Genomic DNA, 112,913 nt, shown 5'->3' on the forward strand with positions numbered 1-112,913 from the left:
CTTTATTTATTTCCAGACTCCTCCGTCATTAAATCTTTCTTTCCCTTTTTCTCTTTCTTTCTTACTTGATTTCCTTCGTTTTCAGTCCTTCTATCTCTCTTTTGCTTATTTCCTACATTCATTCTTTCTTTCCATTTCTCACTTTCCCTTCCTTTCTTTCATTCGTTCGTTATTTTCTTTGATCTCCCTTCTTTCCCTTTCCCACCATTTCTTTATTTATTTCACTTTCTTTCATTCTTTCCCTTTCCCACAATTTCTTTATTTCTTTATTTTCAGACTTCTCCGTCATGAAACCTTTCTGTCCCTTTATCTCTTTCTTTCTTGCCTTCCTTTGTTCTCAGTTATTCTATCTCTCACTTTTGCTCAGCTATAACGTGTGTCAAAATTCTTACGTCAGTCAGCACACTCTTGAAATAGAAGATCGATTTCAAACTCACTGCAAATACTATTAACGATTAATTTACTTCACGTTGTTTCACTGATAAACATAATACGGAAAACATTTGCAATGTAGCCTTCTTTCTATATAGGCCTACTTTTTGAGAATTCGACGCCGAACTTCTGTGAAAAAAATCATTTGCTGATGATTAGGAAGAATGAATGAAAGCACAGTACCTGGATCATTATTTTCATCAACTTTGATATTTTCATGTATGCCCTAGGCGTTTTTTCGTCTATTGTTATCGGAAGAGGAACGCGGATAGCCTATATCGTAATTTTTGATGCTACTGAGTTGGAAATACTTGGAATACTGACAAAAAGTAATTGCACCTAAAAATGTATTTTTGGTGACTAATTTTGGTATTTGATAATATCATTTTGACCAAACAATACTATATCTACATGAAAAATACATAATCAATTGGCGATTAATTACGACTTGGAGTATATCAGTGAATCATTTAATACACTAGCTTGGAGAATAATTTGAAACATCGCAGTAATTTGTATTTTTGATCAACTTGGATAACCGAATCGTCAGATCTGCGGATTGTCTCCGCCAAGTTAATACTCTTTGGGATCATACCACCATGCTGAAGATACCCGAATATAAGATGACCGAATCATGGATCTGTTTCCTTCTTCTGTGTTTGAATCTTCTTTTCTTGACTAAGCCATTCGTTTCGAGCCAAGAAGGCGTTCCAGAAACCAGAGTCTTTACAAAAGAAGTTACTGCCGATGTAAGTTTTTGTGCAATGAAAATATGTTCTGAATTCTGAATCTACATAGTAGCCCGCCCCTGGTTGTTAATTAAAGTAATACAAGATCATATTTGGCGCATAGTCTACGCACCAATATGCCCGGGCAATATGGTCCTCGCGCCAATCGATCCTTGTTCTAATTTATGTCGTCGAATATCAGTACAAAGCAGATGATAATCTTACGATATCTACTTTGTCCCATAGCTGCAAGCCCATCTTTGTTTTTTTCATTTTTGCTTAGTGTAGTTCAGATTTTGTAGGCTGGGCGATATATCGGGTATCAGGACACCAGGTTTCCCGATATATCGATATTTTCCAATACACGAAATCGGGATTTTCTGCCAAACTAAGCAAAAGAACAGCATGACACATATGATTGTAGCATGGGCATATTAAAAATAAGGAGGAGAAAACTATACGATACAGCTGTGTTTGAGCAGACAGAAATAATTAATTATCAAAATTTGATCCCCACATGACTTTTGACTTCAACCAACTTTAAACCATGGTTTAAAGTTGGAGACATTCTTGGGTCTTGATGGGATCAGGCTCAAACAACTTAATGCTCAAGTCGGACTAAAAGGCCTGTAAGCATGCATGCCAATTGGAAAGAGAAGAGAAAAACAGATTTGAAGATAAATATTAAGGAAAAAATGGCCTATTCCACCAATCATGGTTAAGAGAAAGGAAACTTTTTAATATTATTCAATCTCAACTATCACTCGGGCTGTCAATAAAGCTATACGGCGTTCGACTATGGTGCGAGAGGTTGCGGGTTCGAACCCTGGCGGTGGTTAGTATGCTCTCCTGTAAAATTTATTTAGCTTGAAATTCCACTGGACAAGGAACTTAGGCCTACTGCTAATTGTCTCGTTTGTAACCCATACGAAACTCGGGAGCTAATCCTGGAATATCCCGCTACACCGTATTGAAAATTATTTCCCTCTCGATTAAATATATGTATATATAATTATATCAATAATACAAAGATTAAACTAAAAACTAACTTCAATATTTGCAGAAATGCACTTCAGGCGTGCCAGGTCCACCAGGTCGTCCAGGCCCTCCAGGGCCCCGTGGTGATGCAGGCTCTACAGTAGAAGCCTCGCCAAACTGGAACTCATGCGAGTGGAACCATTTAAGTAATGGCAATGATGTCGCACAGATTGTGGTAAGTAGGATGGATGAATGAATGAATTGTTGAATGAATGAATGAATGAATGAATGAATGAATGAATGAATGAATGAATGAATGAATGAATGAATGAATGAATGAATGAATGAACGAATGAACCAATGAACGATCAAATCAATCAATCAATCAATCAATCAATCAATCAATCAATCATCAATCAATGGAATACCGTATACCATGACCGATTGAATGAATAATAATTAGTCAAAAAGATTCGCATCCATGAAGTTGTGCCATATCATAAGGCTGGATAGGAACTTTGTGTTCGTATGCAGTGTGTGAACACAAAGTTCCCATCTCGTAGTCATTATTGTGATGTTTAATATGAAATTGTATCACTTTTACATTTTTATATACATGACTTTTAAAGTTGCTGATGTGATAAATTGTGTTTTTATGTATGTCAATATTATAATTTTGATTGTTGTATATCATAAATATTTTGATGTGTTTTTAGATTGTAATTTTTCATGTTAAGCCTTTATAGTGTTGCGATTTGAAGTAAATATGCATTACTACCTACCTACTACCTACCTAAATGACACAAATACAAATTTTCTTTCCAGACATGTTCTATCACCAAAACATATTCCGACACCTATCTATATGTCGGCATTTCTAGCGACATGCGGTTTTATGGCGGAAGCAGTGGATGTTGCCGATGGTACTTCACATTTAACGGCGCCGAGTGTTCGAATCCTGTCAAAATTGAAGCTGTGGTGTATGCGAATGGCTACGCAACTGTGAATTTGCACCGACCAAGGATGCTAATAGGTAAAAACAAAATTAAAGACAATCTTATGTTATAAAATCAGTTTCATATTACCATATGATATTTCATATTATACTCATAGGCCTAGACTGGTTCTATTTTGGAAAATAATTTGCCTAGTTGTGCTTATTTAAAGCCATAATGTACGATTTCCGTTAAATTTTAATTTTGTTATTGTTTATTCAAAATGTTGAAATGATATTAGTAATAAACTGCCGGGAAGGGTTGCTGTCCATTTAAAGCTGAAATAACAAGGTAAAGTGAAAATATCCCACACGCATTAAAAAAATTATGACTTTATGTTGAACTTTGCGTTGTTGACATATAAACACAACAAATGTGGCCGATTCCATTTAGGTGCAAGTTGGGACATGTTTAAACATTACAAATATACAACAACAACAAAAATCAAGTTTGAAAAAAATTAACCAATTTCATATATTATAAGACGCGATTTATCCAAAATAGAACCAGTCTACCAATCTATATGAAAAATTCTCATCGTTTTCAATCCACCTCCTTGGGTTTTTCTCCTCTTTTCCCTCCTGCCAGGCTGCCATCACAGATCTTGCCATACACAAATTGTCCTTGTTTCTACCACCAAAATAATTATAATGTCTGCCTCTTGCATCAACAGGTTATTGCAAAGGCATCAGCGCTGGTAGTATCACCGTTGGTTGGCACGTCGGTCAATGTTCGGGATACGGCACGTATGACTGTTACTCTGGCTGGAATTCTGCAACCAATATGTGGATAGAAGAAGTTACACCATCTCCATACGATTAGAAAGCCAATCGACGTTGTCTAGTTAGTGTAGCGGTTTAAAAATGAAAAATCAGTGAACCGGAAAATTCGGGATATGTTTGATTTTAAACAAATTATTTAAAGATGAATGTTCAAAGTACCCCGAATTTTTACAATGTTTTGCATGAGTAGTTTTAGACAAAAAAGTAAATCGCTGTTGCAGGAAAACAAAACGATGTGTGACGTTGCGACTTTTTGCAGAATGTTTGTTTTCTTTCAAGATTACTGAGCCTACAATTAAGAAATTATCATAACCTGATCCGAACTGATCTCATTCTTATATATGATAATTATGATAAAGATAATGAAATGAGTGCAATGCATTACGAGAGCCGATAGGCTCGAGAGCTAAAAACAATAATTCTATGGCAAGTGCGATTATCTTGACCACGAGTACATTATGCGTCACATACTTCGAGTATATTAAAACAATAGGTAATATTAATTGCTGCATCCATTATTTTATTTTGAACATTTTGGAAAAATATCTTCGAATAAAACGATGTCAGGCCACTGACCCGGTTTGATGGCAAGGTAGACTATGCCATAGTCGATTTTTGATAAATAAAAGCATGTTATTAATGTTAATCATGATGAAAGCATTCAGTTGAACTCGAAATTATACTGATATTTATTACATCAAATTACTAATATAAAATTGTTATGAAAAGTTTATATAATTATATTAGTGACAGTAAAAGTAAAGTGTACGTAGGCTTATATTATTGAATGCAACATATCATAATGTCATAATTGTATTGGCACTTCAATACTGAACAATTCTGATTTTAGAATCTGCCAGTTTATTAATCGTGAAATTCCAGGTTAAAAACCGACTATGGACTTTCAATTTTAAACGGGATTTTGAACGGGCAAAGTCCCAACACTCAGACTTGTTTATCAATCAAATTTAACCGCAAGCAAATACAAGACGCGCTCATGCACTTACTGACGCGTTCATGCAATTACACAACACAAAGGCCGCATACTGGCGTACCATGTAGTTCTTAATGGTAACGACAGGTACTCGGAGGATTTAAACCAAACCATAACGAGATCTGGGCGACCAATCACAAGCCAGATCCATTTAAAGATGCATTACATCATGGTCAATTTTAGTAGGCCAGATCTCCGACAATCTCATCCATAGAAGCTCATAGACACCCGTGTTAAGCATGTAAACCGCAATCCAAAGTCAGTAGTCCACTTGGGAAGCTAACAAACAGAGGGAGTAGGGTGACTGAAAAGATCAGATGTGAAAATCTATCAATTGTGCACACATTAATTAAATTAGAGTTTTAAGCTTAAATACAATATCCAGAGTATGCACAATGGGCAAGTGGACTACGGGGTAGTCTAATGGCAAGGCTGCATAAATCTGGTCAGGAAAATCAAGCACTGTATAAGTTAACTAGAGTGAATTTATGGTATCGATAATCGATTGCGCCATACGTCATACCTTAGTAACTATAATTGAAGACCGAATTAAAAAGACTAGTTCGCGTATGACGTCAAGTAGACCAAAAATGCTGTCCTGCGCAGGTCAGCAATCAATCACGTTGCGCCTTTCCTCTGACGTTAGACGCAAACTAGTCTTTTTAATTCGGTCTTTAATAATTCACACTTGGTTTGCATACCTTTTAGAAACCAATTGATTTCATGTTGTGATCATTTTATCGTTGTCCTGAACATAGAGTGCATGAACCAGTTGACCTGGCAACGATCGATTTTGAAGTCACATTACGACGACGAATAGGCAGAGAAGATGAGAAAACACACTGTAATAATATCAACGGGACTTTACATATATGTAATTTAAACTTTAAAATCTACTTATTTTAATATGACACACAGTGGAATTTTACAATTTGTACAGTATATTATAAAGCATGATTAAACTGTAGAAGTATAATTCCTGTTCCCTTTTCATTTCGCCTGAGACCAACGTCTGATCTTGAGGAACACCACAATGAATTACACTGCACTCTTATTTCGTACTATTCATTAAAAGAAAATAGAATCCCTACTAATTTTGAACTATTCGTTTTGATGAGACATACTGTTCATTTTAATCAGGTATAGGCTATATTATCACTTTGAACCGACGATCTTAGATTTTCCAAAAACCATTTTATTTTAACAAGTAACTATTCAAATTGACAAGATCTCAAACTCATTATTTGACAAGATAAGCCCTTTAACATTAGATCCTCTTGAAGTGACTATAATTTGTTATTTAATGACCTGTTATCATGGTTATGACATGAATCTAATAAGGCGGCTGTTATGATGCATTTTGATGTGACATTTTTGGCCATATTCACTGGATATAGGTCTATTGATGGGTACCAATCATTTTGATACACCCTGTTCACTATACAGTTTGTAAATTGATTATTCATTTATTCAATAATCGAAGTTAGTGTAAAATTGATTATACATAATTTGACACATCTCCGAAAATAAAAGTTTCTTTTCTAGGAGATGGTTAATGTTTTGCAAAAAAAAAAAGGCGTTCAGGTATGCACCTATTTCCCCGTGCTATTTCCACTGGGTGTTCAAGAAGAGGAGGGACGAGGAACCCCTCCTTGTGCTGTTCCCCTTATATAGCCCCTGCACCTATTCACACAGACCCCTTCCTTTCATGAAAGAGTCAGTGTTGTCAACTTAGCAGGAGATATTTATTGATAATAAATAGGCGGTGGATACTACCCTTTTCCCATTGATTTTCTAAACTGGGGACCAAAAAGGACGGTCAATAATTGAATGAAATAAAGTATTTTGTATAGCTGCCTTTAAGCAAATAAGACAAATGAAGAAATAAGTTTGTAAGCTATTCTTTTCCTCATGAATCAGCATTCCCATTCCATCCTCAAGGAAACTCTCCAGATTTACAAATCTTCGTCGATCTTTTGGTTTGGGTATTATGGTATAGGCCTAATTCGTGTATCAGGTTTATTATTATGAGCAAAACTCATTAAGGGGTGGGGTATGAACCTTTGGACAGTATTTATTGTGGGACATTAGAGCATGATCAGACTTATCGAATTGCATTCTGAATACGAAGAATGTCCTTCTGATATCAAATAATTTTGATTTTTTGAAATTCGCAATGTAGCCTAATACACATTTTATGGCAAATGATTAAAAATTGATATTTTTGATATTTAACAGTACTCGAAGTAAACTTTATAAATCTGATAATATGTACTGAAAGTATATGTAGGTGTGATGAAAAGCCGACGATCAATTGAAAATTTTGACCTTTCGTATTGAAGATGTGGATTTTTTCCCCAAAACACCAAAAAAATTGGTCTTTTGGGGAAAAATCCATATCTTCAATATGAAAGGTCAAAATTTTCAATTGATCGTCGGCTCTTCCTCCCAGCTACATACACTTTAAGAATATATCATTAGATTTACAAAATTTACGTCGAGGACTGTTATCATGTCAAAAATGTGAAAAATATCCCATTTTAATAATTTGTCATAAAATTTGTATTATATCGGGAATTTCAAAAATTAAAATTATTTGATATCAGAAAGACATTCTTCGTATTCCGAATGCAATTCGATATGTCTGATGTGCTCTCATGTCCAACAAAAAATACTGTCGAAACGCTCAAAACGCTCATTCCAGATCCCTTAAGGTGTTCAGTTGTAACACTTTTAAAACACATGAGAGCGTTAAATAAGCCAGTATTAAAAACCATAGAACATCTAAATACCATGTCCAGCGACTGGTGGTGTTCAACTGGACAGTATTATACACAGTAAATTTGTTGGTGTTCTAAAACTGAACACAACGTGTTCACGCAAAAATCCCCCCGTAGAGTTCGCAATTTCAACTTTTATGCTTCCATGCAGCTATTACCGTAACGTGTGTCAAATTTCTTACGTCAGCACTCTCTTGAAATAGGCCTAGAAGAAGATCGATTTCAAACTCACTGCAAATACTAATAACGATTAATGTACCTAACTTTGTTTCGCTGATAAACATAATAAGGAAAACATTTGCAATATAGGGAGCCTAGCCTTCTTTCTAATACAATTGGGAATTGGACCTTGAACTTCTGTAAAAAAAAAAATCATTTGCTGATGATAAGGAAGAATGAATGAATGCACGGTACCTGGATCATTATTTTCATCAACTTTGATATTTTCATGTAGGCCCTAGCGTACATGTTTGTTTCGTCTATTGTTATCGGAGGAGGAAAGCGGATAGCCTATATCATCGTAATTTTTGATGCATAGGCCCTACTGAGTTGGAAATACTTGGAATTCTGACAAAATAAATTGCACCTAAAATGTGTTTTTGGTCACCAATTTTGGTATTTGAGAATATCATTTTGATCAATTAATACAATATCTACATGAAGTATTAATTACGATTTTGAGTAAGCCATTTAATACAGATTGATAGCTTGGAGAATAATTTAACACATTGCAGGAATTTATATTTTTTGATCAGCTTGGATAACCGAATCGTGAGATTAGATCTGCAGATTGTCTCCGGTTAATACTCTTTGGGATCATACCACCACGCTGAAGATATCCGAATATAAGATGACCGAATCATGGATCTGTTTTTTTCTTGTATGTTTGAATCTTCTTTCCTGGACTAAGCCATTCGTTTTGAGCCAAGAAGGCGTTCCAGAAACCAGAGTCTTTACAAAAGAAGTTACTGCCGATGTAAGTTTTTGCGCAATGAAACGGTCTGCATTCTGAATCTACATAGTAACCCAATAAAAGATCATATTTGGTGCATACGCACCAATATGGTCCTCGCGCCAATCGATCCATGTTAATGTTGTAATTTGTGTCGTCGAATATCAGTGCAAAGCAGATGATAATCTTACGATATCTACTTTGTCCCATATCTGCAAGCCCTTTCGTTTTTACATTTTCGCTTAGTGAGCCAGATTTTGTAGGCTGGGCGATATATCGCGTATCGGGACACCAGGTTTCCAGATAGAGGAACACCAGGTTTCCCGATATATCGATATTTTCCAATACACGAAAATCGGGATTTTCTGCCAAACTAAGCAAAAGAACAACATGACATTTATGAGATTGTAGCATGGGCATATTAAAAATAAGGAGAAAACTATACAGCCGTGTTTGAGCAAACACAAACAAGTTCTCCTCTTCATGACCACCAACTTTGAGCCCAATTGGAGCAATTTCAAAATTTGATCACTACATGAATTTTGACTTCAAAAAACTTCTACTTGACTTTTAACATGCCCCCCCTCCCAAGGCTCTTGTCCACCAACTTTAAACCATGGTTTAAAGTTGCAGACACTCTTGGGTGGGAGCTGTAACTAGGCGAGTTAAAAAAAGGCGAGTTAAAGAAAAGTGAGTTAAAAAGGCGAGTTACCCCCACAGAGATTAGGTTTTTTGTCAATTACCCCCACGAAGTAAGCTAAAGGCAAGTTACGACAAAGTTACCATAAAGTCCCATCAGCGAGTTGCGACAACACCAACAAGTCGACTATGGTGTGAGAGGTTGTGGGTTCGAGGGTGTATGGATTTTAACTGGAATAGCCCGCTACACTGTATTGAAAATGATTTCCCTGTCGATAATATATGTATATATAATCATATCAATAATATAAAGATTAAACTAAAAACTAACTTCAATATTTGCAGAAATGCACTTCAGGCGTACCAGGCCCACCAGGTCGTCCAGGCCCTCCAGGGCCCCGTGGCGATGCAGGCTCTACAGTAGATGCCACGCCAAACTGGAACTCATGCCAGTGGAATCATTTAAATAATGGCAATGATGTCGCACAGGTTGTGGTAAGTAGGGTGGATGAATGAATGAATGAATGAAAGAAAGAAAGAAAGAATGAAATACCATGACCATGATGACCGTTGAATGAATAATAATTAGTCAAAAAGATTCGCATCCATGAAGTTGTGCCATATCATGGCTGGATAGGAACTTTGTGTTCATGTGCAGTGTGTGAACACAAAGTTCCCATCTCGTAGTTATTATTTTGATGTTTAATATGAAATTGTATCACTTTTACATTTTTATATACATGACTTTTAAAGTGGCTGATGTGATAAATTGTGTTTTATGTGTGTCAACTTCAATATTATAATTTTGATTGTTGTAAGTCATAAATATTTTGATGTGTTTTTAGATTGTAATTTTTCATGTTAAGCCGTAGGGTTGCGATTTGAAGTAAATATGAAGTCCACTGGGCCCCTCAACATGTATACACTAAAGTTGAGTATAGTTTGGTAATGTTTTATACATGTTCAGGGGCCAAAAACAAATCTTTCACAACCTTTCATGATGTTTTCACCATGGAACATGTGTTAAACATTATAAAACCCTAAGAAACTCTACGTAACTTTAGTGTATATACATTTTGAGGGGCCAAGTGGACTTACGGTCTTCTTGCGCTCACGGTCTTCATATGCATTACTACCTACCTACTACCTACCTAAATGACACAAATACAAATTTTCTTTCCAGACGTGTTCTATCACCAAAACATATTCCGACACCTATCTATATGTTGGCATTTCTAGCGACATGCGGTTTCATGGCGGAAGCAGTGGATGTTGCCGATGGTACTTCACATTTAACGGTGCCGAGTGTTCGAATCCTGTGAAAATTGAAGCTGTGGTGTATGCGAATGGCTACGCAACTGTGAATTTGCACCGACCAAGGATGCTAATAGGTAAAAACAAAATTAAAGACAATCTTATGTTATAAAATCAGTTTCATATTACCCTATGATATTTCATATTATACTCATAGACTGGTTCTATTTTGGAAAATAATTTGCCTAGTTGTGCTTATTTAAAGCCATAATGTACGATTTCCGTTAAATTTTAATTTTGTTATTGTTTATTCAAAATGTTGAAATGATATTAGTAATAAACTGCCGGGAAGGGTTGCTGTCCATTTAAAGCTGAAATAACAAGGTAAAGTGAAAAAAATCCCACACGCATTAAAAAAAGTATGACTTTATGTTGAACTTTGCGCTGTTGACATATAAACACAACAAATGTGGCCGATTCCATTTAGGTGCAAGTTGGGACATGTTTAAACATTAATACAAATATGCACACAAAAAATCAAGTTTGAAAAAAATTAACCAATTTCATATATTATAAGACGCGATTTATCCAAAATAGAACCAGTCTGCCAATATGAAAAATTCTCATCGTTTTCAATCCATCTCCTTGGGTTTTTCTCCTCTTTTCCCTCCTGCCAGGCTGCCATCACAGATCCTGCCATACGCAAATTGTCCTTGTTTCTACCACCACAATAATTATAATGTCTGCCTCTTGCATCAACAGGTTATTGCAAAGGCATCAGCGCTGGTAGTATCACCGTTGGTTGGCACGTCGGTCAATGTTCGGGATACGGCACGTATGACTGTTACTCTGGCTGGAATTCTGCAACCAATATGTGGATAGAAGAAGTTACACCATCTCCATACGATTAGAAAGCCAATTGACGTTGAGGTAATCCCGTCGCATCTATTCATAGATGTACAAATAGATGAACAAAAGGACTATATGAATAGATGCGACAGGATTACCTCTATTGTATATACAGCCTGTCTCAAAAAAAATTGTGCAAGTGAAAAGCGCCCTCTTTGGCAATTAGAAAATACTGTTGTGACATTATGCTGCGCTTATACCAACGTCACGGGCGCAGTCTTATCTCTCAGATGCCGTTTGTTCTGTTCAATTTGCTTGTTGCAATCTCGAGATATGTTTATTTAACAACGAAAGGGTAAAATCACAATTGTGCCACTTTTACTAAGGAAGAGAGCTGTTACATGTAAAATCAATGATATAGCTGATGTTGATGCGTTTAACGCACTCTCCTTTCGGGGCTTGTGCGTCAGACACATTATTCGAATCAACATCAGCGCACGTGCATTATTTAGTCTAATTTCTCTCGCAACAAGTAATAGGGTAGCTGCAGGTAATATGGGACAGCAGGTAATATGGGACACCTGTTTTCATTTTAACAAAAAGTAGCTTAGAGAAGGTACACACTTTAAGTTGATTTGTTAAGTGTTTAGAGACATCAATTGTGCTTCTAGAAATGCAGTTTTGGAGTCTGTGTATCAAACTCTTGGAAATCAATGCCAAAAGAGTGAAATTGCCCAAAAATTTACGTCGTTTTTTTGGCCTGATATAAAATCAATGACGCCACATTTTATGATTGTGTATCCAAATACTCTGGTACTGAGGGTGCATTTGTCACTTTTTATGAGCTTTAGGTGATGGGTTAAGCTTATCAGCAGGTAAAATTCCACTGAAAAGTGGCACTTTCCTTTTATAAATGATTATTTTCTCTGATTTTCAACTGAATGGGTGCAGGTAATATGGGACACATAGGAAATTGTGTGCATTGTCAATGCGGAAAGCAAAACTATTTAGAAAATTGAATTTTCTTGTTGAAATTTGCATTTAACATTCAAAATCATGTAACAAAAATGTTTTTAGAACAAAAGAGTGATTTTCTGAACATTTTGATTTTCACCATAGAGATAACACAGTGTCCCATATTACCTGCACATGCAGGTAATATGGGACACTTGACGATGACGTCATTTTGACGTCATAGCGTCCAAACAAACATAAAAACAAGATAACATTGCCTGTTTTATTAATCTTAAAGGACAGGTTGTTCATCATAACAATCTCTTTTGGGCATATCTTCTATAGTTTTTATGCACATAAGCTAAACGTCCTTAATGGTCCCATATTACCTGCAGGTACCCTATAAACTCCGTATGCACAAAGGAGTTAGACCGGGTCTAAAGTTAGACCTGATCTGAGTGGAATTCGGACCTTGAGAAAGGACATTTTCCTTTACATTTGCTTAAGTTATTTTGTATTATTTTTGAACGTTGCATTAAAATCTTTAGAATTTGCTAGCTACTCTAGGAAGGAAATAAGAGTAAAGGACCATCCCTGGTGGAACTTTATTCCAGTTAGACCAGGTCTAACTTTAGACCCTCTCTAACTCTTTTGTGCATATGGACCTTAGTGTGCAATATTTGTTTGACCACGAGTACATTATACGTCCTATACTTCGAGTATATTAAAACAATAGGTAATATTAATTGCTGCATTCATTATTTTATTTTGAACATTTAGGAAAAATATCTTTGAATAAAACGCTGTCAAGCCACTGACCCGGTTTGATGGCAAGGCTGCATAAATCTGGTCAGGAAAATCAAGCACTGTATAAGTTAAGTATAGGATAATGGCCAAGGATTAGAACGTTAGTGGATAAGAATGGCTGAGCCGCGGAGCGGCGAAGCCATTCTTATCCACTAACGTTCTAATCCGCGGCCATTAACCGACTTAATACACACCTATGACGTCGCGCTATTGTTTTACCGCTCCATTATTTTCCACGAATGGAGTGTTATTGAAATTTGTTGCTCTTTACAAATTGATCAATTGATCATTGATGCCGGACAATACACTATCAAATACACTAATAGAATGACCGTACTAGGTGCGAGTGCAAAATACAAGGACTCAGCTTTATGTAAAATTTCTATAGAATTACCCATCATATCACGATCCAGGTGTTTAGTTCAAATCATCCGTAACCACCTTCTTGAATTATAAAGATCTAAAATGTTTGTTACACAAATTGAATAAACGTAGATTCGTAAAATCATTAAAGTGATTAGACAATCAATAGTTCTTTATGCCCACTTCTAATGTGTTAACTATTGAAGTAGTTGTGTTTAGGACTCTATTTTGCATAATAAGGAAATTGGCAAAATGGTCATAGGTTCATATGAAATAGTCAATTGCAGCTCATTACCTCAAGAAAGCCAGACCTGCGCTGCACCTGAGCAATGATACTCTTCTCTGTGAATCGAGTGTTGGATTTTGGAACAACCATGCAATTATGGACACTATTTATTTACTAGTAACTTTGTGATGGAATCATTCCGAGGATATATATCGTTGATTCGCAGCATACATGGTATAATATGTTTTGAAGGAAGGACCTAAATCAGGCATGATTCTACTTTAAGCCGAAGTAAGGTACGAACATTTTAAATGTGTAAATTTTGTTTTATTTGGTTGGCCCTATTCATGTATTACAACCCATTTATCTAGGCCTAGTATTATGTCCCTGAACTTCGGCGGCAAAAACAAACAAACTTAGTCGCTTTCGGCGCAAAATAAAAGCCCTGACTTCCAGTCACGGGCTTCCAGTCCCCCAATCAATTGGAGCGTCACAAACATTATAATATTTAAGTATCAGATAGGCCTACTGATCGATGTAAGTAAAATTCAAACATGCCAAAATACCATCAGATGAAACATCTGATGTATATACTAAAGTGAAATAAAAAATTATACAAAAAATAGACCTACTGTGGCTTTTATCATTATTAAACATACCCAAAGCAAACGATTTAAAAATAAACAGATGCATAGGCCTAAAAAAGGGCATAATCCACTGAAAAAGTATAAAAATATAAAGAAGCAAAAAATGTTATAAAAAACAGTTAGCGTCGAAAGAAAGGTCCAAATAATTTAAAGTACGGGCCTACTAAGTGAAGCCTAAATAAGCATTTTCCAAAGTGAGGTAAAAACACATCTTGCATAATAAGTACAACTTAGCCAACAAATTAACCTGCCCGTTTTGATATTGCCTTACTTTTCACAGATTGCATTGTAAATTTATGTTTTAAGGGCTCGGATAGCGATGTTTACACCTGTATATATTGTTTTTGTGGAACCTGACCAAATCAGACACATCGAATTGCATTTTGAGCACGAACAATGTCCTTCTGATATCAAATAATTTTGATTTTTATTAAATTCGCGATACATTACAAATTTTATGGCAAATTATTAAAAATTGAAGTAAAGTGTATAAATCTAACGATATGCACCTAAAGATTATGAAGTTGGGATGAACAGCTGTCCATCATATGAAAATTTTGATCTTCATTATTAAAGATATAGATTTTTTCCTCAAAACACTAACAATTGTACGTCTTTTTGGAAAAAAATGTTTATGTTCAATATGAAAGGTCAAAATTTTCAATTGATAGTCGGCTTTTCATCCCAGCTACATAGGCCTATATAGTTTAAGTACATAATTTATCATTTATAAAGTTTACTTCGAGGACTGTTAAATTTCAAAAATATGAAATTTCAATAATTTGCCATAAAATTTGTATTATATCACGAATTTCAAAATCAAAATTATTATTATTTTTTGATATCAGAAGGACAATCCTCGTATTCAGCATGTGATTCGATATGTCTGATGTGCTCTCAGGTCCCATAACAATTATGTGCAAATGTTGCTATCTGCTTCCTTAATTTATTGTATTAATGAAAATCTTTGTCTTGTTGTTTCTCGTATCATTATTTTACATGAATGAAGTGATGATAACAATACTGCACTTTTCGCAAATAGTTGCTTTTCGAAAGTGCAATTGTTATTAACATTACATTCGTAAATGCCAGTACTTTTTCCCTGAAAAGTGTTTGCTTTTCAGGAAAAAATAGAGGCATTTACGAATGGCGTGTTATTGTAATCATCGCTCCATTCGTGGAAAATAATGGAGCGGTAAAACAATAGCGCGACGTCATAGGTGTGTATTAACTAGAGTGAATTTATGGTATCGATAATCGATTGCGCCATACGTCATACCTTAGTAACTAATTCACACTTGGTTTGCATACCTTTTAGAAACCAATTGATTTCATGTTGTGATCATTTTATCGTTGTCCTGAACACAGAGTGCATGAACCAGTTGACCTGGCAACGATCGATTTTGAAGTCACACTACGAGGACGAATAGAGGAATCCAAATACACGCATTCCTACACCTGACTAGCAGCCTTTAGTTGGGTCCCCGTCGGCTACAATGCATCCAAAATGTGAAATGATTCGGCCTTGGCGGAAATTTTAAACTGCAATCCATCACCCGTTTTACACCTTCCGCGAAAACACAGGTAGACAAAAGAATGCACATACAATACAGTTCCAACAGTTGTGCAAATAAAAGCCGCCTTACACCTAGAGAAGGTCGAGGATGGTTAAGAGAATAATACAATAGAGATAATTCCGCAGGTAATCCCGTCGCATCTATTCATAGATGTACAAATAGATGAACAAAAGGACTATATGAATAGATGCGACAGGATTACCTCTATTGTATATACAGCCTGTCTCAAAAAAAATTGTGCAAGTGAAAAGCGCCCTCTTTGGCAATTAGAAAATACTGTTGTGACATTATGCTGCGCTTATACCAACGTCACGGGCGCAGTCTTATCTCTCAGATGCCGTTTGTTCTGTTAAATTCTGCTTGTTGCAATCTCGAGATATGTTTATTTAACAACGAAAGGGTAAAATCACAATTGTGCCACTTTTACTAAGGAAGAGAGCTGTTACATGTAAAATCAATGATATAGCTGATGTTGATGGGTTTAACGCACTCTCCTTTCGGGGCTTGTGCGTCAGACACATTATTCGAATCAACATCAGCGCACGTGCATTATTTGGTCTAATTTCTCTCGCAACAAGTAATATAAACTCCGTATGCACAAAGGAGTTAGACCGGGTCTAAAGTTAGACCTGATCTGAGTGGAATTCGGACCTTGAGAAAGGACATTTTCCTTTACATTTGCTTAAGTTATTTTGTATTATTTTTGAACGTTGCATTAAAATCTTTAGAATTTGCTAGCTACTCTAGGAAGGAAATAAGAGTAAAGGACCATCCCTGGTGGAACTTTATTCCAGTTAGACCAGGTCTAACTTTAGACCCTCTCTAACTCTTTTGCGCATATGGACCTTAGTGTGCAATATTTGTTTGTCTTTTAACATGTCTTGAGTGACTAAGAGAACAGTATTTACCATGATAAAATCATTGACGTGCACACGTATTTAATTTTACATCAGAATGTGAAATATTTATTTATCTTTCTGTGGAAAAAGAGAATCATTATTCCTGCATCATGATAAAATAGTTAAAACAGTAAAAAAAATTGTATTGTGTAATTGATGCATTCTTTTGATTTCACGAAGGAACTCTTGATAAACTTGATGCTATCGCTGATTTACATGCAAAGCTCTCTTCCCTAGTAAAAGTGGCACAATTGTGATTTTACCATTTCGTCGTTAACTAAGCATATCTCGAGATTAAAACAAGCAAATTGAACAGGACAAAGGTATACGAGAGCTAAGACTACGCCCTTGACATTGATGTAAGTATCATGTCACAACGGTATTTTCTAATTGCCAAAGAGGGCGCTCTTCACTTGCACAACTTTTTTGAGACAGGCTGTATTATTCTATTAACCCTCCTCGTCTTTGCATCTTCTCTAGGGCGCTCAAAACCCCAGGTTGGTGCTAGCGGGAAACCAAAGATGGCCGACCAAATCCTGACCATGTCTTGGCTCGTTGGATTCGTCTATAGGCAGAAAAGATGAGAAAACACACTGTAATAATATCAACGGGACTTTATATATATGTAATTTGAACTTTAAAATCTGACACACAGTGGAATTTTACAATTTATACAGTAATATAAAGCATGATTAAACTTATGCCTGAGACCAATGTCTGATCTTGAGGAACACCACCATGAATTACACTGCACTCTTATTTCGTACTATTCATTTAAAAAATAGAATCCCTACTAATTTTGATCTCGTTATTTTGAACTATTCGTTTTGATGAGACATACTGTTCATTTTAATCAGGTATATTATCACTTTGACCCGACGATCTTAGAGTTTCCAAAAACCATTTTATTTTAACAAGTAACTATTCAAATTGACAAGATCTCAAACTCATTATTTGACCAGATAAGCCCTTTTATTTTGACAAGATTCTGTTATGTCCTCCTCTAACAAGACAAACTATTCCAATTTGATTTTTTGTGTGTAATTTTTGACAAGACATACTCAAATTTGATAAGTTGGGTCATTTTTGACAAGAATCTATTCATTTTATTAAATGACAAATCAATCTTATCAAATTTGAAGAGTTTCTTGTTGTTTTGACATGTTTGATGAGAATATCTTTCACTAGGTCCGCCGTCGCAAAGAATAAAGTCAGTCTGCAAGTTGTGAAAGCTTTAATTCACTGTCGTTGAGCACATTGGTGTTGGATTACGTAACTGACATGCTCCGGGGGTGACTGCACTGACGCCGACCAATGCGGCAAACATTAGATTTTGGGGACTAAATTAAGTTAAAAAGCAATAAAAATTATGATAAAATTCCATGAAATTTTGATTCAACAACGTAAACTTGAACTAGGGGTTCATCTTTAAATCATCGCAATCGGCCCGCAACGGCGGAGATATATGCGAATACACAAACCTGATCCATTTGACACAGAAACAGTGGCGAAATCAGAACTCAAAAATCACCTTTTTGTTGCGCCCTCTACGGAGGTGCGCCACAATATAGGCATGACTTTGTGAAAAGCTTCTAATTTCACTCTTGCTAGATTGACTTCGCAATTGTTTTGCTAAAATTATGCCCAGCTCATAAATAAAACCACAATTTGCTTGGATTTTATTGTATTATTGTTTTCTGATATGCACGGGATAAAATGGTGAGCGTATATTCTTTGTTTAAAATACAAAATTAGGATTTATAAAAACACCAAATAAATCCTGACCTTTGTATGCGTTCAACCAGTTTACCGTGTGCCTTAGAACCCGATAGACGGTGACATTTGACCATACACCAGGATCCACAACATGCTCATCTATCATGGGAACAGTTCTTAAACCCTAATACATTTGTACATTCATCCTTTGTACACAAACTCATCTGCAACTTGAGGTCAAATTTTGCACTATGATTATGTAATTGAGGTTATTGGACTATGCCATTGGGATGAGACTCTTGTGCTCCATAGTGATAAGATCAATTAACGAGGCCTCTTAAACTGATGGCTTTTGTTTGCTAATTACCATAGAATCTAGCTACCACCTCAATGATTGGATTAAGTAAATAACTAAATCCTGTTATCTACCCAGCAATGTTTGCTTATCTTAATAATTGTAACAAACTGTAGTGTACTAAATAAGACAGAAAAGGCAAACAGACAGAAATTTAGAGTTTTAAATTAGAGAGTTGACAGGAAGTTCTAAGAGTTAAATTGTTATGGATATGATTGGTGTAAGCGCGAAAATGTTGAATGTCAGATCAAAGTCATCCGAGGTGAATTAAGTAATGTCAATCACAAATTGTTACAGGTCATTTGAGGTGGACTAACTTTATATTTGGATTGTCAGAACACCTTCCCCAACCAAACACATTTCTCTTGCATTTGATCATCTTCTACTCTTCCCTAGAAAAATCATTATAATACCAAATCTACACACCATGGAATTCACCTTATCACGTCCAAGTTCACATTGGGCGCCACATTCCTTTTTTAAAGGAATTTTTATTTGAATTGCGCCCCTTCAGATTTCATATTTATGTTGAGACAAGTTTTCTAGAAATTCAGAGATAATTGCAGGACGAGATAGATGTTGTTGCGCACGAAACAGAAGCACGTTTTACTATCGTTATGAAAAATCTCATCGCAGTAAAATCATCGATCTTAATGGGCCACACAACGAGCGAGATGCATGCTATACATTTCGTACACAAACATGTCCAATTCGGCACAGAAACCGTGGCGAAAATACAAGGGTCAAAAATAATCAGAAACCTCCAGATTTCATATTTAGGTTGAGACATGTTTTCAAGAAATTCATAGAAAATTACAGGACGATACGTATTTGTGAGCGAAAGAGAAGCACTTTTTATTATGGAATATCTAGACCCAGTAAAATTCGAACACACTAAGTATTTTTTACTATATTATTTTTTTTAATTAACGGTATCTTTATAGAGGGTAGCCCAAATCAGTGAACCCAACGCTCTGCATGTTCGTTTGTTCTATTGTTTCCGATTAGAGCGCTGACATATTGGAAAATGTTGTCAATCAATATTCATGAGAGTGGTCATTTAACGTCCCATTTTCGAAATTGGGTGACTTGTGTTTGGCAGGTGTGAAATACATCTGACTGGGCGTTTTAACTACGTAACGAAAAAAGGCATTGACATCATCGAATGGCTGCCTAGTGCTGTTATGAGTTTAGTTATTATATATATAGGCCTAATAATTATTATCAAATGTATTCATCATTCCTTTCTTTCCCCTTCTCTGTACTTATTCTTTCCTAGATCTACACTTTATCACACCCTCGCTTTACTTGTCCCCTCTCACCCTCCCTCTCTCATTCCCATAATTTTCCTTATATTTCTATTTATCTACTTGTCTTTATTATATCTCTTCCTCTTTCTCCCTTCCTCCATCCCTCTCTCATTCTCCATATTCCCTCTTCTCCTCTTACTCCCTCCTCCCCTCGCAAGATTTCACAGGGGTGAATCTTCCCCTCCCCAACACCCCTCCCCCTCTTTGGGTTCGCCACTATTTCTATACCAATCTCCTTCTTAAAATAAAATTAAATGGAAATTTGTTAAAAACAACCTTTATAGGCCTATACTTATACTTACATGTATACGTATAGCGATTACCATTATTTATAGAGTAATATAGATATGTGGACATGGCACATTCTGATGTGTCGATCAGCAAGAGCATTCAATTTATTTAAATTAAGCGCCTAAAGTCAGGTGGGTGGTAAAGATGATTGCATCGACAGCTAAAGCCTCCTTTATAGACTTCAGACCCACACAAGCACACATTTGGGATACGTGAGAACAATGGTACCACTTAACACATGACTGCCCTTACACATGACTGTATATTGTGGTCACTTATTGATACTCGTCTGTTGCGTAGAGCGTTAATATGATGCCGGATCAGTGACCAATTTAATGGCGGAACCCCTTTGTTCGAAACAATGGTACCACTTTCAGTTTATGAATAGCCTATCGCAAACTTTAATCGGCATCAAACGAACAATGCATTCCATAATCTATTGCCACTCTATTTATATTAAAAGCTCTTTGAGTGAACCATCGATAAAGATGTCGTTAATAATAATAAAAAATAATAATAAAAAACTTCGTGTGTTCGAATTTTACTGGGTCTGCACTCATCGAAATGACTTGTTCGCCTTGTTGGCGCAATTCAAAAGGAGTAAGTTTGGACAACTCAAAAATAGTGTAAAAGTTGCCAAAACAAAATTCATTTTAGTTATCCGAACTTAAAAAATGCTGAAAAAGCTCAACAAGTTCCGTCAACTAATCAACTTTGTTGGCATTACTTAAAAAGTTGATGTAAGTCGTTGCATCAACGTTTTAAGTAATGCCAACTTCTGAATTCAAGTACAGGGAACTTAGAAAAAAAAACAAGGTTCAAAGAACCAATTAAATTAGTTGAGTTATTGTAACTCAACATGTAAGTTGATGTAACTCGTTCATATTAAGTTACTGGTACTTATTGTTTTGAGTTATTCCAATTTGGTACTTTGTTACTTAATTCACGTAATCGGATCATTTTCTGCACAATTAGCAGTATTCAAATATTTATTTTTGTAATCAGTGCAAAATTGTGTATACTATAGCACACCTCTAGAAAATTATGCTAACCGAGTTTCATTTTCTGAGTTGTAACAACTCAATAAAGTAAGTGCAAATGAGTGCGACCAACATAATGATATCGAGTCCGCGTTACTCAAAATTGTACGCGTTGGCATTCCTCGGAAAGTTGACGCAACGACTTACATCTGAGTAATGCCTACGAACAATTTCTATGAGTGTAGATATTCCAAAGTAAATTTATGGGAGTTGAGCTACAATTGTTAACTGGGTGTAAAAATATTGAAAATGTGTGGCATTTTGTCTTTCTGATATTTTGTGAAATAATTGCCCTGTAGGCCTACATTTGTCTGTTTAATACGAAAAACCATCGTGTTTTGGGCCCAAATAGGGTAAAATTGGGAAATTAGAGTTAAGGCATTTTTGTGACAGGTGGGCATATGGTTGACTGCAATAACTCTGCTTATAGAAGATTATACGGGTCCCGTGTCACAGATTAAGTTGACCAAAATAGACCAACGTTGCACAAAGTTTTGTAAAATTGCGCAAAGTTACTCGAGGCTAATATTATGCAAAGTTGCACAAAATTGCAAACAACTTTGCACAGTTTTACAATTCAGCGAAATAGTTATTGTTGGCACTTTATAGATTTTGGTCAACCACAGATTATAGAAGGGTAATTCCCCCTGTGACATGCATGGGGCCTTAATTTGCTGATCTGTTTCCTCTATTATTACGCCATCATCTACCTCCTTATCTATTAGAACGATTCAAAGGTCATATATCGAGGGCTTAGAGCAAGAACTAGCTATGTCCACAACTCCACAATTACATGTTACTCGTTTCGGCAACAAATGGACGGTTAATTCTGCCCTCTATAATACAATGTAAGTGACTTTGGGGTATGTACATGGTCACTTGCGTGAAGTTGCGTCTAACTAACCATGCTAACTGTAACTTTAAGTGACCATGCAGAGCTCTAGTGACCATATATACCCCAAAGTCACTTGCATTATTATGGAGGGTAGAATTAATCGTCCATTTATTGCCGAAATGAGTAACATGTAATTGTGGACATAGCTAGTTCTTGCTCTAAGCCCTCGATATTTTCTCCAAGGGTTTTAAAGCCATTGCATTATGTACGATCTTATAATATGAAACATGATGCAGTCATGTCTACAGTAGAATTCATCTCGACCTTTGCAGGACTTAACCCCATTAAAAGCTATTAAACCAAGATAACAATCATTGAAACAGCTCAACTGATTAAATCGGATCTTCTCTGGTTGTGGACAAGTGTCTGTTTTCATGTGCGATATCGCAATAAAGCTGGTATTCATAGCTTCAGTTGGGTAACCGATTATAAAGGAAACGAAAGGAAACAATGGTATGTGTACTTTTGTTCACGAAATGAGACAATGGCGTGCTTTTTGTAAACCAGCATTCTTGAAAATGAGCAACATAATGATTGTTGACTTAACACGGTTTGGAAATAATTTCTTCATATTTTTGGTGTTATCTGTCGTTTACATGTCCTTCCTAAAACACAAAAGTACGACCCTCTCCAAACACCTAAATTAGCTAAACATTTAGGACATGTTACAAAACTATATTGTCTAGAATTTTAGCAGAGTAGGCCTACTTTTAATATTGGCCGGTTATTTTTCACACAGCGACGTTAACTACTGTCTGTTCAATTAGCTTAGATTCTTGAATTTTTAAGATATTTGAAAAAATAAAAAAATGCTGCCAAAGTCATCAAAAGAAAAGTGTTAGCACAGCCTTAGACCCAACGTGATTTATACTTTTCAAATTCCCAGGTTCAATTTAAAACACGATTTCTTTTCAATTTTGCCTCATTTTAGGCAGTTACTTGGGTCCACCCAAAGGGTTCGCGACCTTTTTACAAATCGAGTGGGACGGTCCATTCTCAACTTAGGGCATAGACCCTATCCAATATAGCAAAACAACCTGTTCACCAATCTGTCCTGTCATTTCAATAGAGGCCTTGCATGTGACGTATCATCCCGTAAATATGGCGGACTACTCAAATGCATTCAACAAAAGCATGATTGCAATCTACCGTGACAGTTCGTCTCACACACATAACCCTGCACTACGATCAAATAGGTTGATGACAACATTTGATTGAATGAACTGCACTCCGCCATAACTACGGTGAAGGACACCGGTTCAAATCCTTTGTTTGGAGCCAGTCGATAAAATGATGCAGGGCCTCTATTGTTATACCGTTCCGGTTATTGGATAGGTTCTATAGGTGATGATGGTCCACCGGTTTTTGTTACACGAAATTATATGGCGCGATTACGTTTTATGCATAACATTATTCTGAGCATTATTTTTTCCTAAACATTTTTTCCATCTTATTTCAACTGGTTTACAATGTAAATTGAGTTTTGTTTAATACCATCATTCCTTCCCAAGAATATCAGCATTCGCTTGACATTTTCAGATACAGTGACTTTTCAAAAATTGCTTTCTGTAACCTGATTATTTTGAATAATATTTTCTTGTACAAAAGTTCTTTTGTCCTTCTCATAGTTTGTATTCAACAAACAAAACGAAATATACTAATTGAAAATAAATGTGTAGTTTTATAATAGGCCTAAATGCCTACACCTTCTCAGATCCATTCGCAAAATAAATTCGCAAAGTAAATAAATAAATAAATAAATAAATAAATAAATAAATAAATAAATAAGTAAATAAATAAATAAATAAATAAATAAATAAATAAATAAATAAATCAATAAATAAATAAATAAATAAATAAATAAATAAATAAATAAATAAATAAATAAATAAATAAATAAATAGATAAATAAATAAATAAATAAATAAATAAATAAATACGCAAGACATGTATTTATATAAAGCTGGGTCTATTTTAGAAAACTTACATGTAGTTCATAAATAATAAGGTAATGTTTCAACAGTAGGATTTCAACACAAATCTGAAATAGGCCTACTGACAAATATAGCTATTTTGCTGGACAATTCTTGATGCGGATGGTCGAATAAATACTATCTCAGCGCATTGTGACATATCGTCCGGCGTCCCCATTGCTCTAAATGGATTGATTCAAAAAAGTTTATGGTACCCGACGTTCTACGGCTTGTTTTGAAAATATCGCGGGAAAAGACCAAAATTGAAAAGAAATGGGGTTTTAAATTGAACTTTAGAATTTGAAAAGTATAAATCACGTTAGGTCTAAGGCTGTGCTAACACTTTTCTTTGATGACTTTGACCGCAATTTTGTATTTTTTCAAATATCTTAAAAATTCAAGAATCTAAGCTAATTGAACAGACAGTAGGCAATGTACTATTACTATATAACATTAACTAAAACACTTAAGTACGAATATTTCCAAACATCTAAATTAGCTAAAAATTTAGGACATGTTAAAAACTATATTTTCTAGAACTTTAGAAGAGTACTTTTAATATTGGCCGGTTATTTTTCACACAGCGACGTTAACTAGTCATATCCCCATACTTTTAACGTAGGGCTATTTGTAGAGGTCACGCGTCAATGGGAAAGAGCCAGAGGATGATTTAAGCACTACCCAGCAAGTCTTGCGGTTAACACAGCTGTGTGAGTGAACATGACACCACTGCCCGCGCCCACTACATAGACGTGCATGGTTAAATTTGAATTTGGACAGATATATTTACAATAAAAACACCTTCAAAAAAGCTGGTCGATTTCACATTTTATGTTATATACAGAAGGTGTGAATTATCCTTTATGCATACATCACTTTAGATCTGAAATCGACCAAGTAATAATGACACACACACAATTCTAAAACAACATCTTTTGCAAAGAATTCAATGGGATTTGAAAAGTAAAGTGGCAGTTGAAACTCTAGTGATAACGCTTTACAGTGCATGATGGGGCTTCCTTAAATCATCCTCTGGGAAAGAGCACTGTGTAGTGTGTATAGGAAAACGGACAGTAACTGCAGTATGATTGGTTACATTTGTTCAAACCTGATTTTTGCATATTTGTAATGTTAACACATGTCCCAACTTGCACCTAAATGGAATCAGCCAATTGTTGTATTTGTAGTTCAACAGAGCAAAGTTCGACATAAAGTCATAATTCATGATTAGGACTTTCATGTCCTCCCATAGAACTCTGTGTTAAACGGCCAAAATATCCAGTAGGATTTCTTTCACTTTACCTTGTTATTTCAGCTCAAAATCGACAGAAACCCTTCCCGACAATTATTACCTTTTTCGAAAATGTTGACCTTTTTGACCAAAACGGCATAAAAAACCCCTCTATTTTTTCACTCGTGACGCTCGCAAATTGGACTTTATGGGTAAAAAGGGGGATTTTTTTGGCATGGGGCGATGGCGATTGGGGTCCCCAATTTGGGGAGGGGTGTCCGCCTATTGTTATGGGCAAACGTTATGAACAAACGTGTTAAACCTATTTAAATTTTTTCTTAAACCTAAAGCCCACATGAAAAATCAAATCAAAATTATATCAAAAACCCATCTGCGTCTGCCAATATAATATAGGCCTATTTCGGGCCTCAAATAACCGAAAGCACCAAATAGTAGATGAAGGTTTTTGTTACAATTATTTGTGGCGTAGCGTCATAAAGGCATGGGGTTGCAAGTGCCCCCTATCGATTGGAAAATTTAGAAAATCCTATATACAGGAAAATTGCCCTCCCCCATCATCAGGCCCGCTGGCCCCCAATCAATATCATGTTTATTTCTAATAGGGGCCTAGGCCTATTATAAGTTAGTTTAAGGCCCATTCAGTGATTTGCTCCCGGATTTGCTCATCCGGAGGATCGTAAAATCATCAAAATTCAGATTTTGGTACCTTTGTCATTGTCATAGATGAGCTAACATAACCAAAATAAGGCATTCACATGATAGCCTACTACATTTGAATGAGTTTCTTTGTTTTTTGCTTAATTTTTCATTTCATAAATACCAAATGACAATTTGAATGACTTATCCTTCACTTTTAAGCAATTTATAAACAGGCCCGTAAACCAGGATTTATTGGGGGCTGATTTTGAAAAAGTGGACTTTTTAAAACAAAATTGGGACCTTTTTGGACTGGGCGGATTTTAAAAAAGTGGACTATTTTCCTTCCAAAATTTTGACCTTTTTGACCAAAAAGTCGCATAAAAGAACCCAATTTGGGGTTTGCATTTGCGTCCACCCCAGCTCTCCTGGTTACGAACCTGTTTATGAATAATTTTAATTTTTGTTCACGCAAGTGAACGTTAATACCATTTGCACCCACATCTCATTTGCAGTTTATCCCTTACGTACATACCGTGTGTCTTGAATAGATATTGTAACCTACCAACCCTGTGGTTAAGAGGCTAGGAAATAATTCCTAATATCTCATACCCTCGTTTGTATACCTTTATCTAATCCTGCTCCCCATGACAAGGACAATTTAGCACATTTAATCTTCCAGTGAGACTGCTCAGTGTAGGAAATTTTTAGCCTTTTTTATTATACATGTTTGCAATTGGCTTATAGCCATCAAATGCTGGCAATACACATAACTGATTGGTTAATAAAAGCTAGGCAGGTCACTATGGTCAGTATAATAGCTATAATTTATTTACTTAGTGATAAGGCATATTATCTGTAGGCCTATAGAAACCTATTCAGCAAGCTGCAATAGGCGATTTACTTCAGAATATAGTGCACAAAATTAAGCCCATTCTCTAACTGATTGGTCAATAAAAGCTAGGCAGGTCACCATGGTCAGTATAATAGCTATAATTCATTTACTTAGTGTTAAGGCATATTATCTGTAGGCCTATAGAACTGCAATAGGCGATTTACTTCAGAATATAGTGCACGAAATTAAGTCCATTCTCTATAGTTAATTGAATACTGTTAATTAATTGACTGATTGACTCTTGTAATAACCAAGCAATGTGTGTATTAACATATCCAATGTTATATAATATAATTGGTGTTCATAAAAGCTGGGATATGAGACAAAATCCCTGACAAAAGCTAGCAAGACCATATAGGCCTACATGTATATAGTGTAATGTGTTTACTTTAGTGATGAGGCATCTAGTGTCTGTATAGAAAACTATTCAACAAGATAATTTGAGATATTGCCAACATGCAGTGTTCCTGAAACACATCAGGCGAATTGCTTCCAAATAAAACTTCTTTAAAAAAATGGAATGGGGTGTCGAATAGGAAAAAGCATCTGATGGGCTGATACAGTGGACATTTTGATGTAATTTTGTGTCCTAATTTATGCAAAATGAGGTTTTTTGAAAATTATTTTCCAGAGTCAAGATGCAAGTATCATTTATGCCTCAAATCACTTATTTATTGTTAAATCAGTGCAGAGTAGGTTAGTAGGCCTATGGGCCTATAGAATAGTGAAAGTTAGACCAAAGTAGCTCAAAGTACTATACACCAGTCCTGATCCATGAACTTTGTCTTTTTTAAAGACAAATTCTTGTTTTACACTTGCGCTATCACTGATGGGTCTTTAAATCATATCCTCCCTGGCGGTATGATTTACGTCTCCATGTGGGTTTATTTTATCGTCGCATTAAAAAAAATAGGGGACGGGGTGGTTATTAGTTACTGTTTCAGGGAATGTATAATTATGTATATACAATACAATTGAAGGGGTGGGTGTAATAAAGTCCTAACCCACCTAAAAACTGGTTTCGCGATAAGTTCTTTTTTGACCAAGTACATGAGAATTTCCATAAGTAAAGTAGACCTACCGGTACACAAGCATAAAGTTCTTCAACAGACTAACTGTTTTGTTGAAATCATTCGTACAATTTTTACACACAAACCGAAACCGGTCACTTGTAAATTTGTTGGTTAGGACTTTTTGCCCCAAGAATTCCACACTAGTTTCTAGAACTACTTATGAGATGGACATTTCTTTGAAAAAATATCGAATCTTGTCGTTGTTGATGTAAGAAACACGTTCTCAATGATTCCAGATCAAAATTGTTGTTCATAGATAATCTAGACCCCAGGTTTAAAGTCGGTGGCAATATAGGCCTAGTGCTAACCCACATTTCTTTTTTGAAGAAAAACAGGGAACATAAGAGCTCTAATCATGCCAATAAGTTCATATTGGTGCAAAAATTACACATTATTTACAATATAATGATTACTTTTTATAAAAATGTCCAATCTATATGTTTTAACGGCAATTGATTCGAAACCAGTAACAAGTGCACCGAAAAAAGATGAGGGTTATGACTATACATACACCCACCCGTTCAATTGTAGGCTATATAGGCTACATAGGCCTAATCAAATTAGATATTTTCATTAGGCCTATGGTTAATTTGTTAGTAGTGTTATATTTATTGTTTTATTCGACTACGTTATGTAGGCTGTTATACCAGGGGTCTATATTGTCCATAAAATCTGAAAACATAAGGGGTGGTGCAATAATGTGTCCCCCTGGGTGGTGAATTATATGGGGGAGGGGGGAGATTTTTGGCAGGCCAAAGGGGGGAACCTTAGGCTACATGCTTGTAAGGGGGGGGGGGCAAAGGTTTTTTGGCGGGCGAAAAGGGGGGGGCAAAGATTTTTTGTCATGGCCAAAGGGGGGGGGGGCAAGCGATTTTTGGCAGACCATTTTGAGAATTCACCACCCTGGGGGTACACATAATTATTGCACCTCACTCAGTTACAGCTCACTCATGATGATCTTTATTCCCATTTTATTCCCATCCCTGCAGCTGCGTGATCTGAAAGTTTGTGACCCCCAAGGATTACTACATTATACACATAGGTAGAGTTTGAAAGTAAGAAGAGTTTATGACATAGGTGAAAATTGAAAAATCATAATTGTTAATATTTTACCATTTCTAAAATGGTTATCAAAATTATCTTAGCCTTATGTAACCTTTTGAACCTTCAGTAGGGCGGTTTTTGGGTGGGTTTGCATTTGCGCGCATAAGCAAAAATTAATTTCAATCAACAAGAATATACACCCCTATAGCAAAAATGTACTCGACCTAGCAACCAACTCGATTGACCCTGTTTAAAGATGGCGGTGATTCTACAAGAGAAGGCTGCAAAAGCCTTGAATCAACCGGCGTCAACATTTTATAGTGGTGATAAGAATCCAGTAATAAATGCTTTCCAAGAAGAATACAAACTGTTCTTACAGTACATCAAAAAGAAAACGTCACCGGGGTTCAAGAAGAAAGATGACGAACCATTTTCACGAGGGTAAATAAATTAACATTTTTAAGCTTACCAAACTCATGAACTATATCATACATGTACTATGTAGGTATCCCAGGCAAACCTTAGTTAACACATTTGCTAGTCAGCCAAATTCGCCGACAATGTCAATGCATATTTACATAGAAATTTAAAACAACTGGCCGAAGAAGGAAACGTACATAAATATGTTTTCTATATTTCACTTGACCCAAATACGTATATGATTTTTTATGGTGATAAGACAATCGCACATGGAATTTTAGAGGATTTTGATAGCAGTTCCATTAAAAAAGCTGCTATCATAATGAGACTAAGATCTAGAAACACCCCCGAAATGCCGTTTTGGGGAATTTTGCTAGCTGAATCTTTTTGATGAAAGTCAATCTTTGACAAGATGTAACTTTGCTATGCAGCCTACGGAAAGTGCTATATGAAAAAAAGGTTTTCAGTTTTGGCTTTTGCCTTTGTTTACTCAAGGCAAGGGCTTTAATTTGATATATAAAATGATGCAGTTTGATGGCAAATTTGAATTCACCTAGCATACCTAATACATGCATAATAAACATTTAGCTGTATTAATCTTCTTCTTCTTTTCGTTTAGTCGGTAAATTAGGTAGGTATGCTAGGTGAATTCAAATTTGCCATCAAACTGCATCATTTTATATATCAAATTAAAGCCCTTGAGTAAACAAAGCCAAAACTGAAAACCTTTTTTCATAGCACTTTCAGAGCAAAGTTACATCTTGTCAAAGATTGACTTTAATCAAACAATGTCAAAAATATTCAGCTAGCAAAATTCCCCAAAACGGCATTTCGTGGGTGTTTCTAGATCTTTTGTCTCATTATGATAGCAGCTTTTTTTAATGGAACTGCTATCAAAATCCCTCTAAAATTCCATGAGCGAGTGACTTATCACCATAAAAATCATATATTTGGGTCAAGTGAAGTATAGAAAACATATTTATGTAGGTTTCCTTCTTCGTCAGTTGTTTTAAATTTCTATGTAAAAATGCATTGACATTTTCGGCGAATTTGGCTGACTAGCAAATGTGTTTGCCTGGCATACCTAAATTAGGTACCGTATGCATGCATGTATATACTTACTCGAGAGTATAAGGGAGCGTGGCCGAGCGGTTAAGGCATTGGACTGTGAATCCAAGGGTCACGGGTTCGAATCCGAGGGTATAAATAGTCTCAGCCTCAGGCCTGAGCTTGGCAGGCTCTTTTATATATAGTCTTTGTGTACTTGCTTATAGTGGGAATTCCAATTGAATGAACGCAGCTTTCAATACCTGTTGAAAGCTGCGTTCATTCAATTGGAATTCCTACTAAGAACGTTGCAGGCTATTCGAAAAGAGCAGAGGATCATCCCGGTACTGTTGACTGTACTTCAGAAATACACTCATCTACTCTAGGTTCCAGAGTAAAAATAAGTACAGCTTGTCTGTACGCAGTGCGCTAATACTCATACATATGACTGATATGAGGCCAGCACTAATAAGGAAGAAGAAGAACAGTGGGGTTCTGATTACCTGAATCAATCATCTGACAATCATAGCAACAGACCAATAATCTGATTGGCCGATTATGCGTCAATCGTTGGTCGGCGAGATCGGGCGCCCTTGAAGTGAACACAAAGCTTGGTGTATATATATGTCGCTCATTAACAGGTTGCTTACCACAGCATCACCAAGGTCAAACTCAATAATTACATTTACAGACTGAATCACATGGTGCACCATCAAGCGCTAGATTACAAATAAACTAAAACTATCAAATTCGTGTACATCGTGGAACATACTCTTTGCGTGACTGTGCGTAGTAAGCAGAGTAGCGTTGTGTGCTGCGTGTGTAGTTGGCATGATTAGTCGGCGGAGTAACAAGCGTAGTTGAATGTTCCACGATGTACACAAATTTAATATTTTTTCTATAGACATATCTTCCCCACTTTGATTTAATCAAAAGAGTCATAATCCTATTGACCAGAATAATTGAGCTTGCACTCTCCCATCATGTTTATAGAATTGTTAGAAACAAACCACACAGTTTAGTTCATATAATACATACAAGAGCTTATGATTTGAAAAGACCGCCACTTGACAATTTAATTCATGGCATGTTACAGCGTATTTCTGGTATCTATTCCTTGCTATAGGCCTTATGAAAAATGTATGTTGATGGTGTGCATTTTCCATTGATATGTCAATGTGTGATCATAATCTCAAATCATAGAAAATTTCTTTTTATTTTTGGTCTATGTTAAAATCCATTGTTTGGCTTGCAGTTGAATATATTACATGTGTTGAAAGAACAGGGTATCTCTTGTCAGGGGATTAAACTACCAAGCAAGGGTATTGAGAGCAAAAACTGACCAACAATCAAATTTTCTTGAGTTCAAACGTTTAAACAGAATAATGAGCATGCGCAGATCGTAAAAATTAGCAATTTCAGAGATATGTGGAAACGCTTTATTTGTAGTGGCAATGAAGCGTACCTTTTAATCGCATTACGAAGCGTGTACAATAGCCTGGCTCGCTTCGGCCTATCTTGAACAAAATCGCCATGCGTGGCTGTTAAAGAACTAGCGGATTTGGTCTACTATTATGGCAATTTTTGACACAAAGATACAGGGATGATGACGCTGTGCTCAAGTCAATCTGAGCAAGGGACTGCCATTCTTCTCTTAACCCAGTGTAGCTTCAAATTTGCACACGGTAGTTACGCATTCGATGATTGCTAGAGTGCGTTGCTATCGTTTTTCGGTTGGAAAGTGGTGCAATTTTTTTGCAACAGAGGCTATTTATTCTGTTAATGTTATTTCGATGAGTCAACTGTATCTTTCGAGCAAGGTTTGCTTATTTTGGACAGTCGTAAAATTTGAAGTGTATAAAAAAATAAATTTTAGCCTGTCATGATCGGCTGTGTTTACTTCTGAACTTCCATTGCTTTACACGGTGTCATGCTTCAGCATGTCAGTGAATTTGCCTAGATTTTGAATACAATGGTCTCTAGCCTAGAATGTGAAGTTAATGCACAACACATCAATTGTACGCTGACGCACTAACCCCAACGCGCTGCCAGTTAGATATGGTATGCACTTTTGACACCAAAACCCCTGATTTTGAGGCCAATTCTTGACCGTTTTAATTGCATTTTCCCAAGGGGGGGGCGTTTATTAGAAGTGAAAAAAAAAACCCTTCAAACTCTGGTTTAAATGTTATGGTACGGTCCTCTGATGTGTGTATAATCGTTGTGTATGTACTCCCCGTTGTACTGTTATATGAACATCGCGTATGTGTTCGATTAATATTTCCATCGTAGTGAGAAACATCTCACCGTAGCATCCTTTATCATATGATATGGGCGCTATATGTTTTGTATCATGTTTGGTTCTTTCATTTTGTATAATATATATTTCTTATTTTGTTATTATCATGTTCATTTATTATGTATATAAATAATTTTAATCAGGTCTTCCAGGGAGACCAGTACATTTGTATTGATGGAATTTCCTGAATAAATAACGAATAAATAAATAAAAATATAGTGTTGGTGGGAACTTATTGTGTACATTCACAATACCATAAAGCCATTTTGACAATAATTATCTTTAAACACATTTCTCCCCTCAATTAATTTGTGTACAGGTCAAACACCCTCTTCAAGCTTTGGAATTCTTATGAATCCAGGCTGTCAACAACATTTTATCAGCTCAAAGTGATCGAGATGGGAGATTTCCTGGTCTCTCTCAAGGTAAGAAACAAGTCAAATGAAACACACATGTAGCGTATTATTTTCAATATTGTCTAAATATGTTTTTATGGAAATTCTGCATTATTGGTACAAGTAGGAGTATTTAGATACCTTTGATGTGCGCTTTAGATGAAATGTCTAATTTTGCTGTATCTGATTTTTTCTTGTGGTTTTCTAATAGTGTCTATATATTACCACATAGTGAATCATATTTTTACTTGTTTAAATTATAAAAAAACTGTGGTTGATGAATTACTTAATAATGTTTATTTACTTTTGCTTTGCACTCAAGAGTTTGTTATTTCTGCTGCACCTGGGTTGTTTTTAATTTGAATTACAGGAGTACAAGTTAGCAGTATGGCAGTGCTATGGGCGATATCTTGATCAGTTTGGTGACCAACACATTGAGGATATTGTGGATTTGAATATGGTGAAGGAACTATTCTTTCCGGATGGTTTGGAGACGGACCATGCAAGCTTAACTGTAAGTTTAGACCAATTGGTTGTATTTTAAATCACCTGCTTTGATTTTCTGTGGGTCACAGATAGAATTTTGCTTCACCTTGTGGAAAGCCATTCCATTTGGATTATGGTAACAGCAGTTACAAGTACTTTTAGATTCTCCCCCATTCATTAACTGAGTGTGTAGGCTCTACAAATCTCTTGAGAATCTCTTGAAATTCACACAAATTGGTTTAAAGTTTGTTTATGATTGGCGAAATTTATTCCGTTTTGGTTACCATGCATCTGTGCACGTAAGTAAAGTCACAGCTTATGCTCGCAAAAATTCACATAAGCTCAACGTGGGACTGGGGTAAGTGGTGTGCTCAACTGAGTGCATGCTACAGGGTCAGAATTTCGGGGAGAATCCTAGAATAGATTCTCCCAAAGATTCTCGTAAACAGATTTGTGTGAATCTTAGTTCTCGCAAACTTTTGTAGTTAACACTGATTTGCAAGAATCAAATGATTCACACAAATTTATTCTGCAAGAATCAAGATTGATTCTCGCACTGCAAAACAAAATTCTGACCCTGACGCTATTCCATACCAGTACACAATATTATTAGTCTCATTTTTTGCCCATTATAAGCCAAACAAATGATAGGAGAATCTCTGCAAAAATGGATTCTGTGATTCTCACCAATATCTAGGCCTGTGAAGTAACAGAGCGTATACAGAACAGAGCGTATACAGAACAAAGCGTATACAGGAATACTAATATTTGATAGTTGTTCATTGAAGGGGTTTTACCAATTGATTATGAAGCAGACTTATTGCTTATGTCAGTGCCAAATAAACAGTACCACCTGCAATTAGATTAGGATCAATGTTGGATTTAGGAGTAGAATAAAATGAATAAGATCGTATTGAAAGTACCTGTTAATGTAGTGGAGTATTCAACATGAATACTACCAGTGAAATAATCATCTTAAATTCTCCCTGCAACAGTTCCGAGCCCTATATGGCAAGAGTATCTGCAACTACCAGCTGGTACTTGAAGAAGATCCTAAGCTACAAAACACTCAGTCTGTTACTCAGTGTCTCAAGATCCTAGCATTTCTCAGGCTCATCACACAGATTGTTCTTCCAAGGGAACCACTCTGTTGGCTGGTGTATAATGGTAAGAAAAGTTAATAGTGTGCTGCTACAAGTTGAATGCAGAAGAATTCTAGTTTTCAAAAACAAAATGTGCATGCTACTGGAAAAAACTTTTTTTTTTTTTGGCCTTATGTATTTTTTTTTTCACTAGATACATGTTGGTCATGCTTGATTGTTTGGCTCACAAACAAATTTATTTTGATCTTTATGTAGCATGTTGGGACAGCACTGACTGTTCTTCAGAAAATTTGGTTGGAATGTTACACCTTGATGGCTGGCACATATGCAATGATGCCACCGCCCTTATACTTGGGTGGCGGTTTATATGCTTTGAAATATTCTAAGATATGTTAAAGAAACTATTATTGTTAATAAGCAATGAGCCATCACTTTTTGCTTTTATTATATCTTAAGTTGAACGTAGAGCACTGCATACAGCTATGAATATTCTGTGTAAGTTCTTTTTGTATTGTTCATTTTCAGGTACTATACACATTTACAGTGTTTCTAGGCATTTAATGACATTAGGACATTCAGCAAAGGTAAGATTAAAGTTATAGGTATAGATAGATCAGCATCATTCATATCCGATGTAAATAATCAATCTCAGCGACATACAGTGGTGTGTTTTATACAAGTTTTCTCCATCTAGTGGGATCCAGGTAAACATTTGAAATTAGTGCTTGTACTATAATCATGTAGGGTGCTTACATTCTTTTCTCCTCTTCCCATGGAATGGTAATTAGTGCACATTTTCACAAATGCATCTGGCAGGTGTAGCAACTGTGTACCCAAGGAGCATCTTGCAAACTGAATTAGGGGTATAGTGTAAATTGAAAATTGTCTTACTGTGTGATTCCTTTTCTCTGTGTGTAATGAGATAAACCAAAATTGACAACCATTGTTTTGGACAATGCAATGTATATGTTGTAGAATATGGTCACCCAATTCAGGGCCCCTTGGAGATCAGTACCAGTTACTGAAGGGGCTACCCTGGTTAAAGAAAGAATAAATAAATAAATAAATACCAACTACATCAGTGTGCATAATTTACCAACTGTTGCGTAGCAAAGTATAAAAGGTTGCACATAAATTTTATAGTTGAAGATGTTTGTTTGTTCATTCTTAACTGTAATGTTTTAATTGCACTTTTATGACAGGTTCTAGAATTTCTGCTGTGGGCTTGTATGTGTATGGAGCATTCAGTGCCATTATTGTCTATTCGCTATCTACCTTGGAGGACAACACTGTATACGGCTGTTTGCTATTGCTATTATGATTGCAAAGCACCCCAACATGGAGAGGTAATTAGAATGAATCTACAAATCACCACTAGCACACAAGTAAAAGTGTTATCGATTGTTGTATGTGTTGTAGTTTTGTTTGTCGAAATGACCCTAAATCCGACATGTCAAAATAAACTGTCCCGAGTTACGACACATATCACAAAGAAAAAAAAGAAGAAATTTCCATGCTGTTTTGTCCAAATAAGCTTACCTACGATCATGTTTGCATTGGAAAGTCAAAAATTACCTCCCGAAGTAGAACGAACCAGGAAGTATGTTTACACCGAAAGTCGGCAATCGTAACTCATATTGGCATGAATTTAAGCTTATCTGTTGAATTCTTTCAGCATTTTCTAGATCTCATTACGAGTGTTGATTGTGGTATTATTTTCCCGACGAAGTGTGAAATTAGAAATCATGTGTCAATAACACCTCTAGCACACTGTATGCTGTGATGTCCACTTATTCAACATGTTTAGTTCTGAATTTTTAATTAACTATTTTACTGAGCCAGTCATCAAAATCCAAATGATCAGAATGGCAAATTTTGAAGCTAAAAGTACAGGTTTTCTGGAGCAAAAAACACAAAGCAAATTTAATATTTTCCACAAAATAAAGTCACACATTTTTGGGACAACTGAAATATCTATGTTTATGTTGTTCTCAGGACAACCTCAATTTTCTGCCTTATTTCGTACACTGCCATTAAGTTAAATTTATTTTGTCTATATATTTTTCAGAGTTTTGCGAGAAGAGCATTAGGAAAGGTGAATGAATTGAGTCAGCTTGAGAAGATCAGTGCCTCACCTCCTAGTCCAGATATAGAAGCAGTCTTCAGACAAGCTACTGTCAAGGTAAGAGGCTAGGAAGTTTAACCAAAGTTGGCACCATACAGTGGCGTACCGTGGTCGCCCCTTCCCCGGGGGGCTGAAGAAAAGCCAATTTTGCCGCCCCTTCCTCAACAGCCCGAAAAGGTTGCCCCAATTACAGTTGTTTGAAAAAGTGAAGAGCAAAAAAAAAAAAAAAATGATTTATTGGCGCTACCCCTCAAAAGCAACACATTTTGATGTATAGTACAATTATTTCACATTTTCCGCCCTTTTTTCTTTACTAATTCTTTTGCCGCCACTTCTTCTTCCGCCGCCCCACTTTTTGCCGCCCCTTCTTCTTCCCGCTGCCCCTTCGATTTTGCCGCCCCCTGCTTTGACCACGGGGGGCTGGTGCCCCAAAGCCCCCCAAAAAAAAAAATATGCGCATGCCATAGTTACTCTATATTCAAGGTCACCACTTCCTGAAATAAAATAAAATAAGTTTCTGGTTCAAAAAAACATTGGTTTAAAACATTAATTAACTATGCAGATAAAAGTTTTTCAGCATGTAGCACAGTTTTGTCTTTCATATTGCTTTCAGCATGAACTTCCAGAACATTTGGCTATTCCAGTTGAAATCCACACTACCCCTGTGGAAGATTTTGGAAATATGTTCCACAGGGGGAGTATGAATTTCAAATAGAATTAGCACATTAGGCTGCTCCATTTGAAACTCATGTTCCCTCTGTGGAAGATTTAAGTTGAATCTTTCTCAGAGGGTGTATGAAATTCAATTCAACAACTCTTCCTATACCTTTGTACAGGAGCCAACCGTTGTTAATCCGTGATGAATCCACAGTCCAGTAGCGATACGTGAACGCACGTTACGTGACGCATGAGCGCCGTAAAATTTGTCATGCCTGGAACGATGCGTAAACATGAACTCTCTTATGTTGACGGTAGCAGCTAAATATTACCGCTTTATTCTTTAGTTTTATTGCCGATATCAACAGAAAAATACCACGATCTTCTTCTAAGGTTGAGTGGCAATGACAAATGGACATTCTGAATGAAAGAATCATTGTGAATTAGACATCTTTAGCTTGTTTTGTTGTTGAAAGGGATTCAAATCATGTTTCATCTTTGCTCATCACCGATTAACAACTCGCGTCCGGCGCGTCTGCATGGTTTACTTCGTTGTTAATTTGTGATGAACAACGCTGAAACATGATTGAATCCTAAATGAAGCTGCCTATGGGTGGATTGATTGTGTTATTGTATTCCATGTCACTCACATCAAATATTTATACCCACAATGCACTCTGTTCTGAATGATCAAACTTGCTTATTTGAGAAGTCTGTCAAATGAAAAAACATAATAATTGTTTGTATTTTACACCGTCAGCTTGGCATCATGGTATACAGACGTACTGTGTTTGATACAAGAAAAAGACCCAAAGGCCTTCTACGTCCCAAAACCAGGAGTAATCTCAAAGATGCCCAGTCAGTAAGTGCCACTACATCGTCCAAACCTTGAAGTTGACAGTCAGTGATGATGGTGTAGTATACTGGTAGCAATGTTGACCAAAAAAAAAGTATTTATCAATATTTTGATCAAAGCATATTTACCCCAGTTTGAAGTACATTTTGCTTAATTATGTTGTGTGATCAGAAGTTGATGGAAATTCAAGTTGTAAACAACATGTTACTCACTGTCAACTACAAGTTCTGAGTGATACAGGGGTTGCTATAAAGAAGCAACTAGAGTGAAGGTGAAATGTGCATTTAATTGAATCTTTGGGTAGTGTTTCAGAAATGGGTTTTGAAGTATGGCATAGATTATCACATTCTTACTCCTGTTTGATGTGTAGAGGAAAATTGGAATTTGAAAGTAGCGATTCACGAGATGCTACCAATGGAAATGCTTAGTGCAGTGTAGTTGAATTATCAAAATAAATGTTACTGGAATATTAAGTGCTTGTGCAATTATTAAGTTGACAGTTTGCATGATTGTAGTGAAGCATGGAATAGAAATTTGCCTGTGAAATTAACATTAGGAATTAACAATCTGGCGTTCTAAGTAGTAGAATTTAAGTAAGTGATATTTGCAAATACTAACTCAGGCACTGTATCTGCGATTTGTTGTTGGAGATATTTTGCCATATAAATCCATTTGCTACATTTAAATCAGTGCATGTATTCTTATCAATCCCTAAAGTGACATGGTATATGTGACGTGTCATGTCAAAAGGAGACACTTTTGGGCAGGATCGTAAATGGAGAAATAGCCAAATATCTGCCCGGGTGATTTTTTCACAATTTGGGTTTGTTCTTAATTTGTAATGTTCTTAACGTTTAAAATATTGTCTGATAGTTTCAGACCGGAATATAACGGGCATCTTGTATTTTTTGAGACATTTATTCAAGGCAATTCCTACTCTCAACATTGTCAATGATATTTTTAAAGGCCAATATCTCAATTTCGAATTTTATGATACCATAACTTACAAACTCAATATCTTCACTTAGGAATGTCCGATTTCATCGGGGAAAACGGCATTGTGGAGCAAAATATCTCTTTATTTAAGATATGTAAAAACCTCAAAATTGATAACCTGCCCAAAAGTGTCTCCTTTTGACATGACACGTCACATATACTTTGTTTCACCTGGTTTGGTTGTGAGATGGGTGCATATTTTGCTGGTTGCAGCATTGAATCTTGCATGCTAGTCTAATTATATAAAGGTATATACGCACATACAATGATGATTTATGCTTGCGGCATAACCACATAAAAGCACTGGCTACCAAACATAAGGTGAAATGAAGTATAGTGTTATGCGCTTCTTTAGGCAGTGACCTAAATACATTGATGTACTCTCAAATGCACATACTGCTGCATCTTTGTGGACATTTGTGTAATAGTCAACATTTAATAACTCCATCAATGGAAATTGCACATATATGTCACCGATAGGAGAAATATAAAATATCACAGTAATGTGCTGTCTGTTTGCTGTGCTTGCTAGATGATTGTGTTGCTGTATTTATGTGTAATCTGAAGTGTTCACAGACTATTGAATTTAAGCCAACCAACAAAATTTGTAATATGAATTATAAATAATTTTGAATTGTTGGATCATTTATACTACTTTTTGTCATGGCAAGTCAGTGACATCAATGCATTAAGACAGCAGTTTGGTGCTTGCATCTATTAAACATGTGCATACGCCAGCGATTTGAACAAATGCCTTGCGATTGATAGCTGCGCCCAGTGAAATACACACTGATGTCACTGACTCTCCAATGGGAAAAATAGTATAGTTGGATGTTAATGTGTGTGGAGGTGTTCAGCATATTCATTGTTTCTTGTTTGTTTATGTGTTTCTTACATGCACCTTGCATAATCAATTAGTCAATTAGTTAAAGTAGAAGAGCAATTGCTGTTTGTTAAAGTAGATGTGATTGTAGATGGTATGGTACCTGTATACACAATATTATATTAATAACCAGTTCAACACTGTACATCCATGTCACAATACACGGATTGAGTCAATTAAGTCAATTTGTGCCGAAATTCCTTCCCACAATGCAATATGCGTATTGCATAACAAAGAATATTAATTAACCTCCGAACTGTATCTATTGTTATGCAAAACGCTTATTGTATTGTGGGAAGGAATTTCGGCACAAATTGACTTCCGTTAGAGAAACCCTAAATCCGCGTATTGCATCATACAATCATACACTATATGTGTGACGGTGAATAATGATTTGTGGTTTTTTGCTTGTGTTTGTGTTGATGTACGCACTTGTAGACACTATATTTTTTGTACACTGAGTATTGGCATAGACACCATATTTTCTGTACACTGAGTATTGGTATAGATACCATATTTTGTGTACATTTGTATAGCACCTGATTATCACAGACAACACAGAGCAGTGGCAAATATGCAAAGTCCCTAGGGTTTCTATGGAGCTATATTTCTCACATATTCCTCATGACAAATTCCTCATGACAAATTAGGCACTATGTCATATGCTTCCATTGTTTTAGCAAAATATACTATGTTTGAAAATTTGCTGTGTCAGATGCAGAGGGATTTGTCTTGTGTTTTTTTAATTTGTTCTCATTATCAATATAGGTATGACTTTGAAAATGTGCTTGCCATCTCTTTCTGTATTTGTCTGTGCTGATCATACATGTACACAACTAAGGTGCCCTTGCAAAGGTGACCCACTGTAATATTTTGTCAACAGATTTGAGTTAACTTAGGGATGGCTTCATAACTCAACCACTGGTCGACTGCTGGCACCCTAGCAGAACACTGTGTTCTCTTGTTCCAGGCCAGGCCATGGCACTTCAGGCCATGGCACTTGACAGACGGATGGGATTGGAAGCCATTCCTTACTGAAATGTTTTGCTAAATCTTTTTAAAGTGTAGTCTGTGAGCAGTATGTGCGCGACAGCAAGCGTGTGCATAGGACCTTGTGCAAAACAGTACACACTGGACGGTTAGTAGTTCACTTAATTTGTAAAAAGGATTTTGCAAAACATTTTACCTATGTTGATGTACCACAATCACATGCACAAGTCATTTGTCCTTTCATCCCAAGAAGCATTTTATTTTGTGACTGGTTTAGGTAGACATTTTCAGCGCACCATCTTTACTTGGGAACTGGTATGAATTTTGTGAATGGTTTTACATTCCTTGCACATAATGCATTCTTTCTAAACATAGTCATTCAATTAGGGTGTAGTATCGGTTGTTCGTTTCTTGATCTAACTCTTGTTGGTTAAAAAAGTGTAGGGTCTTATGTTGTGTGCTAGGCATCATAATATTAAAGTTTGAGACACATCTTTGCAACATTTTAATGAATTGATATGTTGGAAGGAAAAAAATGGTACCACTTCAAGATAAATCAAGTAGGTATACATGTTGGAATCACCATTATAGCATACCATATAAGGTAAGAGGAATAACCTGCAACCGTATTGGATTCAACTTTCATACCTCGTGGGAACCGCAAATCAGAGGTTTAAGGAGTCACTTGCCATCTGGTTAATACATCTTCGTCTTATCATGGTTTGTTGTTGTTTGCTGTGCATCATAGTCATTCATATGACTTGTTGTTGATAACATTCTCATCCATAACACCACTCATTGTGTGTGTGATGTGTCATGCTGTTTGGAATTCACTCCAAAACTAAACCCAACCCCAATTTTTTAAGTTATCTATGATTTTATTTTCCTTCAATGTGTCCTTGTGGACCATGTTATTGTTACTATAACTTGTCTGCATAGCCCACTGAAGCCAAGTCGGTGACCCTCCTCGCTAGTGATGGACGTTTGATATGGCATAAAACTTCTAAACAAAGACTTGATGATCTCTTTAAAAAACAAGGCCATGTGAGTATAGATACTTATTCAGGTAAATAAGAATAATAAAATATTCAATGCTGTGGTTCATCTTTTGATACATTTGATGCAATGTAATGCAAAGTCAGCATCCGTTGTTTTAGGCCTATGTTGATATTTTGAGGTGGAGTGTTTTGACATTTTGTTTGACACTAGTGGAGCATTTGGGAAGTGTGACCTATATTGGTATTTCCAAAGATGAAATTGAAATGAATGCAATATAGTAGATATGTGTTTGCTGCAATGCTTGTGTAGCTAAATTTATGTGCAAAGCAATGGTATGCAATTGTTCATGCTATGTTTAATGTTACATTTGTAGTACTAATGCTGTGGTTATAGAGAACATAGAAAGTAATTCAGTGATGCATGTAAAGTGTATGGCGACATAAATTATATACAAAGTAGTGTTTTAAGTGATTTTTACTGAGAGTATTGAATAACTGTATTGGTAAATTTAATATTTATGCTTCTGAATAATACATATGTTTCTGACTTTCATAGTAATGATTTGTATCAGCTTCACAAGTTGCATATTTGAACTGTTATTTTACATATAATGTAGAGATTCTTGTAAACAAATCCAAAATTTGGATTGAAGTTATGTACATGATTGTTGCTATTTCATTGTGTGGGAAATTAGAAATGAAAGGGAAATTAATTTTAATAATTTATTTCAATATCTCTATGTTATAAAAGCTCTTCAAAAAGAAAGATAAGCAAGCAAGCAACAACTGTTAAAGTTAGAATCATTACTTGTGCAGGATATTACCAAGATTTTACTTTTGCAATTTATTTCCCCATAGTAGGAAAATGTTAACTGAAACATCACTAAAATGGTTGAACTAAAAAGAAAGTATATTAGATGACTTAGCTTTTGTCAGGAGTCCAATAAAAGATATGTGTTTTTATTCCTCATCAGTTACCCTGGCCTCGTACACCTGTAGAGAAATTACTGTCAGATATGTTTGAAGGTAGTGCTGCTCAATTTATGGCCATCCTTGAGACCTTAGCTGACACCACTAGGAGGACATTGTTGTCCAGTCCTGCTGCACCGGATACAGAAGATTACATTTTGGACACATTCTCAGAACTGTTCTTTGCTGGTATTGAGATCATATCAGGTAAATAATGGTATAAGGCCAGGGATGTACTTGGTGACTACTTGCTGTCAGGCAGGTAAATTTTCAAAAGTATCAGTCCGCCTGGCGGGTAAGAATTTGAAGATGATAAACTGGTTATATTGCAACCCTGAGCTGAGCCGCTCGAGTTAGGTGGAGGCCCCGTATTTAACATTAGCTTTGGCCTTTGGGCATTTAATTATTTTCCACCAACTTTCCTCGTGAAAATAAAATTTATCCAAAGCTAATGCTAAATAATTATATATCCAAAGCTAATGCTAAATATGATGCCTCTGCCTAATGAGTTCCAGGATGAGGGAAAGAAATGTGAAGGTGAAACAATAACTTCCTTTTCCCATGCATCAATAACTAAAACGGTCGCAACACGGTCAGAATAATATTTTTCGTGTAAATTATGCTATTTTTAATAGTAATCTAACTCGAGCAAATGTCGGGCAGGCAATATTTCTGTCGGGCTGGTAACTTTTATAAGTTACATGCCCAACTGGCTGGTGGTCAAAAAAGTAAGAGTACACCCCTGTGTAAGGCTATCAAGTATATATCACCCCTATTCTCACAAAGTCAACTACCCATTCAATACTTTATAGCCTTACACAGGGGTGTATTCTTACTGTTTTGACCACCAGCCAGTTATTATTTTCAATTACAAAGTCTTGGTCCTGCATAAGAAATGCAGGAGGACCTAGACTTTGTAATTGAAAATAATAAGTTGCTCCTGATAATACTGCTTGGAGCTGCTCCAATTTTTTCTTCAACCATGTACATACAGTCCCAACCTCTTTTATTCGGCCATGATGGGACTAAAGATTGTCCAGATATGTAAAAAATCTCAAAAGGAAGTTTTGTGTAATTGTGCATTTAATGGCCAAAGAACTTAGATTGGGGCAACAAAAGGTATTCAATGGGGGGTACAAACTAGTAACACTGAAAGGTGGTATTTGAGTGCTGCATGGCTTTCTATTTATGCTTCAGAGGATCAAATCAAGGTGTCAAAGCATTAAAAACACGCTTTCCTCTGCAATTACCACAGACGGATAACAGAGAGATCTGTATAACGGAGAGATCTGTATAACAGAGCCCCAGATAAGGGAGGACTAGTTTTCATTTAGTGACCCTTCAATTTTGAATGATTTATTGACCAATGTATGACTCTTTGCAGGTGGAGGTGGAAACAGTCCTCGGACTTCCCATGCAACAAGTGAAGTGACCCTTGATGGGGTAGTATTGGGCAAATCATTGATTGAATTGGCTGCTTGTTCATCAGATGGCATTCCTATTAGTGCTGTGGTGAAGTTCATCAAGTGGGCATACAATTATGAGCAATGGGAGATATATGAGCAGCTTGCTGTATTATTGATATCTCATATCAAGGTAAAATTAAATATTTCGTTGTCGGTAATATCTTCGAGAGTTAAACAGAGTAGATTTAACTCCTTTGTGCGTTTTAGGGGCATGCTTGCGTGTTTGCTGGCTAACATGGACATTTTTATGAAACTTGACTTTCCAATCGTGGACATCACTGCAACTGTGGACCATCCTGTTTAGCTAAGATGAGCAATTGACTGAAAACCACCAAATGTATATGAGAGTGTGTCCCCTATAGGTGATATAAAAATCGGTCTCCAGATGATATGTTAAATCAAAAAACATTGCATAATTTGTGTAAAACAGGACAACGCCCCAGGTTAGGCGCAGAAAATCAGAAAAAAAACATGTCCATGTTTGGATAGTTAAGTACAGGGTCCCTGTTTGCCGGCAAATACCTGCAAGGGTGTGGGGGTGAGTGTGTGGGGTCTTTTTAGTGCATGAATGTTTACTCTGGTTTGACTCTGCTGTATGTACGCTGTGTAAACACTAAAGTGGGGTTCTGATTTCCTGGTAGGCTGTATTATTATTAAGCTTGTGTGACATTTGTATGCATGTGCAGTGTTTATGTGTGTATGGAGGATTCATAACATGTTCAACAACTAAACACAATTGCATACCTTCCACACAGGCGGTAGATGATGCACAATATACAGCTGATCTGAAAGCGTTGGAAATCCTTCAAGCCATGGAACATCTGAATCCCAGCAGGAAATCCAAGAAGCTGCCCAATGTGGATGATAGTGACGGACCTTCCTTGCCTCAACCTCCAACACATGGTAGGTTAATACATTGATGAACCAAAAAAATAAGGAGATTGTTGTTCTTTTTGTGGCAGCAACTGTAAATAATTTTCCTAATTCACAAGATCAATAGGATATAAACAATTTTCTATTGTGCTTTTTATTTCACTCACAAATAATACGGCTTCTACTATGCCCATTTGTATCCTCATATCGTTGGAACAAATTGTTCAAATTTAATGGTTTTTTTGCAAAATTTAGCTTTGCAAATGCTTTATACATCAAGTAGAAAAATGAAAATTGACTGATTTTGATCATATGATCATACCATATTAACAGTTCAGGGTGTAACTATGTTTTACTTTACTTATCATGAAGTCAACTCTTTTGAAACAACTCTGGAGTTCTCCTGATGAAGTGTTGAATGACTGTTTAAACTTTAATTACTATGCTTTACTTTGTTTTCAGGCCAAGGTGGTCACAGACAAGTTCTTCATGATGAAATGGTTGACCTAGCAGAAGTGCTGCACTCCTGTGCCAAAGACCCTGAAGCGGTAAGTTTTCATGGGCTAAAACAATCTTTTAAGGTTTTTTTTTAAAGTACTTTATCTCCATGAAATTGTGATAATTAGCACTGTTTAATTGTGATTGTAACTATGACAGTAGACATAGGTCACACCTTTAATAATGTTTTTCTCTCCATTGTACTAATCAGGAAGCAGTTGACAGAGACATGGTTGTTGATGCAACCTTGTTCTTGTGGTCCAAATGTAAAGCGGCCTTCCAGAAAGTCCAGACTGGAGCAACTGATAGCGGCAAATATCTGCAGAAGATGGAGCATCCAAATAAGGTATGGAATAAGATTGCAGAGTATTCTTTACCGAATTTTGCCAGGGAAAGAAACCTCATCATCCTTGACCAGGACCTGAATCTGGGACCCCATAAATCTATGTATGAGCCCTCTTACACACTATTAAGGAAGCTTATGGTATTGGAGCTTGAAATGGTTATCTTATAATTACAAGATACTGAAGTGTTTATGATGTTTATTACACTTTTGCCAAACACACATGACCTCTTCAAACTTGACAAATTTCCAAACATTATGATGGACCAAGATGATTTCAAACAAGAAACATGGACATAAAAGAGAGAAATCAGCACACCTAGCATTTATTCAGCATATGAAAGACCAGGCTGTGTTTTCTTTAAAAAAAATAAGAACGGGAAAATGCAGGAAATCTTCAAAACAGTATGATTTTTTACATTTTCCTAGAGAAGGAAAGTGGATTTTTTTTTGTAAAGCATAAACTCTTTATATTATAATGATATCTCAAATTGTGTATTTCATATATAAAGTGGATATTTTGAGTATATTTTTCCTTCTCTTTCAGTGGGTGTATATACTTACTATCATCCATGAAGTGATGTATTTCTGTGGCATTAGTGAAGTTGATCCTGGAGTAACAGCAGAAGTAGCCATCAGGTTGGCTCTAGTACTGGAAAACAATGCGACAAATGACATAGAAAAAGGCACAAGTAAGTAACAAGACTATCATTTCATCCACTGGTGCAAATTATGGTTGCTGTGAGTTGCATAATGGTCAGGCTTGTATTGGTAAATCTTGTTATGAACTTAAATGGATGAGCATGCTCAAGAGTTTGAAAGCTGAGACTAATATTATACCTATACCAATACCAGATATATTAGTCTCAGATGAAAGCAATGAACAGAAGGTTGATAATGACAAGAAAAGTACCCATTCCTGTAATGTGACTAATTTGCTTTTCGTGCATTGGTGTATGCATACTTGTCAATTGACTGCATCAGTTTTTCTATCATTTGGTTATGTTTTCTTTATTTTTTCCCCATAAAGCTAATGTAGCCGATAAAGTTCCAGGAAGTGCAGTTGGCACCACAGGAGGTAAACATGCAGCTGATGATGAACAATCTGTATCAACTACAAAGGGTAAGGAGAGTCTCATACGGAATGTAGAGGGTAATTGAATACCTGAGTGGAACAAGAGCCCAACTCCATCAAAACTGTTTTTGCTCGGAGATATTGAGAAAAAACTTAATATTTGGAAAAGTTTTATAGACAGAATGTTTTTATCTTCAGGGGACCTTTAATACATGAACATACGATATTACATACATTTGAAATTATATATGATGTTTCCATGGTAACGGTACAGGTCTTAATACAAGCTGGAGTTGGGCCCTTCTTCCACTAATATGTTGCAAGTGCCAGTTCCGTAAGCAGATGTCTTATAAATAGCTACAGAAATTTGGAAATTATCCATGAATTGCACAAGTAGAAGCATGTAATATGTTAGCAAGAAAGTTTATTGTAGTGAAAAGCAGATTTCATGCATGAACTCTTTAACCCAATATTTGTGGAAGAAGGGCCCAACTCCGTGGAGTTGGGCCTTTCTTCCATGAAAACCAGGATTAAGTGTATTGTACGTGGAAGACTATTTTGAAAGTGGATTTTGGCTCATCTATCACACACAAGGAAGAACAGTCTGCTGGCAATAAAATGCTGGGTCTAAATCATTTTTGTATAAAATTGGAGTTGGGCCCTTCTTCCACTCAGGTATTCAATTGTATTGTATTATCAGTACAGTCTGCTGGCAATAAAATGCTGGGTCTGACTCATTTTTGTAAAAAATTGGAGTTGGGCCCTTCTTCCATTCAGGTATTCAATTGTATTGTATTATCAGGGTAATATCAGCTGCAGAGCTTATAATTAAAGTGTGTAGGCAATTATGGCAAGTTGGAAGATAAACCATTATACTGCATCTAATGAAATACAAACCAACAAAATCAGTGAATCAAGCACTGAGCATATTAACATACAATACCATTGGTGTTCATTTTCCTTTACATCTCAGAGTCTCCTATGCTCAAGGCACGTACCACCAAGAGTGGTCATGAAGGACCTGGTGGAGATGTTACTGGGCGAGCAAGCACTACTCTGTACAGTACAGCCATACTGCAGCAAGGACCTAAAGACCAACTGCTAACAGCCAGGGAGATACTTGAGAGGGCGCTACAGGGAATGTCTTCCTCTAGAGAGGCGGTAGCAGAGACTGATGGCACCTCTATTGCTGATGTGTCATGGGTCAGGGTAAGTTACAATTTCAAACACAATTTGGTGAACACTTGTATTAAAGTTTGTTTGGCTTATATAAGGCAGAAAATATAAGACTCATAACACTGTGTGTTGATATCGAATGGCGTACACACAGTTGGGAGCAGTGCTTACGCTAGTTGTGTGTTGCATAATACGTGACTGGCGTACGCTTATGTGAATTTACGCAAGCGTGAGTTGGGACTTTATTGATGCGCGCAGTAACAAAAGCTGGATAATTTCTGCCTTATATCAGCTGAACAAAATTTAGTCATGGTCAGAGTTTGTGCACTTTCAGAAGCAAATATTGATTGAAATAAAAATAAAAAATGAAACAAGTTTTCTGATATATTATGGATATGTTCTCTTAATCCTTGAAAGCTCCATTTTGAAAAGATTTCCCAAGATTAACACTGAATATAAATGTATAACTAAAGAGGATTTTATTATTCCTTTTGTTAACACCTCCATTTTTTAGAACTTAAATAAAAACTAGCCTGCTACTTCTTATTTGGCATTTTACTTTGAACTGCAGACCTGAAACTTTTCCCTTTTTAGCTGATCTCCTCTTTCTTTATTCCTGAAATGTGTACACATCTATAATTGTATTCCTTGACATGTTTCTTTCTCTAAAAAGGATAACAAAGTTGCTGCACAGCCAGATAAACCAAGCTCCATTTCCAAGCCACCAGCCAGCTCTCCTACCCCATTGATAGATGCTGCAGACAAAGACTTTGGAACAGAGAAGAGTCCTGAGGAACATGAGGCCCCTGAAGCTGTGCATAATACCATCATGGATCTCCATCTGGAGTTGATTTTCATGTATCATAGAGTCTGCTTGAAGTTGGCTAACCTGGTAGCAGGGTCTGGAGGTCGTGTGAGGGATGGATCAGGGAAAGGACAAAAGAAGAAAGCTGCTACTGCTGCATCAGGGTTAAAATCGGTGAGTAGCAATTAGCAAAAGGTGAGGTTTGTTTGTTTAAATGGTTATTCTGTGCAGAGACACACTTGGGTCCTGATGTGACCAGACTCAAGCAAAATGTACAACTTAAGCCAGGCTAGAAAGTCTATAATTATAAGCATGCTGGCCTTTATGGAAATAAAAGGGAAAAGCATAATTGAAGATAAAAAACAAGGAAAAGAAGGTCACTCCTAACTATAATATTTACAGTAATTTCTTGGCCAAACTGGAACATGCGCGTTGCGTCCTTGTAGCGTACTAAGCATTATGCATATGCAATGTAAGTAAGCGTGTATGCTTTCTTCTGTACCACGCTATATTCGCGTGTGTTTATCGCGGAGCCACTAGCGTTTATAGTGTTCCAGTTTGGCCAAGAAATTACTGTAAATATTATAATCATGTGTACACTTTTACTGTCAGCCTTTGGGTTAAAAGACGAAATCCTTAATCCAATCTCAACTGACTTTATTGAAATATTGGCTTCTCATCGGCAGATAAAGTGTAATAGCGTTATTTATACTAACTTTTCATTTGCATATTGTGAAAGTAATGGTACACACAACACCAATTGTTCAAGATTTTTGACAGTGATTTTAGGTTTTTTAGACCAATTAGACTAAATCCCATCGACAATGCACAGTTTGAAATATTTACAATTTCAGTCTATATAGAAAGGTTTTTTTGTTGACAAAATAGGCTGGTTCACTATTTACTAGATCAGTCTTCTAGATTAGTCTTGTGTCATGTATTTATTGACTTGTTTTCATTTGTAGGCTCATGCTGTTGGTGAGAAGCTCTTCTATGTTGACACAGTAGAGGAGCTGGGAAGTAGCTGTGGAAAGAATCTCCTATCTAAAGCACTGTTCTTTATGCAGAGAGCTTTGTTGATGCCCAAGACAGGGAAACCGAGTAAAGAACAGGGTCAACTTCTACAAGTAAGTTAGTTATTTTTAGCTCATTGCGCAAGCAATGAACTATAGGCATGATCCAGATTTCTGTATGTTTTTTACTTTCTCTTGCTACATCGTTTGAGCAATGGATCTGGTAATTTGAGGGAGCGATCTTTGCATGATCGTTCACACTTGTTACTTATTTAGCTAGGAAAATTCGGACGGAAAGTGTGATATTTGGAGCATTTTGTGACGAAAATTTTTACCAAATTTCATAGAATAGTCTCCTTTGCAGGCTGTTTGTGGTGCTGATCATATTACAAACACTGTAGAAACTCCTTGATCTGGCGATGCTGTTTCATTTAGTAAAAGAGATGTTGAATTTTATTGCTTCAGTGCGGCTTCAATGTTTGCTTTTCAGTGGTGCTTTGCCTTACATTCGGCAAGTCAATAGATAAAGCACCAATTGGGCTTGTGCTGTCTATAGGCCCTTACTTCTGTGCACGAGCCATGAGCAAGTAGTGTCTCAAATTATCCCAATTAGTGCATATTCAGAACTAATTGGGCTACCAAATTGTTGGTTGGCAACCCTGACTATGAACAAACATCTCACTCATTTACACATAATTATCACACATCCTGAAGAGTCACCAAACCCAATCAGTTATGTAAACATTTACTCGAGGTGAAATGTCCTTTTGACTAGCACTTGTTCAGTGCCTAGTATATCAGTATATGGGACCATTACAACCCCTCTCTGACATTACAAAACAGACAAAAAAAAAGTCTGAACAGGGAAGTGCTGGGGGTAACACTAGGCTAGTGGCCTTTCCCTGTTCTGAAGATTGAAGGGAGCACTCGAAATATGAAGTCAGGAAAATTAGATGTGTGTGCAAAATTTTATTTTATTTGTTTTAAATAATTTCATTTACCATGAAAGTGTTGTACTTTTTAAGTTTCAAGTTTTTATTTGGAAATTGCTTTTACATCAGTGGCACTCATCTATCCGATGGTGCATCCAAGACATTAAATATATACAAACAAAACCGTATTAACATATGATTAAACAAAATCAAATCAAAGGATACTCGACAAGCAAAAGGTACAAATAAATAAATGCCTTGAATAGGCCTAAATAAATATCTTGAGAACCGTAAGTATATTTTCAAAATGCCGATTTGTGCTTGATCACAGCACTATGGTGATTTTGAGGTTTGAGAATACTGAAATGTGTTTTTCAAAGTTGGCAGCCTGTATACATGGCTATACATAGCTATACATGGCTATACATGGCTATGACATGGTTACATATGGCTATACATGGCTATACATGGCCATACATAGCTATCCATGGCTATACATAGCTATGTATGGCTATACATAGCTATGCATGGCTATACATAACTATGCATGGCTATAACATAGCTATGCATGGCATTTACCATGAAAGCTATTATACATGGCCATACATAGCTATCCATGGCTATACATAGCTATGTATGGCTATACATAGCTATGCATGGCTATACATAACTATGCATGGCTATAACATAGCTATTCATATTCATATTCATTCATATTCATTTATTTCCATAAAAAACTGACATTCACAAAAACAATCAAATTAAAAATTTACAGAAAACAACACATTATGGAGGAAGAGGCTAGAAGGCCAATAAGGCCAGATATATCGCCTCCCCCTAGAAATTATAAAGTTACAAATAACATTTATACAAAAAAAAATCAATCAAACATCACATAAAAAAGGAATCACTAACCAAAAGACAAGACAAGGACGGTGCTCAAAGATAATATATTAAGTATATTTTGAGATTAACATTTCTTTTAATTGATACGGAAATGTTTAATAGATCTGGAGTTTTTCACAAAAATACCTAGTGAATTCCAAAGGATGGGGCCTTTAGTACGGATTGCGTGATCAGAAAAAACTTTTTTGTTTTTAGTCAAATTTAAGTCGTTTACATGTCTTGTCTTGTAGTTATGTACATCAGAGCGTTTGGAAAAATAATTATTAAATATAAGAGGAAGTTCATTAATAGAATACTTGTACATGTATATACCACAATACAGTGAGTACACATCTTTGATAGTTAAGATGTTATAGTTTGCAAACAACGGTCCTGTATGTTCTCTGTAGTGACTGTTTGCTATCGTTCTTATAGCCCACTTTTGAAGTTTCATTAATTTACTTAAGTAAGTTTTACAGGTATCCCCCATACAAGTATTCCATAATTAAGATAGGGCATTATCAAAGTACAATAAAGGGTATGTAAAATACGTTCTGGTACATAATGTTTTAGTTTGGTCATAACACCAACATTTCTTGACACTGTTTTTGAAATACAATCTATGTGGCTTTTCCAAGTGAGACATTCATCTATTAACACACCAAGAAACTTGGTTTGTTGTACTCTTTCTAAGGTAGTGTAGTTAAGTATGATTCTCAGATCATTAATTTGTGTCATATTTGGCGTTCCTAGTATCATGTAGTTTGTTTTACTGGCATTAACAGACAATTTATTTGCTCTGAACCAATTGCTCACTTCCTGTAGTTCTTTGTTTATAAGATTGACTTGCTTTTCTATGTTTTCATGTGAATATAAAATTGTTGTATCATCTGCAAAGAGGATGAAATCAAGTATATTAGATGTATTAGTTATATCATTTATATATAGTATAAATAAAAGAGGGCCGAGAATAGATCCTTGCGGAACTCGCAAATTACATGTTTCAATTCTGATGAATGGCAATTATAAGATACATATTGTTTCCTGTTACTTAAATAACTTCTGAACCAGTCTAAGACAATGCCACGAAGGCCATAGTGTTCTAGTTTGTGAAGGAGAATATTGTGATCAATTGTATCAAATGCTTTAGACAAGTCCAAAAATATTCCAACAGTCGTCTCGTTTCTCTCAACCCTTGAAATTTATTTTATCTACCATTTGTTCAATAGCCATAGAGGTTGAGTGCTTTGGTCTAAAACCAAATTGTTTAGTGTTAAGGATTCCTTGAGTATCAATATAATCCATACATCTGTTAAAAACTAATCTTTCAAGAATTTTGGAAAAACATGGTAGGAGAAAGCGGGACGATAATTTGAGAAAACTTCAACATCTTGTTTTTTGAAAAGTGGTATGACCTTAGCTACTTTCATTTTATCTGGAACAATTCGGTAGAAATAGATAAATTAAATATCATATTAAGAGGTTTGGCAATTTCTCGACTAACTTTTTTTATGATTAGATTGCTAATATTGTCGTGACCACCACTCTTATTTAACTTTAACTTATCTATAATTTTGATTATATCAAGTTCAACAATTGGTTTCAGGTACATACTCCCAGATATGGTATCATTTAGATAATCAAAATAATGTTTCCCTTTGTGTTGAATGGTTGAGGCAAGATTAGGACCTATATTTACAAAAAAATCATTCAATTTATTTGAGATATCTTGAGGATTGTTGATAGTATTGCCACCTTCATCTTTAAATTTACTTTGAGTCGATTGTTTTTTGCTTCGTCCAATATCATCATTGATTGTTTTCCATGTTTGTTTCATATTGCATTTAGCATGCTCAAACTTAGAGAAAAAATATTTTCGTTTCGATTTTCGAAGAAGCATTTGTAACTTATTTTTATATGTCTTAAATAATTGACAATTTCTAGCATTAGGTGATTTAATATATTGTTTATACAATAAATTCTTTTTATTAATACTCTTAAGTAAACCTTTGGTGATCCATGGTGCTATTGGTTCTTTTCTTCTATTACCCGTACATTTTTTAATGGGATACAATCATCATATAAAGTATTAAAAGTATCAATAAATGTATTATAATCATCATTTGCATTATTATTGTCAAGAGTTTAGTCCCATTTAACCTCTGACAGTCGTTTTTAAACTTAGATACATTAACATCACTATGAATTCTTTTGTAAGTTGCCTTATTCGTTTTTTCATTTCGTTTATGTATTTCAAGATTGGTTGACAAAGTAGTTGGAAAATGGTCACTTATGTCTGTAATCAAAATTGTCGATTTGATTATATTTTCATTGGTTGTTAGAATATTGTCAATAATTGTAGCTGATGTTGGCGTAATTCTAGTTGGTTTATAAATTGTAGGCGTCAATGAACATGAGTAAAGAAGTTCAAGATAATCATGAGTGGGTCTGTGACTATCTACCTTTAGTAAATCAATGTTGAAATCACCCATTATATAAATCTGTTTTCTGTCTGATGTTAATTTTTTTAAAAGGGTCAAAATCCGTCATAAAGTCATTTATTGAATTGTGAGCCCTGTATAACACACCGACTACAGCATTTTTAGAAGAATTACATTCAATTTCTATAAAACACGACTCATAATTAGAGTGGGCATGACAAAGGTCTGGCCTAAGTTTATACTTAACTTTATCAGAGATATAAAGGCACACGCCTCCTTTACCTCGTTCAATCCTGTTCATATATTCTAAATTGTAGCCAGGAAGATTATACATATGCGGAGGTGTGTCTTTCAAATGTGTTTCGGAAATACCAATAACATCGAAATCTTGATCTAGCGTATTAATACATTGTTTAAATTTAGCGAAATTTTTGGATAAGCTTGAATATTAACATTTAACATGTTAAAGTTTCCACTACTTGCTTTCGGATCTGAACAGAACTGTGTAGGGGTAAGATATGAACAATCGTGTATATCGTCGTTTACAGTATTTACTACATCACTATAGATCTTGCTCGAATTACAATCAAATGTTAATGGATTAAATACCATGTCATTATATTTTTCTAGGTCTGTATCTGTTAAATTAACGTGGTATGCTTGGTTTAAGTTGTCAGCTTCTGCTTCGATATCAGAATTATCGCTATTATCAATAGGTTCAATGCATTTCGAGCAGATCCAATCCTTTGGATTTAGACATTTTAATTGTTTAGGCTTTAATAAGGTACATTTTTATGAGAACGTAACCGTTACAAATTTTACATGATATATCCTTGTGACATTGTTTTACAATTTTTGAGCACTTAACACATACATCCTTAATATTAACAGACATAACAGAAAGAAAACACCAACAATATATAACTCTTACCAATTTCTAATACAAAAATGTTAAAAAGATAAAAAATAATTGCAATTAAAGTTCTTTGTTAATTCAAACAAATCAAATAAGGTAGAAACCATCTGGGTCCCCGAAAAAACAAACAGAAAATAAAACAGCAAAATATTGAAATCGAACATAAATAAATTTGTTGTATACTTTATAAGTATCATTTTCAAATTTTCAAAGAGCTTTTTAAGACTTTTGACTTATATACAGTATTTCCTTCATTTACTTTACCTGGTTGGTTTTTTTTTTTTTTTTTTAAATTTATTTGACATGGTTATTTCATGATTATTGCCAAAATAAGAACATCTCCATATTGCATAATTATAGGCGCCTCACTTGTATTTTTGTAATATATTTTGTTTTTTGGTGTTTTTTTTTTTTTTGCTATATCTGTCTAAAAATAAATAGTTTTTGAACACATTTTTACAAGGTATTTATTTATAAGGTAATTTCTTTGATGCATAAACTTTTTCTGACACTAGTCTGTTGTAGTTCTCGGGGTAGTCCCTTGTACATAATATGAGTTCAGTTCAGTTAATTTGAATCCTTGTAAGTTTTCCAGTCCAAATCTGGTCTATTTCGAGGTTTGTACTGCAATGACACCTTTGTTCCAACCACAACAATCTTTGTAGATTGATGCTGCTCCTTCCTTATGTTATAAGCAATGGAAGCAAGTCTGCCACGTTCTCTTTTCATTTCTGGTGGCAAATCGTCAAGTACACGAAGTTTGCAACCCGTTTCATATTGTTCAGGTTACCAAAGAATGCTCTATCGGAATCAAATCCAAAGCGCACTATCACTGGTCGCGGTGGTAGATTCCCATCACTATCGCATCTAGCATGGCGTGATTGGGGAAGGCGGTGGCAAGAAGTCATAACTACACCTCTTTCTAACTGTTCCTCTGAACATGAATAGTTGTGATGCCACACATCCAGCATTACCATTTTGTGTCTTCATTTTTTTTTCTTCTTCTCGCCATAGACCAGTAAATTTCTTTTCCTGTCATGTATCTCAAGGAGCAACAGTTTCTCCTCTAGTAATTGAACCTTTTTGTCCATTTCAGCTTTTAATTCTGGAACTTTCTTCTGCTCAATATCGTCAAGCCTCTGTGCGTGGAAACTTGTTGCCTGTTCTACATCGTTAAGAGTAGACCGTACCGTTGTCAACTCATCCTTGATTTGTTTAATATCTTGTTGGTTTTCAGTCAATTTTGAGAGTATGTCATTCTTCATATCCAACATTTCTTTCCTCATATCTAGCATAAATTGTTTCAGATCAGAGTTACTCACGTCAGAGTCGCCGGCAATACTACTGTTTCTAACTTGTTGTGTCACTTTATCATCCGACCGTGTGTCATCCGACATGTTTTCACTATGTGTATTGTCTATCGGTAGATGTAGATCGAAGTCGAATCGATGTATCGATCTCCTTTGTGGTAGCACTAGCTGACTGACTGTGAATTTTTGGTATCAGTCAGTGTAGGTCCGTTCACAACAATAATATTAGGTTCAAACTCACGGATGTCATCATATAAGTTGATATAAATTGTAGATATACCTTTAGGCGGGTTCTTGAAACAATAAATTTCAGGTTCAAGCAGAATATTTGCTGCGTAGGAGTATGAAATTGTAAATTTTAGCCGATTTCTCGGAGACCCAAATGATTCACGTCTTCACACTCAGAGCGCCATCAATTATATATGCATGGCTATAACATAGCTATGCATGGATTTACCATGAAAGTATTGTAGTTTTTAAGTTTCAAGTTTTTATTTGGAAATTGCTTTTACATCAGTGGCACTCATCTATCCGATGGTGCATCCAAGACATTAAAGGTCCGTGACCCGATCGACAGCATCATCCCCCGATTTTTCTCATTTTTTTTCTAGGGTCTGTGGTTTTTGGTATCATTTAAAGGGGCAGTGAGAGATTTCGCAGGAAAATTGAATGAGAACATTTCACTTTATATTGATAAAAGGGATCCAGAAAAACCTACCACAGTGGTAATTTCAAGAAAAAAAAACAGTAAATAGTAAAATAAGCGACATTTTATGAGCGTTTCGTTTAGCGTGCCTAGATCTTGAGTTTTGCACTCGCGTTGCATTATGGGCTTGAACCAAGGCAATTCGGTAACGATTTGACAGCTGTGGTGACAACTCGCGATACGTAAACAATTGACCGTCGATCGGGCACATAGACATGTGTACAAACTATGTAAACAGCAAATTACGCCGTACTAATTATATTCATTTTCTTTTGAAAAGATAAATGATTTCATGTCAATATATCCCGGCAATATATTGTCCACTATCGTGTTTAATTTCCCACTATAAAATTCAAATAAGAACAGCTTATACATGAAGAACCATGCACGTACATGTAAAGGAAGTATTCCAGTAAGCTTATGTATACAATTTCCCTCAGTGCAGACCCAGGATTTTTTTCGAGGGGGACTTGGGGAAGTGAATTTCAGGGGGATAAACCAATTTTGTAGCAAAAGTTGCAGCAAAAATTGGAAATGTGTGTGATTTTTTTTTTTTTTGGGGAAGTCAAGTTGCCTAAAAAATGGGGGGGCAAGAGAAATACCCCTTGCCCCCCAGTCCCAAATTTACAAAAAGTCAGCATCAATAAAATTTCGACCCCTTTATTTCGACAACAATTTTATGACCCAAACCCGCCCTCCCCACCACCACAGTCCACCACCAATACACCTTACCCCGGCAGGCTAAAATTGTATTGAAATCTGTCTTTTGAATAACATAAATACACTATCTGTGGACATCTTGCAACTTCCTACATTTTGGTCATCAAAAATGTTATGACCCTTATTTTTCTTTGTCCGAAATTTATGACCACCCCCGTATATTTGGGACCCCCTTCCGAAGAAAGTGACAGCTCCCTAATGCGGGGTCATACGATATCAGAAAACCCTTGAGAAAATCCAATCAGGATCATAGTAACACATTGACCCTTTATGCAAACCACAGATACTGTATTCAAACCCACATCCTAACCCTAACCAATAAACACAATCAAAAGCCAGAAGTGTAAACTAAGTCAGAATTTTGTTTCAACTTATACAAATTGCATTTGCGGGTTAAACAATTTCACAAAGCACAAACACCTAGAAACAAAAGTGCATACCCACACACAAAAGTATCCATAAATCAATTGCAAATATAATTTTCTAAAATTCTGACATGCTTTTTACACTTCTGACTTTTGCTTTTTACATTTACGCTTCAACCACTTGTGATATCAAGTGACTTGAAATGACTTGACTTGCCCTGAATTTTTGGTGACTTGTTATAACTGGGGTCTGGGGTGGACTCAACATTCATACTGGTATTCAGTGCTTGGGTAAGCTTTTTGAACTCAACAATGTCATCAGGGTGCTTACAGTTCTTAGGAGGGGTCCCAAATAAGTGGAGGATCGTGATAGGTTTGGCATAGGCTACTAAAGGGGTCAAATTGTTTTCCACTAAATGTGTGGAACATGGAGGGGTTTTTTTACAATTGAAATTGAAAAATAATGATAGGTTTGGCATAGGCTACTAAAGGGGTCAAATTGTTTTCCACTAAATGTGTGGAACATGGAGGTTTTTTACAATTGAAATTGAAAAATGAAAAAGATTGTAAATGAGGTATCATCATGGCCCTCCAACCTATCCAATGCTTAAAAACCTTGTTTACTTCAGATACATGTAGGTGACAAAAACAATGCAATCTGGTCACTGATAGCCCCCCCATTCCTTTCCAAAGAAAATAGCCCCACAGGCCCTTCACTGAATGCACACTATATAATATCCCCATATTATATAGCCAGTCAATCAATGCGCATACAACTACATGTAAGACACAGGGCATGTGTATGCCAAAATAATTTCTCTCTTGGACCACTCACAGAGTGAATGGGCCATGTACTGTATGAACACTATGTGTTGATGATCCAGGATCAAACCACTGGTACAGCTACAAACATATAAGAACATGGAAAGTGGACACAGTATTGAAGAAATTGAAGTCTTTTATGGAAATAAATTTAATTACTCTTTTATTTTATTCTGCTCCTTTTCTTTTAATATATAACATTGTAAATTACAATAATTATACAAAAACACCTCACTTTTCCCAGAACATGGGTATAGTATTATAGTATAGTATAGTATATATAGTAAAGTCCCATATTTGAGTAAAGTTCTACCCCTAGTTTTTTGACAAATTCCACAAATTGTCCAAAAAATTGGATTTTATTTTTTGGATTTGGAGTGTCCCTGGACCAAAGAGCTAAATGCTAGGATCAGCCATGGTTGACTTTTCAAAAATTAAAAAGTTACATTTTGTGTTTTCAATATGCAAAGTTATAATTGGCACTTCAAAATGCATTGGATTTGTATCCATTTTGAAATATGTCAATAGACTAATGACATGAATAGGCCTACAAATAATAACTTATGTTAAACTTTTCATAATTTAAAACTTTATGCTTATGAACACTGCTCACGGGTTCCTTAAGATTACATTACCGGGCAGGAAATTCCCTGCCCAGGTACCGAAATTTCAACAAAAATTATTTTTCCAGTATTGGAGTGTGTCCCTGGACCTAGAGCTAAATGCTGGGATCATTCATGGTTGTTGTGTTTTTTTAATGCAAAGTGATATTTGTGTTCATGTTATACCGGTACTCGATTTCAATATATATATATACAAATTCAATGCATTTTGAAATCATTAAGGGGGTACTACACCCCTGTGGTAAATTTGTGACTATTTTTGCTTTTTTTCAATAACACACTGGTAAAAAAAGTTAATGTATAATATAGGGGCAATGAATCCAGTTCCTACACTGGAATTTCAGTGACACAAGACAAGCATGTTAGATTATTTAGGATAAGAAATGAGGTACTGCTAGGATGTACCTCATATCCGATCATATATACTGAACCACTTGTCTTGAGCCCAGTCTTGAGTCAATTAAATTTCAGTGTAGTAATTGGATTCCTTGCCCCAATAATATACATAACTTTTGTTACCAGTGTGTTATTATTTTTTGAGAAAAATGCAAAATGGTCACAAATTTACCTACAGAAGTGTAATATAACTAACAGAGTATGAACAATGGAACATGAATACAAATTATCAATTTGTATAAAAAAACATAAACCTTTTTTTGTGTAAGTCGACCATGAATGATCCTAGCATTTATAAAAAATAGCTCTATGTGTAGGTCCAGAGACAACCGAAAAAGGAATAAAATATTTGTTAAAAATTTTTGGGTACCATATTACCAGCCCGAAAAATGAGTCGGGTACTCGGGCACAAATTTATTACCTGAAAATCCATGGCTTAAGGTGGTACTACACCCATAGATAAATTTGTGACTATTTTTCTCAAAAAATAATAACACACTGACACTGGTAACAAAATTTATGTATATTATAGGGGCAAGGAATCCAGTTACTACACTGGAATAATTATTTCAGTGACTCTAGACAAACTGTACGTTATTTATTATAAGAAAAGAGGTACCGCTAGAATGTACCTAATTTCTTAATGTAACTGAACCACTTGTCTTGAATCACTGAAATTTCAATGAAGTAATTGGATTCCTTGCCCATATGATATACATAACTTTTGTTACCAATGCATAGCTATTTTTTGATACCAATGCATAGCTATTTTTTGAGAAAAATGCAAAATTAGTCACAAAATTTATCAGGGGTGTGTAGTACCACCTTAATGAACACCATTTACTACTTGTTGTATGCAGTACATGATCAACTACATAACAATACGATGACATTTCATCAACTTTGAATGTCAGTCAAAGGTCTCATATCAGGTGTCACATCCCGGGGTCACATCGCAAAAAGAGCTATCGATCATGCGATGGCATTTCTTCTTGAATTGAGTCCCTGCTGGCATGGCTGGCAGCTGCCATCAAGTCATTTCCAGTTTATCGCCATCCCATGCCATGGAAGCTAGACTAGAGTTAGACTCGAGTAAATCATTCTTGAATGCTCCGTTGATTTTCCATGATGTTCCCCCCCTTTTCATGTTTTTATCATGTACATTTGCACCCCATTCATGCATTTGCGCCTATTTGCCCAGCATGTGAAGTAATGCTTTGATCACTACTAATTCATGTGCAATAGTTATAGCACTGACTAGTCTAGTATTGATGTACTTCACCATTTTGAAATCATTAAGGGGGTACTACACCCCTGTGGTAAATTTGTGACTATTTTTGCTTTTTTTTCAATAACACACTGGTAAAAAAAGTTAATGTATAATATAGGGGCAATGAATCCAGTTCCTACACTGGAATTTCAGTGACACAAGACAAGCGGTTCGTTATTTAGGATAAGAAATGAGGTACTGCTAGGATGTACCTCATATCCGATCATATATACTGAACCACTTGTCTTGAGCCCAGTCTTGAGTCAATTAAATTTCAGTGTAGTAATTGGATTCCTTGCCCCAATAATATACATAACTTTTGTTACCAGTGTGTTATTATTTTTTGAGAAAAATGCAAAAATGGTCACAAATTTACCACAGGGTGTAGTACCCCTTAACAAGTATGAACAATGGAACATGAATACAAATTATCAATTTGTATAAAAAAAACATAAACCTTTTTTTTGTAAAGTCGACCATGAATGATCCTAGCATTTATAAAAAATAGCTCTATGTGTAGGTCCAGAGACAACCGAAAAAGGAATAAAATATTTGTTAAAAATTTTTGGGTACCATATTACCAGCCAAAAAAATGAGTCAGGTACTCGGGCACAAATTTATTACCTGAAAATCCATGGCTTAAGGTGGTACTACACCCCTAGATAAATTTGTGACTATTTTTCTCAAAAAATAATAACACACTGACACTGGTAACAAAATTTATGTATATTATAGGGCAAGGAATCCAATTACTACACTGGAATTTAGTAATCCAAAGAAAAACGTGCGTTATTTATGATAAGAAAAAAGAGGTACCGCTAGAATGTACCTAATTTCTTAATGTAACTGAACCACTTGTCTTGAATCACTGAAATTTCAATGAAGTAATTGGATTCCTTGCCCATATGATATACATAACTTTTGTTACCAATGCATAGCTATTTTTTATACCAATGCATAGCTATTTTTTGAGAAAAATGCAAAATTAGTCACAAAATTTATCAGGGGTGTGTAGTACCACCTTAATGAACACCATTTACTACTTGTTGTATGCAGTACATGATCAACTACATAACAATACGATGACATTTCATCAACTTTGAATGTCAGTCAAAGGTCTCATATCAGGTGTCACATCCCCGGGGTCACATCGCAAAAAAGAGCTATCGATCATGCGATGGCATTTCTTCTTGAATTGAGTCCCTGCTGGCATGGCTGGCAGCTGCCATCAAGTCATTTCCAGTTTATCGCCATCCCATGCCATGGAAGCTAGACTAGAGTTAGACTCGAGTAAATCATTCTTGAATGCTCCGTTGATTTTCCATGATGTTCCCCCCTTTTCATGTTTTTATCATGTACATTTGCACCCCATTCATGCATTTGCGCCTATTTGCCCAGCATGTGAAGTAATGCTTTGATCACTACTAATTCATGTGCAATAGTTATAGCACTGACTAGTCTAGTATTGATGTACTTCACCATTAGGCTCATCAGAATGTTTATCGCGTCCTCACTTACACAGGATCGGCTACATTATACATACATGGTACTAGTAGTTGATGTTGCAAATAATGAAATTGCAATGCATATTGAACATGCATCCAGTTGCTGAACAGAGAGAAGAAGTGCATGCTGTCGAATTCTGCACTCGTGCGTAGGTACCGTATATTCGTCTCAGACTGAACACAGTACATACATCGTCATCACACGCATAGCGGTTGAAATGTAAAGTTTTCCAACTTCAGTTGGTTCCTGAGGATGACTAAACTGAAGCGCAAGCAAACTGACCCTTGAAGCTAAAGAAGCGAATAGTTACATATCGTCCTGGGTGTATCGCACCATGTACAACAACACTGTTTCACTCGCTCGCCAACTCATCATCTGCCAACATCAACATCAACAACGTAACGTAAATGTTATGGCTCATTCCCATGATGCAATGCGCATTAACCTAAAATCAGCGGGAATTTTATGTATAGATCTATACAAAATATTAGAAAATCATGAAATTTTACCCGAAAGACGCCGAATTTCGCTTAACTATTTCAGATTAAGATTTGTATATGTATAACCATTACGTATATGTAAAAAACCAGACTTTGAGCTAGTTTGACCGAAATTGAGGGCGTTCTGTGCGCGATATCTCTCAATGCCCCTTTAATAAATTATATTTTTCTCATTACCATCCTGAAATTTGACGATCCAATTTGATGTATTTTCGGAGAAATCAAGAAACAAACAGGCTATACTGGTAGCCACCTTCGACATTCTGGGTAGGAAAAAATAACTTCGTGAATAAGAGCCGTTTTACTCCCATGCCAATTCGCACGACGGAAATAGGTCCGAATCAATGAGGCGCTATAATGATAAAGCGCTTAAAACAAAAATAAAGAAATACATAAGGGATGAAATAAATACAAAACAAGACTTATCTTGTTAAGTATGATAGAAAAAAAAAAAAAAAAAATATGAGAAAAATGTCCCCCACTATAAAATTAATTAATTAATTAATTCAAAATATTATAAAAATCCCATTTTTTCATTAAAACAGTTCCTAAAATAAAAGATAAGTGTAAAATGTGCACGTGATGATAATATACAAAATTAAAAGGAAATGTATCAGGGTCAAATTAAAATAAAAGAATGAGATATTTTGTCACAAGAAAGATGAGCGTAGTGGTATGGCGAAGCACTCGACGGGAGTGTTGTTTCTGGATGCCGGACCACAATGCTAATTGTGCTAATTATTCACTTTTACGCTGAAAAAAGGAAGAAAATGGTGGTGTTGATAAATGTGATGCTCTGTTCATTTGCATGTATCTACAAGTGTTTGTACAGACAGACACCTCCAACATTGACTAAAATGTGACATTTTACCATGATTCATAATTCGCTCTTGGTCTTATCACTTGCAGAATATGTTAGCACAACTATACTTTTTACTTAAATGGCAAAATCTGATTTTTGATGATTTATTTAGATTTCAGATTTACCAAAATACAGCTAGTGTCTTTAATTAAATAAGAGAGGGCAAGTCAAAGAAGGTAATTTGTTGCATAATAATTATTTAATCTCAAGTTCTTGTTTGAACCCACTCACATGTTTCTGTTTCCCTCCATAGGATGCAATGAATTTTGTGAAGAAAGCTCAGGATCAGGAATACAAGCTGTATACCAGCAACACAATTACTAATGCTGTAAAGAACTCTGGACCACCCCCAGCACCACTGCTTGTCTGCCGTACTGATACAACTATGATATTCAAACCTGCCCCTTACAAACCTAAGGCAGAGGTGAGTTTTGAATCGTAATTCACTTTGTGAAGAGTTTCCCCTTTATTTCCTTTAAACATAGGTATGACATTGAAAAAAATCTCTTGAAATGTGTAAGCATACTAAAGTGTAACATTCTTGCAATGTGTTTGAAAGAGAGACTTGCAGAGGTTTGGCAAGTGCATGAGATGGTTTTATCAGGTTAAGAACCAGCAAATATATTTGAAAACCAATTATGATTTCTTTGTTGTTGTACACTCAGGTTGCGTGGTACAGGATTTTTGGTCGTCCAGCTAGTGGTAGCAATGTTAAAGTGAGACTCAATGATTACTACCTACCAGGCTCAGGGGAAGAGGTAAGAGTCTTATACTTACTTGTGATTAATTTGTTCCGATGATTAAAAAAAAATATTAAAAAAAAATATTTCTGGGATAAGATACTAAAAATGACACTTAATTTTAGAATATTTTCAACTTGTATTTTTGTTTCTAATGTCAAGAAGTTTGGAAAGCTTAGCCAGTTGTGCATGAGTTTAAATTACATTTTGTATTGTACTGATGTACCATCCCTATCTCACAGGTTCCAGCTTATGATTGTGAGTTACATGTATCAGGATTGAAGACCAATGAGAGATATGTGTTTGCAGTAGCAGCATATACAGCACAGGGTCAACTTATTGGAGGCTCTATAGGTGATACTAGTAAACCTGTGTTGTGCACCCACCCACTGCCTATACTGATGACATATGCCTTCCTTGGTCAGGTAAGACGAATGTATGTGTGTGTGTGTGGGTGGGAGGGGGTACATTTTTGTTGACATGAGAGGTATACACGAATCCGACGGGAGCTGTTTCTACTCCTCAACCGTGGGTGGCGCTGTTGCGTCCGCCATTGCCGGGGGCCATTTCGCGCTTGATTCAAGTTCACGTGCACGCTGTATGTTCACCTTTCATCTGTTTAAAGCTATTTTAATCCCGATTTTAATCAGGTTAATACTGCATTTTTTTCATGATTAGGTGTACCTTATTTTGAGGGGCTGTGGTCGGAACATTTTTGAGCATTTAGACCTACAATTATATTGATGCTCAACTTTAGGCCTGGTATGCTAGGCCTTGGACCTGACTAGTCATTTATTTTTGGTTGGTAGGCCTACTCGGCATTGGCACGGGTACCCGACCCTAGCATAACTCGCCGGCTCTCACAACCGATATTGGCATGTTGGTAGTGTTATTTTAGACAAGGTTTAACTTCAAATCAGGGATCTAGAGGTGGGAACAAAGCAGGGTTCGTATATGGGTCATGGAATTTTGCTTTTTCATTTTCCAGGCCTGCAAAGTCATGGAATTCAGAAAATCTTGAAAGTCATGGAAAGTCATGGAATTTCACAATTTGCTCCCCCAAAAAAGTTTCTCTGATTAATAATATTATTTTAAACCAAAAATGATAATTAAATTAGCTTTTTCATTTAATATCCTTTTCCGTGTTTTTAAAATCCATTCCGATTGTTATGCCTACTTTCTCAATCGGAAAGTAAAATCACGCATTTACCGGCCAATAATAGGCCTACAAGATTTTTTTTGTTCCGACTTTCGGATCATACATGAATGCACATTATTTTTTTTATTTAGGCCTATATATGGGCCCTACCTAAAAGATGATTTCCGAAATAATACTTCTGACTTTCAGATGGTTCATGCACATTAATGTTTTTTTATTAAGTAGACCTATCTAGGGCCTAACTGCTGTACACATGCTATGTCGTCTGAAGGTATATGGGCAATTCCGTATGAGAGAGAGCAAATTCCAAATGGTGAAAATAGTTAATATCTCCAAAAACACTGGTGCCACAATATTACAAATTTGGTATGAAATGATAGAGTAGAACAATATCTTTAATTTGACGCCTATTGCAGTTATATTGAAATATGTTTACTACTCAGTACTGATTTTTTTCAAAAGACATGATTTTCTGCCCAAAATTTTGTTTTTGAAAATGTAAACATACATGTTACATTCCGTTACCGTGGAATTGCCCATTTAGTAAAACTAAATTTATTTAGCTCTATAATAGGCCTACAAGATGATTTCCGACATCGTTTTCTTTCCGACTTTCGGATCTTGCATGCACATTATTATTTTTTTTAATTTAATAGACCTATAGAATGATCTCCGATATAGTTAACGTTCGACTTTCAGATGGTTCATGCACATTCACATTAATATTTTATTAAAGTCATAATGTACGATCTTATAATATGAATTTGGTTGATTTTTTTCAAACCTGATTTTTTTTACATATTTGTAATGTTTACACATGTCACAACTTGCACCTAAATGGAATCAGCCAAATTTGTTGTGTTTGTAGGTAAACAGAGCATAGTTCGACATAAAGTCATAATTCAAGAAATTATGACTTTATGTCTGCCCAATAGAACTGCGTGTTAAACGGCCAAAATAACAAGCAGTGTTTCTTTCACGTTACCTCGTTATTTCAGCTCAAAATGGACAGAAACCATTCCCGATCATTATACTAGTATTATTTCAGCATTTTGAGTATAGGCCTATAATGACAAATTTAAAATTTGAAGGAAATCGTACATTAAGCCTTTAACTATCTAACTAGGCCTACTACACGCATACATGCTTTGTTGTCTGAAGGTATTTAGTTAACTATTTAGCTCTATTGGTGCAAAATAATAGGCCTAAGATGATTTCCGACATCGTTTTCGTTTCGACTTTCAGATCATGCACGCACTTTGTTTTTTTATTTAACATGAATAGACCTACAACATGATTTCCGAAATAATTTGTGACATGATCAAGGGAATGAGTCGGATGTCGCGCTAATATTGTTTTTGAGATATTGGCAAAAACAATGTTCAAATTCTTTTGTTTTATCATTGTTTTTAGCCATTGATAAATTGCTCATAACTCGGTAACCAGACGTCCGATTTTGATGGAGTTTGCATCAAAATGTAGCATTTGTATAAACAGCTAGAAAATGATGCAAAAAACTTCTAATTGAAAATTGCCGACAAGTGACTCATCCCCCCCTGATGATGTCACATTTACTTCATCAGACTTTCAGATGGTGCATGCACATACTTTTTATTAATTATCTAACCCGGGCTATCTAACTGCTACACATGCTTTGTCGTCTGAAGGTATTTAGTTAGCTCTATAATAGGCCTACAAGATAATTTCCGACATTAATATTAACCATGCATAGACAACTGGTATACATGTACATATCCAGTAGAGTTTTCTAATTAATATTAGCACTACTTTTTTTTTCGTTTTTTTTCTTTATGTTTTGTTGAAAACATGCCCTAACAAAACCCGATGTTAGGCCTAAAGCTTCTGGTGGGTGTTCCACCTGAATCAATGAATTGTTAGTTAATAAAGCCAGTGCAAAAGTTTTAAAAATGCTTCGTGCATAGTTGAATATGGGAACGTGGACATTTTAAAGTGTTGTAACTTGAAAATGGAGCTTCTTTGAAAATTGTTTTGAAAAAAATAAATGCCAATTGCTATGGTCATTTTTTCAATGTGACGGTGGTTGAATTAAAGCATATTTTGAAAGTAGAGTGCCCTTTAGCATGGTTAGGGTTTTGAAGTACACAAATAGTACAATAATTGTATGAAAATGGTTGGTGCATTATATACCAGAGAAAGTCATGGAATTCTTTAATTAAAGTCATGGGAAGTCATGGATTTTTTTTTGCTCATGAAGTGTAAGAACCCTGCAAAGATTTGTGCCGTCCGGACTTTTTCAAAAATCAATGAGGGAGTCCCTTATTATTTGTTATTTATATGTTGTTTTTTACCATCCATTTCTGTGTAAAATTGCAATTGCAAAGGCTTTGGCAACACATCATAAAAACGGGGAGGCCCCTAATATGTTTTGTTATTTCCCCAAAGCCCTAGGCCTATACCCCTAACTTGAAGAGAGTGTTTGCAATAGGCCTACATATGTTTATAAATGGTAAGCAAGAACTTCTAAACATGTCTTTTCATTGCAACAATTTTAGAAACAAAGAAAGGGACCAAAGGAGAAAAATAACAAAAATATTTGAAAATCTTCAAAAATCAAGGGACGTTATTTATTTTCAATTGGCCTCATCGAAGAAGTAGGCCTACCGCATCGGACTTTCAATTGTCGCCGAAGAAAATCGTCAGTCAAAGACCGATAATTTTCTTGTTCTTTTGTCGCTTCTTAATTAAAAGCATTCATCATTTGCATTTTTTAAAGTTTAAAACTCTACTTCTGATGAAAATTTTGCGATATTTTATACTACTTAAAAGTTAAAACTATTTTCAATACACCTGTAGGCCTATCCGGTTCTTTAAACCAGAGCTAAGCGACTGATGCTTTTTAACACTTTTCATACGGATGAAATAAGCTTTTGTTTACAATATTTAGGCCTACGCTACTGCGAAAAAAGATGCATAAATTCACTTTTTTGACAAGTAAATTACCTTGAAATTCTAGTTTTGGCCTGTCTCGAACATCATCTGCTTAAGCAGCCATGGCAATTTGATGATGGTAACAGTGAAGTGAACTTAGAGAAGCATATCCAAAGTATTGTTGTTGTTTGCCTATGCTATGCTGCACAAATGGCCCCTCGTAATGGCCCCCGTAATGGCGGCTATGTAAGAGGGCGCCTTTTCGAGAGTGCGCGGTCGGATTCGTCTATATGGTATATTAGGTATCTATATTATAATACGCTATTCTCTGTAGATCTGTCTGTCTGTCTGTCTGTGACTGCTAATGTGAGGCCACCGTAGGTCATACCGGGCTCAAACTTGGTGGGTGGGTGCAGCTTGGTATGAGTAAGAACGAGTTTATATTTTTTAAGGTCAAAAGTCAAGGACGGGGTCAAGTTCAATTGAAGTCTAATTTCAAATACTTTAAATGGCAAATCTAGCCATGCCATTATGTTGACCTTGGACTATCAAACAAAAGTTTCCACGGTGACCTTTTTGTCGGACCAACGGTTAAGAGGTCAAAGGTCAAGAAAGGTAAAAATTTCAAACTGCCCCTATGGAGCTAAAACTTGGTGGGTGGATGGAACTTGGAATAACAAATAAAAGTTTCCACGATGACCTTTTTGTCAGACCAACGGTTAAGAGGTCATAGGTCAAGAAAGGTAACAATATCAAATTGCCCCTATGGAGCTCAAACTTGGTGGGTGGGTGGACCTTGGACTAACCAACAAAAGTTTCCACGGTGACCTTTTCATCATACCTACGGTTAAGAGGTCATAGGTCAAGAAAGGTAACAAATTCAAATTGCTCCTATGGAGCTCAAACTTGGTGGGTGGGTGGACCTTGGACTAACAAACAAAAGTTTCTACGGTGACCTTTTTGTCATACTTACGGTTAAGAGGTCATAGGTCAAGAAAGGTAAAAATTTCAAATTGCCCCTATGGAGCTCAAACTTGGTGGGTGGGTGGACCTTGGCATAACAAACAAAAGTTTCCACAGTGACCTCTTCATCATACCTAAGGTTAAGAGGTCATAGGTCAAGAAAGGTAACAATTTCAAATTGCTCCTATGGCGCTCAAACTTGGTGGGTGGGTGGACCTTGGACTAACAAACAAAAGTTTCCACGGTAACCTTTCATCATACCTACGGTTAAGAGGTCATAGGTCAAGACCGGTAACAATTTCAAATTGCACCTATGGAGCAGGTCATAGGTCAAGAAAGGTAAAAATTTCAAATTGCCCCTATGGAGCTCAAACTTGGTGGGTGGGTGGACCTTGGCATAACAAACAAAAGTTTCCACAGTGACCTCTTCATCATACCTAAGGTTAAGAGGTCATAGGTCAAGAAAGGTAACAATTTCAAATTGCTCCTATGGCGCCAAACTTGGTGGGTGGGTGGACCTTGGACTAACAAACAAAAGTTTCCACGGTAACCTTTCATCATACCTACGGTTAAGAGGTCATAGGTCAAGACCGGTAACAATTTCAAATTGCACCTATGGAGCTCAAACTTGGTGGGTGGGTGGACCTTGGACTAACAAACAAAAGTTTCCACGGTGACCTTTTCGTCATACCTACGGTTAAGAGGTCATAGGTCAAGAAAGGTAACAATTTCAAATTGCTTCCATTGAGCTCAAACTTGGTGGGTGGGTGGACCTTGGACTAACAAACAAAAGTTTCCACAGTGACCTTTTTCAGTCAGACCCACGGTTAAGAGGTCATAGGTCAAGGTCAAAATTTCAAATTGCCCTGGAACTCAAACTTGGTGGGTGGGTGGACCTTGGACTAACAAACAAAAGTTTCAATGGTGATCTTTTCTTCTGACCCACGGTTAAGAGGTCAAAGGTCAAAAAGGTAAAAATTTCAAATTGCCTATGGAGCACATACTTGGAAATTGGACTAACAAACAAAAGTTCCATTGTGACCTTTTTGTCAGACCTACGGTTGAGAGGTCATAGGTCAAAAACAAAGATTTCAAATTGCTCATGGAGCTCAAACTTGGTCGGTGGGTGTAACTTTGGCCAAGGAAGCCCAGGTTTGAGATCTGCAAAAGCCAATAACTATGACAGCCGAGAACCGCGAAATACGGGTAACCGCCTATAAGGTATAATAATGTCATACAATATCATCATCAGTTCTTTTTATTGAAGGGCCACAGGTTGGCCCAGTTAAAATCCACACACCCGCTATGGAAGATATGACCTTAATCTCACATACAGGGGGTTCAGATTTCAAATGAAATCTCCAATTCAGGTAACCCCATTTGAAATTCACACTCCCTGTGTGTGGGATTAAGGTCATGTCTTCCATAGGAGGTGTATGGATTTCAACTAAAATAGTCTATTCTTTCACTTTTAAATCATTTTCTCAGCATATAACAACAACTAAATCTAATCATGAGAAAAAATAATATTAAGCAAAAGTTTTGGTGAGAAACAAAGCCAGAAACAATATGAAAGAGTTGGTTATCGAAACAAAGACATATAGGGAGACAAAAGGAGAGCCCAGAAAGCGGACAGAGGTTGAAGTGAATGGAAAGAACAACTTTCCTAACTTTAAATTAGGAGGTAGCTATTTCTAATTGAGGTTACATAGTGACACTTGGCATAATCATAAACAAGTCAAGTACGTAGTATACCAAAATCATCAAATTATTATGATTTGTGATGTTTTTAATGGAAGTGAAATAATTAATTTGAACATGATAACCTTTTTATTGTTTAGGCGGCATACCAAATAGGCTGTTACTCAACTGCATTGACTGCTAGCAAGGTTCTGTGGGATCATTTTGTAGCACCAGTACCACCACCAGAGTCTGAGACAAAGATTGAATCAGCACAGAAAGACTACCAACTGACACTAAGAAGGTAATTATTATGTTTTTTTCAGCACAAATTAAATTATTTAGAATTAAAGTATTTAAGCTTTATAAAAGTTTAACCTTGAAATAAGCCAATTTATGAGTCCAAATTGTTACTGATATTTAGATGATTTGCCCTCTTTGCAAAAAGTACAAGACTAGTTCAATTTGTACATATATAATTATAGTCCTATATATATTTCTTAAATAGAAGTTGTTATTACTATATAGCTCTGTAAATGCTGTATACAACAGGGAATGTATGTTACTACTGCTGTACAGAAGATCTTATGAGACAAAAGTAAAACTTTATCAAAAAAAAAGAAAGAAAAGAAAGGGTATTTTTTTGTCTATTACCTCCATGACCCATTATTCAAAATTGCACACTGTGATTTGTTGAAACGCATCACATAATGAGTTCGGCTGCACCTTGCCCATTATTTACATTTCTACTGATGATGACACATTATTTGGGTGTGAAGGATAATGCTGCACACTTTATTTCTTAATTAAATGAGTTGACCTGTTGTAGAATATCCCCTTGTTGGTAGACGCTTAGTGGAACCAACATTTATTGACTTTAATGTTTGTTTGTTTTGATAGATTGAATCCAGTGACCTGCAACACAGCATCCCCAGTGTTACTACGGATGTTCCTCAGTGCTATATTCATCAATGTTGATGTGAGCATGAGAGAAGGTACCATCTACTGTGACAAACTTTGTGATAGAGGACCATACTACAAAGGACAGGTAATTGGTCAAGTTTAGTCATTAGTATCTGTAGCAAAAAGACACTCAGTGTCAGGAATTGGTTAACCAATATTTGTATGCTGTCTTGGAATATACATAGCATACCCAATAAACATTATTTGCTTATGTCTATAAAATATTCAAATAATTAGATATCAATTTCACTAGCTGTAACCATTTTCAGGAAATAAAATGTTTAAACTATTTACAATTCTCGTCCATACAGTTGCAGCGACTTGGTGAATGTGAGCGTATGTTGGTAGCTATGGAACTAGCTGGATGGCTTAATGAATCTAACTTGGCTTTACAAGCTGTTGTACAATGCTATGGGCTGCTTGTACCATTGCTACATTACAAGATATCATCTACACCAGTTATTCAGGTATAATTAGCTGATTAATTTATTGTTTTAAGTATAGGTTTTATATATAAAATGAGTTGTGAGGGAAATTAAGATGTCATTTTGCAATATGGAGAATGTCAAACAAAATTCCAGTAAACAGTAAGCCGGGACACAATTCTGAAAATAAATATTTTGATGTGATAAATTAGATATGGCACGATTTAGGGGGAAAGATTTGGCACTTTTTTTTGGACATCATCCTAATTCATCACTTTTTTCATCACTTTGAGAAAAACAAATCCCAAAATGTAATCAAACAAGATCATGATTTTCTCTGATTTATGAGAAAAGGTGATATTAGCTATTATATTGAAAGAGATTTTAATATAACATCACATTGAAAGAAATGGGAACATTTTAGTTTGTAGGTGAGGTAATAGTATATTTTCCACACTCCTTCAGGTGCTAACTCGCTGCTTTGCCATATTGGAAGAGACTCCAGTTACTCTGCGTCATCGTCGTCAACAGTCTGTGACTGACAGTCTTCATCACATGATTGCTGTCATTACATATCACATGGCTAAGGTACTACGGACCTGGAAACAGAGGGCCTTCTCCAATTATATTATTGAAGCAGGAAAGAAGATGTTGGCAGTTGAAAATGTAAGATCAAATTATGTCATTCATTTTCTGTTCGGTTTTGTTGTGTATATTATAATTTGCTATTTTTATGTTGTCTTGTCAAACCCTGCTGCCTGAGTTGGGTTAAGTTTTTTTTGACCAGGGTGCATTTTTTTCCCGTAGATAACATCGCATTGCATACATCATGTACATAAGTATATGAGGTTAGATTCCACAGTGTTCAGTTTTATAACGCAAGCTTATTGCCATTATTATTTCCTCTTATTTAACAAAAAGAAAAGGAATTTATAAGAATTAAAATTCTACCAGGGTTCTACCAGGGTTCAAACCAACAACCTATGGATCCATAGTCCAGAGACTATATCACTCTGCTACGTGTCGTTGTGCCAGAAAAGCATCTGTTTATCATACTTACTGATTAATATTACTACACATATTACCAAAGAATACATATATAAGTTCCCTAACCCTAGTCGGCGGGACACCACATATACAGTTGCTTAAACTGGCTCCCTATTCAAATGTTAACTACGGTAAAATAATTTGCGACCAGGGATTATATGTGAAAAGTTCATATATGCTTGTATGGCCATTCAACATCAACCCACGATGTTATGAGTTTTGCAAAGAATAGTACCAGCAATTTCCAGCTAACAATACACAATTTTATTCCCCTATTATTCTGATTTAGGAGGTAGACAGAAGTCGTCCTGAAGCTCCAGGTTTAGGAGACCTTGCTGATGATTTGGATAACACAGCTATTGTTCAGGCTCAAAGAAAGAAAAAACCCAAGAAAACCCAGGTGGTACTCAATGTGGAAGGCACTCAAAATGAAGAGCTGAGGGCACTGGAAGCACACATGTTGAAACTCTCAAAAATGGGTATGTCCTCAAAACAATACATTACATCTAGGGTTTATATTATTTGAAAGATTGTGCCTCTGAAATGATTGGTTTGTATGACTTTCAAATGTGTGTTTATCAAGAATTAAGAGTAAAACAGGAGAAAGTTAGTTTTTGTGTGGGTCTGTTTTGTTGAAATAGGCACCAAAGGAATTTTCCTATTTTAGGGAAATGGTACGAGGAATTGTATTTTTAGGTAATTTTTTTAGAAAGAATCAAAAATAATATAGGGACAAGTAACTTGCAATCCAAATATTAAGCATGATTATATAGTAGCTACATGAAACAAACCTGATAGGATAGTTTTATGTGAGGATATCTAGTTCGCAACGTTAACGTAAAAAAAACAGGCAAAACAGACACATCATTTGATCTGTATGACATTTTCGTATTAGCGCTGCCCTAGTTGTGCAGAGCTACTACGGTATTGGTTCCCTGTACTAGAAGATATCCATCTTGTAACATCATACCAACTGTGGCACAGGTCAATAGTCCAGTGCCTGATCACTCAGCCTGATGATGTGTTTTGTATGAGATGTGATACCGTGGCTACCAAACATATTTAGTCTAGATGAACAGATTTAAAATTCATTTGACTAATTTATATTTCTTTCCTCAACTTCAGCTCACAGGGCAGATGACTTGAATGGCTCAGAAGATCCTAACATCTTGCATGCATTTATTGCAACATTACCAAGTAGACATGCTTACAAAGAAGGTAGACTTATTAAATCATTTTCTTGTATGTTCACTGGCATATATTGCACATATACTATTTTCACTAGAAAGAATCAATTATTTATTTCACAAAGATAGATAATTATTTGTAGATAATTAAAAAAAAAGATATGATCACCACGTCACCTTAATCACTACATCAATTACAGACCTGCCAACTGTCCCTCATTTTGAGGGACTGTTCCTCATTTGGGGTTTTCCAAAGGGAAAAAGAGGGACAGTCCTGTTTCCTGAAAATTTCAGTGATGGCAAATTTAAATGTAAGAACAGCAGAAATGATGCAAATTTTGCTATAGCATTCTCTTTAGTCAATTGTGATAAATTTAGACATGCAAAACCTTCCCTGAATTCTGAAAGTATTGCCCGCCTCAAGTCTTTGAATTTGGCGGTATCTGGTTTGTGTACATGTGCAAGGTTTTGGCCTCAATGTCCCTCATTCTGACTTCGGTAGGTTGGCAGGTCTGCAATTAGGGAACAAAACCAAAAGTTTGATGATGTCCTATAATTGAAAGTCCCCCTCATCATTACCGTCGGTAGATCTCAGGCCATCGGTACACGGCAGGCATTTTGGAAAAAAAAATTGGGTCAACAATAGTGTATGTGAAGAAACAAAGTACATCTTGCCCCAAGCTAATCTGTCTGCTTATATTACTCCATAAGTTAATTGTATATAAACGTGTGTTGAAAATTTTGGACAATTTTTGTCCGCAACCAACCCCCTCACTTCTTAGATTCTAGAGTGCACTGCGCTAAACAAATTGGGGTCAACACACAATTCACAACCTCTGTCGTTAAAAAATATTTCCGTCTGTACATTAACAAGTTTGTGCCCCGGTATTGAAAACCTGGCTACGCCACTGCCCCTCCCTCCTTCCTTCCCTCCCTCTCTGAAACGTAAGTGTGAAATATTGAAAGTTCCAACCAGAAAGATCAAATTTGACCAATAATTTAACTAATTTTGACAAACATAATCAAACACGATAGGACTTCCATTTATAGGACATAACTTATATGAAGTAGAAAGTGCATATCCTATTAAATCTGTATTTAAAAAACAAAAACAAGTCATAGCCTGTAAACATTTGTTTTACTGTTTCAATTACAGTGGTGAAGTTCCGTCGTCGAGCTCGCTACCTGGAATTCTTTGTACAGGTTGTTCAGAAGGCCCTCAGTGAAGGCTTAGTAGAGACTGCCATTGAATGGTGTGAAGAGACAATTGCATGGCTATTCAAGTAAGTTCAGATTTATTTACAGGGTTACTGTAGAATTTGTTTTACACCACTATATTGAATAATTCATGTTGGTTTGTCAGTGATAATGTACCGGAAATCATTGCAAACATTTTATCTGTGTAACTGCCATTTCATCATCACATCCGGTTGGTTGATTGGATTCTTTTTCTTACACTATTATATGCATATTGCTTTCTAATTGTTGATTCATTTCATGTGTTGCTTATTTTGCCCACAGACGTAATGATCAGATGGCTGGTGTCAAGACCATGCTGGCACGTCAAGCTGGTGCTGTGGCAGTACCTGGAGATGACCTTAAGAAGTATGCTGCCGTGGTACAAGAATACTCTAAGGTATGGACGCAGGACCACAATCAATGGCCATATTCCAATATCTATTATTAACATATTAATTTGTTCTCCTGCAGTCATTTGTAATGTTTCTGCATAAACGAGTTATGCTATGTTTCTAGCTTATCATTTTGACATCATTGTAGAACAGCCAGAAATTATGGTCAATATGGATAATTTTGTCAGTCCACCCTAATAAAGTAATTACAACTTCATAAAATCAAAGCTTAAAGTTTAGGATCCAAATCAGATGATCACCTGTATAAATATAAATGTGAGTAAACAAACAATGTTTGTATAAATTCATGGGAATGGTTAGGTGGAGTGCCTTGCAACAGATGTTATTCATCTTGATGTATCACTTTAAATGCAAAATAATAGAACATCTCCCAACACATTAAATAGCATGTAAACATAACATTGATAACATCAAATTTTTTGTTTCTTTCAAATGCAGCCCAAAGCCAATACCAAGTCTCCAGAAGCAAAAAGCCCAAGCAAGAAGAGAAAGAAAAAATTCAATCTTCTAATATTTCAACATTCTGTACACAAGATGTCTGATTCTGCCAGAGCAGCTCAAGAGGAGAGAGAAATGAGGGTAAACCAAGAAAAGATTGTATTCAAGAAATTATTCTTTCATACAACCAAAGAAACAATGCTACTTATCATTTTGTGTCCCCTCAGAGCAAGATGCCTTCAGTACTACAGAGAGGATATCCGTTAACTTGGGTAGATGTCAGATGATATGATTTACCTATCAGTAAGGTCCTTCAGTACTGTCCTAACACTCTTTCAGACTATTGTGTAAAAAGAACTTGGTCAGGCCTAGGTCTCATGATGCTGCGCAGCTTGTTCATCAAATAAGGTGGTGCCGAGGTAATGATGGTGTGATTCAATTAGTCAATCAAAACCCCATTTCAGTGTTTGTGCTGTAAACAGCGCCAAATCGGCAGACTGCTGAAGGACCTTGCTGAATAAATAGTTCTTGCAGGTATTTAATGTTTTTGTCTCTCATGAATGTCAATATTTATATGAGATGGCCGTTGTACAAATGATATCAGTGATCCCCCCCCCCAAATGCATTCGCATTGCCCATAAATGTAAAAAAAAAATCGCATAGCGCTTGGGGTTTTGACCTGAAGGAACCTGAGACAAGGTTTTTTTTGCTTTATTAATGTTTTTGTCTCTCTTGGATGTTGTCAATATCTGTAAGATAGCTGATGTTCAAATGATATTATTGACCCCCACTTTTCATCATTATGGGTCAGTATCAAAGATGCTGTTAAATTTCATCTGCCATCTAAACTTATCAAAAGCTAGTTATCTTTGATGGCTATTGGAGTAGATTTGCTCTATTTATATTATTTCAACAGCTCAATAAGATGCTTTTGCCAAATGTTTCAGAGATGTTATCGATAAAGTGTTCAGAAATATATAGATAAATTTGACCATCTTGTCAAATTTCAGGCATTTGAGAAGTTGGAAGCTATATTTCCAGACTTCATCCACATGCATCGTAGGAAGCAGCGTCTGAGGAAGGTGTGTGCTGAGGAGCTTCCATGGAGAGCTCAGATGAACATCTTGCAAGGACTCTGTCATTTTGCTTTGTTTCTCAATAAAGTGGGCAAAAGAGATAAACTGTTGGGACCAGCGGCAGGAGATGTCTACAGGTAATCAAATATTCAAAATGACATATTTGAGTTGGATTTTGCCTATAATTGTTTTTTTTTAAACAGGGGCGGGGTTGTGGAAATCGAGTTGTACGAGCTGTACATGTAAAAGTAACATGTTGAAAGACAAAAACATGATGGCTTGATTGTCTTCATATTTCAATAGTTCTTGTAGTTTTTGAGTTAAGATCAAAAGTAAATTCAATTCATTGATTCATCTTTATTTGATTCAATCAGAGATAACAGCAACAACAACATTATTTTTTATTAACTCATGTCGAAGCAACAACTTTGATAATATTAAGTTTCTTCCAGAATCTGCTTATATAATACCGTAAAGATTCGCCTAACGACGCACTTGGGAGCCTTGGGGTAAATGTCATGTGCAAATAGATAGCTCCCTCCTCTGAAATCCCAACAAGAATTAAAGTTCTGTGTCCTTATTTGCTGGGGGGGCACTTTTAGGTTGTGCCTAAAATTCTACTTATGTCAAGGGAGCCCATAGCGTCATTTGGCAAATCTTTACGGTGTACTAAAATACTGCACATTTTTAAGCAGAAAACAAAATGAATAATTGTATCATGACGAAACTGATAAGTTTTACTATGAATATCTGTTATATAGGTCTTCCTACTTGGACAATGAATGGTTCAATTTTGAGTCTGCTGGTACTCTAGTAATAGGCTGGGATGGAGGCCCATCAAGGGCAGCTACACGTCAGGATGAGACACGCACATCTCAGAGTGATGCCTTGGTTGCCCAGCTACATCAGATGGATATTGATGACAAGCCACACCCATCAGCTATTGAGGTGGCTGCTTTGGTTACTGTTGGTAAGGAATCTGTTACGTTAAAACTTCAGGCAATTTTGAGTTTTGTCAAAAGGATAAATATTGTTTCTTTTTATTCAAATATTGTCAGCCTTTGATGGTATAATTATTAAGAGTTTGCAAAAATTCACATACTTTTGCAGGGAATATGTTGATGTGCTAAAGACTTGTGGGTTTGTACATGTTTATGCATTTTGAATTTTTGAATGTGGCATTGTTTTATTCACAAATAGCAAATGAAGGATAGAGATACAAACACAAGTGTATATGGTATCTATAACTATACATCAAGGTGGAATCATTGTGAGCTTTTAAAAGCATTTGTATTTCGTTCTTTAAAAATGTACAAAAATTTAACAGTTAAAATTAGTATCAACAACAATTAGTATCAATAACAACACAAAATAAAAAAGCAACCACAATAACAAAAAAGCAAAATGTATTTATGTTTCCACAATATGTCATGGTCATTCAAGATATTTGATGGTAGATGATATTTTCATTTTAGGTGAGCCAGTGCCAGCATTACCACCTCCCCCAGATGACAAAGAATCAGACACCATGAACACATACCGCTCTATGGATAGTGATAAACCAACTACCAAACATCCTTATCATCCTCATCATCATTCCCAACAACAGACTGCTGCAGAGTATGCAGGCATGACTGCACAAGCAACACTGGAGAGTCTTACCAAGACATTTGATTATCTCAAGAAGGCTGTGGTAAGTTCACTTAATATTCAGCTTTTGACATTTCACTTACTGTCAATTAGCAGTGATTTACTAAAACACTAAAGCATTCAATGTCATAGAAATGTATAAATTAGAGCAGCATGTCCACTCATATATAAACTACTGCAATTTTATTATGGTGAAAGATGTGACACTATTCTGAGATTAAAACGCGTTAGCTCAATTGGTATGGCATTGAATGGTTAAACTGCAAGTGCCAGGTTTATATCCTGGATGTGCAGTGGAATTTAGTTCCCTAGTTATCATTCAAGACACTTGGAGAAATGTCCATGTGTACATATGTGCCGTCCAGATAATTTGTATACCTTATTTGTAGTTATTTTATTTGTAGCTAAGTTGGACCTACACATGTTTGGTGTACTTTTTCCTCAGGTGTTAGCCCATCGTGGTAATCACTGGACACTGCTTCAGAATGCATGCCGAGCCATGTGGAACTGTGCTCATACAGCTCTTCTACAGGGCTTTGCTGGTGGCCACACCAATGGTTTGATGTCTGTAGAAGCACTGCGAGGCATTGTATGGAAACCATTCTACATGGCAGTGGATTGTCTCTTGGATATGATGTTGCATCTTCAGGATGAGGCTGAAAAGGCTAAAAAGGTTGGTACATCAAATTGCTTCTTGATTAGCATTATTATTAATTTGAAAGAACACTCATTGGTATCATATTTTTTAAGTTGTTTAGGACTCATACTGAAATTTTTGAGACAGGACAGATCCAGGAATCCTCTCACTTTGTGTACAACCAAGGAAAGTGAGGGAATTCCCTGTACCTACTTGTCTGTTTGTAAACCCAGCATTTATCCTAGCCATGCACCAAATAATTCATGAAGCAGGAATGAGCAGGTATTCCTTGCCACTTGAAAGTAAATTGTGCAGATCATATTAGTACCGACTAAACATGTGTTGTGTAGAGTTCAGGCTTCTGATATCTGCCTTAAAATGCTAGCTCTTAATTGACACTCTTCTTCAAAATCTAATATACACCATTTACAAACTTTTTTCGTTCAGGATTTCGATATATGCCTTAAAATGCTACCTTTAAATTGACACCCTTCTTTTAAAAAAATGGATCTTTTTGCATTTGAACTCTTCCAATTAGAGCAGGACAAACTTGTATTAAAAACAAAGTGCCTTTGCTAAATCAACTACCTGTTGAAAGTTTACTGTAGTGTTATCAAAATTTATCAAGATTTTGTATTTAGTATCTTTTGAATGAATCTGTCATGATTAAAAAGTGTAAGAATATTGACCCTCTTATATTATCTACTTACCATTTATAGAAGAAGCACCCATCAGTTCTTGTCAACACTTGGGTGGGTACAGTGGCTGATGAAAAGGGTGGTGCTAGTCTCAAGTTTGAGGATCCATTAGATGATGTGAGTACAGTGGATTCACGCTGGACAAGACGAATGGTATTACGTATGCTGGAGTTGCTGTACTATGAAGAGCAGTGGGAAAGACTGGCTGATGTTGCTATGAGATACAATGTCCTTACTCAGTAAGTGCCCCTCTTACTATTAGTTCCATTTCAAATATTATTAGTTATTAGGTGAAGCGGAGGTATGGTACGGGAAATTATCGGGCCCAAAATGTCATACTGGGTGAAGCCGAAGGCTGAACCCAGTATGACACATTCTAAATATTGAAATAATTATGTTTTTAAACATTTAATTGTTGCAAAATAGGAAAAACATTACAAATATTAGTTGATTGTTCTGCGTATTAGTATAGTGTGCATTTTACATGCCCAGTTTACATGAATTGCCTTTATACGCGTACTACGCCATATACGCTTATCATGCTTGCGCATTACGCTCTCACTGACTGGATATAAAGCCTAAATACTTACTCACTGACTAGATACGAAAATATATCCGGTTTGCGGTTTTCTTTGATGTTTCCCTTAGTGGTATGATAAAATAATATTCATAACCTATTGTTCTGGAAACTGATTGATTTAACTCCAGGATATGATATGTAGAATGGTAATGATAGTCACTGAAATATTTATTGTTTTCTATTGATAAGTGATCTATTGAAAATGATAAATAGAGTAATAGGTCAACTAATGTTAAACAGAGATTCTTCTGATATGAAAATGATGATTGTGACTGAAATACATATCAACACTTTGATCAATGTTGTTTCATGTAATAAGTAGATAACATTTTCGATCAAATTTGTTACAGAGAACGTTATACTGAGTATGTCAGTCCTATGCTGATACAAGCTCAGCGTAACTTGATATCCCGCATCAAAGCCTATGGTGGTCCATCGCTACCACAACCCCAATTTGCATACGCTATGACTGATAGTGGTGAACCAGTAACAGCCAAGAACTACATGAGTACTCAGTTGAAGGTAGAGATAGATCTGAGTGATATAGATCCTATTGATATGGGTGGAAGGATTGATCCTGAAGGTCATGATGTATATGGAGGTAAGGAAGGATGTATGGTCTAAGGTCATCCAAGTTTGGGATTTCTAATTCAACAGCTATTGTAGATGGGTGATCGTGCCCTCTCTGTGGCAGCCCCTCGCATATGGAACCGTCTTCCCAATTTTATTTGCAGTTGCTTGTCAATCGAGTCATTCAAACCCTTACTCAAGAAACATTTCTTCGAGCTTGCTTATGAACTGGATTAATTTGTATATATTTTGTGTTTGCTCTGTATCCGCCTTGAGCGTTTGTTGCGGATTTGCACACTTTACAAGTGTACATATTATTATTATTATTATTATTTAAAAAAGACAGGACATGTATGTAAAAGTAATCATGCCAAGCATGACACATTACATTTATGCTGCTCATTCAAAATTGAACAAAAACAAAACCTGCTGAAAGCAAAAAGGTTTGAAATTTTTAGTCAATACATAGAGGGTATTTGAGGGTTCATTTGAGGGTTCATTATCAGGATATCACCTTGATTTTTTTTTTTTTTTTGAGAAGGAAATGTTTAATTTGAAGAGATATCTATTATCAAACTTGCTAATCTTTTTAATCGTATTGTGTTTTTTGTGTGTGCATATTTGTGTATAGGTGCATCAAATGCCTTCAGGTTGGTGTGTGTGCCTTTGGATATCAGTGACAGCTTGAATAACTTCAGAGATGCACTGGATGCATCCAATTACACAGCCAGAGCCTTGCAGCATAGTCGCAGACTTATGGTCCTATATCTGGCTACACAACAGAATGGTAAGTGACTATGACATCTTCATAGCAGGGAAGCTAGGTTTGAACAAGGGTGAAAGCACATTTTGATATTCATGAATTGTACAATGCATTATAAATAGATGTATTACTTTATGCTGGATTTGGTAGACACTGGAAGGTCTGACTTTAAGTCTATTATGAAGTACTACCACAGAATTAGAGAAGTAGAACTGGGACTCCCTATACCGCCACATACAATCGCGCCGTCAGCTATGGGGAGAAAATTGAGGGTATTTGGGTCCTTGCCGATGGTGTGCGGAGATGAACGAAAACAATTTGAGAGCATTCGAGGGAAACAAATACCCCCAATTTTTGCTCCATGCCCGTATCAACATGGCAGTCGATTCTGTGAGTACTAGAGATCTCTGTGTAATAGGAAAAAAATGAAAAAATTGAAACCTGCAAAAAGTTACTTGAAAAAGCCGGAATCGTTTTCAAAATGTAAATAAGATGGACTTCATATCATATACATTATCAATTTGTTTTCTATTTCTCATGTCAGTTCCAGCTAGTGCCACCAATGGCCGTCTACAGAGTCGAGTGGGTTTCTTTGAGACAGATAATGAGCCACAGATGTCTGTACCACCTGATCTTTCCAAAACGGAGTTTAGATCTGTAACTGATGTCCAGACACCTGCTATGCCTAAGTCACAACTGTCTGTGGTGTTGTCTTCTTATGATAAAACCATTGGTAAGAAACATTGTAATACTGTACTAAGTAAAATCAGGAAAGCAGTGATACAGAAAATAAAATTGAGATTTTATGTTGCAAATCCAGAATCAACCTTCACTGGAGATTCAGGAACAAATACGAGAAAAAGATTAATTAACTTGATTTCTGAGATAGTCATTTCAAAAGATTAATATATAGAATTTTGGGCCTAGAAACAGCTCTGATAAACATAACATGATCAGATTGTGTGGTATAAACAAATTGTGATCTAGAAAGTTCACCACTTACAAGACATATTATAATAGCTTTGAATCAAAATTTTGCCCAATGCCACAAAAAATTTCAGATTTGTTTGTTTTATTTTTTGTTTCATTTCAGAAATGATGCTTGCAAGGAGACAGCTTGGACTTGCATCACAGGCAATGCATGAATTGGGTAACCTGCACTACCATGCTGGAAATATCAGGTAAGACTGGGTGACAGACTACACAAAAATCCTTGGGGTACTCCAGTTATTGTCAATGAAATAAGTTACAAATGTAATTGAAGTCAAAAGGGAGTCATATTTGTATTCATCCAAAAAACAATGTGTCAGCTCACAAAAACACTTTGAATACTAAAATTATATGCATGGATTTGTTTTGATAAATGTTTATGTGTCAGTTGGTAAATAAACATATGCATGCGATGCGATGTTTTATATATAGGGGACGCTTATAAAATCTAAAAGCAATTGGTGTATAAGACCATGTTTTACTTGAATCAAAATTCACTTACCATAAACATTTGTTAATTCCTATCCAGGGCTGCATATAAATGGTGGGCAGAGGCTTTAGACTTGGTCATGCATACAACAGACACACTGCGCACATGGAGACAGCTACTGGACAAGGGAAATGAGCAAGATACCAGTACACAACTTCTTGACAGATGTGGTATATGGGGATGTCTACTGGGAGCTGTACTGGCCTCAAAAATAGCACAGTAAGTGACACTGATTTGTATTTATGGTATAGTAGAAAACAAGATGGCTATGGCAAGGCCTTTGTCTGACTGTTGCTCTCTTTCTCTCTCAATTTTTCTCTCTACCCATCTCCTTTCTCTCTTTCTCCCCCTTTTTCTCTTGCTCTCTCTCTTTCTTTAGGTTCTCTGTTGTTCTTTCACGCTGTCTCCATGATATTTTCCTTTGAAATGTAACTATTCTACCATGTTATATTGTTATATTTTTTCAGGTATATTCTGACCTCTGACCTTGGTCTGCGTATGGAAAGCTGTTTCCTCTCGTCATTTCTTTACAAGGCTTTATTCCGTACCAGCCTTCCTCACCCGACAGCAGACCATGACTATGCCTTGTATGAGATTGGGGAAGAGTGTGAAGTACAGTACCTTGTCCCTGGTGTGGACCTGTTTTCTGATAGATTCAGATGTGAAGGGCGGACCTTGGTGGCTTCACTTAGATGGGTTACGGAAGAACTGTCTAGAGGAAGGCATAATCTGTTGGTAAGAGAGATTTCATTACAGTACTCCCTATCAAAATATCATAATACTTATCTCAACTTTCAAGTATATAGTGGTCTCGTTCTGACACAGATAGAATTAGATGAGCTGCCTGTGGTAAGCTTTGAGATGAGATTTAAAAGAGGTTTTTTTTTTTTCACTTTGCTTTTGATAGGTTCTTCCTCTGCTGACTCTATACCAATACTTTACCACCTACATATGCAGGGACTTGCAAAGAGCTGTTGATGGCCGTACCCTGAAGGTAAGTGTGCTGGTCAGGTGTTATTATTAATGTACAGTTAGTATTTTTTCAGGAACAGTTAGCTCAATGCTTACAGATAGACATGTTACTTGAATGTTTTCAAATGGAAATTATTGTGTATGATTGTCTTAGCTAATATGGAAATACTAAACTTTAAAATATACATCTAAATCAGTTTTGCATAAACAATATGTATTATACTTTGCTTGCCTAAGTGCTCAGATAATTTTTTATGAATAGTAGCCTATATGTGAATAATAATCATTAGCTCACTTTATATATCCCAGGTTCGAATCCTGACTGATCTAGGCCTGTACAGTGAGGCATTCATAGTTCTTGGCAGACTGCTTCACGGTGAACGTTTACCTCAGACAGCAGATAGCAACTTCAGACAAGTGGAAGCTAAGATGGTAAGATAAGTAATGTACACTTAGGTTATTCTGTCGGTCCGTGTCACGTCACTTCCGGTTGATGATGTTAGAGTGAAAACAAGTCCCTGATTCGATTTTTGTTGATGATTTCTGTCATTGGTGTAATGTAAATTTCGATCGCAAATAGTCAGCGGAATCAAACAACCGTTTCTAAGTCTTCAGAGTGAAAGAAACTTACTTGATTTACCGTTTATATACTGACAAACTTAAAATTAAATTCCATGGTCGAGTGTTGTTTTTTCGAAATTGAACATCACTCCAACAACATCGCTATGTAGCCTCTTTCACAGCCGGTTTCTGTTGTTCACAACAAACCATGAGCCACATGCAGTTTGGGCCCGAGACTAGAGATAGCCCGGATGTCCGACCGACAGAATAAGAGCACATACTTTGTAATACATACAGATGGATTTATAAATGCCCCTATTCAAAGAGATCTAGGCACTATTATCAATACAGAAAAGATCCAAAAACCAGCAGAGAAATGGGAGATCCTGATCAATCAAAGGAGTAGCACTTTGCTGTTGATAGTGATTTGAATCTCACGGGGACTGGGGGGAGAAGAAATCAGTTGCAATACTCTATGTGGCAGGTGTAGATGGTTGAACAAAGATAAGGGAATGCACAATCTAAGTCATGTCTATCGGATACTTCCAGCCAGTCATTTGTTGGATTATCACAACAACAATGGCTTTTGAAAAAGTCTGTGGCTCACTGACACAATTGTGCAAAAACAGAAAGTTTTAGCTAGGTGTTGACATATTAAATTATTTTTAGTAAAGATGGTTGATATGTCATAGCATAATTGTAAGCTATATTTACATTATATTCTTTACATTTTGTATTTCAGTCCTCTCAAAAGTTCAATACTAGCAAACCATTACTTGAGCCTGGTAATTTGAAGGTAAGTTTTTCCCTTGTGATAATACATATTAGTGGACGGTGATAGTAAATATTGTAGGTCACCTGTTTGAAGTGATTTGAGGATGTTGGTTGGTTTCCTTTTGACCTGCTACAGTTCTATTGATGATATTTTGAAATAAGATACTAGAATAAGTCCTGGAAGGTAGAGACAGAAGTAGATAATATAATATGTAAAAACTACCAAATTTTTGCTCATGGGAGAAGTCAATATTATATAGAGCATAATTGTGAAATGCTTTCATAATTTTCTCAACCTGAACTATATTTGTTTACACAGATGCTAGAATACCTGATAGAGAAGAAGCTATCCCCAGCCTTAGCTACTCTATATGGTCCACACTTGACATGTCATCTATCCCTAGCACAAGCTCATCTCACGGTGGCCATTGCAGACACAATTTTACTACTCCCGGACCAGGACCAAGAAGCCGAGGCACCTGCCTCTCCTGAACCACCACCACTACCAAGGAGAGCAAGTCTAACTCCTACAACTGCTAGTATTGGTAAACCACCTCCATCGGTTATGTCAAAGAAGACTGATAAGGCAGCACCATCACCAAGGATAACAGTTGATGAGGCATTGAAAGGTAGGAGCTCCCAATCACTGTTAATTCATGTTGTGTTCAACAACTACATATAAGAGTAGAGCATTAAGTTTATTGGCTTATAATTGGCAATTCACCCACGTGTGAATTCATGTAAGCATGCCCAACTAGCATAAGTGCTGAGCCCAACTGCATGCATGCCATTCTGTATCAATACACAATGTTATGAGTCTTAGATTTTTTCGCCAATTATAACACTTTGATAGAAGTATCATAAATAAATACAAATATGTGATGTGATCAAGAGAAATCAGTCGGAACTCAGAAATGTTGTTTTTGAGATATAGACAAACAAATCGAAATAATTTCCTCTCTTTCCTATTGTTTTGGAAACTCTTCAACTGCTCATATCTTTGGAATAATTTGTCCAATTTCAATAGGGTTTTCTGCAAAATATTTTATACATTAAAGTAGAAAATTGTAAATTTAATATGCCCGACTTCAAACTGATTTTGCTTGATCACACCACATATATGATACTTGTTAGCTTAAAAATGAAAAAAAAAAAGTTTATCAGTATCATAATGATATAGTGTAAGTTTTTTTTTTTTTTTTTTGCATCGTTCATCTTACAGCGGCTGATGATGTGTCAGTTGAGAGTGCTGTTACAGCAGATACAGGCAAGAAGTTCACAGGTGGTAAGAAACCACTTACATTGGAGAGAGTCAAGGTGAGATGAATGTACAACATCATTTGTGATGCAATCAAACCAGATGACTTACTAATTACTCAAATTGATCTTGAGATACAGTTGGAGTGTTTAAGGTTGGTCTGAACCCTGGAATTATGAAAAATTCAAAAAAGCGGTCCCTAGATATTTTTATCTAGTTTTTAAAATTAATAAAAAAATTTTTTGGCCAAACAATTTTTTGTTACATTGCACTGAAAAAAATTTGGGCCAAAAACCTGTTTTTTGGATTTTCTCCAAAATGAGCATTTTGGCCCAAATTGGACCTCACAGATGAATTCATCAAGTCATTTCCATTCTAAAATGTATACTTTTATATTCTTTAGACTAATAATTTAGCAGTTATGAGGCCCGAAAGTTTTCATAATTCCAGGGTTCAGACCAACCTTAAGGATACGATACATGATTTACCGACAAGTGACTCATTTCGAATGCGATCATGAATTTTGAAGAAAAAAAAGTTTCCACAGGCTTCGTTGGGACTCGAACCAGCGATTCTAAACTTCCTTCGATTACGCGTCTAGCGCTTTACCACTCGGCCACCGTGGCAGTTGAGCGGAGGAGTGTAATGATAAAAGATAAATCTCATAATGCCATCTTTAGCCTTTTGTTTACTAAAAAAGACGCGTTTTGTAAAGATAGATTAGCCGTTTTATGCATAAATAGTACGAACGTTTGGGAAAGGTTTCAAACAAATAATAAAGACACTGATGTGATGATGAAATTGCGTAAGTCGGGAATTATCTGCGTCGCAATGTTTTGTTTTGGTTTTAGGAATTTGACCTTAAAATTTACGACTTCATGACATTATCATTCGAAATCAACAAAAGATATTTCAACACTACATGTCCTCATTCTTTCTCTAGAATGTTTTGTACATGTATGAGAAATAGCTTCAACAATGGTTCGCTGCATAATGGTAAAAATAGCCTTGACCTAAAAAAAGGGCGAGAGGTACCATATTTACGGATTCAGGCTAAATTTAAAATTGATATAAAACGTTTGTTTTTTGATCGATTACAAAAATTAATTTTTGTCGTATAAAGAAATTGTATCTGGCGTGAATTACACTACAGTTTTTATTCCTAGGGCTCTTTGACTTCTTCAAATAATTTTTTAAATGATAGAGTGAATCCCCTGGCCCTCTATAATTACGCACAAAAGATCGACCCCCCTTAAGGGATCCAAAATGAGCGTTTATTGCGTTTCGACAGTATTTTTGTGGGACATGAGAGCACCTCAGACCTATCGAATTGCATTCTGAATCTGAAGCATGTCTTTCTGATATCAAATAATTTTCATTTTTTAAAATCACAATATAATACAAATTTTATGACAAATTATAAAAATTTGATATTTTTCAAATTTTGATATATAACAGTCCTCAAAAAGTAAATTATATAAATCTAATGATATATTCTTAAAGTGTATGTAGCAGGGAGGAAAAGCCGACGGTCAATTGAAAATTTTGACCTTTCATATTGAAGATATGGATTTTTTCCCAAAAGACCTAATTATTTTTGGTGTTTTGGGAAAAAAAAATCCATATCTTCAATACGAAATGTCCAAATTTTCAATTGATCGTCGGTTTTTCATCCCACCTACATACACTTTAAGTATAAATCATCAGATTTATAAAGTTTACTTCAAGTACTGTTAAATATCAAAATATCAATTTTAATGATTTGCCATAAAATGTGTATTAAATTGCGAATTTCAAAAATCAAAATTATTTGATATCAGAATGACATTCTTCATATTCAGAATGCAATTCGATATGTCTGATGTGCTCTAATGTCCCAAAATAAATACTGTCCAAACGTTCATACCCCAGCCCTTAACTTATATTTTCATTGTCTGTAAAATAGAAGTATTCATATCTAAGGAACCATGGGTCCAATTTTGATGAAAAGTGTGAAAATTGATACCACATAACTCATTTTGATTTATTGCTTCACATTGTATTTAACTTTATCTTTGGCTTGAATCTAAGTTGAATTGGGAGTTTCTGTTCCCATGAAACCATGTTCACAAATTGATAATAGACTTCCACTCCGAGTTTTCAGTTAACTAGGGATGAATCTTATAACACAACCAACATTGATTTCAGTAGGTTAATGGTAGCAACTAAAGGATGTAAAGTTTTGATAGTGATTTCTTAGCAGCTGTAAACTGAGTACGCATATATGAATTAAAAGTGTGCTGAGGCTTTGAATTATGTCTCCATTTCTCTTCACCCCAAGTTTGATAGTGATGTCAGTGTGTTTATGTGGCTGAGTTGCAAGGGTGGTGACAAACCTGTGATTATATTCTCTGTGGGCATATGTTAGCATAATGTGATTTGATACTGCAACAAGCAAATTATGCACCTACGTTACTACCTGGTGAAACAAAAGTATTGGGAATGATAATTTTTGTTTTTATTGTCAATACTGCTGTTATTGATGATGTTTTATTCTTCTTGTTGTTCTTGCTGTTATTTTGCATGTTCTCATGGTCAATATCATCATTATCAAGTTAATGTGAGCTGCTATATTTTGTTTCAGGGGGTTCTCTTACATGCAGCGCAGCAGACACTGAACTTGATGGTAGAAGTTATACATGCTAAAGGTAAAATCTTGCTTTTGTTTTGTACATTATTTTTAGATTGCATTGTTAATTTTAAATAAAGTTTTATAGTTTTCACTACTTTTTTCCCATTCAATATTGGCAAGTCTAAATATGCAGTGTTTCAGAAGTAAGATATCACAGCAAAACAAAATGGACAATAACTGTAAAAATGTTGTATTGTTCTTTGAGCTATGAAAATGTCTGAAGGGATTCAAATATGTCTTTTATTTCATGGTTTGTTATTGTTATTTTGTGATAGCCACTGGGTCTTTAGCAGCAGCTGAGCTTGAGTTAGTGGTACTGGCTAAACTGGAGCTGGCAACCATTGAGAAACAGCGCCATATATCCACAACAAGCGCAGAAGTTGTCATCTCAGCTATGGAGGCACTTCAGCTAAGTGAGATCTTCAATGATGTGGACATATATCAGCCAGTGTCCCCACCAAGGTAAGATCTCTTAATCATTGTTATTAATATTGCATATCTGGTGGAATGTTTGGAGAAATATATGCATAATCTATTTAAAGGTAATTGATTCAGTGATATGTGTAAATAAACTTAGAAAATTAAATTTAATGAAAACAACATGGCAAATGCCAGCATTCCTGTAACTTGACCATAACAACACTCCCACAGCGAGCTTATGGGATGCAGCAGACACATGAAATTATCTGTAAGTCTAAAATGGCATGTTGTGTTCATACAATTGAATTGAATGTAAAAATGTAAATGATATCTGTTCATAAGGTAATGAATGCACTTGTAATGTAATTTTTAATATGATTTTCCACAGGCCTTCATCTATGAAAGGCAGCAAGAAGAAGTCTCGTGGATATCACCCACTGTCCTCACTGGAGTTGGGAAGTTCCAGCCAGTACCAGTATCAAAACTTTCAGAGTCGTTCTCGTTTGGATACACGCCTGTGGCTGGATTGTAGGCTGGCGCTGGTCAAGTGCCTTGTGGAGAGAGTACAAGGCATGGGGGTCATTGGAAGTGAGTTGCTGTTTGTTTACTTCTCTTTTCTGTGCTTGTGTAACTCATAAATCAATTTAAGTTGCCTGCAATTCCACAGTTAGGGTCAGCTAATGTATTGGATAGAAATATATTTTGAGTAACCATGTTGCTATGTTTTGTATTTCTTTGTTAGATGCCTATGCATCAGATGGTTTAGACTGTCGTGAGTTTTGCATGCAGGGTCTTACAGAGGCTGAGGCATGTGGGGATGCTGAGATGCAAGCAGAGTTCTTATTCCAAGGAGCATTATTAGATCTACAAGAGGGGAGAGCGCTAGAAGATATTAAACACACATTCAAGGTGAGGGCTAGGGTCTTCCAGGCACTCGTTTATGATTATTGATGAATCATTGATATTTTCCAAATAAAAAAATGTTCATTTCCCAGGAATGTAAACTTTTCCCTCCAACATATCAACATTTCCCACCATTTTTTATGTATTTCTTTATCCAAAAAAAGCACAATTCCTCTCCAGATTATGAGATTCCTGAATTCCCCATTTTTTTTTTCAGGCCTGATCATGTTGTATGTTGATAACTAATAATTGCATTCATTATTCTGTTTGTCTTACAGGAGGTGGTAAGTCTTCTTAGCAGCCAGCAAACACTATCATCTCCAGCTTGTCTCTTGCTAGCTTTAGCCAAGATTCAACTGACTGATCTCCAAGCTGTTGGAGGATCTGCTGACATTGGGAAGGGACAATCCATAACTGAATACACACTCAAAGCTTATGCAGAAGCACATGATGTTTTACTATCCCAAGTGAGTGTTGCTATATTCATGCTTTTAAAAAGTTGTATGGTCTGAAAGGTGTTTTCAGCTCCTCTGTGACATTTTTTCATTACCAGCAAACAGCCATGGTTATAGATGTGATTGTCTTTTCAAGCTTCTAGTTTAAGAAAGTTTTAATAGGATATGATGTCAAAGATCTGTAAGCCACCCTTTCCTATCAGATTACTGACTTTTTCAGTCAATGAGCATTGACTAGTATAGGCCTACTAAAGGACCTGAGTTGAAATCCATAATGGTTAGCAATTTATTATAGTTTTTCATGTACAGTATATAACACAACATAAATGAGTTTACGTTCTATCACCTTAAACCTTTAACAGAATATTCATAAATCACTGCAATATCTTTTTGTTTCAGATGATGATGCTTGGTCAGGGCATAGATCACCATCTGACCAATGAGTACCTGTCAACACCAACCAACCCATTATGTAATCTGTACGTGCCACATCTATACTATCTGGCTAAAGTGAAGCTACGTATTGGACATGCTCTAGCTCGCCAGGCTGCTGCCACTAGTAAAAAGTAAGGATGAAGAATTGTCTATCTGGTTAATACTGATTTTAATATCAAATATTTGCCATTTGAATCTTAAAATATCAATGATTGATCAGTAATTATAATTTGTTATGACCAGAAATATCCTTACAGAAGATGAGTAGTCCACATAAACACTGTAATGTTTAGCCTGGTGAAAGATATGACAAGGACTTTAAATTGAATCCAAAATGATAGTAGTATTTATGGTAACTCATGGATAGGGACCTTTCAGATGGGCGAATTGGTACCTTTGTATTATCTTCACAATAATAAGTAGATATTTATAAATGATTGAGATTATTCAAGGAATCAATGAATAATATGGAAGAACAACCTTACGAGTAATGAACATATTTTTCATTTCTTGTCAGTAATCATTCTGATGTCTGGATGATTTGTGCTGGTGTCCTTGGCACTGCTTTGGACATCAATCGTGTCTGTGCCAGACAGGATGTTAACAGCTTAGCGGAAACTCTACTTCATCTGGGAAAGGTACAGAGGCAATTAGCACATTGTGGCCAGTACAAGCCAAGAGCTGCTGTACAGACTTTGATGGAGGCTATCAAATGTAGCATGGCAGGAGTGCATGACTTGGGGTAAGTGATATTGTGTAGAATAATGACTATTGTACATTGAAACCAAAAGGATAAAGTATACAAAACAAAATGTGGATATGATGCCTTCTCCCTCTTTGAATTAGCATGAAATTCCCCTGGAAAAGGAACTTACTGCTAATTGTCTCATTATAACCTGCTGATCCTGGCTGGGAAAGTAAATTGTGGAATGTCTAGGGTGTGCACTCCTACGTTGCAAAGTCCCTGAGTTGTTGTTAAATGCTTTATGAAATTATATGGCTCCTTAGCGATAACCTGTAAAGTGTGCTGAGGATTGTGGGTCAATGTCCAAGTGCTGTGCCTGTGTGTAGCACACTATGAACCACTGCTTTTTTTAAACACTTTCTCAACTTCTGTCTATACCTGGTATGTTTGCATCACTCTCCTCATATCTACCTTCTATGCTCTCTTTCTCCTCTAGCTCTCTCTCTCTCCTTCCCTCCTTTCAAATTTTATCTCTTTCTTTGTCCCTCCATCTTTTCCATCCCTCTCCAGTATTGACTCTCCCTCCCTCTCTCATCAACCAATTAATCTTATCCATTTGAATTGTGTTATTATAGTTTGATTCGTCAGGCCTATATGGAGATAGCTTTACTCTATTTGGCTAGTAGCGTTGAGCAAGACAAACATCTTAAACAGGCAACACAAGCAGCAGCTCAGGCAGCAGCAAAACTACAAGAAGAAGCCAAACTCGCTGATGCGAAGAAAAAAGGAAAGGTATGTAGAGGTCAAGGAGTTGATACATTGAGGAGGTGTCTAGGGGAGGTGTCAAGTATGACTCCCAACATGATAACATGAATCGCTGGAACAATTACACTCTAACATCTATCGTTAAACCTGGGGTTATTACATCCCACTCCCATCATTTGTAAGTTTACATGTGGACATGTTTATATGTTTTCAGACCCTTATTGTCACTTATTGATTGACCAATATATTTTATGTACACCACCCCTCTTTGAAAAGCTTATTTGAAACAGAACAAAATAATGAGATCCAGCAACATATTTTCAATAAAACACATACTTCTATAAATAAATGTACAATTTGTTTTCTATTTTTGTTTTCTTTTTGTCACCCCTCTCTGTGACAAAGTTACTATAGTAATTCTTCTAGACCCAGAGTATCTCATTTCATATGTTTAAAATAAATCTTCTGCAGGTAACATCATCTTCCAGGGCTACATCTCGTGCCAGTAGTAAGGCTTCATATAAAAAGCCACCTGGTCCTGATAAAGCTGAGAGGGATTTCAGACAAGCAAGAGACCAGGAGCAATCAGCCGCTTGGACAGCTATCAGAATGGCTACATTGGTTGCTATGTCACAAAGGTTACGTTCCTTGCTTATTGGTGATCCAGCATTGACATCGCTGGCATTTCAGGCTAGTCTTAGAGAAGAACTTCCCATCTTTGCACTGCAAGATTTGCTGAGTTCACAAACTGGTAAGGAAAGAATCTATATTCATGTGTATTGAAGTGTGGGTGCGTGTGAGTTGTAGGGGCATTTTTGAATAAATTGGCATTTTTGAATATAAAGCAAGAATGTTATGCAAGTACCTGTCTTTGTGTTTACATAGTGCATATGTACAAAACAATTAAAGGCCCATGTGAAATTCAGTAACCCCAGCAAAAGTGTAAAAAAAATAGTAAAATTGCTGAAAAGTGAAGGATGTCATTTAAAATATTCATCTCTCTCATTCCTATAATTGGACACAAACAGAACATGGACTATAATGACCTATGATTTCATTCATCTCTTTGCCTTCTCTAGATTTAGCAGACTCCCCTGTAGGTCCTGTAAGCTACACCACTCATTTGGAACCTGTTGAAGAAGTCCAACAAGATGATGCCTTATCTGACACCGGATCAGAGCATATGTCTCCGCAACCTCCAGCTTCTCTAGCTCCTACAAAGACCTCTGGTTTGTCTTGGGTACATCTCCTTGGCTATACTGCGATCCTTCAGCGTATGTGTACTCTAGATTCGGTCAGCGTCGGGAAAGAATCATCTGGAGCAGAATCTCCTGCTGGTTTTGGAAGTGATGATCTTGAGATGGGTGCCAACCATGATGTGGTCAAATCTCCTTTACTGAGTACCGCCACTATGCTGAGATTACACAGCATGCTGGGGTTCTTACATTCTCATTTACCGCTGTTTGCTGAAAAGTGTTTAGCGGCACAACCACCTTCCAATCTGATCTTGACCACCAGCCCGCCACCAACAGATCTTCGCATCCCTGCCAAATCGTATGCAGAAAATGTGTATGTTGCGCAGAATGCCGTGACAGAATGTGCAATCCTTGCATCATCATCAGAAGGTAGCGATAAATCACCAGTGATGGCAGCAGACAAGGAGCTTTGTATGCAGTGGTATCAACCAGCATTTGAAGTTTCACCATCATCTGGACCATTCAAGGAAGTCTTCATGCTATTTGCTGTTGGTGAGCCACAAGCCAAGACATCGCCTACCAAAGGCAAGCTAGCACCCCCTGGTCCAGCACCAATCTTTGGTAAGATGACACTCTCTCTAGGAGACCTGCATGATTTGCATGGAATGTTGGCTGAGTTGAGACAGAAAGCTGACATTTCTCTAAGTGATAAGGTGAGTATATTAAATGAGTTAGACTTCTCCGTAGTCCACTTGCCCATTTGTGCATATACTCTGGTTATTGCATTTAAGCTTAAAACTCTGATTTGTATAATTTGAATTTGTGTACAATTGATAGGTTTTCACATCTGAGATCTTTTCAGTCACCATACGCCCTCTGTTTGTTAGCTTCCCAAGTGGACTACTTACTTTGGATTGCAGTTAACCTGCTTAACACGGTTGTCTATAGATGAGATTGTTGGATTTCTGGCCTACTAAAATTGGCCATGATGTAATGCATCTTTAAATGGATCTGACTTGTGATTGGTCACCCACAATCCCGGTCATAATTGTTCAAACACTTTAACATGGGTACCTCAAATATGCCCCCATTCCCCCTGATCAATGTTGTTGGTTGTTTTTTGGTCATGAACCCCTAGAAACATCCAACATTGATTGGTGGGGCAGGGGGAGGGTTGTAGTAGTAGGAAATGGTTCAGACTTCACGTCAAAGAATGCGACATTTTAATATGTCAAGTATATCAGAAATACGGTCTCAAACATTCCTACTTTGACACAAGTGTTCGAACGACTTATGTCCGGGATTGTATTGGCGAAAAAAAAAAAAAATCATCTAAAATTGGTTTTTGGCTCATATCTTTAAAACGGAAGCAGCTATTACAACCAAATTTGGCACGTTTTATCACCATAATATGTTCTCGGTTTTATAAAATGGGCAGTATTAAATATTGTAAATTAAGGGAACGGTCAATGAAAATGTATACCAGACCATAAAAACCATGCAAATTCACATTCTAAGAAAATCTATGTGTAAATGCTAAGGAGATGTTTTCAAATTCATATCCTTGTAGGTCCTGGTGATCATAAGGATGAATACTAGTAAACATGGTAAATGTATAGTCCACGATTTAGGGATAAATCACAGGAAAATATGAATCATCTTCATGAAACAATATATCAACTTATAGCACAACAAACGGAGTATAGGAGAATCTGCCTAAAATACTAAGAAGACACAATAAACTGTGCATATATATAGTGACATTTTGCATTTTAGTTGAAAAAAAAAGAGTTTGACAACAGTTGCTCTGAAAGTTATTTGAAAGAAAATTTTCCTGAAATATTTATAACAATTAATAAATAGGAAAAAAAAATACTTGGATTGATTCGAACCCGGCCCGTTATCTGCATCAAGAGCGCTCTAACCGATTGAGCTATTGAAGGCCAGTGGTTTTGGTTTTGTTTTGTTCATTGAGAAGTGTCATATTAATCATGTTATTTAAATTGACAATATTGCGCTAAAAAAATTAATTTCTGAAATGATCATATCGGTAATCCATATTGTTGTGAAAATATTGTGTCGATTTGTACACCATAAACACGTAAGTTAACGATATACCACCATATTCATAGAATATTAGAAATCACTATGATCAAATCTTTAACAGTAGCGGATTATCGATGGTATGGATTGATTTGCGTATGGTATACCGTTGGCTTATCGTCATAATGCGCATCCTAAAATGCAAAGTCCATACAGTATATTTAAATTTCACGATTAGACTTAGTTTTGGAAGCGAGACTGAATGAAGGACTTGCTACATATAGTGATTGTGAAGGAATTCTTTATGATCGTTAACTCGCATACTGGATTTGTTGTATGTTTGAATGATAAATAAATAAATAAATAATTACGTATGCCCAGACCTACGTATGATAATTATGTATGTATTTATGATGATGATGATGATGATGATGATGATGATGATGATGATGATGATGATGATGATGTGATTTTTGGTCTGTATGACAACTTACACTAGACGAAGTTTTGGATGAGAAAACGGACATTTTGATGAGAAACGCCCAAAATGGTGAGAATTCAAATTTTCTCATTCTTTTGGATGAGAAAATAATGTTTATTTTGAGCTCAGTGGGGATTAGCAATTCTCACCAGTTTTAAGAAGACAATAATGAATGACACATACAGCAGGAAGTTTCTCATCCAAACGAATGAGAAAATTTAAATTCTCACCATTTTGGCCGTTTCTCATCAAAATGTCCGTTTTCTCATCCAAAACTTCCTCTAGTGTTAAACATTGTCATTGTCGTCCCCTCTCATTTACACATTAAATTGCTTTAACACTGTTAAATAAATAATTAAAAGTAAATGGATATATTTTTACATTTTTTTTCATTTTTAATGATGAGTCGTTAAGTAACTTTGTCTGAATAAGATGTATTAATATTTTTGATTTTGACATTTAAATCAAATTTACATCAAATTTCTTGAAAATGCACGTTGATTGTTTTGTTTTTCACTTTAATATTTGAATTGAGGATTAATTCCCAAAACACATTGCTTGGGGTGTCGCCTCCGTCTGTGAATCTCTGGCTTTCTGTTTATATGGATCGAAATGATTGTACTCTACTGATCACAAACCAAAAACGTGCAGGTTGTGCAGTGTTTGCTATCTACTGAAGATAAACCCTGCTATCTACTGAAGATAAAATCTTGCCTCTGCGGTAATTCACTTCCAGTGGCCCAATCAGTGATCAATTTAGCACAAAGTTTGGCATTTAATATCGAATATTTATTAAATTGTACACAATTGAAATATATTTGCAATGAAAATGATTTCTTTTTAACACTTAAAGGAGTATTTCGTGATCCTAGCATCCTCTTTTTATGACATTTTTCAGTACATATCCACGAAAAAAGCATATTCCCAAAATTTCAGTTGATTCCGATTTTGCGTTTGCGAGTTATGCATGATTATGTGTATTACACTGCTCCATAGACAATACGTTGTAATTTCGTTCTGGTGCACCAGAACGAAATTCAAATTTCACAATATCTTTGCTAAACGAATTAATCTGCAAGAAATATTTTGTACATAAACATTATGTAGCCAGAGGTTTCCAGTGATATAAAAATCTCAACTTTTTTGAGAAAAGTGGGGGATGAGGCTGTGGATCACGAAATGCCCTTTAATATCAAAATGTGGTCTTTTCTCATAAAAAAGTGCCTAATTTACATTAAAAACCTATAATTATTCAATATTTATATTGACCGATCCCTAAAATATAAAGATCCCGCATAGAAAATATTATTGTTTATATAAAGTTCTTACTTTCAGGAATAATATCTGAAAAAATCATTAAATTCTACTAAATCATTTTAAATTGGAAGGCAAAACACTCTTGAAAATAGAACAGTTTTCATATAGATTTACATGGTGTGTGACACATTTTCATTGACCGTTCCCTTAATTTAATCAATATCATGCTGTTCAATTCAAAAAACATGACGCATATCATTGTGATAACGTGTGCCAAATTTGGTTGTAATACCTGCTTTTGTTTTAAAGATATGAGCCAAAAACCAATTTTAGATGTTATATTTTTTGACATCGCAAATACAATCCCGGTCATAATTGTTCGAACACTTTAACATGGGTACCTCAAATATGCCCCCATTCCCCCTGATCAATGTTGTTGGTTGTTTTTTGGTCAGGAACCCCTAGAAACATCCAACATTGATTGGTGGGGCAGGGGGAGGGTTGTAGTAGTAGGAAATGGTTCAGACTTCACGTCAAAGAATGCGACATTTTAATATGTCAAGTATATCAGAAATACGGTCTCAAACATTCCTACTTTGACACAAGTGTTCGAACGATTTATGTCCGGGATTGCAGATCTCGTTATGGTTTAAATCCTCTGGGCACGTGCCATTACCATTAACTGCATTGTACACAACTATCTGTGGAATATCTTTAAATGGATCTGGCTTGTGATAGGTCACCCAGATCTCGTTATGGTTTAAATCCTCTGGGCACGTGCCATTACCATTAACTGCATTGTACACAACTATCTGTGGAATTTGCTGTGCTTTGTGTTGGTGCGAAAGTTAAACTCTCACTAGGTGCATGAGCGCGTCTTGTATTTCCATGGTTTGTGATTGCGGTTAAACTGGATTAATAAACAGTATGATTGGCAGTGTGTGTTAGGGACAAAGTCTCAGATCAAAGTCCTCTTAACAATCTAAAAGAGTACATAGTACTGGTAGATTCTAAAATCAGAATTGTTCAGTATTGATGCGAGCATTATAATTATGCCATTATAATATGTTGCATTCAAAAATATAAGCCTATGTAAACTTTGCTTTTACTGTTACTAATATAATTATATAAACTTTTTTTGTAACCATTTACTAGTATTTTGATGTAATAAATATCAGTATAATTTTTAGTTCAACTGAATGCGTTCATCATGATTAATAACATATTTTTATTTATCAAAAATTGACTATGGCATAGTCTATAAATGAGTTTGTTAGTTCTAGAAATGAAGTACAGCACTATGATATCTTGTTTTTAGAAACAACTGTAACAAATACTGGAGATTGCTATTGTACATTTGGACATTAGCTAAAAAGTTGCCCATTCTGAGTCCGTGTTTAGTAACAATGTCATTTGCAACACCATCAAGGTATCTTCATTGAGTGTCAAGTTTACAATCCTCTTGTAAACCCATCAAAATTACAATTACTTTCCAGGTTGAGAAGCCTAAGCCACCAAGTGCACCAAACAAGGAGGCAGGTACCAAAGTGAGCGGCAAGAAATCCAGGAGAACAGCAAGGATTGCTCAGCTGTCTGCTAAAGTCAAGAAAGATGAGGACTTAGAGGTAAAGAAAAGGAAAATATTTGAATCTGAATCATGATCAAATTTGTTATTTTTTACACCACTACCTTGACTTTTGAAAAAAAAAAAAAACTGCTGGGAACTGACTGACCCCTTGAGTCATCTTACATTTTGTCATGAAAAATAAATGAAATCAATTGTTTGTAGACATAACATGTGTAGTATTCACCAGCAAGTTGCTTGTATATTGCATATTGTTATCATCATGTACATTTCGAGAAAGTAAATAAACCAAGTTTTACATTGTAGAGGTTAGCGGTCCACGATCAGCATCCACTGGTTTTCACTAATGTTTGGTCATGTACATTATTTTAGACTGTACTACTAGAATACAAAGCCAGGAACAAGAAAGCATGCTATTACAAACACATACAATGTATACTGTTTGTTGATTATTGCAGATGTTATTACGTCAATGTGTTCAATCTGCCCAGGAATTACTGACAGGAGAAGAAGATGGAGAAGAGGCTCAAGCAACTATCCAGGTATACAGGGTGTACAAAATTAATTGTGTTATACAAAACAAATTATTGACACTTAAAGTAGTCTTTCGTGATCCTAGCAGCCTCTTTTTATGACATTTTTCAGTAGATATCCACGAAAAAAGCTTTTTCCCAAAATTTCAGTTGATTCCGATTTTGCGTTTGCGAGTTATGCATGATTATGCGTATTACACTGCTCCATAGACAATGTGTGGTAATTTCGTTCTGGTATACCAGAACGAAATTCAAATTTCACAATATTTTTGCAAAACGACTTAATTTGCAAGAAATATTTGGTACAGTGTTATAGAAATCTCAACTTTTTTGAGAAAAGTGGGGGATGAGGCTGTGGATCACGAAATGCCCTTTTAATATTGGATATTGATTAGCTTAGTTAAACTATATTGTTTTCAGATATATTCGGTGAACACAGAATAAATCGGAGATGTCTGGTTTTATTATAAAAACATAAATTTTACTGTAATTAAAGCACTTCAGGCTTAGTTTTTCACATGGTCTTTTAGAACACCGTTGGACATTATATCATGCAAAAAGTAGATATTCAAGAAAAATTGAGGGCTTCGCTGTGGATCAAATCACACATGGCTTTAAGTAGGGCCCACATTTGTAAAGCACCTAAAGTGCCATTTTGCATTGGTTTCTATGTTCTATTCTTTACATGTATCAACTTAATCTGTTTGCAGTGAAACAATACTTTACTTCAGCCATAAAGTGATACTTTATATATAAGAATGACATAAATAGATATACCTCAATTTCATTTAAAGTGTAACATGCATGGGTGTGCTTGTATGTGAGAGTACCATCCAAAGATTAAGTTTGCAGTATATTCAAATTTGACACCAAACAGATTAACCAAACCTGATGATTGCTAGTTTTCCCATAATCTAAATTGCAATAACAATAGATATGTGACACATATGTTTTTACCAAACTATTTTACAGATACCATTTGAAGTGGAGTTAGCCAACATTCACAGCTTTGAGCAGCTATTTGATCCTAGTTTTGGAGACTGGTTGAAAGGCACTGTCAAGATATATGATTGGCTGCTACCAATACTACACCCAGAAGAGAAGAAATGATTTAACTGTTTATCCTGAATTCAATGAATATATGACACAATATGGTCCATGGGGGCTAAAGGTGGCAAATTTGAAATTGAGATTACAAAAAAAAGCAATAAAATATATAAATACACATCACAAAACTTTAGAACCAAGTATGGTAGACCTTGTGTGTTTTCAGTGTGTGGTATTCTAATGTTTGAGTAAATGTTGTAACTGTTTTCAAAAATGTCTCCTTTGACCCCCTTGGAGCAGATTGCGTCACATATAGTAATAGTATTTCATCACCAAACGCATATGATTTTAAAAAATGAATTGCTGAGTCAAATATGACTTTCCTAATCATCAACTGCTTTTGTTTGAATTATACATAACTAAAAATATGTGTTCATATGACTTAAGTTGTTCAGTAAATACCAAAGTAGCTACTAACAGGGTATGGGAGAAAGGAATAAATTTCTTTCTGCTTGTAAATAAGAACGTTTTTGTTCATTGAATGAATGAATGTCAACAATTCTTTTTAAAATAATTAATGCAATGTCACTCCGTCCAGATGCTGTTTCAATCTCAAATAATCATAATAGCATGTGTTTTTAAAACCCCTTTCCAACTTGTAAATGATTAAAATATATTTATAGTACATATATACATTTTGGCCTTGTTTATATTTGTCTTCAAATTGTAGAATATAGTTGACACTTATCCTTCATCTGTAACTTTCCCTTATACAAAAATCAAACTGTGGATTAATCCTATCTAGTTACATGACCAGATACAAAAGTCACATTTTGTATATACAAATATACTCCGGGTGTCACATTTCAGCATTTTGTATATACAAATGTATCACAGGTGTCACAACATTGGTCTGAGGTATTAAACTCCATTTTCGTTATTGGTAAGCAAAACGTAAACACTAAAATGATGGCCTTCCACCATTATAGTGCCATTTTAACACTAGTTGAATTCTTCGGATTGGGTGAAGTAACTATACAGATTTCCACAGAATTTATTTTACTTCAGCCACCTTGGCAGTCCAACTTCAAGATTTCAGTGTTATCCAGTATTTTGTAGAGAATTGTTTTGGGTATTTGTTGCAATATTTCTTGTATTTACTTCCACTTTATGTGTGGTTTTCATGAGTTTATGAATTTTACATGTCATCAGTTTTGAAGCATATATTTATTTCATAGTATATTTATATACATTTCAATGTAAAATGTCTACATTATAATAATTTACCAAATTTGAATTCCGTCCATGCATCAGCTTTAAAATATTTTAATGGATTTTCAATTTCTATGAATAATTATAATACTTTTGATGTGAAGATTTCTTGAATAAAAATCTTGATCGCTTTAATTTGTGTCTGTGTGAGTTAAAGTATAAGTTGTAATCATTTTGGTATATAATAGTAAAATTGGAATAAAATTGACGATCTGAACCAATATCCTAGATTAGGGGTGTTACAAGAGCCAATTAATCAAAGTCTAAATGCTGACAGTTATTTGGAAACAAAAGAGCTTGACAGCATCTTTCATCGTTGCATTAATTAACTTTGCCATGCCACTCTCATTGGTGTTCCCTTTCCTAAGTCCTCGCCCCATATGATTTGTTTGTCCATCTGAGTGACCATATATTTCTTCTTTTTTACGTGTTAAGGGATCTAAAATGAGCGTTTATTGCGTTTCGACAGTATTTTTTGTAGGACATGAGAGCACCTCAGACCTATCGAATTGCATTATGAATCTGAAGCATGTCTTTCTGATATCAAATAATTTTCATTTTTTAAAATCACAATATAATACAAATTTTATGACAAATTATAAAAATTTGATATTTTTCAAATTTTGATATATAACAGTCCTCGAAGTAAATTATATAAATCTAATGATATATTCTTAAAGTGTATGTAGCAGGGAGGAAAAGCCGACGGTCAATTGAAAATTTTGACCTTTCATATTGAAAATATTTATTTATCACCAAAAGACCTATTTTTGTTGGTGTTTTGGGAAAAAAATCCATATCTTCAATCTGAAAGGTCAAAATTTTCAATTGATCGTCGGCTTTTCATCCCACCTACATACACTTTAAGTATAAATCATCAGATTTATAAAGTTTACTTCAAGTACTGTTAAATATCAAAATATCAATTTTAATGATTTGCCATAAAATGTGTATTAAATTATAATTTCAAAAATCAAAATTATTTGATATCAGAATGACATTCTTCGTATTCAGAATGCAATTCGATATGTCTGATGTGCTCTGATATCCCAAAATAAATACTGTCCAAACGTTCATACCCCAGCCCTTAAGCATTTCTTTGAAGTTGTACAAAACTTTAAAAAGAGCACTCCGAGTACATTCGTCCTACACATTATGTACCCTTGCTGTGTGAATGTAGAGGTGTGAACTTACTTTTAAATCCTTACTGTCTCTTGGACAGGTGACACGTTTAGAATTTTGTTTAAATGTTGGGATACTAAACTAAAATACCAAATTCTTTTGAAGCATTTCATTGCATAGTAGTACATAGTGCGCACAATTTCAAGCGTATGCAAGGGATTCGGTTTTTACTGGTGCACATGAACCAGGTGTTAATATTTGATTGAAGGAATTATGACCAATTTGAATTGGATGCAAAGTGCTTATTGCAGATAATTGGTTTTATTCCATTGCCTATAAGAATGGCTTTCCATTCCTCCAGTATGTCTAGATTATTCAGTGAAACCCAAACTACTGTCTGTTCAATTAGCTTAGATTCTTGTATTTTTAAGATATTTGAAAAAATACAAAATTGTGGTCAAAGTCATCAAAGAAAAGTGTTAGCACATCCCTAGACCCAACGTGATTTATACTTTTCAAATTCCAAAGTTCAATTTGAAACCCCATTTCTTTTCAATTTTGGTCTTTTCCCGCGATATTTTTATAAAAACTGTAGGACGTCGGGTACCATAAACTTTTTTGAATCAATCCATTTAGTGCAATGGGGGACGAACCAGCGAATGTCCAGTTATAATAATTAGATGCGCTAAGATAGTATTTATTCAAGTCCATCCGTATCAAGAAGTATTGTCAGGCAAAATAGTTTGCCAGTAATTTGCCAGTAATTCGTGTTAAAACCACACGTACTGTTGAAACATTAGGGGCTATCAATTTCTTTAGCAGGGGGTCCCAAATATACGGGGGGTCATAAACTTTTGGGGTAAAATAGGGGGGTCATAAAAATGTTTGATGACCAAAATGCAGGAGTCACAAGGTGACCACAGATAGTGGGGTTTATTTTGTTCAAAAAGACTGATTTCAATACAATTTTATAAGTGTATCGGTGGTGGAGGGGTCATAAAATTGTTTTTGCGAAATAGGGGAATCGCAATTTTATTGGCCTTGACTTTTGACAAATTTGGGACCTCCCCCCCTTCGAAGAAAATTATAGCCCTCTTACTTTGGAATTATTTATTTATTTATTTGTCTGTTTGTTTATTTATTTATTTATTTATTTATTTATTCGTTTGTTTGTTTGTTTGTTTGTTTGTTTGTTTGTTTATTTATTTATTGTGTGGATAGGTCTGAGAGGGTGTGGGCCTATAGGCCTATTATAAAACTGTTGACGGACGTGTTGATACTACGCTTTATTCGGTACAGTACGCGTATTGTTATAGAGGGCAATACTATGGGCTGTATGCATTGTAATGTACATGAAGTAGCCTGGGTTCAGATCAGTACCCTCCGGTCGTGCACTGTCTATCAGCTATACACACGATCCAATAACAAGAACGGTATAACAATTGAAAAGACAGATGGGTCAGTCCATGTCGAAACAGATTGAGTGTACACCCACCCTCTTGGATTTTGCTCTCCTTTGGCTCAGGGGTACCTTTCATGGATCCCTAGGTGAGGTCACAAGAAAAAATTCAAATTCCATTTCGTTTATGAATGGCGGGCAATCAAAGTTTGGCGACCTCGACCAAAATTGTGAATTTAAGGGTCCAAATGACAAAGTGCTCTCTTTGAGGGGCACTTTCTTCTTAATTGAATCAGTTGTGATCCTCTTTTTGAATGTGGTCACTCACTGGCTGTGTCTGAAATACCTAATGCCAAAAAGATAGATTTGAATTTGCGTTGGGATTTCAGAGGGGTCAAAATCAACACCGTACTGTTCAATCAAATTATCTTGATTTTGAAGGACCCATGATAATGTCACAGTGCACTTATAGGTCCTAATTATGTTCAGAATGGATTAACCATATGCCAATGTCTATGAGCAATTAAAAAAAGAGAAATTTCTAGACCCCTACAGAATTTTAGGCCACCCCTAAAGTGGTTCAGCCACAAATGGCACTTAAAGTCGGCAAATTTTGACCCCTAATAACTTTAGGTGTACACCAGATATGAATTTCTAGTCTTTTGCATCTGAAAGAATGTAGTTTAATGTTACTAGGAACATAAGATTTGTTTTGTATTTTTGTGTTTTAGTATTAAGTTGACGCTTTCAAAAATAGTCATTTTTGCCTAACATACCATGCATACAGGATACGGTACAAAATGCCAATTTTAGTATGATATTTTTTATATTTTGATCACTTTATAGCCATTTGTATTATTAATCCTGATATTTCAAGTGGCTCTTGAGTCAAGTAATAAGAAAAAACTACTTTCTAATCCTCTGTATGGATTTTTAAGAAAGTAAAAAATGCACTTCCTGGCAACGATGCACATGCAAAGAACAGGTTCTGGGGTCAAATTTTCAGAATGCTCCCAATTATGTCAAGTAATATATCAAATTACTCGTATGGTCATGAGGATTCCAAAAATGTATAGTTTGTTATGTGTCAGACCTTTCAGGGAGGCCGCTATGACGAAAAATGTTCATAGGTCAACGACCTTTTTAAAAGTATCCACACACACAAAATACAAAACAATTCTTATGTTCCTAGTAACATTAGACTACATTCTTTCAGATGCAAAAGACTAGAAATTCATATCTGGTGTACACCTAAAGTTATTAGGTGTCAAAATTTGCCGATTTTAAGCACCATTTGTGGCTGAACCACTTTAGGGGGGCCTAAAATTCTGTAGGGGGTCTAGAAATTTCTCTTTTTTTGAATTGCTCATAGACATTGGCACATGGTTAATCCATTCTGAACATAATTAGGACCTATAAGTGCACTGTGGCATTATCATGGGTCCTTCAAAATCAAAGATAATTTGATTGAACAGTATGAAGTGCTGATTTTGACCCCTCTGAAATCCCAACGAAATTCAAATCAATCTTTTTGGCATTAGGCATTTCAGACACAGCCAGTGAGTGACCACATTCAAAAAGAGGGTCACAACTGATTTAATTAAGAAGAAAATGCCTCTCAAAGAGAGCGCTTTGTCATTTGGACACCTTAAATTCCCAATTTTGGTCAAGGTCGCCAAACTTAGATGGCCCGCCATTCGGAAACGAAATTGAATTTGAATTTTTTTCTTGTGACCTCACCTAGGGGTCCATGAAAGGTACCCCTGAGCCAAAGGAGAGCATAATCCAAGAGGGTGGGTGTACACTCAGTCTGTTTTGACATGGACTGACCCAGATCTAATTGTCAGAGGGACAGGTCGATTCCACAACCATTCATACCTATCACCTGATTTTTAACTTTGATTGTATTATCATGCAAATTCCCCGCGGTGGACAGAATTTTCTTTTTAAGTTCAGAATGGCCCGTCCCACTCGATTTGTGAAAAAGTCGCGAACCCTTTGGGTGGACCCAGGTAACTGCCTAAAATGAGGCAAAATTGAAAAGAAATGGGGTTTCAAATTGAACTTCGGAATTTGAAAAGTATAAATCACGTTGGGTCTAAGGGTGTGCTAACACTTTTCTTTGATGACTTTGACCACAATTATTTATTTTTTCAAATATCTTAAAAATACAAGAATCTAAGCTAATTGAACAGACAGTAGTGAATTTAGACCTGTTATATCATACCATACCAGGAGAGCATGAAGCAGGTTCAGTGTGGCAACACTGCAGACAAAAGACAATACTCTATACACATGGACATTTATTCATTCAAAATTTGTATTGACAATGGAATTTATTTGTAGAACAATTAAATATTTAACACGACTGGTTTCACCAATCCATCAACCGAGTGAACAAGGAATAGTGATACATTCTGAAAGCTCTCGGGTGAGTAAATTCATCATGGTGTCGGGCTACCTTTGTTTCAGGCTATTTTGCCAAATAGAAAAATACATGTAAATTATAGTATAAGAGTGTTGTCCTGTCCTACCCCCACTACAGTTAATCAAATTCAGACAGAAGTTAAAGGGAGGAAAGCTGTACCTCAATACCAAACAATTTCCAGTGATCTGAACACATTTGACCATGTAACAGACACTGCACTATACACTTCAATACGCTGCATCAAGAGCATCACGGTACATGATTGGTTTGAACAATCATCCACACCACATGCTCTAAATCGAACAGTGTATGATTTAGTTGTTTCTCTTTAAAGCCTGTGACATGTACTAATTTCAAAGATTTCTGATCAGCTGCAAAGGTCTATTGGAATGTACCAGTAACACATCTTGACCCAAAGAGCATGTTTTGTGTTAGAACTATTCCAATGGACTTGATAAGTATCAAGTACTAACATGGCAAAAGGCTGGTAACTCCCATCAGGACCTTAAATTAAAAGTTGCACACAGTCAAAAGCAGACATTTGTAAATTTCATCTTTATTTGAATATATAGGTTATATATACATCAGTAATTTACAATAATGTACACAATGTACAATGATACAAGCACACACACACACACACACACACACCCCCACACATATTAAAGCTTTTTTTAATCATGTAATTCATTCAAGTACGATGAGTAGGATCACTTATAGTAGGCATGTCCACTAAAAATTGAAGTACTTTTAAATTGATTCAGACCTAACTTATTGGATGGGAATTGATGAAAGAAACATTTTGGCGTTTAAATAATCTTAATCGGACGTTTCATTCCAGAGATATGGCCTTTCGAGTGTCACGGTTTTATATAGGGCTGCTAGAACATGTTAAAAAGTTAAAGTCAAAAAAGGAATACTAACAGAAAGTGCAACGTTAAGGTACTTTTTCTTAATGTATTTATTAACTATCTTATCTGGAACATTATATTTGCTTATAACAACATGAAAATAAGATCATCCTGAAAATTTAATCGATTTTGTTGACATACAACAAAAAATATAAGACCTCAAAACCCATGGTTTGTTTGGTGAAACCTCAAGCATGATCATAGATGGCCGCCATGGAAAATATCTCCATAGAGGAGATGAACAATAAGTGCATTATTTCAAATGAAGAGCGGTAGTCTTAAACATTGTTCAATCTTTTAAGGTCAGCACATTTTATCTTCAAAAATTATTATATTTCATCATGGCATAAGTTTGGTAACATTAATCACTACCAATTTTGAGAAATTTGCTCCAACTCAAAGGTTATCTTTACTACATTGAGCAATACACTGTGTGTGCATGGAAGCCATGATGGTCCCCGGTTTTATACTCCCTATGAAATGGACATGGTAGTGAGAAGTGCACGGGAAGTGCATGATTTGAGATGGGCAGCGGTAGGCTTAAACATTCTTAAATTTCTTAACATCCTACACATTTTGTCTTCATAAATAGTTAAATTTTATGAGTATGTAAGTTTGCTTGTCTGATTCACTCCAAATTCGGAGATAATTGCGTTTGAACACCAGATGCACGGAATGGTGTCACTTCAACCTGTTGTAGTTCTCATCTCATTAAATTTTTCATTAAAAAAGTTGATCTCTTCATGCGGAAGGTCCTCTCTATTTACTGACCAAACAGGAAAAGCGTTTGGTTAATGTTTTCTGGTGGAATCAGGAATTTCTTGAAACACCCTGATATAGGCCTACATTTGGATAAAAACAAGTATGTACGCCATTTAACAGGCCTGGGATTTCTTGTATCGATCAGTTTCTCCATAGACAATACGTGTGTCGAGTGCACGCACACAGTAAATGAAAAATCGTTCTAGTGGAAACTGTATTGAGAGTGGGCATCCCTACTTATAGCAAAGTGAAAAAGCACTGTGTGCAGGCCTTTGTGCAATAATTATGTGCATGGGGAGGGTTAATTCTCAAAATGGTCTGCCAAAATTGCTCCCCACCTCTTTTGAATGTGCCAAAAATCTTTTGAGGCTTCACACATTTTTTCCCACTATAATTCACCCCAGCACACATAATTATTGAACTCCTAATATTAAGGATCTACCCCTTCCAATTTGATGCAAAATGTAGTATTCAGTATTATGGAGATCTTATGTAAGAGTGAAGTGAATATGACTTGTGTGGCTCACACAACTACTATAGTCTGTATACCATCCTCGAGTCAGTAAAGTAAAACCAAACTTGGAGATTTTCTCAACAACTGCACTTTTGCAAGAATCTGTTAATGCTAGTTGGATTCCTTGCATCATTTCATTTCTGAAATTGAAAATGTATACTTTTATATACTTCTCATCAATTTGAGATACAATAAAAACAATATCTAAATTACTGACTCAAGGAGAGGCCTACACACTATATTAACATTCACTTTCATTTGCAACACCTACATTTTTTCATCTTAATTTTTAAAGATTTTGGAAAACTCAACATAGTTGTTTTAGCAGCTGAATATGAACCAAATATTAATATTGTTAAATGTTAGTCTATAAGTATTATCATGCAATAGTCTTTCTAAAAATGGCAAAAATAATCAATAGTAATTGACCAACCAAATGATAAGAATCTTTGTATGAGTTATATAGATATCACAGACATCAATTATTAAACAAAATATGGTTATACTTAAGGGCTGGGGTATGAACGTTTGGACAGTATTTATTGTGGGACATTAGAGCACATTAGACATATCGAATTGCATTCTGAATACGAAGAATGTCATTCTGATATCAAATAATTTTGATTTTTTGAAATTAGCAATTTAATACACATTTTATGGCAAATCATTAAAATTGATATTTTTGATATTTAACAGTACTTGAAGTAAACTTTATAAATCTGATGATTTATACTTAAAGTGTATGTAGGTGGGATGAAAAGCCGACGATCAATTGAAAAATTT

The 112,913-nt window shown here is 35.8% G+C and overlaps 3 protein-coding genes across 4 annotated transcripts; all 3 read left to right on the forward strand.

The window, feature by feature from the left end:
* Nucleotides 1-517: 517 nt before the first annotated feature.
* LOC140148712 (collagen triple helix repeat-containing protein 1-like) lies at nucleotides 518-6,895 on the forward strand. 2 transcript variants are annotated; one of them, XR_011858516.1, is made up of 5 exons: nucleotides 518-1,181; nucleotides 2,224-2,373; nucleotides 2,964-3,171; nucleotides 3,807-4,507; nucleotides 5,341-6,895. XR_011858516.1 is itself a non-coding variant. In XM_072170754.1 (4 exons), the coding sequence occupies exons 1-4, from the start codon at nucleotides 1,032-1,034 to the stop codon at nucleotides 3,953-3,955; spliced, it is 657 nt and encodes a 218-aa protein (XP_072026855.1). In that variant the 5' UTR covers nucleotides 518-1,031; the 3' UTR covers nucleotides 3,956-4,633. The 2 variants fall into 2 exon arrangements, 1 of the variants encoding a protein (XP_072026855.1); XM_072170754.1 differs by lacking the exon at nucleotides 5,341-6,895 and having other exon boundaries at nucleotides 3,807-4,633.
* Nucleotides 6,896-7,935: 1,040 nt separating this feature from the next.
* On the forward strand, nucleotides 7,936-11,456 carry LOC140148713 (collagen triple helix repeat-containing protein 1-like). Its single transcript, XM_072170755.1, has 4 exons — nucleotides 7,936-8,665; nucleotides 9,626-9,775; nucleotides 10,464-10,671; nucleotides 11,297-11,456. The coding sequence occupies exons 1-4, from the start codon at nucleotides 8,540-8,542 to the stop codon at nucleotides 11,443-11,445; spliced, it is 633 nt and encodes a 210-aa protein (XP_072026856.1). The 5' UTR covers nucleotides 7,936-8,539; the 3' UTR covers nucleotides 11,446-11,456.
* An 18,131-nt stretch (nucleotides 11,457-29,587) lies between these two features.
* LOC140148714 (cilia- and flagella-associated protein 54-like) lies at nucleotides 29,588-105,056 on the forward strand. The gene is made up of 60 exons (XM_072170756.1): nucleotides 29,588-29,777; nucleotides 33,422-33,527; nucleotides 33,868-34,011; nucleotides 34,979-35,150; nucleotides 35,612-35,670; nucleotides 36,289-36,432; nucleotides 37,155-37,268; nucleotides 38,629-38,730; nucleotides 42,533-42,637; nucleotides 43,566-43,767; nucleotides 44,945-45,156; nucleotides 45,782-45,929; nucleotides 46,362-46,447; nucleotides 46,609-46,743; nucleotides 47,288-47,432; nucleotides 47,771-47,863; nucleotides 48,789-49,024; nucleotides 49,665-49,970; nucleotides 50,762-50,923; nucleotides 65,317-65,487; nucleotides 65,729-65,821; nucleotides 66,046-66,228; nucleotides 72,677-72,819; nucleotides 73,416-73,563; nucleotides 73,790-73,945; nucleotides 74,369-74,569; nucleotides 75,240-75,429; nucleotides 76,076-76,168; nucleotides 77,294-77,420; nucleotides 77,659-77,773; nucleotides 78,228-78,368; nucleotides 79,238-79,440; nucleotides 80,065-80,273; nucleotides 80,779-80,996; nucleotides 81,399-81,626; nucleotides 82,310-82,527; nucleotides 83,219-83,469; nucleotides 84,070-84,225; nucleotides 84,746-84,934; nucleotides 85,295-85,382; nucleotides 85,721-85,900; nucleotides 86,149-86,416; nucleotides 86,589-86,675; nucleotides 86,963-87,085; nucleotides 87,957-88,010; nucleotides 88,308-88,617; nucleotides 89,211-89,305; nucleotides 91,870-91,933; nucleotides 92,193-92,379; nucleotides 92,726-92,925; nucleotides 93,080-93,246; nucleotides 93,519-93,707; nucleotides 94,095-94,261; nucleotides 94,648-94,872; nucleotides 95,451-95,607; nucleotides 96,052-96,331; nucleotides 96,660-97,489; nucleotides 102,054-102,182; nucleotides 102,601-102,684; nucleotides 103,648-105,056. The coding sequence occupies exons 1-60, from the start codon at nucleotides 29,593-29,595 to the stop codon at nucleotides 103,783-103,785; spliced, it is 10,311 nt and encodes a 3,436-aa protein (XP_072026857.1). The 5' UTR covers nucleotides 29,588-29,592; the 3' UTR covers nucleotides 103,786-105,056.
* Nucleotides 105,057-112,913: the final 7,857 nt, after the last annotated feature.

This window comes from Amphiura filiformis, chromosome 3 (assembly GCF_039555335.1).
Source record: "Amphiura filiformis chromosome 3, Afil_fr2py, whole genome shotgun sequence".
NCBI lineage: Eukaryota > Metazoa > Echinodermata > Ophiuroidea > Amphilepidida > Amphiuridae > Amphiura > Amphiura filiformis.

What these genes read in the sequence shown, in the direction of transcription:
- LOC140148712 (XM_072170754.1), top strand. Translation starts at nt 1,032, where the DNA reads ATGCTGAAGATACCCGAATATAAGATGACCGAATCATGGATCTGTTTC. An exon ending in CAAAAGAAGTTACTGCCGAT is followed by an intron (nt 1,182 to 2,223) that starts GTAAGTTTTTGT and finishes CAATATTTGCAG; the next exon opens with AAATGCACTTCAGGCGTGCC. An exon ending in CCGACCAAGGATGCTAATAG is followed by an intron (nt 3,172 to 3,806) that starts GTAAAAACAAAA and finishes TTGCATCAACAG; the next exon opens with GTTATTGCAAAGGCATCAGC.
- LOC140148713 (XM_072170755.1), top strand. Translation starts at nt 8,540, where the DNA reads ATGACCGAATCATGGATCTGTTTTTTTCTTGTATGTTTGAATCTTCTT. An exon ending in ATGATGTCGCACAGGTTGTG is followed by an intron (nt 9,776 to 10,463) that starts GTAAGTAGGGTG and finishes TTTTCTTTCCAG; the next exon opens with ACGTGTTCTATCACCAAAAC. An exon ending in CCGACCAAGGATGCTAATAG is followed by an intron (nt 10,672 to 11,296) that starts GTAAAAACAAAA and finishes TTGCATCAACAG; the next exon opens with GTTATTGCAAAGGCATCAGC.
- LOC140148714 (XM_072170756.1), top strand. Translation starts at nt 29,593, where the DNA reads ATGGCGGTGATTCTACAAGAGAAGGCTGCAAAAGCCTTGAATCAACCG. An exon ending in CTGTTGGCTGGTGTATAATG is followed by an intron (nt 35,151 to 35,611) that starts GTAAGAAAAGTT and finishes GTTCATTTTCAG; the next exon opens with GTACTATACACATTTACAGT. An exon ending in AGATACAATGTCCTTACTCA is followed by an intron (nt 82,528 to 83,218) that starts GTAAGTGCCCCT and finishes AATTTGTTACAG; the next exon opens with AGAACGTTATACTGAGTATG.